Source organism: Dermochelys coriacea, chromosome 3, assembly GCF_009764565.3.
Source record: "Dermochelys coriacea isolate rDerCor1 chromosome 3, rDerCor1.pri.v4, whole genome shotgun sequence".
NCBI lineage: Eukaryota > Metazoa > Chordata > Testudines > Dermochelyidae > Dermochelys > Dermochelys coriacea.
In genome coordinates this window covers 45,935,491-46,049,349 of record NC_050070.1, presented here as the reverse complement: position 1 = coordinate 46,049,349, position 113,859 = coordinate 45,935,491, and the positions used below count along the sequence as shown (strand labels likewise).

Sequence of the window (113,859 nt, the reverse complement as noted above, 5' to 3'; positions counted from 1 at the left end):
CCTATTGCAATGATAGCCATATCAGAGTAATGTAAATGTTTCCATTTTTATGACAACTTGTGTGCGGGCACTTACAGGTATATATGCCTGAGGAAACAGGTGAGTTTTGAAGAATGTGACACACGTTCTTTCCTTGTGTTCTAAATATAGATTCCAAATAAGTTGAGATGCTCTTTGTGGGGAGGGCAAAAGGACTTGTGGGAAAGGTAGTGAGAGAAACTGTGAATGCATGTTGGGACAGCTCATGCTTTTACCTCCAGATTTTGGCCTCACATTATTCCTCTGGTTACCAGGATAAAACATTGAATGCTAATGATCTGTGTGTTAAAATGTGCTGAGAGATCCAGTGTAATCTGCAGCTTACACAATAGGGCATGCAAAATTTTAATTGAACATGATCAAACATACATGGGAGGGGGGAGAGCAGATTAAAATGGGAAGATGATTAGCTGGTGTGTGGTGAAAGTTGACAGCAAGCAACAGATTGGCATGTCAAACAAAACCATCCTGAGAAGTAGCACTCTTTCTGAGGCATGACGTTCCAGCTATATGGGTCCATGGGCCTTCTTAAGCAAATTAGGATAAAAATCACATACTGTCCATATGCAAGAGGCATATTTCAAATACCTGTAGCTTGGTTATTTCTAAACCAAATTTCATCACGTCAAAACTACGGCAAGAAAATGCATCTTTCTTAAAGTGGACAGACTCATGCTCAGATAATTTAAAAATGACATAACAGAATTTTACCAACTTCCTAAATCAAAATCAAACCAACCGCTACCACCTTTTGGCTGCATATGAAAGTGTCACCAATTCTTTTTTCAAGAAGCAAAATGCCTGTGAACAGGGGCACATAATGAAAATACCTTGTGAGCCATAACTACAGTACTTCTACTCAGCTATAAACAGAATGCGGCTTTTATTAACTTGATACTGAATTGAACAGCCGATTTTTCTCAATTTAGGTTAATGGCAGTTGGAAGCATAAATCCTCTGCTATTGAGGGGAGCATACATTGCTTTCTCTAGTAAAAATAACTTTTCCCCCAGTCCCAGTGTGGTTTTATGTTAATTTCAGCATTGTTCTCAGTTCAGTGGTTAAATTATACTTTTTGTTTTGTAGTAGTGCAGAGTTTGACCCTCATTATTTCCAGTAGAATATTACTTATGGTATGTGTATATGATCTTTTCTTCCCTTTAAGAAAAGGAGTACTTGTGGCACCTTAGAGACTAACAAATTTATTAGAGCATAAGCTTTCGTGAGCTACAGCTCACTTCATCGGATGCATTTGGTGGAAAAAACAGAGGAGAGATTTATATACACACACACAGAGAACATGAAACAATGGGTTTATCATACACACTGTAAGGAGAGTGATCACTTAAGATAAGCCATCACCAACAGCAGGGGGGGGAAAGGAGGAAAACCTTTCATGGTGACAAGCAGGTAGGCTAATTCCAGCAGTTAACAAGAATATCAGAGGAACAGTGGGGGGTGGGGTGGGAGGGAGAAATACCATGGGGAAATAGTTTTACTTTGTGTAATGACTCATCCATTCCCAGTCTCTATTCAAGCCTAAATTAATTGTATCCAGTTTGCAAATTAATTCCAATTCAGCAGTCTCTCGTTGGAGTCTGTTTTTGAAGCTTTTTTGTTGAAGTATAGCCACTCTTAGGTCTGTGATCGAGTGACCAGAGAGATTGAAGTGTTCTCCAACTGGTTTTTGAATGTTATAATTCTTGACGTCTGATTTGTGTCCATTCATTCTTTTACGTAGAGACTGTCCAGTTTGGCCAATGTACATGGCAGAGGGGCATTGCTGGCACATGATGGCATATATCACATTGGTAGATGCGCAGGTGAACGAGCCTCTGATAGTGTGGCTGATGTGATTAGGCCCTATGATGGTATCCCCTGAATAGATATGTGGACAGAGTTGGCAACGGGCTTTGTTGCAAGGATAGGTTCCTGGGTTAGTGGTTCTGTTGTGTGGTGTGTGCTTGCTGGTGAGTATTTGCTTCAGATTGGGGGGCTGTCTGTAAGCAAGGACTGGTCTGTCTCCCAAGATCTGAGAGAGCGATGGCTCGTCCTTCAGGATAGGTTGTAGATCCTTGATGATGCGTTGGAGAGGTTTTAGTTGGGGGCTGAAGGTGATGGCTAGTGGCGTTCTGTTGTTTTCTTTGTTTTCTCTCCAACGAGAGACTGCTGAATTGGAATTAATTTGCAAACTGGATACAATTAACTTAGGCTTGAATAGAGACTGGGAATGGATGAGTCATTACACAAAGTAAAACTATTTCCCCATGGTATTTCTCCCTCCCACCCCACCCCCCACTGTTCCTCTGATATTCTTGTTAACTGCTGGAATTAGCCTACCTGCTTGTCACCATGAAAGGTTTTCCTCCTTTCCCCCCCCTGCTGTTGGTGATGGCTTATCTTAAGTGATCACTCTCCTTACAGTGTGTATGATAAACCCATTGTTTCATGTTCTCTGTGTGTGTGTATATAAATCTCTCCTCTGTTTTTTCCACCAAATGCATCCGATGAAGTGAGCTGTAGCTCACGAAAGCTTATGCTCTAATAAATTTGTTAGTCTCTAAGGTGACACAAGTACTCCTTTTCTTTTTGCGAATACAGACTAACACGGCTGCTACTCTGAAACCTGTTTCTTCCCTTTGTTCTACTAAATCATTACCAATATTAAACACTAGAGGGCAGAGTGGAATTGATAGCCTAGTTTGGTGCAGGCTCTCTCAAGGGTATGTCTGCTGAGGGGGAAAAAATGTGATGTGTTCCTAGCTTGGGTTAGCTAACATAGGTTAAAAAAAATTTCAGTGAAGACAAGGCAACTCAGCTTTTAAGTTGGGCTAGCAGCTCAAGTTCAACCCTGGGCTGCTCTAGCGGCTTAAATTTGAGTGCTAACCTGAGTTAAAAGCCAAGTTGCTGTGTCTTCACTGCTATTTTATCCCAAGTTAGCCTATTCATGTTATCTAAATAAAGTTACAAACACTTTTGGGATTGCGGGCACAGTATAGCTGTACCCTAAGGAAAGGGCAATGTCAAAGACAGGTTTGGGCCATATTGCAGCTGTGATCTGACTGTATTGGACATGAGTCAAGAAATAAGTCTCACGATACTGCATGTGAACCAAGAGTCTATCTTTTGATCATGTACTGCTGAAACAGAGCAGAGTACAAGTTCCCACACAGTGCAGTGTATGGCTAGTGAATTGAAAGAACTGGGTTTGTATCAACTAGGATGACTAGACAGCAAGGGTGAAAAATTGGTATGGGGGTGGGGAGTAATAGACTCTTATATAAGACAAAGCCCCAAATCTCAGGACTGTCCCTATAAAATCAGGACATCTGGTCACCCTAGTCAAAAGACCTTTGATGACAGCACAATGAAGAGGGATACCCCAAAGCAAAGTGATAAAACATTCAGCAGTCATTTAGGTTTCTTTTGAGTAGTTTAGTGAATTTTTCTTTCTTCACGTGTAAGTCAGACTCCCAGAACAACTCGGAATGCAGGAGATCATGTAACTGCCATATGTCAGTAAGCGTACAGCATACCTGCATTCTGCCTGGCTGAGGCTGTGTTAGCCAATAAAATTACAAAAAGAAAAGGAGTACTTGTGGCACCTTAGAGACTAACAAATTTATTAGAGCATAAGCTTTCGTGAGCTACAGCTCACTTCATCGGATGCAAGTACTCCTTTTCTTTTTGCGAATACAGACTAACACGGCTGCTACTCTGAAACCTGTCATTATGCAAGGAATAAAATTACAGTTAACATGTAAGTGGGTTTTGTCAATGCATCCATCATCATGCTATGGTATCTTTGCACCTAGTACAATGTATTATTAATTTATCAATCTGCCTCTTCAACCACACCTGTCCAGGTTTTCCAAAGATCCATTGGGCTAAGAATGTTTAGAATATTACAGCTTTTTGAATGTAGCAGTAATATCCATTCAGCACATCTCTTACTGTTATCACGACACAGCTATAGGTATTCTTCCAGTTTAAGGGAGAATCATAGAAATGTCGGGCTTGAGAAGTCAAGTCCAGCCATCTGTGCTAAGGCAGGACAAAGTAAACTTTGTTCATGTAGAGTGTGGAGGTTGCTTTAGAATTCACCATCTTTCTTTAACATGGTGTCAAGAATGACTAAACTACCATGCAGTGTTGTATATGAAAGGCTAAAGACGTGTACTGAAGCATGTTGCTGAGGGTGGCACAGCTAACAGCGTGTCTGGGCCAGCTGCTATCCTGAAGCATTTACATTGGTCCATGCATACTGGGCATATGAGCGTTCAGTCAGTGAGTTATAGTTTGCTATAATAAGAATGTTCAGTTTTCCGTTAGGTCAGGAGCTGTAACAGGAGCTGATGCACTGAACCCACCAATGCAGCAATAGGTGACATTTCAGTTTTCTCTCTTTTGCTTTTTCGTTAGGGTCAGGCAGGTTCTAGCGAAAGGGCACTGCTCATGTCTGAACTTAACAGATCACTGTTTCTGAAGGAGTAGGACATTTCAAGCCAGATTGGTAGCAACTGCTTTAAGGTGTGTCTATGAGAGGAATTAATCCAGAATAGATATTCCTGGTTAACTCCATGTGTGCATGCACTTATTCTAGAATAATAGCATCCACACATGAAGTTAATCAGAGATAGTTCATACTTTTAAATTCCTACCTTATTCCAGATTAATTTTCATGTGTAGGTAAGCCTAATGGCTCCCAAAGGATCTCAACAAATGTCTAATAAATAAAAGGTGGAGATTATAAACCATGTGTAATATCCATTGTAAAGCACTATCATGGTACTGTGTAAATAATAAATAGCACCACCTCTAGCCATTAGCTACACCTTGTACAGATCCTTATCTAATCATCCAGTGCAGAAAAGATTCGCATATCTCATGTGCTGAAAAGAAGGAGGTGCTGGGGACAGGGGGAGATTAGTTCACAAAGCAAAATTAGGATGGGAAGATATTTATCCAGCTTCTTGTGGCACATCCCAAGGTTGGATAATATGATTCTCATGTGAGAAAAGGTTGTTCAGAGAGTACATTTGATCATCTTGTCTTGGCAACACAATTTAAAGGGCCAAACTATTCATGCGAGTTGGAACACTTAATTTGACTAATCACAACTGCTACCTTTTCAGGGGGCCTGAATGCCTTTATACCTATTAGCTCTTGTTTGATAAGATCAGGAATACCTAATTCCCTTGATTACAGCTATCGCTTTTTTTTTTTTTTTTACATTACATGTTACACAGTTGTCTCTGTGCTCAGTGTTTGTTGGAAGTTCACAGGCATTCATGCCACCAAGCACCTTTTGCCTGTAGAATCCAACCTGTCTTGTTTCTTTCCCATGGTAAAGCAGCTTGAAATATATATCAGTATTCAGTATATCAGTAGTTTAAATAATTAACCCTAGAAAGAACAGTACAGAATAAAAGTCTAGGTGAGAGTCTTTGTTGTGTCTCCAAAAGGACCACCTTTCCACTCCCACCCCTATCCCTTCCCAGGCTGTTCTGCACTCCTTGCATCATTGACACAGCCTTTGGGACCGGTACATTACGGCAGCCTCTACCTGGCTGCCTATGGGCTGCAGTGCTACATGCTGCCATCCTGTCACTGACTTGCTAGCGGGTCTTTATGGCTGCCTTCTCCTGTGTCTGCTCTGGGGAAATCCCCTCTGGACAGATCCAAAGCTTTTCCAGCCCTGTCACAGGCTGACTGGTCCCTTTAAGAAGGAACGGGTCTTGTTCATATGTGATTGGCTAGTTACCTCCCAACAGGCCTGAGAGAGGGTCCTGTCAACTATAAAGATCCAGGCAGCTTTGAGAAGGGGAGCAGGAGGGAGCAGCAGGCAGCGGGTCAGAGTTACCTGAGACCCAAGAGATCAGCACCTGAAAGCTGGTGGTGAAGAGAGCTGGCACAGAGAGAACTGATGAGAGCTCCTGGAGAGAACTGGCCAGAGCCGGGGAACCCTGCCAAGAAGGAGGTTCATACACAGGGCCTTAGGTACAGGAGGAAAAGCAGATCAGCAGCAGCAGGACTCGCAAGAGAAGCGGCCTTTGGGAGTGGAACACTGTGGGGAGCCCTCTCACAGAAGCTCTGAGTTGAGGGCTGTGGGAGACGAGCTGCAAGGAATATTGAGAAATCTCTAGAGGTGTAGAGGCTGTATAAGAGGGGCCCAGGAACTGAAGAAGAGGGACAGTTAATGCTCAGGTAGATCACCTGGGGAATGGGGTCCTGGAAGAGGGGCCCAGGAACTGGGGAACAGAGGGGTTGTTGACTGTGTCAGTCAGTGGCCTGGAGATGGTGACCCTGGAGTGGGAATGAAGAATTGCTGCATTTTAACCGGTCATACTTTGTGGGGGTTGAGAATGCTCTGACTCTGAGAGATCTGATGAAGGTTGCACCTATACTAATGAATTATGCCTGAAAGCAGGGCTTGACTTGGCCCCAGAGGAACAACATTCCTTTCCCAGGTGGGGTAGGGGAAGCGATCATCTCTCTGATCTGTGGTGGAGGAGATGGGCAACTCAGTTGGTCCTGGGAAATGTATTGTAAACTGCGCAGGATTTGCTGCCTTGCTGCGGTCAGCTACAGGAGAGTGCCTGGGCAAGGCCAAGCCCTGTTACAAGCCCTTTATGCCACTCTGGCCCTATTAGCAGCCAAAATGGGACTGAGGATCTAAAATTATTATAACTCTGGTTCTTGTTTTTCTTATCAGACACAGAAACATTGTTTGCACTGTTAAAGTAACCCTGCCAGAGCTATCCAACTAATACAATGACAAAGTCTCTACATATGCTAGAAAAGAATAGGATTACTATAATTCTGATTCTCTTCCTTGTCTTCTCTCATTGTATTGTTGAGAAGACAATTCACTTCCCCATTATTCCATTCCTTCTATATCACCTCGTTACCAGATTGTCATAACAAAACGCAGCTGATATTGAACCTGGGCCCCAAGATGACATCCTGCGCCTCTGTGCCATGGTGGCACACTGAACGATTGTCCCTGACCAACAGCCTTAGTGCTAAAGGCTGCCACAGCCACAGCATCCACACACCAGCTACCTGATTGCTGTCTGTCCAGCAATTCTCATTGGGTACCTGGACTATATAAAACACCTCAATGGCAAAAGGAAACTGTCTGAGCAATAGACCATTGCCCTCCGGGGCACAGCTCAGTACTGTGATTCTTATCTCAACAATGACAGTACAGCTTGAATTTCAAATAGCTATTGAACAATAGAGTAAAAAAAGCATTATATATTGAATAAAAAGTAAGGAAATCACAATGCGCTTGCAGATATTTCCATAGAAGCTAAATTCTTTTAATAAACTATTTGTTGTGAATTCACTTCTCTAGTTGCTATCTGCGCTGTTCAATGGATTTGTCTGTTTCAAGTCCATCAGGGACCACTGTGATTGACCACTAGTCTGACCTTCTGTTTGACACAGGTGAACTGGGTGAAATTCCTGCATCAAATCCAATAACTTATTGATGAACTAGAGGGATGTCAAATCTTGATTTAAAGACTTATTGTGATGATTTTCAGTGAAATAATCAAAAGTCAAAACTTCGACCAGCTTTACAGTGTATCAGTTGAACTAAAGTTTCTCACTAGAGCTGGTTTTCCAGACATCAAATCATTGTTGTGGCTCTTTCTGAACACTCCAATGTCTCCACATCCTTTTAAATGTGTGGCCACTAGAGCAGGACACAGCATTTCAGTAGTAGCGTCACCAGTACCTTACACAGAGGCAATATCACCTTCCTACTTTATTCAATACTCCTCATGTGGAAGGATCACATTGGCCCTTTTAGACACAGCATCACACAAAAAGCTCATGTTCAGTTGATTATCTACTGTATCCCCAAGTCTGACATGTATTTCTTACTAGAAGTATGACCTTACATTTGGCTGTTTGATGTTGGCTGGTTGCACCCAGTTTACCAAGTGGTCCAGATCACTCTGGAAAGTGACCTGTCCTCGTCGCTACTTAACAATTCATTGATATTTGTATCATCTGCCAGCTATACTAGTAATGACTCTATATGTCTTTACAGTTCATTGATAATGAAAGGAGATGTAGAGAGGGAGCCAAGTTAGGCACTTAGCCTAAACTAGTAGGCTAGATTTTCCCGCAGGAGTGCTCTCCTGCTTCTTGTCCTAAGATGGTGGAAGGCCCCTGATTGCTCCCAGGAGTGTCCTGTGCAACCATATGGCTTGCAAGTGCTCATCCGCTCATGTGATCTGGGTACAACAATGATTACTTTGTTAACTGAATGTCTGTTAGAGGCCCTGGAGTTGCAAAGCACTCCAGATTCCCCCACACCCAAAGCACAGGGAAGAGCAATGATCAGATTACTCAGAGACTGGCCACCATATCTGTGTATTTCATAAAACAAAAACAAAATGTCCTTCCTCACTTCTTGTAGGAGCAGTACTTCACACTACTCTCTCTCTTCACACTACTCCCAAGTCCCTGCAGGTTCCAAACCAGGGGTGGCCAACCTGAGCCTCAGAAGGAGCCAGAATGTACCATTGTACATTGCCAAAGAGCCACAGTAATACATCAGCAGCTCCTCACATCAGCTTCCCCCATCCCACTCCCAGAGCCTCCCACCCGCCGATCAGCACCTCCTCCTCCCTCCCCGCACTTCCCGATCAGCTGTTTCGGGGCATGGAGGAGGCTCTGGGAGGGAGGGGGAGCAGCAAGGGCACTGCAGGCTCAGAGGAGGGGGCCGGAAGGGGTGGAGTGGGGTCAAGGCCTGTGGCGGAGCCAGGGGTTGAATAGTGAGAACCACCTGGCACACTGGAAAGTTGGCACTTGTAGCTCCAGCCCTGGAGTTGGTGCCTGTACAAGGAGCTGCATATTAACTTCTGAAGAGCCGCATGTGGCTCCGGAGCCACAGGTTGGCCACACCTGTTCTAAACCTCTCTTCACACCCCTCATTTCCCCAGTTCCTGGTAGCTCTGCCCCTCTTTTCATCCTTCCCACCCCTTCACCCGGATGTTTCTTCTCATGTATGCAGGTAGTTGGCAAAAGACACACTATCACCATCTACTACGCCCCTGGGGAGTTAGTGGTTTTCTTCCTGAGGCTGAATTTCTTTGATGCTACCGCTTCATAGGCTGCCACAGGAGCTTGGGATGAAGGATAGCAGGAAGTCAATTGGGCAGTTAAGCAACTTCCAAGGAAACATCAGCCACCTTCCTGGCTCCCCAGCAGTAGTGGGAGCTTCCTGAAGTTCAAGTGGGGGACTAGTGGCTCTCTCTTCCTTTTCTGGTCCTGTTTTCCCCTTTTGTACACCCTGCAGCTTCTCTACAGGCCAGTCAGAGGCACAGGAGTGGAGCAGCCTTCAGAATTGGATTCTTCCCCATAGGGCAGCAGCAGCTCCTGCAGCATCCTGGATTAGCTCCAGTCCCTGCTGGGTTAGGATTTTCATTCATGACTGTAGTGAATCATACCAGCAAATTTACTCAGCAGCACTTTTGGGGGAGGGTGGCCAGGTGCCCAGTTTTTGACCAGAAAGTCTGGACCTGACAAGATCTGATCAGATCTATGGACTGGACATCCAAAGCCTGGTTACTGTGGGTGGGGAAGGTGCTGGGAATCACCAGAGCATGGGTTTGTATCCCTGACCATCTTGGTTAATAGCTATTGATGGACCTATTTTTTTTTCAACCCATTTAGACTTCTGGCCTGCACAACAGCGCCTGGCAAAGTCCACAAGTTGACTGTGCATTGTGTGAAGTGCTTCCTTATGTTTGTTTTAAACCTGCTGCCTATTAATTTATTTGGGTGACCTCTGGTTCTTGTGTTATATGAAGGAGTAAATAACACTTCCTTACTCACTTTCTCCACCACATTCACGATTTTATAGACCGCGGTCATCTCTTTTCTAAGATGAACAATCCCAGTCTTTTTAAGCTCTCCTCCGATGGAAGCTGTTCTATATTCATAATTTTGTTGCCCTTCTCTGTACTTTTTCCAATTCTAATATATCTTTTTAGAGATGGGACAACCAAAACTGCATGCAGTGTTCAAGATATGAGTGTACCATAGATTTAGTGGTATTACGATATTGTCGACCTGATTATCCTTTTCCTAATGGCTTCTAATAGTGTTAGCTTTTTTTGGACTGATGCTGCACATTGAACAGATGTTTTCAGAGAACTATCCATGATCTTTATGAGTGGTTGTGATGCTCTGTACCTCGGGAAACACCTTACACCCCATGTTCATCTTTATAAAATGATCGTGTGGTATCCAATGCAAAGTTTGTCATGTTGGGTGTCTTCGGAAGGCTCGTGATGCACTGAGCATGGTTGTTACAGTAATGTTATAATTTCATGTATTAGTTTGAGGCTGAAAAATGTATCCTCATGGCTTAAAGCAAGCCTATGCAAAAACTCTCCAAGAACAGAGGCAATTCACACCTCACCAGGGCATGTAGGGGGACAAACCCAGCCCAGCCTCACAGGAATAATGGACACTGGCTTAGGCAGCAACAAAAGAATCTGTTAGACCCTTGAGGGAGTCACCCCCTTCCTTTGGGCAGTTTGGGATCATGATGAGGTAATGTTCACCTGACTCTGAAGTGGGGGAGGGCCGCAAAACCAAGAGGAAAGAAAGGATACGATAGAAGAGAGAGAGCATGGCAAAATGTGTCTCTCTCTTCCACCTACATCTACAGACACCACCACCACCACCCGACTGAAGCGCAGATCAAAGGGGAAAGCCTGATGGAAAAGTAACCAGCCAGCCTGTGGGGAGAAGCATCTAGGTTTTAAGGACATTGAAAGTGTTAAGAGCATCTTAGAATGCGTTTTTCTTTTATTTCATTTGACCAAATCTGACTTGTTATGCTTTCACTTAAAATCTATCTTTACAGTTGTTTATTCTACCTGAAGCAGTGCATTTGGTTTGAAGTGGGTCAGAGGCTCCCCTTGGGATAACAAGCCTGGTACATATCAATTTATTTGTTAAACTGACAAATTTATATAAGCTTGCAGCATCCAGGGGGCATTACCGAACAATGCAAGACAGAAGTTCCTAGGGTTGTGTCTGGGACCGGAGATATTGGCTAGTGTCATTTGCTTGCAGATAGCTGGGAGCAGTTTACATGCCAGAGGCTGTGTGTGAACAACACAGGAGTGGAGGGTTCTCACAGCAGAGCAGGGTAAGGCTGGTTCCCAGAGTCAAGGATTGAAGAGGCCTAGCAGATCACCAGTCCAGCTAACACCAGAAGGGACTGTCAGAGCGGTATCTGCTAATTTAGACCAAGTATCAGAGGGGTAGCCCTGTTAGTCTGTATCCGCAAAAACAATGAGGAGTCCAGTAGAAACTTAAAGACTAAACACTTATTTGAGCATAAAGCTTTTGTGGGTAAAAAACCCAGTTCTTCAGATGCAGAGTGAAAGTTACAGATACAAGCATAAATATATATTGGCCCATTCTATTAGACTTTAACGTGGCACTAGACTCATCGTTGCTAATTTAGACCCATCATTGTATGTATAACAAGTTTGCTATTATGAGACATGACCAGTCAAGTATGATTGAGCATAAACTGTAAGGACCTTCTACATTACAGAAGCACACATGGCATGAAGGAACAGCTTCTAGCACTTCACATAGAGCCCAGTCTTTTTTTTTTTTCCCCCTCTCCTCTCCTTAATCCAGGACTGAATCGGTAGGGGCATGTGACGAGTCCTCCCTCCTCCCCCCACTTACCCCCCAGGGTGCCACATGGAACTGGGGTACCGCTGAGCCCTCTGACCAACCAGTCTGGGCTTCCTCTCACACTGTGCTGCTGTGACAAGCTGCAGACCACTCCTGGTCCTACACTCCCACCAGCATTCACACAGGCAGGGACACACCCAGCTGCAGTTACATGCAGGCTCTGGTCAGCCACTGCATGAACCAACAATGGAGAGGCTACGGCCAAGATAATCCCAGCTTTCCATCCTAGGGCCCCAGAGTGGCAACGTCTCACCCTGGTCAAAACCCCGACCAGTATGAATTCATTACCCAGTCCGCCCCTCCCTCAATGTGGAGAGGATGATGCACACCAGTCCTTGTTAACTGAGCTGAGATTTTCCAAAACACTTCACTCGATAAAACAAGTTTATTAACTACAGAAAGATGATTAAGTGATAGCAAATAAACAAAAATGTAAACTAAGCCCAATATACTAGACTGCTAATACAAATCCTCTCTTTCTCTCTCACCCTGACTGATGATACAAGCAGGCTTGCAGATTCTTGAGGCATAAGCTGCAATTGCTGTGCAGCCTAGGTTCCCCTCCCCAGTTCCAAGTCCTTTGTCCTCCCAGAGGTTCTTTCAGGTGTTGAGTTGTGGGGGAGTGAAGATCAATCATGATGTCACTGCCCATCTTATATAGTTTCTCCATATGGCAGGAACCCATTGTTCCAAGCTAAGTTTCCAGCCCAGTTTGTGGAAAAATACAAGTACCAAAATGGAGTTCAGTGTCATGTGGTCTGACACATGCCCTTGCATGCCTTGCTGAGTCATACCAGCCATTATTCATAGGCTGGCTGAAGCATTCCCGGGTGAGGCAAACCTTTTCTATTGTCTTTACTGATGGGCCATTAGCACCATCTAGCTTCTTCATTGTTGTACCTGAAAGGCTAGTTGAAATATGTTGTGAATTTGGAAACACCCCCAACAACACACATAGCACAAAATTTCGCATACAATGACAGCATATACAATCCAATGAGATATTAACATTTAGCAGATCAAGACTTTTAGAATGATCTGTCAAAAGTCATAATTTGTACAAAACATACAACTATATGACAAAGGTGAATACGGGGTGCAAGGGTGTTGCTTTGGGGCACAGTGTCACAGCATAAAAATCGTTCATTATTAACTATTGTACAATTCTCACATTCCTATTTGTGCATGGTCTCAGAGCAGTCAAACAAGAATAATGCAACTAGTCCTAGGATTCTCTTTTAAACAAATGCTGTGTCATAACAAGAATAAGTTCCGACTTCTGATTTCAAGGAACCTAAATAGAATTTAAATGATGTTAAACAGAGAATACAGTGAGTCAGGAAAGGAAAATATGGTGGCTGCATGCTCTGTACACTGGTAATGGGCTAGAGCCATGGGTGGTGGTTATCATAGATGGGGTAGGCTGTACCCTCCGAAACAGCCTAACATGGGCCCGCCCACAGTCTGCTCCCAGGCCAGGCAGCCTCCTGCGGTTCCCAACGCTCTGCCTTGGCTGGCCCAACCTGGCTGGCCTGCCTCCTACAGGGAAGTCAGTCAGGGTGGCTGGTGCTGGGGCTGCACTGGGGCCAGGAACACTGCCGCACGGCACACCAGGGCTGGTCGTGCCACCTGGAGCACTGGGACTAACTGCACAGCCTAGAGCAGCAGGGCTGGGAGCGCTGCTGCCCAGGTCACCGGGGCTGGCCTTGCCGCCTGGCTATCTGGACCACCGAGGCCAGGAGCGCTGCCCCGAGCGCCAGGGCTGAGACCTCGCCCCTGGCCACCCAGCGCTGAGGGTGCTCTGAGTTCCTGCAGATGGAGAGGGGCAGGGCCTTGGGCACAAGGGGAGGGACCGGGGGCTAGCCTCACACAACGGCCGGGTCACCATCCATCCATGGATAGAGTCTTTTACTTTTATGCAACGCCATTAATTTTAATCTGTTACAAGCTGGTAGTGACCAAGAGTTATTATTCTGATAGCTGTGGAATGAGTTAGTGGGCTCATCCATTAACACAAAGCAGCACTGCTAAAGAACACTTCCACAACTCCTGCATGTTGATGTTTGCAGGTGTGATGCCAAGCTCTGAATGGTTATGGAGGCTGAGCTAAAGCTCTCACCCAGCTCCTCACAGCCTGGAGCAGTGAGGGGTGCAGACAGGGGCAAGAGGGGGCACAGCTCAGAACCCCCACCTTAAAAATTGTTTCAGCGCCACTGCACTGCAAAATTTTAAAGTCCTGATTTGCTGCTTACATCACTTTCACATCACATGGAACAGCACACTGCGGCTGATGTTGAGATTAGAATGTACTTCCAAGAACTGGAATCAGAATTTTCTGACAGATTTCAAGCGATATGGCCCAATGCTTTTTCTAATTAGACCTGAAAAGTTCAACGAAAGTGACTTGCATTTGTCTGTATTTCAGTGGATGGGTGTTGAAGATTTCAAAATGCAGCTCATTTAATTAAAAAAACTCAGAATTGTGGGCATCAAAAGTTTGGAGATCTGCAGAGTGCATTTGAAGCTACCGAGAGAGAGAGATCATGGGGCCTCTATTCTGACCTGCTGGATGTCCCTGCCAGTGAAATTTAACTGGTTTGAAGAAAATTGCATTTGCAATGCTTTCAGCATTTGGATTCACATATTTCAGGTATTTTCACACATGGTATTTTCATACATGAAATCTGTCCTCTGTCCCTCTCGGAGTCGGTTACCGACTGATTGCTCATAAGCCTGTGTGCAGCTTAAAGTATCCAAATACATGCCAGACATTGGAAAACTCAGCAAGCAAAAGCAAAGGCAAAGATCACACTAAACTGATAAAATCTGCATTTTAATTTAATTTTAAATGAAGCTTCTTAAACATTTTAAAAACAATATTTACTTTACATACAACAATATCTTAGTTATATATTATAGACTTATAGAAAGAGACCTTCTAAAAACATTAAAATGTATTACTGGAACATGAAACTTTAAATTAGAGTGAATAAGCGAAGACTCGGCACACCACTTCTGAAAGGTTGCTGACCCCTATTCTAAACAGTCATACGGCTGTTTGTTGAGCAGTGCTAGCATCTCCATGCTTTGGAGCAAGGTTTTAAGTTTGGCAGGGGATGTCTTTTGTGTCCGGGCTATGCTTTTTGCTGTGCCCATAAAAAGCTGTAGAAGTTTGACCCATTTATAGACCTTTGAAAAGAAATCTCAGTTCACACATGCTCAGTAGAAACTTGTTAGTTTAGTACCTAAATTCTGTCTCTACTGAGCATGCTCCAGCCCCTCACAACTCTTAGTGCTGACCCAACTGTGCATGCACCATCCCCAGAGAGACTGGGCATGCCCCAGCCCAGGCTGCCAGGGCTTTACCTGCAATTGTTTTTCCTTAACTGCTGTGGTGCCAAGCATCAGGACTGAGAGAAGAAAGACTGTTTCTTCTGTGCTCTCAATGCTCCTACTGCTGGTGCTTAGGTAACATGAAGGAGGATGTAGCCTAATTCAAACGTAGGGGGATGTTGAGCTGAGCCTGGGGAATGGAGATAATAGATTGGGGCAAGCTAATCTGACCTCCTGAACAACACAGGCTTTAGGATATCCCTGAATTACAATATTGCCAACTGCAAAGGTTCCAAAATCATGAGTTGGACCCCAAAAGTCACTATTGGGCTGCCTCCTTGTGGCCACATCTAGGGATTATTCATTGCTTTCATTCATTGCTCACACCACATACCCCCCTCGCTTTCCAATACTCACGGTGCTCCCTGTCTGTGACTCAGCCCTCTGCCAAATTGCCCTCACCTTCCAGGGTATCAAAGCCCTCTGGATCAGCTGTCCTCACACCATTCCAGACAGTCTTCTGGTCCAAGATCAGGTCTTGTGCCACTTTGCCATAGGTTTTGTAGCACAACTAGTAGGGGAACTCAGATCTGCCAACTACTCTGGGTTCCAGCCCAGGGACCCCATATCCAGCAACTACAGTCTGTTTGCTCCCAGACCCAGTTGCTATTTCCCTGGATTTTTTTCTTTCTGTCTTCTAGCCTTCTATGATAGATTTACTACCCAAACTCCCAGTGAGTAGCTGTAGACTATTTTCCCTTCTAGTTTCAGCTTCCTCTCTTTATACAGGCCCAATCTGCTCCTTCCCAGCTGAACTTCATCTTCCATTAGGGTTTATTGATCCCTGGCTCTCCTCTAAGTGACTATAAGGTTAAATGACCTGATTTAAACTACTCTGCCTTGTGTAGGGGGTACATCCCATCACAGAGCCAAAAATAATAAGTGTTTTTAGAGAGAGATTATATCATGTTTTTTGTCGGTTTTGATTTTTGCAAACTGCTCCTGGTTGGTGTGTGTGACAATTGGTATTGCCAATGTTCCCAAATTAAGGTAATTTTGGCCCCCACTACACGAGCTCTCATCTGCCTGTCCCCCTGCCCAGCAACTAATTCTGCCCCTCAACCTCCACATCAACTCTGCCCCCACGTTTGCCCAGCCTCCCCTCTGCAGAAGAGAATGTTGTGGTGCATCTGGCAAATTCATGATCATAACCGGGTCTTCCCACATACCCATCAACAGCATCTTCTCAGCTGGAGCACTTGTCTTTCTGTTCATTCATGCCAGCTCCAGGGAAAATGGCCCACATAGAAACCTATGTGATGGTAGCAACATGATCTATTTTAAAGTTAGCTTAGGCCAAGTAATTGAGATACTTTAAGGAAAGGATTCTAAAGGGTTAATAATAAAGGCACAAGTGAGTCATTGAGTTGTTTACCATAAGATTGCTGTGTTAGACACAAGTGGTGACTAAAAGGCTATTCTGTCATTGTTTTAAATAGAAGGAAGTTTAGCTTTCCAAAAAAGCTTACAAGATCATAAGTAATGAATAAACCTAACAACTCAGGTGAAAAGTTGGCAGAGTGGTGGTTCCTCTTCATGTTGTCATTAGCACAAAATATTCCCACTAACTGAGGTGAGGAGCACAGAGAAAAATACAATTCAAAAGAATGTCCACACGTGAAAGAGTTGGCCCACTTTATAAATATTAGTATAATAATTAAAGAAGAGGAAGTTGCAACTTTAAGGCCCCCAGATTGCTCCAACCGCATTCAGAGGAAGTCTTATCTTTGACTTCAATGACAGCAGGAACTGGATAAACCTAAAACCTTCAAACAAAGGAGTGATTTACTATCTCCTGATAACCTTTAGCTTATCTTTCTCATGCTGAATCATGATTTTGGCTCACCTCTTTCGGAGAAAGAAGACTGCAGCCCCATATGTTTATTCGCTGTTTAATGGGACCATTATCCCAGAAATTATTAGGATAGCTTCTCCAAAGCTTTTGAGGCTGTAAGAGAGGAGAAAAAAGAAACTTTTTCTTAAGAAACTATGGCACAAAGGTTTTGGATTTAAAAGAAGTCTACCCTGGCCTCAGTGGGAGGAAGGTAAGATGGAGTTAGATCGATTATGACAACAAATTTTTAGTTTTATGCCATGGCTGTGCAGGAGTCAAAGCAGGTTTCTATTCCTCCTTCATAGCTTGTGTGAAGTCTCCTGGTGGTATATGTGCTGGTTAATCCAAGCTGTCTGCACTCAGTTAGAGAGCAGAGCCTCTCTTGCTGTGAGAAACGTTCATGCTACTCCCATTTTCCATAATCAGGGGGTCTTATTGGAGCCTTGGCTGCACCTGGATGCTAAAGTAACAGCTGTGGCCAATTGTGTTCTTCTATCTGCATGTAGTGGGAAGAGAGGGTGCACTTTTTAAAAATGTGGACCTTGCTATAATTATCTCTGCCTTTGGCAGCTTGACCGTAGACATCTGTAACATACTATACATGGAACTACACCCACACAGAAGCTGAAGGTAGAGTAGAATGCTGCAGCCTACTCTTAAAGGCCTGGTCCACACTACAAAGTTAGGTCAATGCAAGGCAGTTTACCTCGAGTTAGTTGTGCATGTGTCTACACTTAAACTGGTCTCCCACAGCTGTACTGCACCAATATGCCAACACAGTAACACCACCTCCCTGAGCAGTGTAGAACAACAGTCAGACTTAGGTTGATGCAGTGCGTATGTAGATTCTGCATTACTTATGTCGACCCTAACTGTCCTCCAGTAGCTGTCTCACAATGCTCGACACTGACCGCTCCAGTCACCATTGTGAATTCCCCTGCCCAGGGATCCCAGAGACTGGAAGCCTCCCCCTTAAAGTCCTGTGAATTTTTGAAATTCCTTTTCCTGATTGCCCAGTTTGGAGAGCATACCTAGCAGCTCTTCTGTGACCTGGGTCCTAGTGGGGAGCTAGTTGTGGTCACTCAATTAGGGTGCAAAGATTGGGGCAGACAATCCCCATAAAGCTGGTGGATATTCCAATACTTAGATTCACCAAATCAACATAAAACAGCTTCTTTATTACCTTACTGGTCACTCAGAAGTCCAAACAACACAGTTTGCTTAAAGTGATCCAGTCTCAGGCCTCCATCCAGGTACCCACATCAGATATGATGGAAATTTCTGAAAATCTTATTTCATTATATAAAAGTTCTACCAATCTCAAAGGATCGGACACATAACCTCCCAGATTATTGAATATTCCAGATTTTACCCAAGTACATGCTATAGCCAATTCTTATTAACTAAACTAAAATTTATTAAAAGAAAACAAAAGAGAGAGAGAGAGTATGGTTAAAAGATCAATATACATACAAACATGAATCCAATTCATTGAGGTTTGGTTTCACAGCAGACATGGTGAGCTTTGGAGTTGCAAAGAGTTTCTTTAGAATTCAGTTCATAGTCCAATGTCCAAATCTCATATTCAGGGCATACTAGCATAACTGGGACCTCAGTCTTGCAACTCAAACTTCCCCGATGACGTCTAAGCAGACCTGAGAATACAGAATCAGGACCCAAGGATCTTTTATACAGTTTCATGTCTTTTGACAATTGGAATTCCTCAGAGAACAAAAGATAATTAGGATGACTTTGAAGGCGGTCCATCACCTGTACTTAGCTATACAAATTAACATGAGACCATTTGCTTGTTCCTCCATCATTCACAGTACATTTCAAACAGAGATGAATACTGAGATATCCTGTGTTTACAATTAATTTACATGGTAGGTTGTTCTTTTGACTTCTGAATTATCAGAATACAGCATAGACAGGGACTGTTGATTACACTGTCCACCCTACTCATATATATGTAAATACACAAAAACACAAACACTATCTCCCCACATGTCTTCTGTCGGTTATTTATTTTGCAGGATGTTAAATCTTTCTAGCCATGCGTCACATAATCATTGTTGAGTGCAACTGGCCAGCTGACTAGGCCAACTACATGTTCCAGACATTCTCCTGCCTGCAATAGACAGGAGATATTGGATCTCTTGGGCCTGTGGGGAGAAGAGGTTGCGCAGGCACAGCTCCGAACCTCCCATAGAAATGTCACCATCTCTGAGCAAATTGCTCAAGGGATGCAGGAGAAGGCGTATGACAGGGACATGCTGCATGAAAGTCAAGGAGCTACAGAAGGCCAGGAAGGCCAACAATAAACCCACTGGAGAGCTGCAGACCTGCTGCTTTTACAAAGAATTGCATGCCATATGCTGTGGAGATATTCCTGCCCAGCCCTCTCCCCTCCCCCCAGCACCAGGGATACCTACAAGGAGGCAAAGTCACAGGCACCTGCCATGAACAGTAAGAATGAGGAGGTACTGGAGGAGGAGGAGGGGGAGTATGGGAGACAGGCGATTGGGGAATCCAGCTGCACAGTGAGCCAGGACCTGTTTTTGACTCCCCTGCAGTCCACCCAGTCCCACCAGTCGAGCCCAAGTGAGTCCAGTCCAGGAGAAGGAACCTCGGGTAAATGTGCAGACAAATGTTCGGTTTCAGGGATGGCACCCCCAAAATATCAGGACACATCTTTTGACTCTTCATTCATTTACTCATGCTACTAGAGAGTGATACAACCAAGAGAGGTAGAGTTGCTACCTGTTTTCAATCCCCTCTAGAGTTATGCAGTGCTGGAGCGGGGGCAGGGGCGCATGAAGAGCAGTTTGTTTATGTACACAGGGGAATCCCTTGAATCCTCCTAAGTGAGGTAGATGAAACTTTCATGGAACTACTCTAATCCTCTGCTGAAGGTTTTTAGAGAGGGCTGCCTTATTTCTTCCTCCGCGGTAGGACACTTTCCCACGCCACTCAGCAATAACTTATGCAGGTACCATTGCAGTGCACAGGCTAGCAGCGTATGGGCCCAGGCAGCTTCAGGATGCGAGCAGTGGCTGTGCTCTCTCTGCCTTTGTTACCCTCAGGAGTGAGATAGCAGCTAAAATCACCACTGCCTGTGCAAAACAGTGCTAGTATTCAGTGCCATTCCCGCCTTATTTCTCCAACCCTCTGCAGGTGATATTCACCATGACCGGTGCTCTGCACAAGAAATCCCAAGCAGAAGTGAGAATTTCATGCTTAAAACTTTTGGGGAGCAAGGGGAGTGAGTTCAGTATGTTAAGTCTCACTTTCTGCAGTGAATACGCTGATAATGGTACTTCTATGTGTTTTATCTTCAGCTACTGCCAATGTGGCCTTCAAGGCCTCCCCCTCCACATCCGCAGAATGCCTGAGCCACATGAGGAGGAGAAAGAAGAAAACTCGGGATGACATGTTCAATGAGCTACTTCAAGCCAGTGCTGCATCAGACCGTTCATCCTCCAGCACAGGGCCAGAGGGATGAACGTTGCGGACAACTTTGAGAAGGAAAGAGTGGAGAGGAGCTCCCGGAAGCAGTGGCATGTCCCCTCTCCAGCTTCTACACAAAGGTGCGGCCAGGCGGCTCTGTGCATTGCCCTATCTGTAGGCACTGCCCTTGCAGCTCCCATTGGCCGCGGTTCCCATGTAGGAGCCAGATGGGGTACATGCCGCTGCTTCTGGCAGCTGTGTGGAGCCACGGCATGCGCAGAGCAGGGGCAAGGCCAAGACCCTGCTCCCTGGCGAGAGCTTGAGGGTTGGATTAAAATGTCTGAAGGGCCGGATGTGGCCCCTGGGCCGTAGTTTGCTCACCCCTGCTGTAGTGGGAAACTCAGTATAATGTGTAAATTACAAAATGAAGGGAAATGAAGAATCTGAGTCATCAGATAAAAAGCAGGTCACAGGGCAGGAAATACAATGTGTGCAGATCAAGCAGAGTCTTTTTAACTTTAGCTTCAGGCACTTTGCAATAATTAAACCAATCAAGACAAATCAAATTTAAATCCTTGAAACATTTATTGGAATCCCCATACCTACCACAAAAATACTGGCCCTCCATAACAAACATCACTCCACAATAGGCCACTCTACATCCCTTAGCTTCCCATTACCCAAATACCTGGGAGAAATGTGTGTTGCAACTTGTCTGGAAGGATAACAAAAACTGATTGTAATAGATTAAGACTAAAGCCAACGATTCCTCACAAAAGACATTGTGATGGCAACATCTTCCCTTTTAGATCAGAGCCATGATAGCTTGAGTGCCTCCACCGATTGCAACTGCAAGTGAGTGAGGTTGTCACTAAGGAAACCAAAGCATTTAGGTCTTTATTTGTTAAAATGAACACCTGATAACTTATTGGTCGCTTGTGCAAACTGTGGAGCATCAGTGTAATATGCTCTCTGCATATGGCACTGCTTGCTAAATAGATAGCTCCATTTTGCACTAGCTTCAGTTTTAAAATGAGCTCAAGAAGAATTAACCCCATATAGTGCACAGTACACTGATCAAGCGGCAAAGGTATGGATAACAGCAACAATAGCCATAGCCATGGCTGCTTCATAATCATCCAGTGTAAAATACACATCCAGCCTTTGTTACAAATGGCAGAGGCACTCGCCTCAATGAGGGTGCCAATAAAATGGCCTCTGTTCTGGTTGCCAGAGAGTGCTGTGAGGAACTTCAGAGGTACCAAACATAGCTAGGTAAATGGGAACGCGATGGCAAATGTTCAGTGTTGATAAATGCACAAGTAATGCTCACGGGAAGGAAAAATGTAATTACTCATACACCTTACAGGGTTCTAAATCAACAGAGAAAAGGGTCCCATGAATCCCTGTAGACAGCTCAGTGTAGAAGTCTGCTCAATATGCAGTTCTGACTAATAAAAAGGCGAGCAAGATGCTAGGATGAATAAAGAATAGGATGGTGAATATTATAATGTCATTATATCAATCAATGGGTTGGCCTACGCTAGAGTACAGGTGACCCCTCCATAAAAAGGATATTGCAGAGGCAGGCACAGTGGGAAGCATGTTGCATTAAGCTACACCTCTCAGTAACTGTGTAACTGCTCCTGCTCTGTATGCTCCATTCATCTCCTTCCCTGTCCTTGCCTTTCCCCTGTGAGGCATAAAGAATGCTTCAGGGCAACCCTGCAGCTTTGCACATCTGGCAAGGGCACAATTAGACCCTATGATTCTATGAAAATCTGCACTGAACCAGGTTTTTTAAGGTGATGGCACAGCTAGTTAATAACTGCCAAGCCAGTGAACACTAGTGTCAGAACCTCTACACATGAAAGCAGTGGGATTTGGCAGGGGAAATTGTTTCTCTTTTACACAACAGTGCAAAGTACAGTTCAATGTGACAGAAGCTGCTGGCAGTTCATAACAGGCTGTTAGGGGCCAGGATCAGATTTCCTTTGATCTGATCTTCATGCCTGGCATACATTGGGAATACACTGGCAATAGTGGGAATTTGGACAAAGATTAAACGGGATGCAAATGTGAATAAGTGAAATAACCATGTGGATTGAACATAGTTATTCTCAGGGCTAAACAGAAATATTAGTAGGAGTTAGACGATGAAGCGTTTCATCATTTGGCGGCAATGAGGAGAAACAAGATTTTTTTTTTAAAACCCTAAACACTAGAACAATGACGCCATTAGGGATTTAGTAATGCAGTGCAGGGTTTGGTTTCAAACCTTTACCCGACATGCTAAACTAAGCCTGTTTCATTACACTGAAGAGAAAAAAAGCATTCATTAGCCATGACTTCTACTTGAAGGGCACATTTAAAATTTATGAGAGTCAGAGCTTACCTAGTGAATGTGAACCCTTGTAACATGCACAATAAGCACATTACCCCAAAGCCAACTGTGAAAAAGTGGACTTGCCCCTGGAGTGTCTCCTCATGGCTGGGTGTGGTGTAGCAGCTCTCCCCACATCTGGCTAATCTCATCCTTCTGTGGTCCACCTCTGCCCTCTGGCCCAGTCACAATTTTGATCCCCCCTTCTGGGGTATTAATGGCCAAAAATAAAAGAATACTATGAAGTCAAAACCAGGGTTGTCCAAGGAGTCTTCTGCAGGATCCTGCCATTCTACTCAGGTCATGTCTTCATGAAGCCAGTCCTTTTAGTCAGTCTTCCTGGGCCCAGTTGTCCCATCCATCTGGAAGCTCATCCAGGCAGCAAACTGACTCAGACTCTTGGCTGAAACCAGGCTTCCCTCACTGAGTGAGAAGCAGAGCTCTACTCTCCTTCCTGGTCAGCCCAAAACTGAACTGGGTTTCCTTCTTTTAACTCCATTGTCCACTCTTGACATATGCTACAGGTATAATAGAATGGGGCCAACTGGGTCCACAAGCTCCCATTAACCTGCTCTGTGCCAGTGCGGGGCCTATATGCCCCATCACACACTCTCCTGCTCAGGACCAGGCTTGGGGCACTGGGCTACCCACGAGCTCCCCTCCATCTTATAGTTGGGGGAATTGCTCTTGCGATGAGCAGTCCTTGCCCTATGCTGAACTCAGAATGAGAGAGGTTGCAAGTTCCTTTGCATGAGTCAGTGGTTGGTGCCCTTCATGTATTAAGCCACCCTGGAGGGGCATGGTCAATAACCAGAGTAAATACTGTCCCAAGATGATAGTACCAGAATGTCTCCATAGTTCATTTTACTGCCAAATGTTCCTTCTCAGTAACCAAGTAAGCCCCCTCTTAGGAAAGTTTCCTGCTCAGTCCCATCAGCCTCCTGGGTCAAAACTGCCCCCAATCCAACTTCCAAGGCATCCATTTGGAGGATAGCTAAGAACATAAGAACAGCCATACTTGGTCAGATCAAAGGTCCATCCAGCCCAGTATCCTGTCTACCGACAGTGGCCAATGCTGGATGCCTCAGAGGGAGTGAACCTAACAGGTAATGATCTAGTGATCTCTCTCCTGCCATCCATCTCCACCCTCTGACAAACAGAGGCTAGGGACACCATTCCTTACCCGTCCTGGCTAATAGCCATTAATGGATTTAACCTCGATGAATTTATTAAGTTCTCTTTTATACCCTGTTATAGTCCTAGCCTTCACAACCTCCTCAGGCAAGGAGTTCCACAGGTTGACTGTGCGCTGAGTGAAGAAGAACTTCCTTTTCTTTGTTTTAAACCTGCTACCCATTAATTTCATTTGGTGGCTCCTAGTTCTTATATTATAGGAACAAGTAAATAACTTTTCCTTATTCATTTTCTCCACACCACTCATGATTTTCTATACCTCTATCATATCCCCCCTTAGTCTCTTTTCCAAGCTGAAAAGTCCTAGTCTCTTTAATTTCTCTTCATATGGAACCCATTCCAAACCTCTAATAATTTTAGTTGCCCTTTTCTGAACCTTTTCCAATGCCAGTATATCTTATTTGAGATGATGGGACCACATCGGTACACAGTATTCAAGATGTGGGTGTACCATGGATTTATATAAGGGCAATAAGATATTCTCCATCTTATTCTCCATCCCTTTTTTAATGATTCCTAACATCCCGTTTGCTTTTTTGACTGCCGATGCACACTGCGTGAACGTCTTCAGAGAACTATCCATGATGACTTCAAGATCTTTTTCCTGATTAGTTGTAGTTAAATTAGGCCCAATCATATTGTATGTATAGTTGGGGTTATTTTTTTCCAATGTGCATTACTTTACATTTATCCACATGAAATTTCATTTGCCATTTGGTTGCCCAATCACTTAGTTTTGTGAGATCTTTGTGAAGTTCTTCACAGTCTGCTTTGGTCTTAACTATCTCGAGCAGTTTAGTATCATCTGCAAACTTTGCCACCTCACTGTTTACCTCTTTCTCCAGATCATGTATGAATAAGTTGAATAGGATTGGTCCTAGGACTGACCCTTGGGGAACACCTCTCCATTCTGAAAATTTACCATTTATTCCTACCCTTTGTTCCCAGTCTTTTAACCAGTTCTCAATCCATGAAAGGATCTTCCCTTTTATCCCATTGCAACTTAATTTACATAAGAGCCTTTGGTGAGGGACCTTGTCAAAGGCTTTCTGCAAATCTAAATACACTATGGCCACTGGATCCCTCTTGTCCACATGTTTGTTGACCCCCTCAAAGAACTCTAATAGATTAGTAAGACATGATCTCCATTTACAGAAATGATGTTGACTTTTGCGCAACAATTTATGTTCTTCTATGTGTCTGACAATTTTATTTTTTACTATTGTTTCAATGAATTTGCCCGGTACTGAAGTTAGACTTACCAGTCTGTAATTGCCAGGATCACCTCTCGAGCTCTTCTTAAATATTGGTGTTATATTAGCTATCTTCCAGTCACTGGTACAATAGCTGATTTAAATGACAGGTTACAAACCATAGTTAACAGTTCTGCAATTTCACATTTGAGTTCTTTCAGAACTCTTGGATAAATGCCATCTGGTCCAGGTGACTTGTTACTGTTAAGCTTCTCAATTAATTCCAAAACCTCCTCTAGTGACACTTCAATCCATGTCAATTCCTCAGATTTGTCACCTACAAAAGACGGCTCAGGTCTGGGAATCTCCCTACTATCCTCAGCCATGAAAACTGAAGCAAAGAATTCATTTATTTTCTCTGAAAATGACTATCTTCTTTAAGTGCTCCTTTTGTATCTCGATCGTCCAGGGGTTCCACTGGTTGTTTAGCAGGTTTCCTGCTTCTGATGTACTTAAAAAACATTTTGTTATTACCATTTGAGTTTTTGGCTAGCTGTTCTTCAAACTCCTTTTTGGCTTTTCTTATTACATTTTTACATTTAATTTGGCAGTGTTTATGCTCCTTTCTATTTACCCCTCACCAGGATTTGACTTTCATTTTTGAAAAGATGCCTTTTTATCTTTCACTGCTTCTTTTACCTGGTTGTTAAGCCACGGTGACTCTTTTTTCGTTCTTTTACTGTGTTTTTTAATTTGGGGTATACATTTAAGTTGAGCCTCTATTATGATGTCTTTGAAAAGTGTCCATGCAGCTTGCAGGGATTTCGCTCTAGTCACTGTACCTTTTAATTTCTGTTTAACTAACCTCCACATTTTTGCATAGTTCCCCTTTCTGAAATTAAATGTCACAGTGTTGGGCTGTTGAGGTGTTCTTCCCACCATACGAATGTTAAATGTTATTATATTATGGTCACTATTTCCAAGAGGTCCTGTTATAGTTACCTCTTGGATCAGATCTTGCGCTCCACTCAGGATTAGATCGAGAGTTGCCCCTCCCCTTGTGGGTTCCTGTACCAGCTGCTCCAAGAAGCAGCCATTTAAAGTATTGAGACATTTCGTCTCTGCATCCCGTCCTGAGGTGACATGTACCTAGTCAATATGGTGATAATTGAAATCCCCCACTATTGTTGAGTCCTTTATTTTGATAGCCTCTCTAATCTCCCTTAGCATTTCATCATCACTATCACTGTCCTGATAATTGATTGATAATAGATCCTTACTGTTACATTCTTATTAGAGCATGGAATTACTATCCATAGAGATTCTATGGAACATTTTCTTTCACATATAATGGCACTCCCCCCCGCCCACCCACAACCTGTTCTGTCCTTCTGATATATTTTGTACCCCAGAATGATTGTGTCCCATTGATGGTCCTCACTCCACCAGGTTTCTGTGATGCTTATTATATCAATACCCTCCTTAACATAAGGCACTCTAGTTCACCCATCTAGCATTTGTGTACAAGCACTTTAAAAACTTGACACTGTTTATTTGTCTGTCCTTTTCTGATGTGTCAGATTCTTTATGTGAATGTTTCTCATCTGATCTGGCCCATACTTTATTCTCTTCCATCCTCTCCTCCTGACTAAAACTTAGAGAATCTCTATCAATAGACTCTCCTCTAAGAGAAGTCTATTGATAGAGAAGCTCCTTGATAAAGTCTGGTCTGTATAAAACAGGTTCCCTTAAGAGGTGAGTCTTAAGGGTCTGGAAGGTCTTTTCACAGGACTCCATCCAGCAGACCTTTCTATTGATGCTGTCTTTAAGAAGATCTGGAAGAAGGTTGCAATGAATGAGAACTTAGGTACAAATCAGTGGTAATTTCCTGCCAGCCCCGCGAATTGTTGTACTGGTTTCTTTGAGTATGGAGTAAGACAGGCCGCAGGGGGTTGCAATGGGCCCTTCACTAACATATACTCCAAACATGTTGTTTCATCCTTGCCTATGTGGCATTGTGCAGGATTTGCCATTAATCCAGCCTTCTCTAGGGATTGGAGGACAGCCACTACTTGCTTTAGGAGGTCCTCCCAATATCAGCTATAAATAATGACATCATCAAGGTAGGCTGAAGCATAACCACCTTGGGATTGAAGAACCCTGTCCATCAGCTGTTGAAAAGTTGCCAGGACCCTAAGAAGGCCAAATGGAACTGATGTAGACCATGAGGGGATGCAAAGGCTGTTATTCCTCTGAGATTCTGGAGTGAGAGGGATTTGCCATTATCCCTTTGTAAGGTCAAAGGTAGTAATATACTGCCTCTTCTACCAATCCAGTAATTGGTCTGCTTAGGGTCTCAGGATATTTTGAGATAGTGTTGATTTTCCTGAAGTCTATACAGAACCAGGTGTGTCATCCTGTTTGGACACTAAAACAATTAAGCTTTGCCAGGGAATTTATGTGACTCTTCAGTTACTCTAAGCTCTAGCATAGTATGGAGCTCTTGCTTTACAATCTCCCTCATCTTCTTTGAAAGAGATCGAAATGTTCCTCTGATCCATTGTCCCATCTGTACATGGCGGGAAGGGAAGCCAAGCCTGGCAGGGCTGAAAAGACTGGAGAATGTAGCTACCAATTGTTGCACTTGGATCTTCTTATCTGGCATATGATTCTCCCCAAGACATACTATCCCAGTGGTCAAAGTGTTGGGTATCTGCGGACTCAGTTCCAGCTCTGGTAGATAAGGGGCTATGGACAATTCCTCTAGCCCCTTCCATGGCTTTCAAAGTTTAACGTGGTATATCGATTTGCTCTTTATCAGATTGTCCTAATTTCATAACCTACCTGCCATAGAACTTCATAGGGTCCCTGCCATTGGGTCAACAGTATGGACTCTGTGCTAGGAAGCAAAAGGAGCACCCAGTCCCTGGGTTTGAACACTTGGATGTAGGCTCTTTTATTGTGCGTACTCTCTTTGGTGTGCTGGACATTCCAAAAAGTTCTCCCTTGTAGAGGTACCTATGTCTTCTTGCAAAGGTTAAGCACATATTGGACAACACTTTCAGTTCAAGGACCCTGTTTCTCCCATATCTCCCTCCCTGAGTTCAATATCACCCCAAGGTTGCCTCCCATATAAGAATTCAAAAAAGGAGAAGCTCATAGATAACTAGGGCATCTCTTGTAGTGCAAACAGCAAAGGGGAAAAGCAACTGGTCCCAGTGATGAACATTGTGGTGACAAATTTCTTTAGCATGTTCTTCAATATCTGATTAAAACATTCCACTAAGTCATCTGGCTGGGGTGGTAGACAAATATTCTGAGAGACTTAATTTTTAGCAGTTTACATAATTCTCTCATAATCTGAGACATAAAGCTGGTTCCTTGGTTGGTCAAAATCTCCCGGGGCAGTCCTAACCTGGCAAAGACTTTCATTGGTTCAGATGCAATGATTTTAGCATTCATAGAATGCAAAGCCACTACTTTGGGGTATTTTGAGTGGCAGAAGCCACGATTACTAGAATGGTCAGGTAGCCAGCTGTACTCTCTTCAAGTAGTCTATGTCCATTCTCAAAAAGAAAAGGAGTACTTGTGGCACCTTAGAGACTAACAAATTTATTAGAGCATAAGCTTTCGTGAGCTACAGCTCACTTCATCGGATGCAGTCCATTCTGACTCTCTCAAACAGGATGCTGACTATGAGGGGAGAAACAAACGAGGACTTTAGCACTCCCTTGCATGCAACCAGCTAACATTCTGAGCAGGAGGTTCAGAAGTCTTATCTATGCTAGGCCAACACAAACAAGCCATGATTTGAGCCAAGGGTTATTCTTTGCCCAGATATCTGGCAAATGACATGGCACAGGCCAAAGGCATGACTTCCTAGCAGTATAGCTGGGACAGCAGGAGCTGGGACCAGACTTCCTCCATAAGATGGTCTCTCTCCAGACCAGCAGTAGGCAACCTCTGGCATGTGTGCCAAAGGCAGCACGTGGGCTGATTTTCAGTGGCACTCACGCTGCCCGGGTCCTTGCCACCAGTCCAGGGGGTTCTGCTTTTTAATTTCATTTTAAATGAAGCTTCTTAAACATTTTAAAAACCTTATTTACTTCACATACAACGATTAGTTATATATTATAGACTTATAGAGACCTTCTAAAAACGTTAAAATGTATTACTGGCAAGCAAAACCTTAAATTAGAGTGAATAAATGAAGATTCGCACACCACTTCTGAAAGGTTGGTGACCTCTGCTCCAGCTGATACAATCGTTCATCCTGGATTTTAAACTGTGGAAAGACCTTGGCTTGCTGGGGGTCTACTACCTCCCCAATCATGATTGGTGCCTGTGTTTCATCTATTGGTTGCTCCGCTGTGAAGTTGGAGAACCTTGTAAGGACACTAGTTTCTGATATTAGGTCAACCACTGGCTCTGGGTAGAGGAAGGGGTATAGGAAAGGGTCTGGTTGGCTGGAAGTCCCTTCATTTGGCCTGTCTGTCTCTCCTATCCTGACAAGGCCTGTTGGGCCATGATCCCCTGGTGTTGGGGAAACAGAGGTCAAGTCCCCAGCATCATCTGGGGTCTCAAAACTCTCTTCAGGAAGTCCCCAAAATGTTCCCAGTCTTGGCCCACTGTGCCTGGGTAGGCAAGTGATGTGGCCAGGTCAACCACTAGGGACTGGGTGTGTTCTCCTATGGTGAGCTGTATCTGTGTGTTGGGGTACAGCTTCACATTCCTATGCACACACTGCAAATAAATGATTTTCCTAAAAGGCCCTGGGGATGTCAACAAATAGTCCCTCACCAGGGTTTGGCCACATCCCGAGTCTATAGCCCCACCACCTTGGTTTCATTTACCCTAACAGGGACAGTCAACTTGGCCGGTCCTGGTCAGCATGCCCTGTCTTCTGCAGTCCACACCTGAGCATAAGTGCAGTCCATGAGGTGACAATCCCTATACCCATGCCCTGGGTGCCTGCACAAAAAGCAAAGGTATTGCCCCTTGAGACCTGTTCCTAACTCTTGGGCTGATCTTTCCACTTGGGATAACTGTGTGACTGTCTTGAAAGGTTTCCACTTGAGGACCTCAGGGTTGCTCGGGGACTCTTGGGCACTCTCCTTTCTGGGACCCCTTTGGGCAGCTTACATTACTGTTTTGGCTTCTGGTTTGAGTCACTGTCAGCCAGGGTCCTGCGGTTTCTGTGCCATACTCTAGGGCTGGGCTCCCAGGGAATTCTTCCATTCCCAGAAGTGTTGAGGGAAAGTTTCTTTGGGGTGGGGGTGGGGGTCTCCAAATGGTACAAAATGGCAGCCTTGCTTTGTGAGTAATCCCTTGCTGCAACAGGATCCAGGCTACAATAGGGCCACCCTTATCACTGTTCTGGTGGCCACTGCACTGCCACCCCCCATTCAAATATCTCAAGAAAGGCTTCTGAGTCATCTTTGACCCCCATCTTTGTGAGTCAGATCAGTCCAGCTGAAGCTGTATTTAGGGGACTCACAAAGAAGACCTAGTTGTTGTGGAGGTCTCAAGAGGGCCACCACTTGATATACAAGCTGCTGTTGCAGCATCTGTTGCTGCACAGACAATTTGTAGTTTGTCTGTCACACTGACGACATTATTAATAATTATTATTATTATTGTTTTCAGTAAACAGCTGTCACAGCACTATATTTAGCAGAAACATTCTGTCCCTAAGCAGGCTTCTTTTTGTGTATGTGCATTTACTTACAGGCATTTCTTGAGTGGTCATTGCTGTAATTTCTGAGAATGTTTTAAAATCTTCTCCTGCTGTCCTTGATTTCTTCTTGAGGAAAGCTAGCTTACTGTGGTACCAAAAGGTGGTGGCATCTGTAATGTGACCACAGCCACCCCTACATTCATACCCTACACCCTGCTGCAATATTTGTACAAAATATGCCTTGTGAGGTATCATTTGAAAACCAATAACACGCTGGTCAATAATTACATGGTGAAATGTACATGACAAGGCTGTGTGTGGAATTATGGATACTCACTGATATTATACTTTAAAGTCTGTGAGCAAAAGGTGTTTCTGGGCAGTTGATATACAGTTTTTCTCCACCAACTCCTCAAACCAGATGTGGCCAGATTCAGTGGGCTATTCACTTCCAGCGAAGGCCACAGGAAGAGAACATTTACATTGTAAAACTGCAGCAGGAAGCATCACACTGGAACCCACCAGGAGACATCTAATCAAGGTGGAGTCGACCCGCTGGAAGACAAGATGCTGAACCCCATGAGATCAAAGGCAGACTTTTGAGATATAAGGACACACTCAAAGATCTTTACCTGCAAGGAAAACCATTACTTTGGACTGTATGGGGATCCTGGCTAAGAATTAGCCAGCTGTTGCTGGGAAAAGTGAGGAAAATACCTTGAACAAAGACGGTATATTGTTAAGGTAGGTCTTAGCCATTAGAAAGCATATCTCTACCTCTTTTTGTAATCATTTTTATCTTTTTTTTTTCCTTCTGCTTGATATCACTTAACCTATGTCCTTTTGTTAATAAACAGCTGTTAATAAACACAGAGTGCCATATTTGAAGGAACAGGTGTGTTTACCCCAGTTAAGTTCATTAGCTGTAATGTAGTGACTCATTAAAAGAGCAGCAAACTTAATATATTCTGTGAATGTACCATGATAGGGGCTGTGCACTGCAGAGACACAACTCTGTGGAGCTTGGGAGCTGGAGTTCACTGACTGTTACCTGCTAGGCAAGGTTTGAGCTGGGATAGGCTTTAGGAGTTTTCTGGTAAGGAAAACAGAGTGGTGTGGCATAGGGTTGCCAATTTTGGTTCTCCGTATTCCTGGAGGTTTCAACACATGGCAATGAGTAATTAAAGATTACTCTTTAATTCCTGGAGGCTCCAGGACAATCTTGGAGCATTGGCAACCCTACGAGGCAGAGTGTTGCTGGCAGTCTAATCTCCAGCAAAGCTCACTCTTGCTGAGGCAGAGGGGTAACACAGTGGCTCACAGCTCTGGGTGTTCCCAGCATATACACACTGTCATTTCAGCCTTTTTCTTCTTTGGTTGGATGTTATGTGATCGACAATCTAAACACAAGGGAGCTTATAAGCATTAACAGTCCCCACTGCAAACTATTTTAAAATCTAAACCATGGTAAGACTGTAAAATGGCTAAAGGAGGCAGAACTGCAAAACACAAAAGGCTGTTACATAATAAATTAAACAAACACACAAAGGAAAACAACAGAACAAATCCCAGCTCTCAGGAAATCTCTATTTCAGACTGCACAGGAAATTCCCTACCATTTTAGTTACAACAGCATCTCGCTTTGAAGCTGACCCATATCCAAACACATCAGAACTTTGGGGGCAAGGAGAGGTTCAAAATTGACTTCCAAATTATACCTCTTTAACAACCACCAAACTATACAAAACTTGATCCCTCTTCTTATCTCATGCTGTCGCTTTCTGATATTATTCTCAAAGGCAAGGAAATTAGTAGTTGCCCCAATTGCTAAATGATCAATTAATCCCCTAAACCAGGCACCCGGAATTTGATAGCACACCCTGTATTTCTCATCCTAGTAGCAATGGAGATTAGGAGAAAAGAAATACAGTTTCTTCAGTGCAATATCCAAGACTCATGTGTTCTCTCCTAGTCTGGAAAATTACTAAACTGAGACTGAGAGTTGGTGTTGAGAGCAAGAGTACTAATTAGCACAGGAAATCTATCACAGTTAGTTATGCTCCTTTCTTCTGCATTTAACATCAGCACTCTTTTCATACTGTTTTGTTTAAATTCCTTTCTGAAATCTTGCACAAAATAAATTTGCAATATATGTCACAGTACAACTAACCTGTGTGTGTGTGTATGATAGAATATATGTAACATTTACTGCACAGAAAGATATGCATTCTGTACAAGGATGCAGTAGTATTGTCACGAAGCACCTAGATGGTTTTCAAAAGTCCTGTCTGGGATTCTAAAGACGCCATCTCATGCAGGAACTTTCTTCACTACAAGTTTTTATTAACACACAAATAAGGACAAACAAAGGGCCAGATCATGAAGTTGATGCCAGTTGAATGCATGCATCACATTGAAAGAGGTGGGTGAATCCATGCACGACTGGGCCTGAAGAGTCCAGTAAACAACAAAGGGCCCATTGACATTAATTGGAGTTTTGCATGAATAGGGATGGCAGAACCATGCCACAAGTCAATAAAGCCAAAACCCCATGATATCTCAGTGGGGCTGCTTCTTAGTATCCCTGAAAAGTTGTGAACCATGTGCCAATATGAATTCTCTCTATAACAGAGCACCAGAAACTTTACAAGTGTGAAGCAAAATGTCAGCATAACAATCCAATTTCTGTTAGAGTTTAATTTAATTCCTGTCATATTGAAACCCCTCCTTTTGCATGTTACAGGGACTCTTTTGAAAGTTAACATATTTATCCCAAACTCAGCCCAAATAAAAAAATCAAACCTAAAATAACATATTTACTGACACCAGATATTGAAATAACTAAAATGAATGATAGAACAATACGGCCAAAACTAAGCCAGTTTAATAGTTTCCTTGTAGATCTTCCACTGAGGATTTGGAGTGTGCATGGACTTCAGGGATCTATCAGAGTCAAGGGGCCTCTGCCCTGCCACTCAGCATTCTGGAAAGCACAGTTCCTGCAGAAGCCACACTTCCAGGGCTTTCCCTGACTACAGACACCCCCCTTGATGGGGATTACTGCCAACTCTAACTCTGATTTGAGATGGCTTACCCCATTGGCCTGGAGAAGAGAATCTGCCAGACTATCTGCCCCTCTCAACTTGCAAAACTGGAACTGCACAGCATCCCTGCAAAATACCTTCTGTGGGATGGCCCCAGGGGGAGATTATGTCACCTCAGCACTCCCAGTCTGTAACCCCTCCTGCTCCCAGGATCAGAGGGGAGCATGAGGACTAGTCATAAACATTTATTTTTCACCAATGTACCCTCATTATGAATCATGTTTGATTCTACTCTTTTCACGTGGCATTGACACCAGTGACTCTTATGTTCATTACATTATGAAACAAGCAGTAAAAGCACAAATCTGAGGCAGGAAAACCAGAAGAGGACAGAATTCTGAGTTGAGTTCCTCAAACGTTCTTGTCAACTGCTGGAAATGGCCCACCTTGATTATCACTACAAAAGGTTGTTTTGTTTTGTTTTTCTCTCCTGCTGGTAATAGCTCATCTTACCTGATCACTCGCGTTACAGTGTGAATTGTAACACCCATTGTTTCATGTTCTCTGTGTATATAAAATCTCCCTCCTGTATTTTCCACTGCATGCATCCGATGAAGTGAGCTGTAGCTCACGAAAGCTTATGCTCAAATAAATTTGTTAGTCTCTAAGGTCCCACAAGTACTCCTTTTCTTTTTGCGGATTCAGACTAACACGGCTGCTACTCTAAAAGGCTTACAGTGTTGAATCCAAAGATGACATTTACATCCTAAATCATTGCATCTAGATTGCCTTGATGCCCCACCACTGTCATCTTGTTACAATGCCAGCAAAATAAAGGGCTAGGCCTAGGGACGCAATGAGGCCACAAAGGCAGAAACCACAATAACAATGGGTGATTTCAACTATTCTCAAATTGACTGGGTATATGTTGCCTCAGGAAGAGATGCAGAGGTAAAACTTCTAGACACCATAAATTACTGCTTTTTGGAGCAGCTAGTCCAGGAACCCACAAGAGGAGAGGCAATTCTGGATTTAGTCCTATGTGGAGTATAGGATCTGATCCAAGAGATGAAAATAACAACTGCTCAGAAATAGTGACCACATTGTAATTAAATTTAACATTCTTGTAGGGACAAAAATTACAAAGAAACCCCTCACAGTAGCTTTAATTTTAAGAATGGGAACTGCACAAAAATGAGGAAGCTAGTTAAATGGAAATAAAAAGGAACCATTGCAATGTTGAAATGCCTGCAAACTGCATGAAAACTATTTAAAAACAATAATAGAGGTTCAAACTAAATGTATTGCCCCCTCCCCCGAAATAGAGTTTCAAAAATACCACCATAGCTAAACAACAGAAGGGTGGTTAGAGGCAAAAAGGCATCCTTGAGATATTTGAAATCAAATCCTAGGAGTAAGATAGAAAGGGGCATAAGCTCTGGCAAGCCAAGTGTAAAAGTATAATTAGACAGGCCAAAAAAGACTTTGAAACTAGCAAAAGACACAAAAACTAACAGCAATTTTTTTAAGTGCATCAGAAGCAGGAAGCCTGCCAAACAGTCAGTGGAGACACAGGATGATCGAGGTGCTAAAAGAGCAGTCAAGAAATACAAGTCCATTGTGGAGAAGCTAAATGAATTCTTTGCATCCATCTTCATTGCAGAGGATATGGGGTAGATCTACACACTCGAGCCATCTGTTTTAGGTGATAAATCTTAGGAACTGTCCCAGACTGAGGTGTCAGTAGAGGAGGTTTTGGAACAAGTTGATAAATTAAACAGTAATAAGTCATCAGGACCAGATGGTATTCACCAAAGAGTTCTGAATGAACTCAAATATGAAATTGCAGAAGTACTAACTGTGGTATATAACCTATCACTTAAACCTATCACCTATCAGCCTCTGTACCAGATGACTGGAGGGTAGCTAAGGTAATGCCTATTTAAAAAAAAAAAGGCTTTAGAGGTAATCCTGGCAATCGGAGACCAGTAAACCTAACGTTAGCACCAGGAAAACTGGCAAATTGAAACTATAGTAAAGAACAGAATTACCTGACACATGGCTAAACACGGTGTGTTGGGGAACAGTCAAACACAGCTTTTTTAAAGGAAAATCATGTCTTGCCAATCTATTAGGATTCTCTGAAGGTGTTAAACTTCTGGTCAAGGGTAATCCAGTCAATATAAAGTACATGGACTTCAGAAAGCTTTTTACTAGCTCCCTCAACAAAGGCAAAATACGGCAAATTAAGCAGTCACATGATAAGAGGGAAGGCCTCTCACAGATTAGTAACTGCTTAAAAGATAGGAAACAAAGAGTAGAAATAATTGTCAGTTTTCACAATGGAGATAGGTAAGAAAGGTCCCGCAAGGATCTGTACTGGCACTTCTGCTTTTCAACATATTCATAAATGATCTGTAAAAGGGGGTGAACAGTGAGGTGGCAAAATTTGCAGACAATACAAACTTACTCAAGATAGTTAAGTCCAAAGCTAACTGCAAAGAGTTACAAAGGGATCTCACTAAACTTGGGTGACCGGGCAACAAAATGGCAGATGAAATTCAATGTTAATAAATGCAAAGTAATGCACATAAGAAAAAGTAATCCCAAGTATAGGTACAAAATGATTGGGTCTGAATTAGTTGTTACCATTCAAGAAAGAGACCTTGGAGTCGTTGTGGATAGTTTTCTGAAAACATCTGCTTAATGTGCATCAGCAGTCAAAAAAGCTAACAGAATGTTAGGAACCATTAGGAAAAGAATAGATAATAAAATAGAAAATAACATAATACCACTATATAAATCCATGGTACTTCCACACTTTGAGTACCAGTGCAGTTCTGGTTGCCCCATCTCAAAAAAGATATATTCGAATGGGGAAAGGTGCAGAGAAAGGTAACAAAAATGATTAAGAGTTTGGAACAGCTTCCATACAAGAAGAGATTTAAAAGACTGGGACTGTTCAATTTAGAAAAGAGACAACTAAGTGGGGATATAAAACAGGTCTACATATTCATGAATGGCATAGAGAAAGTGAATAGTAAAGTGTTACTTACCCCCTCACATAACACAAGAACTAGGGGTCATCTGATGAAATTAATGGCAACAGGTTTAAAAAAACAAAAGGAAGTATTTTTTCTCACAACATATTGTCAATCCTGGGAATTCATTACCAGGGGATATTGTTAAGGCCAAAAGTCTAACTGGGTTCAAAAAGGAATTAGATAAGTTCATGGAGGATAGGTCCTGTGACACTGGACCCCATAATCGTCACAGTGATATTATTATGATATGATTATGACATATGCAAGATAAGTCATGTGAGATGTCATTGGAAAGGTTATGATTTGCTGAATATAATTATCCTATTTGTATGCATGTACCGTTTTTGTATCTGAAGTTATGAATATTGACTATGTATCTGTATTTCAAATGTAGTTACACCTGGGTAACGCCCACTAGATAAGATGCTTTCAGTTTAGATAGCTGGATGGGGAAGGACCTATTCAGGGCAATGAGCTATTAGGAAAAAACAATAGGCCTTAGGAGAAGCTTATCTCCCAACTGGGGAGCCTTCCTGAGAATGCTACAGACAGCCTCTCAGTAATGGCTGTTGTAACACTACAGGGACATGTGACCAGGTCAACTGGTACTGTACTCCATCTTGGGATGTCAGTGTTTTTCCAGAGACCGGTCTGGGAACCAAGCTGGGGAACAAAAGGGTTCTCGCCATATGCAAAAGCTATAAAAGGCAGGGAGTGACATCATCTGGTTTTCTTCCTTCCTCACCTCTTGGAAACACCTGAGGAACAAAGACTGAACTGGGAGAAGTGCTGGACTCAGGCTAAAGGGATTTTTAGCCTGTGAATGAAACACCTGGGGATTCCAAGCTGTAAAGCAAGTGCAGCTTGCCCCTTAAGAATCTGTAGCCTGCTTGTATCATCTTTTAAGGTGAGACTCTGCTATTCCTATCTAATCTATTGAGTATATTAAGTTTAGTTTGCATTTTTGTTTATTTGCTAGGTAAGCTGTTTGATCTGTTTGCTTTCACTTATAATCACTTAAAATCTATCTTTTGTAGTTAATAAACTTGTTTTTGCTTTATCTAACCAAACTATCTTTACCAAACCAAACCAAACCATCTTTACCAAACTTTTCACTAAATTCACCGTGTGTGGGAATCATAAGTCGGGGCAAAAGGCTGTTGCATATTCCTCTCCATATTGAGGAGGGAGAGAATTTTATGAGCTTATGCTGTACAGTTGCCTGTGCAGCACAAGATGGTATAATTTTAGGTTTATACTCCAGAGGGGGTGCATGCCTGTGGAGCTGGGAGTAGCTTTCCCATGCAGGGGCTGGTCAGAGAGCCTTCTTGTAACTGCAGCTGTGTGTGTCCCTACCTGTATGTATGCTGGTAAAAGTGCAGACGCGAGGGCTCTATAGCTTGTCACAGCAGTACAGTGTGAGAAGGAGCCCAGGCTGGTGGGTCAGGGGGCTCAGTGGTACCCCAGTTCCAGCTGGCACCTGAGGGGGAACCCATCACAGGTCCATCAATGGCTATTAGCCCAGATGGTCAGAGATGCAGCCCCACGCTCCATGTATCCCTAAACCTCCAATCGCCAGAATCTGGGATTGGACGACAGGAGATGGATCATGTGAAATTGCCCTCTTTGATTTATTCCCTCTCAAGCATTTGGCACTGGCCAATATAAGAAAGTACACTGGACTAGATAGACTATTATTCCTACCCTGTCTGGCAATTCTTATGTAACAAGGTGTTTCATAGATTTTAAGGACAGAAGGGACAATTGTGATCATTTAGTCTGACCATCTGCATAACCCAGGTCACAGGAATTTCCTGAATTAATTTGTGCTTCAAGTCCAATAGGTGTGCTTGAACTACAATTATATTTTAGGAAAAACATCCAATCTTGATTTAAAAATTTCCAATTATGCAAAATCCACCATAAACCTTAGTAAAGTATTCCAACGGTTAATTACCCTCAGTTGTTAAAAATGTGCGCCCTATTTCTTGTTGGAATATGACTACCTTCAGCTTCCAGCCAGTGGATCATCATGTATTTTTGTCTGCTAGCTTGAAGAGCCTTCTGTTATCAAATTTCTGTTCCAACATAGGTACTTATAGACTGTGTTCAATTCACCCCTTACATTCTTGTTACAATCTAAGTAGACTGAGCTCTTTGAATGTTCCACTTTCCAATTCTTTAATCTTTCTGATAGCTCTTTTCTGAACTTCTCCCGAGTTTTTCAACAGCCTTCTTGAAGTGCGAACATCAGAACTGCACACAGTATTCCAGCTTCAGCCGCATCAGTGACAAATACAGCAGTAATATAACCTCTCCTCCCTACTCTGTATTCCCTTCCTTATATATCCAACAATTGCATTAACTCTTTTGGCCACAGAATTACACTGAGAGGTCATGATCAGCTGATTATTCACAATGATTCTCCCCCTCCCGCCCAAGTCTTTTTCAAAGTCAGTGCTTCCTAGGATAGAGTTCCTCATCTGGGAAGTATGGCTTACATTTTTTGTTCTTAGATTCATAGAGTTTATAGCCAGAAGGGACCATTAGATCATCTAGTCTGACTTCCTATATAATACAGGTCATTAAATTTGACCCAGTTAACACAGTGCATTGAGCAAAAAAACTTGTTTGACTAAAGCATACCTTCCAGAAAGGCATGCAGTCTTGATATGAAGAAATGATATGAAGAAATAGAGGATTTACCACTTCCCTGGGTAGTTTGTTCCATGGGTTCATTATCCTCACTGTTAAAAGTCTTATCTCTAATTTGAATTTGCCTGACTTTGGCTTCCAGCCATTGGTTCTCATTATGCTTTTCTCCAATTAAAAGGTCTTTGGTACCTTCCCTTGAAGGTACTTATACATTGTATTCAAATCACCTTTCAGTTTTCTTTTTGATAAACTAAACAGATTGAGACACTTTAAGAGCACAATGTAAGGCATTTTCTCCAGCTTTCATATAATTTTTGTAGCTCTTTTATGCACCCTGTCCAAATTTTCAACACGTTTTTTAAAATGTTTACACCAGAACCGTATTATTCTAGTATCAGTCTCACCATTATCGCATACAGAAGTAAAATCACCTCCCTAGTCATCCTATTCTCTTATTCCCCGTTGATATACCAAGGATCACATTGGCCCTGTATAAGAAAAAATTAAGATAGTCCCTACCCCAAGAGTTTTCAGTATAAAAGACAGACAGAGAGAAGACAAGATAAACTGGGAAACTCTCAGAGGGAATAACCTGGAGGATTCATTTGTTTATTTTATTAGTGGTTCACATTTTATCACAGAAGAGGAGAATATTCAGGAGAGACCAGAATGAAGAGAGAGTATTGCCTGGCAAACTGGGATGGGAAGAGCATTCCATGCATAGATGGAGGCATGTAAAAAGCCATAGATAGGAATAGGAAGAGATGAATAGGGCACTGAGATGGTCATTATTGACAGTGCAGAGCAACAGAAAAATTCTGAGATGTAATAGTTTAGCAAATTAAATCCTATGCCTTCTTGTAGGAAATGCCAATGAAGATTATACTGTAAAAAACAAAGTAAGCTGGTTAGTGGCATTAGTGGCTGCTGTATTAAAAAAGAGCAGGTGCAGACCCAGTGTATCTGCTGTCCACACTGAGTGGGCCTGATGACATGTCTGTGCACCAGATCTTGCAAGGTATTCATTAAATTCTGTATTGTACTCAGTTACAAGGCAATGGGTGGGTCCCATAAGAAACTAGAAATACAAGTTCTTTGCTGAATGGACATGTTACTTCGAGACAATTATATAAAAAAACCTTCTTACCACCCATCTTGCCCATACATGTATATGAATTTTATAAACTAAAATGCCTGACTTAACTTTTGTTTGTACCTAGAATAAAAAACAAACAAAAAACCACCAAAAATCAACAATAGCAACAAAAAAAATGGACAGTATTTTCTTCTAATTCTTCATACCCTTTGAAAAAAACTGAGCCAGATGCTGATTTTACACTGGTGAAAATCAGAAATAACTCTACTGATTTATTAGAGTTACAGCAGGATAGAACTGGCATGAGATCAGAACTAGACCTTCTCTCCAAGGACCTAATCCAAAAGCCTTCTGAAGTCAATGACTTCAGTTCAGGCCCTAAGAGACTAAAGGACAAATCCTGCTCTCTGATAAGCACATGCAACTCCTATGAATTTCAATGAGACTTGCACACATCTATTGACAGAATGGAATAGTGCTTGTACTGACTGAAGAACTTACACACGAGAGTGTGATGATTCACAGTTGCAATAACTGTGACCAGAAAAGGTGATTCCAGGTCATCCCTTCTGTTGCTTTTTAAGATCAGCTGAATTCTTAAGATACAAGGATAAAAATTGTCCCTGCTAATTTAAAAATAAAGTTCTTTACCACAACCTTCTCGTTTTCCTTCCTCCAAAATTGAAGATTTGGTACAGGTCAATAATTTGCAAGATTTTCAACATAAAGAAGTGGTATTTTTGACCAAGTTGTAACAATTGCAATCTATATCCAAAGACTCGTCCAAAACAACGAATGAGCATCATTAATACATTCAATTTGTGGAACAGGAGGAACCCACACTGCAGAATTTCAAAGCTGCATTCCAAGGGTCATAACATGGTGTCACATTAGCAGACCACAGCACTTTCAGGAGTTTCCTAAGTTTGGACATTTCATATAATTAAATAAACAAAAATGTATGCATCTGATGTACTCTTCTCCAAGCACCATATTATGAAAGTAGTGATGAAAATATCCTAAGCTTCAGTAAAGGCACGGGCAAGTTTAACAAAAAAAGAATTACATTTTTACGTATTTTTGCATCAATATTGTGGGTCTGTTCTGTATAGAGGCATGGTACTTCCTAAAAGAAAACATCTTTAAGTAGTCTCATCCAGAATTCTAACAGGAACACAAACCTTTTATCTTGAAAGGTGTGCATATTCTGCAAATGTACAGTAATTTAATTTAGAAGTAATATGTATGCCAAATACTGACTTTTAATTGCTTTGTACATACACAAAGATCAAAGCAGGTTGTTCTCTCTGAATTCTCTAATAGCTTTTAAGGTAAGGCTCAGCTGAAATCTCTTATGATCGTGTAACTAACTTCGGTTACATGTTTCCTAAAATATTTTTATTTCCCGGAATAGACTTTGCTGTGTGTTTTGCTCTGTTTTCACTTTGTACAAACAATTGTATTGCACTAGAAAAAGGGTTTTGCCTGCAATGGGAAAATTAAAACTTTATGAAAACAGACCTTGTTCCTTTTCATTCAAAAGTGATGCTTCTTCTTTAGAATCAACATCATTCTCTTTGGAAAGTTTCGGCTTTTAATTTGCTCAACTTTTCAATAAATAATTCCTTTTTAAGTATCAGATTATTAGGCCTTTAATTTGATTTCATTTTAAAAATTGACTATTTTATGCTATGCTATATTTTAAAATGTTTTGTAGAACTATTTAATACTGTGTTAAAATTGGTCACTCATGAAGAAACTAAGTATAGACAAAGTGGGCACAATTTAGCAACAAATTTAACTAAGGAGTGGGTTGTTTCCCAGAGATCTGAATTAATTCTTGTATTTAATATTAAAAATTACCTAAGTAACCCATTTGGAGTACCAAAATTAGTTTTTCTTTTACATAACAAAGAACATGTTGTAGCGAAGTCTAAACAATAGAAGAATAAGTAAATGCAGGGTAACTGCACCTGTATCCCCGCCTCCATTGTTCACTCCATCAGTGACCAGTCAGGTCTCAAGTCTACAGATATCACATGTTGCTGGACAAGAATGCTTTGTACCGCTCCCTTCTGACCGTGTTTTTTTAAGGCTGAACAGGCTCTACTTACACAGTGATATCCCCAGCAAGCAAGCCAGTCTGCCTAATGGCCAGCGCCTGTGCTGTTTTCTCTCCAAGGGCTAAGAATAGTGTCTTGCCAGCAGTTACAAGTTATCACACAGCTCTTTTTAAGCAAGCACATTTATTCATAAGGTAAAACAATTACAGAGAAAATATAGGAAAAAAATTTCCTATACATGTGTTAAACGCTTACCAAAGGTCATCCCTCAGTCTTATGGGACCCTAATAGGGCAAAATCTTTTCAACCCTTCTGCAGGGGCTGCAGACCTCCTTGGACAGGTCCTGTCCATTTGCTGGATCAGAAAGAAGGTCATGAGTCAGTTCAAGCTCAACTTTTTACACTAAAATCCCTTCCTTTGTTCCCTAGTCTCTGAAAATCCAGGCTGAACCAATATGTGCAAACCAGGGGACAGAAATTCTCTGGAATTGTTTAAGCTGAGGGACGTGCCTTAATTTCCTTTTACTGGTTTTTAGTGCCTGTAGGAGCGGTGGTAACCCTCCCCCATGTAATATAATGGTCCCCAAAGATACTGCATGGGGTTGCAATATCTACTACAACTAAGTCTAAACAAACAGAGAAACAAGTAAATGCAATACATGATTAATAACACTACTTGGCTCTCCAGTATGAAGCAGAAAAAATAAAGATGGTGATATGTAAGTAATTTTTGGGTTAGACAGAAGCACAGAAGCCTCAGGTATGTGTTGCGTTTACACGGTTCTCTTCTATTACTTTTAGTGTTTCTAGGGCAGTGGTGCCCAAACTTTTCCTGTCCCCCCTCCCCCCCCTTAGCAGTAATGGAATCTCTCCATGCCCCCCCCCCATTACTGCACAGTTGGCTCAGCAGAGGAGATTGGACTGAAGGTGTAGCTGGGAGCTGAACTGGGATGGAAGAAGAGCTGGGGCTAGAGGCAGAGCTGGCCTGGGGATGGAGAGGGCATGAGGGCAGAGCTGGGTTGGGGGCAAAATGAAACTGTGGCTGGGAGCAGAGCTGGGCTAGAGGCAGAGCAGGGGGCGGAGTGGAGCTGCAGTTGGAGGCAGAGCTGGACTGGGGGCAGAGAGGGGCTGGGTGGTGCTCCCTCCCTGCCCCCAGTGGGAGCTGGCTTGGGCCCCGCTACACACCCACCCCAAACATTCCTCTGTGCCCCCTTAAGGGGGCGCAACCTACATATTGGTGATCACTATTCTAGGTACATGAACCACACACTCCCAGGACAGAAAAAAAGAAGTCCTAACTCCTCCCCTTTAGGAGATATAAATAAACCTCATGTTAGAGCCCTCCTCATACATTCAATACACCTTCTTCTTCTGCTTTTTATAATTTGCATGGACACTCTTTAGTTTAATGAGCTCCAGGTGCCACTTAGAACTTCTCTGTCCGGCTTTAAACTTCTGCAGAGTTGACAAGGAAAATGGAAGTCCCAGTTTACCAGAATGATCACTGAACCAAGAGGAGTAGCAAATCTATTGATACAACATAATCCTTAAACCTGCTTGAAAAATGTGTTACAATAACAAGAAGGGGAAAATAAAGATAAAAGACTTCTTTCAGACTTATACTTGATCGCATCAAAAGCCTTTGTGCTTTAATGCAATAACTTTTTCGAGGCATCTCAACAACACTACCCTCTTCCTCAGTAGATAGTGCATCTGTACAGGAAATATTTGAAATAAATAACAGAAAGACAGATCTGCTGAAAACTATTTGATCTCAGTGGAGAAAAAGGGTAGAGGAACTCAGCTAAGTTGAAAGTACTGGAGAACCTGGCATGCACCTTTGAAAGCTACACCAAAACAATAGCACGGGAGTTAAGAAACTGGAATAAAACACATTAGGGCTGTCAAGCAATTAAAAAAATTAATTGTGATTAATTGCACTGTTAAACAATACCATTTATTTAAATATGTTTGGATGTTTTCTACATTTTCAAATATATTGATTTCAATTATAACACAGAATATAAAGTGTATAGTGCTCACTTTATATTTATTTTTATTACAAATATTTGCACTGTAAAAAACAAAAGAAATAGCATTTTTCAATTCACCTAATACATCTGAATCAGATGCCACCAGCAGAAAGTTGATTTTCTTTTTTGGAGGTTCTGGTTCTATAGTTTCTGCATTGGAGTGTTGCTCTTTTAATACTTCTGAAAACATGCTCCACACCTCATCCTCTCAGATTTTGGAAGACACTTCAGATTCTTAAACCTTGGGTCGAGTGCTGTAGCTACCTTTAGAAATCTCTCATTGGTGCCTTCTTTGCGTTTTGTCAAATCTGCAGTGAAAGTGTTCTTAAAATGAACATGTGCTGAGTCATCATTCGAGACTACTATAAAATGAAATATATGGCAGAATGGGGGTAAAATAGAGCCAGACATATAAAATTCTCCCCCAAGGTGTTCTGTCACAAATTTAATTAACGTGTTTTTTTTAAACAAGTATCATCAGCATGGAAGCTTGGTCTCTAGAATGGCGGTCAAAGCATGAAAGGACATACGAATGTTTACCATATCTGGCACGTAAATACCTTGCAATGCCGGCTACAAAAGTCCCATGCAAACTCCTGTTCTCATTTTCAAATGACATTGTAAATAAGAAGTGGGCAGCATTATCCCCTGTAAATGTAAACAAACTTGTTTGTCTTAGCGATTGGCTCAACAATAAGTAGCAATGAGTGAATTTGTAGGCTCTAAAGTTTTGCATTGTTTTGTTTTGTTATGTTACAAGAAAAAATCTACATTTGTAAGTTGCACTTTCATGATAAAGAGATTGCGCTACAGTACTTGTACAAGGTGAATTGAAAAATACTGTTTCTTTTGTTTATCATTTTTACAGTGCAAATATTTGTAATAAAAATAGTATAAAGTGAGCAGTTTACACTTTGTATTATGTGTTGTAATTGAAATCAATATATTTGAAAATGTAGAAAAACATCCAAAAATATTTAAATTTCAATTAGTATTCTATTGTTTAACAATGCGATTAAAACTGCAATTAATTTTTTTAAATCATGATTAATTTTTTGAGTTAATCGCGTGAGTTAACTGCAATTAATTGACAGCCCTATTAAAAATCTTTGCTAAGTGAAAGAGCAGAAACAGGGAGCTGAACTTTGTGGAAAAAAACATTTCTTTCTTCTGAGAAGACTATCCTGTAGAGACATTACTGGAGAAAGTGAAGAGATATGAACAGGTTTACAAAGCAGATGACAAAAAATGAGTAAAGCAAAGTACTTTATGCCTCATTCCTAAGGAAATTTGCTTGTTTACAAGATTACACAGTATTTACCCAGCTATTTTTTCCACAGACCTTTAGGAAAAGTAGGGGTTTATAAGAGAAGGGCTTATATGCATTAGGACAGTATTGCTGGAGTCGTTGGGGTTAGTAGAGTATTTTAATTGTGGTGCAGCTTATTATTGGATAAATTGTGCTGCTGGATACTTGATTAATTGAACTATATTGACAAAATTGTATAATAGTGTTTTTTACATATGTAAGCAGGGTCTGAATGAATGCTTCCCTGACAGCTAGCTGGGAGAAGAAGAGACTATGGGTATGTTTATGTTTACATAATCATCATTTACAGCTATGTCAAGGGTCAGCTTTTGGCTGGTGTAGTGTACAAATGGCCTTTGTACTGAATGCAGGGGTAGTGAAATATGGTTACCAATGTTGTAATTATTGTAGGAATACAGGAAAGCTGGACTGTGTTTAACCTGTCCCAAATGAGGGGGTGCACTCTCAGGTGAAAGAACCTTAACCTATTCTTCCCCACTGTTCAAAGATTAGTGCTAAATAAGTTTTATTATGAGCCTATTTTGTTATTTTAAAATTGCTCTATCAGAGCTGACATAAGTTGTGGTAGTACTGTGTTTCTACCCTGCCTAAGAGCTAAAAATCACTGAGAACTGAAATTATTTGAGATGGGGCAGTGTTTCTGCCCAGCCTACAAAAGAACTGAAAATCATTGAGAGACTGATGTGCAGAGGTCACAGCAGAGAGGCAGAAGGTGACTGACAAGACAGCTGGTGAATGAGTAACCAGCAGGGTGGCAGTGAAGAGGCATGATGAGTGGCCAGCAGGGTAGTGGCAGAGAGGATGAGTGGCCAGCAGGGTAGTGGCAGAGAGGCGTGATGAGCAGCCATCAGGGCGGCTGATGGAGGGGCACAGTGAACGGCCAGAGGAGCAAGTAAGATACCACTTTACCCTCCACCCAGAGTGGGAGGTAAACTCTGCAGATACACCTCTGAACTCTGGGTCTGCACTGACCAAGGACAGCAACTGTGCGTGGGGTGCAGAGAAAGGTTGGGCATGTGAAAGGGACTTTTGGATTTAAGAATCTGAGGGTGAAAGGGCACTGCCCAATCTACTTGGGGGGGGGGGTCTTTTAATCATGGTTTATGTTTATAACCTGTTTGTGGTGTTTTCCCAAATTAACTCCAAGTTACTTCCCTCCTTTTATTAAAAGTTTCTTTTCTACACTCAGACTCTGTGCTTGCAAGTGGGAAAGTATTGCCTCTCAGAGGTACCCAGAGATGGTGTGTAATTTTCCCAAGTTACTGGGTGGGGGCTCGAGCCGGTTCTGTGTTGTATTGATGGAAAGGAACCCCTAGACACTGAACCCGGCCCTGGTTGCTGTTGGTGCCACCTGGCAGAAGGGTTACACATAATCTGAGGTACCTAGAGCCTTGAATAGGCTCTAGATAATCCAAATTAAATAATACATTTAAACATGCTATTTAACAGCCTGTTTGGCACAAGTTTATAATTTTTATTTTTTTTACTGATGTTAATTAAGTTGTCAGATAAAAGAACACTGTCAAGACAAAACACATTATAGCAAAACCAGCAATAATCACTATAATTAAAGTTATGTAATGATTTCTGTTAGCATGCCCTATTTTCAGTTGCTCATAACTTTCTCAAAAAATTATCTTTTAGGCTTAAATTTTCCCAGCTTGATCTCTACTTGAACGTGATTTCTTTGTTGTTCTGATTGGAAGTCTGAAGAAAAACAGTTCAGTTAGTTCTGAGTATGAGAGTGGAGGAAAAAACCCACCTTTTTCTTTAGTTTAGAAAAAAAAGTCCAGCGACCTTATTTTGCACACTCATACAGTCAGAAGAAAACTGAAATTTGGCATATTTTATATGATCTCTGCTCCTTTTACTGTGTTGCTATGTTTGATTGATTATAAGCATATATGTATTTCCAACATACACACATCACTAAGAACAGCATTCCTGAGCAGACAAGTTTTTTTTTTTAAATGCAAAGTGCTATTAATAACTGATCATTAATGTTATTTTTTTCTCCTGGGATTCAAGATTTCATTTTCAAAATCTGTCTTTCTCAGCTTTTATACCATAGTCATCTTTGTAGTGTCTGAATACATTTACCGCTCATCTGCACTTACAGTATGTATGCTTTACACTACTGGTAGTAGGTCAACTTGAGAACTGGTACATTATTTATAATGTAAAACCAAGAAGTTTCCCCTCATAACTGGGAAAAGTGATAGAGATATAAACTACCTTTATGCTTAGCGTAATAGTAGTTAAAAGTAGTTAAAAGTTTTGGCGGGTGTCTGTGGGCTACAAATGGAAGTGTTTTGACAGTATTTGGGTTGCCCCTTCTGTCTAGGGAACTGTGGGCATTGAAGTAAATAAGCCATCCCACATCTAACACCATTCCATGCAGAAGTGTTCAATTGTGCATCAGATAGAAATTGTATATTATTTTCAAATACAAGAATATTTTACTTTAAATAATTTCCTTTATTTCCAGCATATTTAATCTAAAATAAAAGGAAAAATCTCTGATACCCACCAAACACAAGAGGGGATTTTACTGTGTATTTGCCTTGTGCTTTTCAGCTTTTCAGCCTTTCAGGTACACTATGGTCACTTTTTCAAATTTTACTCTGCAATGATAAGGACTAGAAACTTAAAAAAAAAAAAAACAGATTGTGATATATTCACATGTTCCCAGGATTTGGAGCATTAAGAAAAACACCAAATATCATGAGAAATTGTGAGTTGGCAAAACTGCACTGAGGTACTACGATGATGGGTGTTGCTCTGAAACCCTGATAAAATAAGTAGATATAGTCTGTTTCATTTGCTGTCTCATGTAGTAGCACACATTTGTAGTTGTTTGGTTTCACAACTATTCAGGAAAATATTTGAGTTTTAAAATATTAAGTATTTGTGCGCTTGCTCTCTACTTTGTCCTAAAATGAGCAGCATCAGAGGAAAAGAGGGAAGTGTGGATTACAGAGGCTATATCTTCACTGGTAAAAAGTGTGCATTTTTATTGTGAGGTAGTTAGCTGTCTCACTGTAAAATTCTAGTGGAGGCAAGGCACAGGAGCTCAGATCCTGTAAGTGCTGTATCAACCAGGCAAGGTACTAACAAGCTTCAACAGGACTTTATTTTCCAAGTGGAAACCTCTTTACCAAGCTGCTGCTGCACCTCTGTAGCTTTCTCCCAGCCTCTCAACTCCTCCCCCCTCCTTCCTGTTTCCCGTCCTTTCAGACTCCCAACAGCCAGTGGTCCCAATTCTAATAATTACAAGCAACATTTAAACACCACAGTAAGGTATTCAAATGCCTAGCCCCAAGTTTTAGGCTCCACTGTGATCCACAAAACTCCTGCTTGGCTGCCACCTAACCCTGTAGAAACCTAAACTCACTTAGTGCCTAAATTTTTCAGGAAGAGTTCCCTAGACACCTAAGTTTCTGCCTCTGAACATGAGCACTGCTGTCCCAATCAAGGGACACATACCTCATGCCTAAGGCCCCTGGTGATCTATGAACTACAAGAAGATAGTAGTTCATCTACCTAACTTATGTGCTCAGAGACCTCCTACTAGTTTGTATTCCATTGACAATCTGGTTGGGGTAGAAGTGATGGGTTCGGTAACAGAGACCCCCTTGGGACTGTCACCTGATGTGCTGAGACAACCTCTGAGCCCGTTTTCTCTGCCAGTTTGGGCCTCCAGAACCCAGTCTTGTTGAGCCAGATATGCTAATCTGCTGCAACATAGACCCAGGGTCTGACCCATGCCCCCAAAATTGCAAACTTAACTGAAAACGGCTTAGAAAGTGCTCCTATCTCTAGCACCCAAATACCCAGCTCCCAATGGGATCCAAACCCCAAATAAATCTGTTTTACTCTGTATAAAGCTTATACAGGGTACACTCATAAATTGTCCACCCTCTAAAATACTGATAGCTATGCATATCTCTCTGTTTGCTCCCCCAGGTATTACTTACTTACTCTGGGTTAATTAAGAAGCAAAAGTGATTTTATTAAGTATAAAAAGTAGGATTTAAGTGGTTCAAAGTAATAACAGAAAGAACAAAGTAAGTTACCAAGCAAAATAAAACAAAACACACAAGTCTAAGCCTAATACATTAATAAACCGATTACAGATAACATCTCAACCCCAGAGATGTTCCACTAAGCTTCTTTTACTCCTGGACTCCTTCCTAGTCTGGGTCCAGCAAACACTCACATCCCCGTAGTTACTGTCCTTTGTTCCAGTTTCTTTCAGGCACCTCTTTGGGGTGGAAAGGCCATCTCTTAAGGCAGATAACGACAAAATGGAGGGGCTTCCAGGGCCTTTTATATTCTCTCTTGTGGGCGGAAACCCCTTTGTTTTTCTGTGCAAAGTCACAACAACAAGATGAAAAGGAGTACTTGTGGCACCTTAGAGACTAACAAATTTATTAGAGCATAAGCTTTCGTGAGCTACAGCTCACTTCATCGGATGCATTTGGTGGAAAATACAGAGGGGAGATTGATATACACACACAGAGAACATGAAACAATGGGTTTATCATACACACTGTAAGGAGAGTGATCACTTAAGATAAGCCATCACCAGCAGTAGCGGGGGGAAAGGAGGAAAACCTTTCATGGTGACAAGCAAGGTAGGCTATTTCCAGCAGTTAACAAGAATATCTGACGAACAGTGGGGGGTGGGGTGGGGGGGAGAAACAACATGGGGAAATAATTTTACTTTGTATAATGACTCATCCATTCCCAGTCTCTATTCAAGCCTAAGTTAATTGTATCCAGTTTGAAAATTAATTCCAATTCAGCAGTCTCTCGTTGGAGTCTGTTTTTGAAGCTTTTTTGTTGAAGGATAGCCACTCTTAGGTCTGTAATCGAGTGACCAGAGAGATTGAAGTGTTCTCCAACTGGTTTTTGAATGTTATAATTCTTGACGTCTGATTTGTGTCCATTCATTCTTTTACGTATAGACTGTCCAGTTTGGCCAATGTACATGGCAGAGGGGCATTGCTGGCACATGATGGCATATATCACATTGGTAGATGCACAGGTGAACGAGCCTCTGATAGTGTGGCTGATGTGATTAGGCCCTATGATGGTGTCCCCTGAATCATGTCCCCAATTAAAACCTCTCCAACGCATGATCAAGGATCTACAACCTATCCTGAAGGACGACCCATCACTCTCACAGATCTTGGGAGACAGGCCAGTCCTTACTTACAGACAGCCCCCCAGTCTGAAGCAAATACTCACCAGCAACCACACACCACACAACAGAACCACTAACCCAGGAACCTATCCTTGCAACAAAGCCCGTTGCCAACTCAGTCCACATATCTATTCAGGGGACACCATCATAGGGCCTAATCACATCAGCCACACTATCAGAGGCTCATTCACCTGCGCATCTACCAATGTGATATATGCCATCATGTGCCAGCAATGCCCCTCTGCCATGTACATTGGTCAAACTGGACAGTCTCTACGTAAAAGGATGAATGGACACAAATCAGACGTCAAGAATTATAACATTCAAAAACCAGTTGGAGAACACTTCAATCTCTCTGGTCACTCGATTACAGACCTAAGAGTGGCTATCCTTCAACAAAAAAGCTTCAAAAACAGACTCCAACGAGAGACTGCTGAATTGGAATTAATTTGCAAACTGGATACAATTAATTTAGGCTTGAATAGAGACTGGGAATGGATGAGTCATTACACAAAGTAAAACTATTTCCCCATGGTATTTCTCCCCCCCACCCCACCCCCCACTGTTCCTCAGATATTCTTGTTAACTGCTGGAATTAGCCTACCTTGCTTGTCACCATGAAAGGTTTTCCTCCTTCCCCCCCCCCCCCTGCTGCTGGTGATGGCTTATCTTAAGTGATCACTCTCCTTACAGTGTGTATGATAAACCCATTGTTTCATGTTCTCTGTGTGTGTATATCAATCTCCCCTCTGTTTTTTCCACCAAATGTATCCGATGAAGTGTGCTGTAGCTCACAAAAGCTTATGCTCTAATAAATTTGTTAGTCTCTAAGGTGCCACAAGTTCTCCTTTTCTTTTTGCGAATACAGACTAACACGGCTGCTACTCTGAAACCTAACAACACGATGGAGTTTGTAGCCACCTGGGCTAGTCACGTCCATGAATGATTCAGCTTTTTTGCAGGCTGACATCATTGTTTACATGTTAGTTTGAACGTTCCCAGGAAAGCTCAGATGTGGATTGACATCTCCCAAAATCCATTGTCAGTTAAGTGTTTCTTGACTGAAAATAGTCCTTTCTGAAGAAGCTGATCAAATGCTTCATTGAGGCTATTTAGAATCAAACACATTGAGATACAAGTACATAGCCACTACTCATAACTTCAAATGCAAAAAGAATACACACATACAGACAGGTTGTAATTTGCTGGTTATGATTATGCTTTCTATAGGCACCTTACTTGACCTCCTTTTTACAAGATTTGATGCAACTATAGGACCTTGGTTGCAACAATGATCTATATGGTCACAGTTCACGGCAATAATGTCACAGTAGGGTCTCCTTTATAAATTTTAGTCCTGTAGTTAGCACAATAACCTGCGATGTGAGAAACCCAAGCGTCAATTCCGCTCACCTCAGACAGCAGGGGAGAAAGGATTTGAAAAGGGTGCCCCCTCACTTCTGAGAAACAGGCTCTAACTACAGAACTATAGGATAGTCTGGGGTAGGGCTTCCTCAGTCTTTCCTGTTGAAGCTGTTCCTCACATCCCAGGTGAGTGCTTGAACCATTGGCCTAAAAGGTTAAGGTGGGCACCATCTTCTCTGGTGGCCATTTTGTGTGGAGGGAGGCAAGCACCACCTCCTCCTCCTCCAGCTGTTTGGTGTGGAGAGAGGCAAATGTCTAATTCATTCTTACAAGAAAGGACTTGGGTGCCTAAACTACCTGACTCCAGGAGAGGAGTTCCCAGTTGTGGATCACAAGCAGTTACAGGTGCCTGCATGCAGCCAATCTTTGAGCATCTCTGTGAGAGGGGTGGGACTTAGTATACACCCTCCTCAGCATCTTCACTGGCCAATTTATACAGCTTCTAGCCCAGTGGTTCTTAACCAGGGGTCCAGGGCCTCCTAGGGGGCCATGAGCAGGTTTCAGGGGGGTACCAAGCAGGGTAGAAAGCCAAAGCCCAAGCCCCACCACATGGGTCTGAAGCCCAGGACCCTGAGCCCTGCCACACGGGGCTGAAGCCAAAGCCTCAGCAATGTAGCTTAATGGGAGCCCCTGTGGCATGGGGGCCTGGGCAATTGCCCTGCTTACTACCCCCTAATGCTGGCCCTGGCTTTTATATGCAGAAAACTAGTTAGTGTGGCACAGGTTGGCTTTTATAGCATGGCAGGGGGCTCAGAAAGAAAAAGGTTGAGAACCTCTGTCCTACTCTGCTGGCTGTTATGGACTGTATTCTTAGGTGCCTCTCTCCCCATTCATTGTATAAGGCAATCACTGGAATGCCACTGAAATCCACAAAACCTGAATTAGGAAACTACATACCTAATTCAAGTTTTGTGGATTTTAGTAGCATTCCTGTGATTTTTCTATGTGCCTAAAAGTTAGGCACTGCAATACCTAAGTCCCTTTGGATATCCAGGCCAGGTAGTTTTTAGCTTGGTGATGCTAAGGTTATCATTATAACCTTTAGCTGGGGTTGATCTTGACTAGCTATGATGAGGTAACGTATTTCACTAGGACATGGTAGTATCTACTACTGTAAGCAGACACATAATATAAACAGTAATGAAGCCCTCTACATTAGCTGTACTACTGTGACAGGTTTCAGAGTAGCAGCCTTGTTAGTCTGTATTCGCAGAAAGAAAAGGAGTACTTGCATCCGATGAAGTGAGCTGTAGCTGTAGAAAAGGAGTACATGTGGCACCTTAGAGACTAACAAATTTATCTGAACATAAGCTTTCGTGAGCTACAGCTGTGGACTCCCTTGTAAACAATGTGAAGCAAAGAATGACTGTAAAACCAAATAATAGGCAAAGATGGGACACACATTCTGAAGTGTAAATTCTTATTTCTCCATAAATACTTTGATTTCCTTCTGAATTATGTGCTTCACTAGGATTACATTTTCCCAAAATAATTAAAAAATACTAAACAGAGGTGGATTGTAGCACTATACCTACACACCATCCAGCTGCTGGGCAAGGTTAGGTAGGGATTAAAAAGACAGTGCGGCTGTACCTGATGTTTAATGGCACATGTCCCTTTGTGCCACCCAGGCCACATGAAAGCTGCCTGGAAACATTTTTCACTAACCCTTTTACACATACACAGTGTCCTCCAATGATATTGGGACTGAGGCTCATGAGCTGCAAGTGGTGGCTTGTCAATGTATCTGCTGGAGGTCTTATGCAGCACATATTAAGACACTGATTTAATTAAGAAAAGGAGTACTTGTGGCACCTTAGAGACTCACAAATTTTGAGAGTGTGTGGCACAAGCTGTCAGCATACTCTGTGTGGTATGTAGATTGTAATGGATTTTTTACCTTCAGTCCTTTTATGCCACAAGTACTCCTTTTCTTTTTTGCGAATACAGACTAACACGGCTGCTACTCTGAAAACTGATTTAATTATTAACCAATCTAAGCTACTAACCAAACAGGAAGCTTTGACTGGTTATTCACCAATTAATTTATCAGTTTGTACCACCAAATGCATCCGATGAAGTGAGCTGTAGCTCACGAAAGCTTATGCTCAAATAAATTTGTTAGTCTCTAAGGTGCCACGTGTACTCCTTTTCTTTTTGCGAATACAGACTAACACGGCTGCTACTCTGAAACCAGTTTGTACAAAGTTATTAAAGTATTTGTGCTGAGAATGTTATGTATAAACAAACTAAATATTTCCCATCATACTGTTTAACTGGGAGTAGTATCACAGAGTAAATGAAACAATGAATCCAGGCTACTGTGGCTCTTTTGGGTAATGATCCCTAATTCGGCTCCTGAACCACTGATTTCAGAGTAGCAGCCGTGTTAGTCTGTATTCGCAAAAAGAAAAGGAGTACTTGTGGCAACTTAGAGGCTACCAAATTTATTAGAGCATAAGCCTTCGTGAGCTACAGCTCACTTCATCGGATGCAAAGCTTATGAACCACTGAGTATCACTGCTGTAATCCATTTCACTCGTGATCCTTTAGCACGTGCTAGCCCGGGGACTTTAATACTATTTTAAATGTCCCTGCCCCAGAGAGCTTCTGGGGGCCATGCACGAGCTGGGATCCCTGGCAAGTGACTAAGCTCAGTGGGGAGACGAGCGGAGCCGTGGTGTACGCACCCCAAGAAACGCTGGTACAATCGGTGAGGCTTAAGAAACCCATTTTCCCGAGGGAAAGGCGGGGGCGATACTTCGGAACCCCCCCCCCCGCCGCTCAAGCGACCTCAGGTGGATTTCAGAGCCGCCCTTTACCTGGCAAAGGCGCCCGGCCTCGGTCCCAGCTCCAGCCGTGGGCGCCGGAAGTTCCCGGCCGGCAGGGCTCCGCCTCCAGCCTGGAGCGGGAATCGGGGGGGAGGGGCGGGGCTCCCGCCCGTAGTAACCTCCCACCGCCTCCGCCCGCCCTCCCCGCGGGGTGACGCGCGGCCCAGGGGCGGGGCGCGGGGCGCGGGGCGGGGCCCGGCGGAAAGTGCTGAGTCACGGCCTGACGCGGGCCGCCGCCAACCCCGGTCACGTGCTGCGCCGGGAACACAAGCTCCTGCCGCCGCTTTCGCGCACTGCGTCCCAGCGCCCTCGCCGCCTCCGCCTCCCCGGGGGCACCTGCCGCGCCGAGAGCCCGGGGCCGGCGGCGGAGGAGGAGGCCGCGGCATGGGGCTGCTGTCGCAAGGCTCCCCGCTGAGCTGGGAGGAGACGCAGCGGCACGCGGAGCACGTGCGCCGGCACGGCATCCTCCAGTTCCTGCACATCTACCGCGCCGTGGCCGAGCGCCACAAGGACGTGCTCAAATGGGGGGACGAGGTGAGCGGGGCGGGCGGGCGGGCGGCCGCCCGCGGGCTCTGCCTGTCCCGCGTCCCTCCCGAGAGCCCTGCGGCGTGGGGGCGCCGGCCGGGGGCAGGGCGGGGTTGGGCCCGGCGGCCGGGGGGGAACCAGGCTGCTGCCCCTGGTGCCTCCAGCCCCGAGGGGCAGGCCGCGGTCGCCGCACGCCCGGCGCCTTGGATGCCGCTGTTCGCTTCGTGTGCGGGGCGCTTCGCTCCCCGGGCTCGGAGTTCGAGCCCCGGGGCTGCTGGCCGGCGAGCGGGAGGCGCGGGTGTGGAGCCGTGCGGGGGATCCGGGCGTGGGGGTGGTAACTCTCCATCGGTGTTGGAACAGCCTCCCCCCCGCACTGTGCGCTCCGGCCCCAGAGCGATGTTTAAACGCTTTCCTGTGGCATCTCTAGGCTTGGGATACCCGGGGCGCTGCTACCTCACAGCAACTGCAGAGGGTTGCTATTTTTATTTTATTTTAAGTTGTTGTTGGTTTGTTTTTTTTTGAGCCCAAGCCCTTTCTGCTTTTAAAAACCCGAGTCTCGAAAACCAAACTACAGAGCAGGGCGATTCATATTCAGCTTTTGACTTAATTGTCGGGAGTGGAAAATGGTAAGAGGGGGCTGGAGTCAGTGTCTAGGAGAAAAGGAGGACTTGTGGCACCTTAGAGACTAAGGAAATTATTTGAGCATAAGCTTTCCTGAGCTACAGCAGATTATTTTCAGTGTTAGGGTCCTGGAGACCATCTGTTCAGGAGTCTCCTTTTGGGTCTTAACTCCTTAAACCACATTCATGCTCGCAAAAAGAAAAGGAGGACTTGTGGCACCTTAGAGACTAACAAATTTATTTGTGCATCAGCTTGGGTGAGCTACAGCTCACTTCATCGGATGCATCCGGTGAAGTGAGCTGTAGCTCACGAAAGCTGATGCTCAAATAAATTTGTTAGTCTCTAAGGTGCCACAAGTCCTCCTTTTCTTTTTGCGAATACAGACTAACACGGCTGCTACTCTGAAACCATTCATACTCATAGTATCTGAGCATCTTCCAGTCATTCATTAAGCAAGGTGATGTTTCTTCTCTCATCCCCTCTCATGTGCCATGGTGTGTTTTGGTAGTTTTTTTGTTTAAATACACCTCTTGCTATGTATTTATAAATTCAAAGAAGTGCTCCTTGTACTTGGAGTGGAAGGTGGTGAGGTTTGTGATGGTTTTCAGTTCCTGGAATTGTTCGTTCCACAGCCTTGGCCAGCCTTTGAGAAATTTCTATCCCCTGCACAGACTAATTTAATTCAAGGCTTCCCTGCCCCACAATGTGATCTAGGACATCATCATTCTGTCAAAAATGATAAGGAAGAGCTAGCAGGTCACAGCTTGAACCCTAATACAAGGTCTCCATTATCTATAGCTATTGAGTAGTACATCTCCTTATGAGGTAACTACAGGAGGCCTGGAGATCCCAGTAGGAAGCAAGATAGACGAGGGGCTCTTGCGTTGCACCTCAAGCTCTGTTCCTGATCATTATCAAACCAGAGAGAGCCAATCTGCAATTAGGAATAGGTTTTCAAACACTTCTCTTCCAAAGCACAGTAACCACAGGTATATCCAACCTGGGAGGGGCTCCATTATGAAAGAACTTGGTCTTTAATGGATTATAAATGCTCTGAAGATTAGGGCAGCCCTGTACACACTGCCAGTTGTCAGAGACCTGATATCCGAAAAGGTGGTCATGGGGCAAGTGCACTCTTGGGCCACCATGTTTTATGTAAACAATCCAGGAAGGCTTTTGATTGTGCCTCCTGTTTGGGAAGCACTGCAAGTGTGGGAGTGAGCTCTTGAGCCCTTTGAAGGTAGCTGGGCAAAGAGACTTTCCTTTCTGCTGAGGGAATGTAGGGGCTTGTCTACACTGGCACTTTTCAGCACTGTAACTTTTTCGCTCGGGGTGTGAAAAACACCCCCCTGAGCGCTGCACGTTTCAGCGCTGTAAAGCGCCAGTGTAGACAGTGCACCAGCACTTTACCATTGCCAGTGTAGACAAGCCCTAGGTCTCTTCTTTTCTCCACTCTTGGCTGTAGCCCTTCTTAATGTTCTTTCTCTGACCAGACACAAGCTACCAAATCTCTTTCCAGGCCAGAGCACTATTGTGGACAATCTGTCCGTGAGCAATCTCAGGATTAAGGAGCGGCAGAGCAGAACTCCTGCCGCCTTAGTATGAAAGTTAATTTTTTTTTTTTTTTAGTTTTTCTATTATCTTTTTTGTTTACCTCTTCTCTTTTTTTAGTCTTAAATTAGCTTTTCTTTCTGGCAGTTTCCTCTCCCATGCAGAAGAACTGACTGGAGATATCAGAGGGAAACTTTTACATTTGGCGGAGGCAATGCATAATGTTCAGTAGCAGGAATGGCTTGCCCTCTTCTTGGCTGCTGCTGATCTCAAGGGTCAAAATCTTAAGATCTAGGGAGTTGTACCAATCTCATGCTAAAAAGCCAAAATGCAGGCTTGAGAAGCCTGTAGGCCTTCCGGGAAGCAGAATTACAGGCAACAAACTTTCCCTCTTTCTAGTTGTACTGACCTGTTTCCCCAGATGTAGCAATATAGATTTCGCAAAAAGAAAAGGAGTACTTGTGGCACCTTAGAGACTAACAAATTTAATTGAGCATAAGCTTTCGTGAGCTACAGCTCTGTAGCTCACGAAAGCTTATGCTCAAATAAATTTGTTAGTCTCTAAGCTTTTGTGAGCTACAGAGCTGTAGCTCACGAAAGCTTATGCTCAAATAAATTTTAGTCTCTAAGGTGCCACAAGTACTCCTTTTCTTTTGCGAATACAGACTAACACGGCTGCTACTCTGAAACCTGTCAGTATAGATTTGTGTACTGTATTATGTTATGCCTTTCAGAGAGCAGGTTAATACCTGTGACTCCTTTAAAAATTTTTATAGAGCAAGCAGGAGTTCTCAACTCAATCAGAAAACATTCATTATTTCATTGCTGTTATTTGTTTACTGTTGCTACATAATGCATTGCATTGACACCTACTGTTTTACTTGTCAGAGTAGTATCAATGTATGTTAAGACAGGTCTATCTTGACATATTGTAAGCTGTTATTTCAGTGGGTCTTAAGGGCTCAACAAGGTATTGGAATCTGTCAAACATTGGCTGGTGAACTTTGTGGTTTGAACTTTACGGTTTGTGCGCATGCAGAACAGGAACTTATTTTGCTTCCATATTTTTCTTCAGCTTGTAAAACAGTTAATTTGTATTAGAAACTGACTAGTTGAAAAATAAATTTGACTTTTAGATTTCTCTGATCAAATAGCCAGAAGGATTGTGGAAAGCATTATGGCATGTATGTTGAACTCAGAAGAATTAACCCTGTTTTAAACTTGACAAAAAAGTGCTGTGGACTTGGACCTTGTATATTAGATTATAGCTTGAAAATTTTTTTATTGACTTGGCTATAAACCCTTAAAGATGGGAATTAATAATGGAGATGACAGCTCTCACTTAATTAGTGATACAGTCAGGGCTGCTGTAATAAAACTGATGTTCTAAAATGCATTTCTGGGATACAGTTGGGTAATAAGTTTCTTTAAAAAAAAAAAAAAAATACTATCAAAGATATGCTTGCCTGCCCAGCTCTGTGTCTGGAACACTGAGGAAGATAAACTGTGAGCTCCTTACCTGCAGATCCTCCCTGTTCTTATCCACAGGCAGATAGAAATATTTAAAAGATGCCTTCCCCCTTCATCTCCAAAATTCCTTTTCACAAAGTGGATTCACCGTGTTTGCTTGTGAATGCAGAGAGAACCTGTAGCCTGGGGTTGTAGAGTTGTCCAATGTCTTGTCCATTCTAGAACATTGTCATTATAATCCTCTAACGTAGCATACCTGTAGCACACTATGCCTTTGGCTTACAAAGATGTTGAGCACCAGTGGCTCCCCTGACTTCAGTTGGGGCTGCAAGTGTTTTCAGGCGGAAGGTATCTGGACATAAAACAGCATTCGCACCACCGTTGTGATCCACTTGTTCTGAACAAAGCTAAGCATAGCTAACAGTAGTGCTATATCCCTCCCAGTAAAAAGAACGAGGAGTACTTGTGGCACCTTGGAGACTAACAAATTTATTTGAGCATAAGCTTTTGTGGGCTAAAACCCACTTCATTGGATGCATGCAGTGGAAAATACAGTAGGAAGATTATATACCCAGAGAACGAGAGTGATCCATTAAGGTGAGCTATTATCAGCAGGAGAAAAAAAACCTTTTGTAGTGATAATCCGGATGGCCCATTTCCAACAGTTGACAAAAAGGTGAGAGTAACGGGGGGGGCAGGGGGAGGAGATAAGCATGGGGAAATAGTTTTTCTTTGGCTCATTACACAATTTCCCCATGCTTATTTGCCCCCCCCCCCCCCCCCGTTACTCTCACCTTCTTGTCAACTGTTCGAAAAACAGTGGGGGGGGGAAATAAGCATGGGGAAATAGTTTTTCTTTGGCTCATTACACAATTTCCCCATGCTTATCTCCTCCCCCTGCCCCCCCCCCCGTTACTCTCACCTTTTTGTCAACTGTTGGAAATGGGCCATCCGGATTATCACTACAAAAGGTTTTTTTTCTCCTGCTGATAATAGCTCACCTTAATGGATCACTCTCGTTCTCTGGGTATATAATCTTCCTACTCTATTTTCCACTGCATGCATCCAATGAAGTGGGTTTTAGCCCACAAAAGCTTATGCTCAAATAAATTTTAGTCTCTAAGGTGTCACAAGTACTCTTCGTTGTTTTTGTTGATACAGACTAACACAGCTTCTGATCCCTCCCAGTGTAATTCCACAATGTTCCTGCCCACCTTTCGGTAGCAAGTTTGAAAGATCAAAGCATTGGCTCTGTGATCTCTTGAGCTACTAATCTACCATCTTTCTTACAGGCTTGGGAAAGGCTCAGGTGATAGCCTGGCAAAGACATGACAGAGTGCTTTCCTCTCTTCTAACCTGTCTCTCCCCAAAAAAACCCACCACTCCAATAACTGAAGCCCCACAGCAACAACGACAGACACACAAGAATAACAAGTACAACTTCTTGTTTAGAAAATCTTATTAAAAGTCTCTTTAAGATTACAAAATAAAGTTCTTATAAAAAGGAGAGGGCATCATTCACCTTTTAACTTCTTTCCTTATTTAGAGTCAAATTAATGATTCATTTTGTAGTGCGGGTTGGCAGATACTTGCGATATAAAGAACTACGCTGCAGAGAGGTAAGGTAGACCATATTCTGGCTTCTCCATGGTTACCCTCCTGAAAAGCTATCTATATTCTGGTGCTTTACCTGTTCCCCATTCTGTTCCAGTTCATCTTTCTGTCTGTAACTCAAAGCAGACATGAAGTTTAACTTTGCAGCCGATGTTGGATTCTGAAGAGTGAAATGGCTGGTCTCTTGGCCACTAGGCTCCGTTCCATTGCTTTGTGCTGTGCATGCATTTGGGTATACAAAGTAAAACCCAACTGCATATATTTTATTTGTTTGTCTCTGCAGTCCACTTTGCTGCAAGGCAGAACAAGATGATTGATTATTTTTCAGCTCTTGGGCCATGCCAGACCTGGAGTGAATGGTGTGAGCAAAAGTGACAAGAGAGATGTGGAAAGGGACTAAACAGCAGCACCAGAACAGGAAGGAGAGGGGTGGGTGGGTGTGGGGGTGTGCACGTGTGGGGGGGTGTGCACGTGTGTGTGTGGGTGTGTGTAAAAGTTGCAAAGAGGGTAACATTTTTGGTCAAAATGAAAGCTGCAGAGAAAAATGATGATGATTTTATGTGCAAGAATGTGAATGACTTGGCAATCCGGCTTGCGATTTCTATTCTGTTTCTATTCTATTTCTGTTCTTGCTTGTTTTCTGAAATTAGACCACTATGACCCTTCTATTGGATACAAGTCGTGCTACTGTCAGTTTTTAGGCATAGAATACAATGAGTGAATTCAATTTTCACAGGGTCATTTTCCTTTTAAAGAAAAGATGTATGAATTTGGACAGCTTGAAACTTGCCTGGCAGCTAAGTATATTAGCCACAGTGAAGAATCTGTGCCACCACACTCCTTAAAATTTAAATGAATAATAAAACAGTTGTCTATTCTTTGTGCATTTTATTTAATTGTAATGTCATCAGTCATCCCTTTTTAAGCTGTAAAAAAGAGTGCTGTCTCTTGGTTTTGTTGTACACCTTGTTTCTTCCTGACCCCTTGTATTTCATCATCTTAACTCTTCCTTTTTCTCTACATTGTTCTGTCAGCTTCATCTATATCTATCAGACACATAGATGAAAATGATTTATTGGGGAAGAGTCAACATGGTTTTTGTAAAGGGAAATCATGCCTCACCAATCTACTAGAATTCTTTGAGGGGCTGAACAAGCATGTGGAAAAAGGTGTGTGATGGATGCCCCTGGGGTGCCACCTGGAACTGGGATAATACTGAGCCCCCTGACCCACTAGCCTGGGCTCCCTCTCAGACAGTACTGCTGTGACAAGCTGCAAAGCCCTCCAGCCTGCACTTTCACCACCATTCATAAAGGTAAGGACATACCCAGCTGCAATCACATGCAGGCTCTCTGACCAGCCCCTGTATAGGAAGGCTACAGCTAAGGTGACTGCCAGCTCCCTTGGCATGCATTCCTTCTGGAGTATAAACCCAAAATTATGCTGTCTTGCCCTGCCCAGGGATCTGTACAGTGTAAGCTGATAGTTTGCCCCTTCCCTCATGGAGAGGAATATGCAACAGCCTTTGCCCATTGAGCTGTGATTCCCATACACTTCACTCTAACTCGCTGGTTTAGATAAAGCAAAAACAAGTTTATTAACTATAAAAGAGAGCATTTAAGTGATAGCAAACAGATGAAAGCAGATTACCTAGCAAATAAAAAATGCAAACTAAGCTTAATATACTAAATAGATTGATATGACTTAGCAGATTCTCATCCTAAGAGATGATACAAGCAGGCTGCAGCTTCTTAAGCGGCAAGCTGCACTTGCTTTACAGCTTGGGATCCCCAGATGTTTCATTCACAGGCTAGAAATCCCTTTAGCCTGGGCTCAGCACCTCCCCCAGCTCAGTCTCTCTTCCTCAGGTGTTTCCAGGAGTCTTCCTGTGTGGGGAGTGAAGAACCACAGCTGATGTCACTCCCTGCTTTATATAGCTCTTGTATAGGGCAGGAACCTTTGTTCTAAAGCTTGGTTCCCAGACCAGTCTGTGGGAAAATACTGACATCTCAAGATGGAGTCAAGAATCATGTAGCCTGATCACATGTCCGCGTAGAGTCATAGCAGCCATTATTTATAGGCTGTTTGGAGCGTTCGCAGGAAGGCTTGCTAGGTGGAAGATAAGATTCTCCAAAGGATTGTTTTTTCCTAATGGCCCATTGCCCTGAATAGGCTCTTCCCCACCAACTATATAGACTGATTATGTAGTAGGCATTACCCAGGTATAAGTACATTTGAAATACAGATACATAGTGAATATTCATAACTTCAGATACAAAAATGATACATGCATTCAAATATTTTCAACAAATCCTGACCTCTCACATGACCCATCTTGCATCATATTTTTTGCCATAATCCTCTGTTTTACTTACACACGCGCTGCCAGAAGCTGAAGAACCAGTTCCTTCAGTTGCTCCGAGCCTTCGTTGGCACTTTGGCATAGATAGATATATCACTGAAGAATGTGGTGCAGTGTCACAGGGTGATCTAGTAGGTATGGTACACTTAGATTTTCAGAAAGCCGTTGACAAGGTCCCTCACCTATGGCTCTGAAGCAGAGTAAGCTGTCATGGGATAAGAGAGAAGGTCCTCTAGTGGATTGGTAACTAATTAAAAGATAGGAAACAAATAGTAGGAATAAATGGTCAGCTCTCAGAATGGAGAGAGGAAAATAGTGGTAGGTCTCCACAGATCTGTACCAAAAGCAGTACTGTTCAGATCATTTATAAATATGCTGGAAAAAAGGGTGAACAGTGAGGTGGCAAAATTTTGCAGATGATACAAAACTACTCGAGAGTTAAGTCCAAAGCAGACTTCAAAGAGTTACAAAGGATTCTCACAAAACTGGGAGACTGGGCAACAAAATGGTAGAATAAATTCAATGCTGAGAAATGCAAAGTAATGCACGCTGGAGAACATACATATAAAATGGAGTCTAGATTAGCTGTTATCACACAATGGATCTTGGAGCCGTTGTGGTTGGTTCTCTGAAAACATCCACTCAAAGTGCAACTGCAGTCAAAACTAATAATGTTTGGAATCGTTAAGAAAGGGATAGATAATAGGAAAATATAATATTGCCTCTATATAAATTCATGCTACACCCACATCTTGAATTCTGTTGTCCAGATGTAGTTACCCCATCTCAAATATGTGCTTGGGAAAAGGGCAACAAAAATTATTAGGGGTATGGATCAGCTTCCATATGAGGAGAGAGAATGCTGGGACTTTTTAGCTTGGAAAAGAGATGACTAAAGGGGATATGATAGAGGTCTATGAAATCATGGCAGGTGGAGAAAGTAAATAGGGAAGTATTATTTACTCATAACACAAGAATTAAGGATAGCCAAACAAAATTAATAGGCAGCAGGTTTAAAACAAAAGGAAATATTTTTTCACACAACGCACAGTCGAACTGTGGAACTCTTTGCCAGAGGATGTTGTGAAGGCCAAGACTATAACAGGGTTCAAAGAAAAACTACATAAGTTCATGGAGGCTAGGTTCATCAATGGCTATTAGTCAGGATGGGCATGGATGCAAAACCATGCTCTGAAGTGTCCTCAGCATCTGTTTGCCAGAAGCTTGGAATGGGCGAGATGGAGTGGATCACTTGATGACTATCTGTTCTTGCCCATATGCTCAGGGTTTCTTGCCCATATGCTCAGGGTTTAGCTGATCGCCATATTAGGGGTTGGGAAGGAATTTTCCTCCAGGGCAGATTGGAGAGGCCCTGGAGGTTTTTCGCCTTCCTCTGTAGCATGGGGCATGGGTGACTTGAGGGAGGCTTCTCTGCTCTTGAAGTCTTTAAACCATGATATGAGGACTTCAATAGCTCAGACATAGGTTAGGTTTTTTGTAGGAGAGGGTGGGTGAGATTCTGTGGCCTGCGCTGTGCAGGAGTTCGGAGTAGATGATCAGAATGGTCCCTTCTGACCTTAGTATCTATGAATCTGAATCTGTTCTGCTTATTCCCTCTGAAGCACCTGGTTTAGGCCACTGTTGGAATACAGGATACTGGGCTTAGGTGGACCCTTGGTTTGACCCAGTATGGCTGTTCTTATGGTCTTATGCTAAACCAGAGAACTAAAATGAGTGGCACCATTGCCAAGAGCAACACCTGGGCAAGAAGCCAAGCACTCCTTCCCATGTGCTGTGAAAGGGAAGGGCAAGCTGGTTTCTTTACTAAAATATAGTCCTGGAATCTACACAGAGATGTTGTCTCTGGCTAGTAGTTGTCTGACAAATATGGAAGAGACATATTCATTGCATGGATGGTAATAAAACTCTAGTAATTTAACTTTCTCCCATCTTTTATGGTGCTTTCCAGAGCTAGATCCTGTGCCAGTCCTCAGATGCTGTTTAAAGCTGTTCCCAGCAGCAGCCGTCACAGAGTGAAACTGATGGGTCTTTGACAGTTGTATTATTGCCCATATGATTTTTGAATAGTTGTAAATTAACTGAAGCAGATGAGGAAAAAAGAATCTGGGTGTCATTGCGCACAACTCAAAAGAGATGTGTTCCATATGGAGTGGTGGTCCCCCAGAAAAGTGAACAGTTAGACTCCACAAGACATGGATGGAGAATATGGCCAAAAAATAATACTGTTATATAAATCTGGGCTACAGTCATTTGGAATCTGAGTTCTGTTTTTTGTCTCTTTCCAAAAAAAAAAAAAAAAAAAAAAAAGAGAGAGAAAAGAGTTTTGGAGACTTGACAGTAAAAATGAATAAAGGAAAATCTTCCATAAGAAGAGAAGTTGAAAAGAGTTTAGAGAGGAGACCAAACCCCCGCCTCCCCAATGACCTGATGTGCAGAAAATGTAAACTGAAGATTTAACCTTCTCAACTTGCAAGAATAAATCATTGAAATTGAAAAGCTGCAAACATATTTTTATTTGTACAACACAGTTATCCTGTGCAACCCATTGTTACATAATATCTTTGAGGCCCAGAACTTAACAGAATTGAAAAAAAAAGTCTAACGCTTTCATGAATGACAAGTATACCCAGAATTACAATAGTAAGGTTTTAAAAAGTAAGAAAGCCTCGTGCTTCGGGTCACTAGCCAACCTCTGAGGGGGATAGGAAAAAAACCTAACCATGTGAGTAGGTTATTCCATAATGGTCCCCTGCAGATTGTCTTTAACTTTCCTCTGACGCATTGGGTACTAGCCGTTGTCAAAAACCGAATAGTTGAATACATGGACAGCTGTCTGATCTGGTTATAGCATTGCCTGTGTTGCTAGTTATCTATATGTAAATCTTAAACTTCAGCTAGGTGAAGATACAAATTGACAGTCACCTAAAATACATTTTTTTTTTTTACCTATGTTACTAATGCTATTAGAAGTGAGCATTTTAAAAAGGCATATGTTCATCACTGTTTATGCTCTTTGTTTACTTTGTGTATTTCTCTCAACATGGAGAATGATGATGAATGAACTGACTTTCATTCTCAGGTTCTATTTATTGCTACTATGAATTGGTTTCATATGCTGCAGAAGAATGCTGTTTTAAATCAATTCCTTGGCATCTTAAGTTTGTAGAAACACTTGTATTGGTCTTTAAGTTTTGTAAAAGCTTGTTTTTACAAAACTAAAATGTTGGGTCATGTCAGTTCTTTTAAGCCTCTGCAAATTATCCTTCCAGACAGTAAAATTCTGAAAACGGGATATATTTTTTTTTAAACTCTTCTCCTTCATGAAAAACTACACAGTTTTGGCCCCTAGCCAAATACAGCATGACTGGCTGCATTTGAATGGTAGCTGTCTTAATCGCTACTTGCCTGTGTGCCACATGAGAAAAGCAGCACTCATAAATGATTAGATTAGTTGCCACATGACTGCTTGTTCATGCTTTTTCTCAGAGCACAATTTGACTAAATACAAAAAGTAGGACAATAGCATTATTCCGATACAAACAGAAGATTTAGCATGTCCCTAACATTTGTATGACTGCATCTGCTGTATTGATCATGTTGGCCTTTTCTAAGCCAGGATTTAAAGGTGTTAACACACGTTAGCTGACACTTTTGAAAAGCCTAGGGTCTACACTAGGTTTTAAAACTGTGTCAGATAGTGTTACACCTTTAAATCTTAATATAGACAAGGCTACTAATTTGCTTGCTTTGTGGTGTTTCGATGCCCATCTCTCTGCCTTCAGGCATATCACCTCCTTACTGTCTTTTAGTATCCTTATCAAAACCCACTTCAGAGGAGAGCTTAAGCTAAATATTTTACATATTTTTTTTTAAGAAGCCTCAACCCTCAAGATGTGTAAATAGTACATATTAACCTCTCCAATGTCCCTGTGATCACCTAGCCTTTGCCTCCATCCTCCCCTTCATTTCCTCTGTGGGTCTTGTCTTCGTCTACAATACACTTACAGCATCACAGCTCTACCAGTGCAGCTACGCCGTTGTAAAAGATCTTATGTAGCCGCTCTATGTCAACGCAAGAGCTCTGACTGCTACACTTATGCCGGTGAAACTTATGTTGTTTAGGGCTGGGGGGGGGTGTTTTCACCCTCCTGAGCGCCATAAGTTTTGCTGACATGTGGCAGTGTAGACATGCCTTAGACTGTGAGCTACTTGTGGGTGGTACTCTGTCTTTGTAGATATAGATAGATTTTTTGTAAGACACTATAGCACCATAGATGTACATTGAAGGAATACTTCAAATGGAAATATCAGATCTTGCCACTGTAAACGTGAAACTTTGGGGTTGCTGATCTCTGTTGTATTTCTGCATAGTCAGTACTACTGCAGTGTTTCAGGCTGGTACAGTTTACCTCCTGACCTCTACACTGGCAGAGAGGCCAGATTTGAAATATTTACTAGACACCTCATATACAGAAGACTTGACCTGTTAGGTTGAGGAAGATAGGAAAGACAAGAATTGAGCTCGGGACACTGGTGAAGTCCAGGGCAATGCCCTGGTGAGAAGCCCAGCCCTCCACTACCACGTGAGGAGAAGGTGCCACTCTTGAATCCTACTTGAGGGATGGAAGGGGATTCAGTCTCTCATATCCTCCTCTGGTTAGGAGGCATATGATAAAATTGGTACTCTGCTTCTCTCCCTTCCCTCCACCCTAGTATCCACCCAAGTACTGGAAGAGAGAAAGGGCTTCCTATTTCTTTTCCCGTCCAGAGCCTCTTAGCTGCGAGGAGAGGGGAGGGGTTCTATTACTCTACCCTTTTCTTGTTCTTCCTATTTTGGGTTCTTCCCTGTGCTTGCTTTTGCTCCTGATTTTATGTTGCTGCTTTAAAAAACTATTATTCCTGAGTTTTTTTCACTGCTGTCCATCTGGTTGTGAATGATATACATTAAATTGATAAGAGTTTTGTTAATTTCTTAGTGCTTGTCACAGATAAGAGCTTCAGCAGGGAATTGGTTTATAATGGTTCACTTCTGGAAGGTTATTTTTGCAACCCATAAAGGCTAGAACTTTTTTTCAATGAGAGCTAAAATTTGTCAGAAATTGTTGCAGGTTCTCTCACCAATTGGTCAATGGATTTTTCAAGCCCTCCTCAGAGACTTTAATAGTAGCTTTGATCATCGAATATTTGGGGCTACTGTGGTAGAGAACCTTTTGATTACTGCTCTGAACTTCCTTCTTTCTGTAAAATTCAAATTCAAACAAGAACTAGACTTTATTTAAAAAGGAAGCAGAGTTATGATTCTGGCTTTGACTAATGTTCCTTTATTGGTCTATGAACAAACTAAACCCATGTGGAGTAGAAAACAGTTGTACAAACAAATGTTTAAATACAATAAATAAGTAAGGCCTTTGATGTTAGATTTATATTGTAAATGTGACTATTTATGTTCTCTCTTTACAGTATTACACCCCTCTGTGTCATGTGGTACAGTGGTCAAAGAAAGGAGTTCTTTGTTGTTTAATGTTCCACATTTTTTTTTCTTTAGCTGTATACAAATGACTATAATCTCTGGGGTTAGATTTCAATAACCCTGCTTCCTGGTTCGTGGTATGCGCTTCACAGGACATCCTCTAGTCATCTAACACCACGTGCAAAAGATCAAAATATCCTGTCCTAATGTAACTAGAGGGAGAGGGACAAGCAAACGCTTACAGCTTAGTCTGTTTTTGTTATCTAAAACATGAGCTGCTCTCCCACCACCCGCATTGCTGCTTGAATTCTGTCTGCAGTGGCATAAACTCAAAGAACTAAAATACCAACATATTTTCTATCTCATCTTTTATTTCTGAACCTAAAGTGGGGTCTATATAAAACCTTTGTCGTGCATTTTTTCTGCGGGTTCAGTACTTGTCATATAGAAGTTCATATTAATTTAAATGAATAAAACCAGGGAGTTAATATAACTTTTACTGAACTACAAGTTTTTATTCCATTAGGCCAAACCTATGCATCTTTGGGTATGCATAGGAACACTGCTTTAAAAATTTGGGTCCCAGTATTGCTCTGACACAGTAGACATAAGCAATTCTATAGTAGGATGTTCAATTTCCATCCCACCGTCAACCTCTGCCTGGATCAGTCCACACAAGAGATCCATTTCCTGGACACTACAGTGCTAATAAGCGATGGTCACATAAACACCACCCTATACCGGAAACCTACTGACCACTATACTTACTACATGCCTCCAGCTTTCATCCAGACCACGCTACATGATCCATTGTCTACAGCCAAGCTCTAAGTTACAACCACATTTGCTCTAACCCCTCAGACAGAGACAAACAACGACAAGATCTCTATCAAGCGTTCTTACAACTACAGTACCCACCTGATGAAGTGAAGAAACAGATTGACAGAGCCAGAAGAGTACCCAGAAGTCACCTACTACAGGACAAAGAAAGTAACAGAAGGCCACTAGCCATCACCTTTAGCCCCCAACTAAAACCACTCCAGTGCATCATCAAAGATCTACAACCTATCCTGAAAGACGATCCCTCACTCTCACAGATCTTGGGAGACGGGCCATTCCTTGCTTACAGACAGCCGCCCAACCTGAAGCAAATACTCACCAGCAACCACACAACAGAACCCACTAACCCAGGAACCTATCCTTGCAACAAAGCCTGTTGCCAACTCTGTCCACATATCTATTCAAGGGACACCATCATAGGACCTAATCACATCAGCCATACTATCAGAGGCTCATTCACCTGCACATCTACCAATGTGATGTATGCTATCATGTGCCAGCAATGCCCCTCTGCCATGTGCATTGGCCAAACTGGACAGTCTCTATGCAAAAGAATAAATGGACACAAATCAGATGTCAAGAATTATGACATTCAAAAACCAGTCGGAGAACACTTCAACCTCCCTGCACGCTCAATTACAGACCTAAAAGTCGCAATTATTCAACAAAAAAAAGTCAAACAGACTCCAATGACAAACGGCAGAACTGGAATTAATCTGCAAACTGGACACCATTAAATTAGGCTTGAATAAAGGCTGGGAGTGGATGAGTCATTACACTAACTAAAAACTATTTCCTCATGCTAATTTTTCCCCTACTGTTACTCACACCTTCTTGTCAACTGTTGGAAATGGCCATCCTGATTATCACCACACACTTTTTTTTTTTTCTCCTGCTGATAATAGCACACCTTAATTGGTTGGTCTCGTTAAGAGTTGGTAGGGCAACCCCCATTTTTTCATGGTGAGTGTGTATCTATCTTCCTACTGTATTTTCCACTGCATGCATCTGATGAAGTGAGCTTTAGCCCACGAAAGCTTATGCTCAGATAAATTTGGTTAGTGTCTAAGGTGCCATAAGTACTCCTCGTTCTTTCTACAAAAATAGTCCTCCTCTGGACTCTTATAAGCAATGATACCATCTGTCTTGTGCCAATAAAATCTTCTGTTCTTACGCTATGGAGCTTGAATAACTAAAGGTGGAAAAGCTACTCATGCTCTGCTTCCAGTGTCATTTTGCTCCCTCTTCCCTTAATCTCGGAGGATATGTCTACATTGCAGTTAAATGCCCACAGCTGGCCTACATCAGCTGACTTGGACTTGGCATATGGGGCTATAAAATTGCAGTGTAGATGTTCGGGCTCCGGCTGGTGCCTGGGCTCTGAGATGCTGCGAGAGGGGAGGATTCCAGATTCAAATCTACCATTAGAGGCACATTATACTCCTGGGAGAATTCTGCGCCAAAAAATTAAAAATTCTGCACACAATATTTCAAAATTATGCATATTGTATTTGTCAAAATAATGCAATATAATCATGCCAGTTACAATTATTTTGGTAAGTTATTTCAAAATATCTCGGCAAGTACGTCTAACAATACAGACCAAAAAAAAGAATCTGGTCGGTCGGTCGGTCTGTCTATTTATTATTTTTGGACAAATAGATTTCCCTAGGAATTTCAGCACGATAGACCACATCTTCACGCTAAACCAACTACTAGAGCGTTCAAGGGAATACAAGTTCCCTTTGTGCATTGCCTTTATGGACTATGAGAAGGCGTTCGACAGCGTAGAGACTAACACCGTTCTTGAAGCTCTTTCAGAACAAGGCATCGGCGCAAAATATATCGCATTACTAAAGGAAGTGAACTCTGGCTGCAGCACAAACATATTGCTGTTCGATACTTCCCTCCAAATCCCCACTGAGAAAGTTTCACCAATATTATTCATAGCCTGTCTTGAATTGGTTTTTCGACGAGCAGACTTGAAAGGCGGGATTAATGTCAACGGTGAGCGGCTAAACCATTTCAAGTGAGCAGATGATATAGTGCTGATAGCCAAAAATACAGCTCAGCATGAGAGAATGCTTAAAGAACTGAACGCGAAAAGTAGTCAAAAGTGAGATCACGTATTCTGCCAAGAACCCAAATAACTCTTGGAGGTGAGCAGATCCAAGAGGTTGATAAATACTTTTATTTGGGCCAGGAAGTCAACATGCGCCACGATTTAGAAAGGCGAACTGTCGTGCAGGAAAAAAGCTGGATGGTGCGCATTCAGTGACATCAAGGAGATCCTTCAAGGAAAGATCAGCAAAACAAGTCGTGCGAATCTTTTTAACTCTATCGTGCTTCCAGCAATGTTTTATATGGAAGCAAAACATGGTTGCTGGCAAAGATTGAAGAACATCAACTGTCTGTCATGCAGAGGGCAATGGAACGAACATTTTTGGGCATTTCGTGCCGCGATCACGTCCCCAGCGAAATAATTAGGCAGCAGTCTGGAGTTTGAGACGTTGTTGAAAGCGGGCTCAGCAAAACATGGTGGGCGGGACATGTGGTCCAACTCAGCGACAACAGATGGACCGCAGCTATATCCGAGTGGTTTCCGTGAGAACAGAAACGGTCACGCAGTTGGCCTCCAAAGAGGTGGGATGATTTCCTAACAAAGAGGTATGGACAAGCATGGTGAAGGATGGCCAGAACGAGAGAAGATTGGAAGACGTGTTGTGATTGGCTCAGTCTCAACTGATTTGAAGGACCAACAGTCTCTGCATCTATGCAGATTCCGTACTAAGCATATTAGTACAGAACTTTTGTGTAATTCATTTAAATTACAATACAGAACTGTATTTCCTGCATCTGTCAAAAGCAGTGCAATGGCTTGGGGGATTCAGGGGTAACGGAGAAGCTGAGGGAGAAGGAAGGAGCTTAGGAGTGAACCTGGAGGGTTGAGTGTGGGTGGAAGCTTTTTCTTGTGGGGGTGGGATTGTTAGGGTGTTGGGAAGCCTCTCCTGTGCAGACCCTGGCTGACCCCAAGTCTCTCCCATTCAGTCAGGCACATCTGCCCCGTCACCACATCCCTATGGGTATCTGCAGTCCCACTTTGCCATCCCCAGGACTGTAGTGATTGTTTTTAGTTTTCTGAACACTTAGTGTGATACTGTAAATGGGCATGTTAGGGATTTGGTGTGGTGCACTGGAGTGTCATGATATGGTGGACTAATGTTGCACTCAGCACAAGCTACTGCCTCAATTTGATTTCCTTACATTTAGTGTTTGCATCGTGGGGATATATTGCTTGAGCAACTATACCTGTGTGTGTGTGTGTGTGTGTGTGTGAATAAATCTAAGGATTGCTTCCAAACGAGATTATATGTAATGTGCAGAAATGGAAATGTACAGAACGTGACTGTCCCTTAAAGTGTGCTAACACTTCCCATAGCAGAGATTACCTCTCTTCACTGCAGGACTAGCTGAACGCAACTGTTTTTGGCTTTCTTTGTAGCTAGTGATCTGCTTCTATCCCACAGAGGATGATTCAAGATTTGTCTAGGAGTTGGGGTTGTAGCCTTGGCTGTAGAGATCTGAAGAGTCAGAAAATTCTTATCCTGAGAAGTGCTCCTGACCATTAAAATAATACCATTTCATATATCCTTCTTGTAGCAGGCTATTGCTCTATGCCCTTTACCTATCAGATATAATGGTGAAGTAAGGATGATCCGGAACTGTTATACAATATACTCCTAGGGGAATTCTGCACTTTGCCCCTGTGCAGAATTCATGTCCTCCCCGCACATTTTCCCCCCTCCCCCCCCGAAAATACATTCTGCCAGGAGAGCTGCTGTAGTGACAACTTTTTCCCAACAGAGGTGGTTGTGGTGCCAAAAGAGAGGGCAGCTGGCTCTGGGCTGGAGCAGCCAGTCACAGAAAGGGCGGGGGTGGAGGTTGCTTCCCTCACAGTGCCCTGCCAGTGGAAACCAGGGATAAGGGTGGAACAGACAGAGTGTGGTCCATGGAGCTTCTGGGGGTTCACACAGACTGGGTTTAGATGAGCTATTTGGAGGGACAGACTAGGGTGAGGGCACAGGAGCTAGTGGGGTGACAGCATTGAGCCAGGGGCTGAATGGGAGTGATTGTGCAGGGACATGTGGGGATGGAGGAGAAGGCTGTGGGGCCACAGGGGGGAGGAGAAGTGGTTGAGCGTGGGTGCAGGGACACACTGGAGCAGGGGCAGATGTGTTTGATTGAATGGGAGAGACTAGGGGTTAACCAGAGTTTGCTAGGGGTTAGCAGAGTTTGAGATGTTCCCCCAACTCCCTAACAAACCCATACCCAACTCTTCCATAATTCTCCTATCTATACCCAGCAACCCTCCAGGTTCACTGGTAGACTTCTTCCCAGCAATTACTTCCCTCTCCCAGAGCTCCTATATTACCACAGACTTCCCCAAGCCTTTGCACTGCTTCTGGGGGGTTCAACAAATACATTTCTGTATTGTAGTTAAATGAATTACTACTCAGTTGTGTATTCATAGGCCTCATAAGGAATCTATTTGTCAAGAAACGTTTTCTAGGGGTTTTTTTTGTTTTGGTTTGGTTTTTTTGGTCTGCATTGTTAGGTATATTTTCTGACCGGTATTTTAAAATAAATTACCAAAATATTTGAAACTGGTATGATTATATTGTGTTGTTTTGACAGTAAGATACAGAATTTTGCATAAATTTTAATTTTTTGGCACAGAATTTCCCTAGAAGTAGCAGTAGCTATATATTATGGTGATGGCAGGAGAGCAGCACAAGGAAAGACCACTGTTTCTTCCCTCAACAGTTATTTTCGTATGTGATGCCACAAGGTTAGGTTCTGTTATATTGAGTTTCTTAGATTGCATGCAGGGTTGGTTTACCTTTTTAATATACTTAACTTCCATGATCGCTAGGTTTATTTTTCTGTGGATGTGCGTTTTCCATTTATCGTGATCCATGCAAGATCCTTCCTCCTCCCCCACCAAGGCAAGCTTGCTATGACTCCTTCAAGAGCTAGTGAACAGACCAGTCTGGCCACTCCAGCAAAATGTAGTGTCCTCCTCTTTAGGGAGGGAAGTAGTGAACTCAACTACCTCCTGTCAGAATTACTTCAGCCTGTACCAGTCAGAGAAACAAGGGACTAGCTGCTTTCATTGCAGATTTGGAATGTTTCTGGGGCATGCAGTCTCCAGTCTGTCACTGAACAATTTATTCCCTTAAAATGGCAAGGCATGTTGCCCCATTAGGGATTCCTAGCAATGCTTTTTGTCGGACATGTACACTGGTAACTTGTTCTAATACAGCAGGGACGGGCAAACTTTTTGGCCGAGGGCCACATCGGGTTTCTGAAATTGTATGGAAGGTCAGTTAGGGAAGTCTCTGCCTCCCCAGACAGCTAGGCGTGGCCTGGCCCCCCTGGGACTCCTGCCCCATCCATACCCCGCCTGTTCCCTGTCCCCGACAGCCCCCCTGGGACCCCTGCCCCATCCACCCCTCCCTGTCCCCTGACTGTGCCTGGACCTCCCACCCCTGACTGCCCCCCGCTGCCCCATCCAACTCCCCCTCTCCGTTGTGACTGCCCCCCCTCTGGACCCCTGCTCCCATTTAACCCCCCTGTTCCCTGCCCTCTGACCACCCTGACCCCTATCCACACCCCCGCCCCCTGACCTCCACCCCAAACTCCCTTGCCATCTATCCAACCCCCCCTGCTCCCTGCCCTCTTACCGTGCTGCCTGGAGCACCAATGCTGGCGGCACTACAGCCGTGCCACCCAGAGCACCAGGACAGGCAGCTGTGCCTCCCGGCTGGAGCCAGCTATGCCAGCGCGCAGCATAGAGCACCGGGTCAGGCTGCGACTCTGCAGCTGCGCTGCCCGGCAGGAGCTCGCAGCCCGACCGCCTGAGCTGAGGCTGCAGGGGAGGGGGAACAGCATGGGAGGAGCTCAGGGGCTGGGCAGGAGGGTCCTGTGGGCCGGATGTGGCCCGCAGCTGTAGTTTGCCCACCTCTGTAATACAGGCTAGTTAAAACTAGGGAGAAAAGTGAAGAACTACAGAAGGACCTAACAAAGCTACATAACTAACAATGCCGGGCAAAATTCCACATAAAGAGTGCAAGACTTTTACAGCTATATTGTAGGCAATGAATTCCCACTGAAACTTACCAGTGACTATTGTCCTCTGAACTTTACCATTGGTTCATCACATGCTTTCTGTCTATTTACAGTAAGCCCTGGCTCCATCATGCAAACATGTGAAGTCTGAATATACCACATTTTTTTTACCTAGATACAAGAGAAGACTTTTGACAGGTTTAAATTTAAATTGTTTAAAACTGTTCATTCAATGTAACCTACATTAGCAAGCAAATTCTGTGGATTGCCTGGGATTGTTGACAGCTACTTGATTTTTTTTTTTCCCCCCCCCTCAATAATTAACAGCAGATCCTTCTGTTAGGAAGGCTGTGGAGCTGTCAGTCAGATCCTTTGGATACAAGATCAGTTGTTACATCGACAGCTGCGTGAATAAGGGAGATGGTTTACTAATGTGTTCACATTATGAATCATTTTGATAGGATCAAGTTTGCTTCCTTAAGTTATCTCAGAGTTCTTTGTAGCTCTCATCTTATTGTCTATAGTTGACTTTACAGTGGAATTTGGTCTTCATTCTTCCAGGTTTGAGGTAATTCTAGCTATATTTGTGGGGCTTTATTTTTGTTTAAATTTTAAAAAAATAAAATAAAATAAAAAACCCTTCTTAGTATAATGGGAAAGCTATGTCAAAAAGGAGGTTGTTGCAGCATGTTTCAAAAGCTCTAAGACTCAGGACGAGTCTGAACACAATTGTGCAATTGAGAATAGTTGTTCATATTCTCAACATGGCTCTTGAGTGTGGGGTGCTGTTCAACGTGTGTTTGGGGTTGTTAGGAGTGTTTGTAAGGAGGTATGGGTGCGGTGTTTTCAGTATGCTAATGATGCCCAACTGTATGTCTGTCTTGTGCAGCTCAGTGCTTCAGCCACTGTGTAGTTTGAGATTGGGGCGTGGCTAAGATAGCTGTCTGAAGCTCAAACTAAACAAGAAGGAGGTGGTGATGGTGGACTGTGGGAAGTAGCCAGAGGAGATAGAAGAGGAAATACAGTCCCTTTTAAAGTAAAGGAGTACTTGTGGCACCTTAGAGACTAACAAATTTATTTGAGCATAAGCTTTCATGAGCTACAGCTCACTTCAGAATGCATCCGATGAAGTGAGCTGTAGCTCACGAAAGCTTATGCTCAGATAAATTTGTTAGTCTCTAAGGTGCCACAAGTACTCCTTTTCTTTTTGTGAATACGAACTAACACTGCTGCTACTCGGAAACCTTTTAAAGTAGTACATTCCCCATTAGCCTGCCAGAGATTGCAACTTGGATGTATGTTAAACTTCCTGCTTCTGCTGCTGTTCAATGATTATTGCCGCAATAACCAGGTCAGCTTTTGGATGCAGACCCTGCTACTGTTATCTATGCCTTTTTTACCCCAAGAGTCGACTTGCAATGCACTGCACATGGAACTACACCTTACAATTATTTGGAGAATTAAACTTGTGAGGAATACCCGCAGCTCATTTAATGAGCAGGGCATCTTGCTGGGAGTTGCTCCAGATTCTGCATGGCTGTCAGCTGTTCTCTGGGTAGAGGTTTAAGATGGTTTTCATTACCTAGAAAGTTGAAATGGCCTGGATCTTGCCTACCTGAGATCACCTATTGTGAGGTCGGTAGTGGCTCTTGAACTGGATCTCCAGTATTATAAAAGAGAGGGGGCTACTGACTGGGTATACTCTGCTAGAACTACAGGACCTTAGAACTTGCTCTCCTTCCTTGATCCAAAATGGTCTGAACTTGGTGACGCTCCAGGCACACACACAGCCCTCTGTTTGTTAGGGATTTGAGTAAAACATAGGGGTGAGGATTTTTTTAAGAGTCTCTTTTTATTGCACTGGCGCTGTCTGAGATAAGGCTTGATTATTTAAGGCTGATGGAATTAATATTTGTATATTGGTATTAATGCTGATTGGTTATTGTAAGTCCAATTCTAAGGCCCCTTAGAGCTTTTTCTATGGATGTTACTTTTCCCCCCCAATGTTAAACCTAAAGAAATCACTGACAATTTATTCAACGATTGGCCCTCTCTCTGCTAAGAATGCTTTCTCTGGCTCTCGTACTTTTCATCCTAATTCTTGTTAGCTGTATTGTCTTGGAATGCAGCTGTCCTAGAGATATATAAGTGGAGATGAGGGTCAGTGAGGTAGCTGATTTATGACCTTAAAACCATTTTTCAAGGTTTTAATCACATAAGACTAATAGCCAGTGGTGAGATTGGAGCACAGAGGTCATGATCTCACCGCTGTAGGTCGTGCTGAGATGAGCTACTGCATTCTATACAAGCTGGATTATTTGGACTGGTTCTACCTCTACCAACAGGTGCAGATAATTCCAGTAATCTAGAAGGAGATGGCTAATGTGTTGATTGTCAGCCTCTCCTCATCCAAGAGGAAGGGATAAAGTCTGACAGGCTGAAGATGAAAGAAGATATTTCTCCATATTATAATTTTCAGTTGGTGATCTACCAGGAGCTCAAGGCATCACCTCACTTTGAAGGGGGGGTAGGAACCTTAGAAGGGAAGCAGGAGAGCGACCCAGCTAGTTTTTTGAACTATTTTTTCCAACCAACCAACTTCACTTAAATCTTGTCTGGGTTTGGTTTGCGCTAGCTCTTCATCCAGATGCTGATTTCTTGTGAGCATTAGGACATCTTTGTAAAGGAACTGGCAGCAGACAGTTTAGTTAAATGAAACTGACAAGTTGCACTCTCCCTGCAACTAGGACCACAAATGCACATATAACTGTTAATTGTGACAGTGCTGTGTTGAATAGTGATTAGACTCTGTGAAGGGGAAAGAAGGTACCCCATGTGAGCTCTCGTCTCCAAATGGCTTGGCATCCAAACTCCAAATCAGATAGTTTTGCTGAGAATTGCTTTTTAGTTTGTGGAGGCTCTCACACCCAGATTCCTGAATTAGGCAATAAGGGGGAGAAGGAAAATAACTTTTCTGTATCTACCAGCATATTTTCATTACAGAACAAAGCAAGAGGACAAAATTAAAAGTGCTCTTGCATGGTTGTAAGTCAGTTGAAGTGGTAATGAATGATGAAAAATTATATATGTATTAAAAACTAGTTAAATCTTGGCTCTGTTTGATTCTAGACCCTGGCGCATGTCATGGGTTTAGAATTTCTGTTAGCTGTTCACGAGAACCTATGATATAGTGTCTTTTTGATGTTAGTTGGGATCTGTTGAAACGCATTTTTATCCTTCATGTTTTTAAATAACTGTTTTGTTTTGAGCAGTCTTCAATAGTTTGCATCTCCTGTTTTGAAATAAAAAAAATGTTAAAACATATTGAATTAACTCAGAGCTACTTGCTTATATCGTTAACATGCTCAGCACAATAAATCCATAGTGCAACTACTTTTTGCCAATAACTCATCAAATTTGATATCCAAAACTATATAACTGAACTGAGCTGGATATTAAATGGAAACTAGGTTAGTAGTATTTTACAGTTAGCAATTTAATTTTTCCCTTCACATAACAAACATATAATGCATTTAACATTCTCTTTTTTTATTTGAATATTTAAATAGACTTACAATTTCATGATACGTACTATACAAAGAAACTGTCTATTTCAGGGGTTCTTATCAGTTTGTGTATAACTTTCCCTACTGTTTTTTAACATTTTTAAAATTTTCCCTAAATGCTAACATTTTGTGTATTTTCATTTGTTATTTACAATAGGTGGAATATATGTTGGTAGCTTTTGATCATGAACATAAGAAAGTACGTTTGTCACTAACTGGAGAAGAAGTTCTTCATACACTGCAAGAGAAGGGGGAAAGAGTAAATCCCAAGTAAGTAGCAGTTTCTTTTATCTCCTTGTGCAAATGCACTATTGTACAATCTTTAATTATATAATCATGTATGATTTCCCCCCCCCCCCCCCCCAGAGGATCCCTGCCTTATTCAGTACACAGGATGGGTGGTGCTCTGGGCAGGAATCAGGTTTGTGTGATGAAGGAGGTTGTCGTCTGTAGGACTCCTGCCTGAGTATTTGTTGCAGAAGTTGGAAGCTGTGTAGTGAATTGAGCAGGGAATTGCTGGAAGGAGGGGGGTGGAGAGGAAAGGGATGTTCTCACAGTTGAATGTTACCCTGGAGAATTGGATTCTATTCCTCCCTCTGCCATGGAGTTTCTGTGTGATGCTGGGCAGCCCTTTCTGGCCAACTGAACATTTTGGCATACGTCTAAAATGGCGAAAAATAAGCCCACCACCCAACCCTCTGGCAGTGCAACTCAGAGCCTCGGTCTACAGACTTCATCTTATGCTACAACACTGAAAAGCCATTTAGACATTGAGACTTGGGCTCTGAAGCCTGTGGACAGGGTGGGTTTCAGAGCCAAAGCTCCAGCCTGAGTCCAAACATCTACACAGCATTTTTTTAGCTCTGTAGTGTGATCCTCATGAGCCCAAGTCTGAATCTGTAGACCTGGGCTCGGAGAGACTCTGCCACAGGGATGTGTGGTGGTGGTTGTTTTTTTGTTGGTTTTTTTGGGGTTTTTTTTTTTTTTTTGCGACATGTTGATTTGTCCTTAAGTGCCTGTTCCCTCTTTTCTCAGTGCCCAACATGAGATCCTATGGTTGACAACTCAGCTGCAGCTGTCTCAAATGGCACTTGTGTTTTCAACATAAAAAGCGCTATAAAAATGCTAAGTTCTCTGAAAAAATCAGGCCTTAGGTGTTTCAAGTTGGGCACCAAAACTTTAGTTGACACTTGACAATTTTGGCTTTTTTGGGCAATTTCTGTTCCCCGTCTGCAATATGAAGATAACACCTAATCTCATTGAGGTATTGTGAAGACAAATGTTTGAAGCATTCAGATACTGTAAGAGCGCAAGATAAATGCCAAGGAGGAAATTAATAATTTTGTATTATTAGCAGTATATGTATGGTATATATTAAATTAGGCCTGGGGTCTCATGTTGAATGAGAATAAAAAGAATATTAAATGACAGCTCACTGAAGGAGGCAGAGGTCCTGGCCCAGTCCCAGGACGAGAACTTTGTTATTAAAGACCGCATCATAATGCGTACATACATGGGCTCGAATTAGGGCTACACATTCAACCTTAATTCTGACTTTTCCTCACTTTTTTGAGTGCTTGACTTTGCAAGTTTATTGTTCTTTTAATATAGATTAATACACCTTTTTAATGCAATTTCCTGATTTTTAAAAAAAGCGTATAAACTACATTGATTCCCCAGTATGGGTCTTCAGAGGGGTTGGACCTTCAGAGTCAGAGCCGAGACCTTTACCACTTGAGCTAAGAGAGTAACTGGTAGCAAGAGTAAGCTTTGAGAGGGGAATATACTCTCTCTGGGTTCTGGAGGAAAATGTTTTCTAGTAGTTACAGACCTTGCACCACAACCTGGCCACACTTCTACCCCACAATTTGCTACCTCTCTGCATTCTAGTCAGGTGTCTTCCTCCCTGCCCGGGTGCCAGCAGAGGGATACTAGAAATCACAGGAGAGAGTCTCCCTTCTCGTAGTTCTGTGCCTAGCATCATATAAACCAGAAGAAGCAATTGCTGGGAAAGTTCTGTTCAGCTATTGCATTCCTGGGATGGAACATGCTTAGTGCAGATGGGGTCTTCGGAGAATTTAACTGCCAAACTCTTAACTAATCTTTGTGCATGTGCAAATGGATTTTTTCAAAGACTTAGAACTTGGCCACATTGGGGCAAAATTTCACAGGAAAGGTGTTGTGGGGTACATCCACCCCATCAGGGGGTGTAACAGTGTAAGGTGGCCTAGTCTCCCCAGTCACCACAGCAGCTCTGGCTCCTACAGCAGCATGGCCTAATGGTCAGTGTCAGTGCAGCAGCCCTCTGTGGCAGGGCAGTGCGGCCCAGCAGCCGGAGTCAATGGGACTGCCCAGTGTGGCCCAGTGGCTGGAGTGAATGGGATGGCCCACCAGGTCCTAGCCCTGTTTGCAGCAGGGGCATTCGCCACCGACTCAGCAGGGATTCTTCTGAAACACAATTAAGTCAAACCCTCGTTCTGCAATCAGATCAATGCTTAGTTCCGCTGGGCTACTTCCTATTAGTCCTTCCACAGCTAGTCTCGGGGATTCTGTGGTCTTTCATCCATCTTTGGTGTTGGGCAGCTGAGGGTCAGTTGATGCTGCAGCCCAGCTGGCTCTATATCTTGGAGTGCTGGCAGTCTCTTTGCAGGAGCCTGCAACGCACCTCCATGCCCTTCGAGGGTCAGCCCAGACTGAGCTGAGCTGCTCCAGCAGGGATGAGGGGGTTTGACTTCCTCTGCCCTCAGAGTGAGCTTAACCCTTGCTGAACCAGTGTGGGGTCGGTACACCCCGTCACAGAAAGCAAAAAGCACATCTGTGACACCATGGTAAGTCCCTGCTCCAAAGCATGGCGGCACAAGAGCTTCTTAACAAAACAGATGTAAGAATTTTTTAACATGTGCAAAACAGTGTATTTTTCCCTACACTGGATCGTGGAAAAAACAGAACAGTTTAGGTGATACTTAAACAGGAAAAAATATCAGCCTCCAGCGGACACCCAGCATGCAAAATTTCAGCCCAAATGGATGAAGTTTGGCAAAGTTGTAAGCAACTTGAAAACAGGGTCTTTGCCTAACACTTTCCCTAATTATCTTAAACTACAAGCGGCACTACTAGCTCTGCCCATAATAGAAATCAGTCACAATCGTACACCACTTGGACGGTAGAAACTACTACTTCTCTCACATACCGCAAGATAGGTGCTATCAAATTTCAAATTCCATAAAATTTTAGAGACTTGGTAGGTTTTTGAAATATGTGATCTTTCTCAAAGGTTCTAGTGTTCCCTATAATTCATACTTAATAATCTATCTCTTTTGCAGTTGTATAAAAATATTTAAACTATGCTATTCTTTCATTCCAGCCACCCAACACTTTGGCGTCCAGAATATGGAAGCTATATGATTGAAGGGACACCTGGGCAGCCATATGGAGGAACCATGTCTGAATTTAACACTGTACAAGACAACATGAGGAAACGACGGCGGGAGGCTGCTTCTGTGTTGAAAGAAGATGAGGCTCTTTGTACTGTGACATCATTTCCAAGGTTAGATGCTATCTTTTTTTTTTTCTTTTTTCAGAAGTACATATGTAAGGCTGTGGGCTGAATGGCCTCTGTGGGCCTGATGAACATTTGTCATGTAAGTGATTTTCAGATTGAAAAGAGAAAGAGATGAATTTAAACTCAGTTCTAGCTCTTGCTGTTCAGGTCTGTCAGTGCAGCTGAATGTATCACATAATTCATTTTTGATTATTTGGCTATGTAGATAAATCTTGTTTACTAAAAAGTTATTTCCTGTTGATGCTGATGTGCTTGTGCCTCATTTTTCATTCTTGTAGTCACTTAAGCATTTCCCAATAGCTTTGTTGCTTACTGAAGACAGTTACTGAAATTAATATAATATAAAATGAACATGCAGCATAGACCAGAATTCAGATAACAATCTGTGAGGCAGAATAAATGATCTAATAAAGGGGGTTCCCTCCCCCCCAGGTTTATGGAGGGATTGGCTAAATATAACTAATCTGAAGCAAATTTCCAAACTGCTTATCTGAACAAAGCATATGCATGCCTAAAGTGGAGCAGAAAACTACTGTTGATGCTTTTTGAGGGGTTGAACTGACTTCTAATAGAAAGGGATTGTTGGGAAGACTTTGAGATGAGTATAGTACAAATACAACATTGGTATGTGAATATATGTATCTAGACAGGGCATCTGCCTGGAGAGTCCTCTATTCTTTGTATGAATGTCTGCTTTAGCTTGTAAAAGAATCTCCAGAAGAAGTAAACTGAAATAGAATTTGGGCATAATTATCAAACAGAAAGAAACATGCTTCATAGTCTCCTCTTGAGAAAAATGATGTTTCCAAGTAGAAATCTGTTAACAGATTAACTTTAGTTACCACATCAAGTCAAACATGGGAGGAGAATTTTGTTAGATTCTTAATAATGGGAAAATAAATCCTGCTACATAGTAGAACAGGAGGCCTCTTGCAATTCCAGTTTACCTTGTCTATGTGGCTCCTGAGGTGGAACAGAAATTGATTGTCCTAAAATCTGGCTCATGAGTATTACAAAAATGCAGTTTGCAGGGAAGTTCCCAGTTCTGAGCCAAAAATATGGCGTTTTAAATTATGCCCCAGGAACTTTAATACGCATATACTATCAAAATCTACTTCCATTTCATGGAGTACTTAAACTGGTTATGTCTGCACTAACAGGAATGTGTATAAAATCATACACTTGAGCTGTCCAGTGTATTACAGAATTATTTTTGGCATTACAGCCTTGTAAAAAGATTACACAAATTTACCAGCCTAAGTACTAATCTGCAGCCCCACCCTTGTTATGAAGAAGAAAAATAGAAGAATTTTACTCTTCCCAAGGAAGCAGGCAAATATAATTTTGCAAGACTGCGATAGTAACATGCGGAACTGGTTGAATTTAGTGCTTGAATCTAGTAAATTATACACAATATAAGCTATTTATAAGATTGGTTTGGTCTATTTAAGCTGATGTTTCTCACTGAACCCTTTAGGTTATATTGTTCCTGCCTCTCTGCCATCTTGCCTTTAAAGTCCTGTTTGGCTGAGCAGAGTCCAGCTAACTTTCTTTGCTAAGATGTTATAGAGATGATGCAGCACTTAAAAATTGCAGGCATCTGGAAAGTTGATGAAAATCAATGAAAGCTGCTGTAGTTCTTCCAGGCAAGAGCAGTAAAAAAGGGGTATAGAAATGTACTTATTAAAATTAATTAGTAGTGCTTGTATTGCTTATTTGTAGAACTCAAAACACTGGGGAAAAGTGAGTATGCATAACTATGCCCATTTTACAGATACTGAAGCATAAACCTAGAAATAAAACCAGAGTTGCCTGATTCTGAATTTGGTCAGATCAGTAGGCTTCACTCTTAAGGATCAGAGTGATACAGTTTTTCAGGTCTGCAGACTTTGTGTGGTTTATGCCAGTTAGTTACATTTAACATTTTTATCTGATAAGGAAGCCTGTAATGTCTCAAACTAAACTGTAACAAATGCTACGCTACATGAAATATTATACTAAATCTTCAAAAATTCTTTAACTTTGAGTATCTTAAGGTATGCTGTTTTCCTAGAGCTGTGCAGTTTTCAAATTCAGAAAATGAATTATACATTACTGTGGATTGAATTCATGTAGTCAAATCAAAGGAAGCTATAAAGGGGAGCTGTTAAGGTACCAAAAAAGGGTAAAACGATGACACAGATAAGACAGCCTCTCAGGTACCTGCTTCAGAGGAGTTAAGACAACAATGGCTGGGCCATCAGTTGGGGGAAGAACCTGCCTGACTGGCACCATTGATTAGGATGTTTTCCTCTTCCTAAGGCTAGGATTGAGATTAGAAGACTCTGTGGGTTTAAAGAGGTGTTCCTGGCAGAAAGGAGTGGGCAGAGGGGAGTGAACAACTCATCTAGAAGCTGATGGGGACCTAGAGTTAGCGTGCAGTGAGACTGGCACACAGACAGACTTGAGAGCCAGGGTCTGCAGCCATCTTGCTATAATTTGGTGCCCAGAAAGGACAGGGGACGCCAAAGCTAAATCGCGTCTACCTAGGGATTTGAGGGAAATGCCAAAAGTATTTAAGACAATATGCATAGAGGTCTTTTTTTATTTTTTGAATCTACTTCTCTGAGGTCTCTGTACAGTTTGGGCAACTAAATCATACTTTGTTTCAGAGAAACTGCTTCTGAGTCACTGCATGATATTACTGACCATAGCTCATGAAGGAGAACTCTGGCAGTGTCCAAGTCTAGTTGGACCTGCTAGGAAACCTGGTTGGCAGCTGGGAAGGTATAACGCGGAGACCCAGTCGAGAGTGGTTGGGTTGTGGGATTGCATTCCAAAGAGAAGTGGAGGCATGGACCTGCCACTTGAAAGAGGTGCACTCAAGGTCTCAGAAAGGGGAGGTTGCCTAGGGATGTGACAATAGGTGACTCCTAAATCTACCATAACTGAAAGATGAGGGGGATTATTTTGGTATACTTTGTGCATTTCACAACACTTAGTTTAGTTTGTTTCACTGTTATCTGTGCATTCAGTTTTCCATGTTTGTGTGAATGTTTCATACAGCAGTGGGAGAAGAACATTTTTAATTTGTAAAATCACAAATTGGCAGGGTGTCCTGGAAAATATGTAGTATCAGAAACTACTACTTACTCTTCTGAAATTGACTGGTTTTCAGGTTGACTTTGTCCCTCTAGCAATAACAAGTAAACTATTGTAAACACTACTGAAACAGATTACTTTAGGGATTTGAATTAAACAGTACTGTAAAAAGGAGCAGTTGAGGACAGAGAATGTCATTGCATTTCACTTTTAATAATCACGAGTGCTAATGCATACTATGACATACATGAGGACTAATTTTCTAAAGCTTCTTTTAGTGTTTGCCATTAAAATGTGAGCATTTACCATCCATTAACGCATAGCGGTATGAAATTCCACTTATTGCAACCACAGTCTAAAACTGTGGTAATTGTTGGCAAATGTTGGCAACCACTATTAAAAGGTCATTAGTCCCCTTTCTTTGTTAATGACTACTGGTGATTAGGTAACACTGAAAAGTGCCTTAGAATTGCCTACGGTAAATATATTTTTTTCACCATTTTTATTCCTTTGTCTATTAAGATCAAAGTCTCACCTAACCATAGTGCATTTAATAACATAAAATATAATCTATTTAATTTATGACTTACTCAAATTGTCATCTATAGATTAGGATGTCCAGGATTTACGCTACCGGAATGTGAGCCAATGCCAGTAGAAGGAGGTGCTTCAAAGTCTCTCTTCTTTCCAGATGAAGCCATCAACAAACATCCTAGATTTAGGTAAGAGTGAGTTTGGAGGAGAAAGAAGAACAACTCTTTATGTATATATTTAATACACTATAATAAAATTGTGTAAGTGGAATGCAGAGCTATGTGAATAATTGCTGTACAAGTCCCAGGGACATAGACAAAGATGTAATGTTGCATATTTACTGTCAAGGTGACCTATAAAGGTAAATCACAATTTCAGCAACTTTAGCCTGATGCTGGCAGAATTCACCACATGTTTAACATCATTCAGTAAGTTACCTTAAAATGGACTGTTTCCCTTAAGTCCTGGCACAGCCATTACACTCCTGCTCAAAGTGAAATCCCAACATTCTTTATTTTGGAAACCTCACAACCATCTTGGAATCTAACTGGAGCATGAAGCCAACCTATTTGAGATGAACAATATTGTGTAGTTCTGCTGAAGCTTTTATTACAGCATAAGATTTAACCTTTGCAAAATTTCCCTAATCCCATTCTCCCATAGGTCATAGGCTTCTTTATTCTGCTTGTGATATTACTGTCACAAAAAGTAGAATTGACTTCTGTGAAGGACCAAATCTGCTACAGTACAAATGAAAATGAGTGAGAGGCTAAGTGGACAAATGTTTGGAAGTTTCTCCTGAAAAAAGCATTTAATATAAACTGCTTAAATTTTAGTACTCTGACAAGAAACATTCGACACCGAAGAGGAGAGAAAGTAGTGATAAACGTACCAAGTGAGTAAATGCCAGTGGTTTTCTTCAAGTAATTGATCTATGTCTGATGCTTTACTTACTGAATACTTGTATTTTCCTCACAGTATTTAAAGATAAGAATACTCCATCACCATTTATAGAAACATTTCCTCAGGACGATGGAGAAGCAGCAAAAGCAGCTAAACCAGACCATGTATATATGGATGCCATGGGTTTTGGAATGGGCAACTGCTGCCTTCAGGTAAAATACATCTGAGTCTCAAAACGTTGTAAAATAATGCAATGACATTCTCTTCCCTATAAATTTGCAAATTGTATCTTACACAGTATGATGCTTTCTCAAAATCCAGTTAAGGACTGTCCACAGTTCACCGTTGTCTAATTTTATATTGCAACTTGATGATTTGCCAATATTTAACTTCTTTATAAAAAGGTTATATTAAATTGTTGGTAGGGCCCATTTTTGGTCTTCATTGATGGAGAGAGCAAGGCTTGGAGAACAGGGTTTGCGTGTCTTGATAATTGTGCTGAATAGACCCCTTTATTTAGCCAAGCACCTTGTCTTGGAGCTCCACCATGCTAAGGTGTGGAAGACATGCAGATCAGGACTGAAGTATGTTTTTGGATTGGTGAAAAACCTTAAGCAGAATCTTACTTCCGTCCTTAGCAGGCCACACTTTGAGAAAATGGGTGTAGTTCACCCAGCTTGCAGGTGGACTTTTGAGAAAGAGGTCAAAGAACTAAGAACAGGATTCGGGAAAGCTCCCTGGAACATTTTAAATTGCAGAGCACCTTTAAATAAATATAAATTTCATTGCTATTTTGTTAAATTTTACACCTGTGTAAAATTTTTCTTCTTCTTAGATATTTTTAGGTGTATTCTTTTCTTTAACCATGCTGTGAACCTCTTAATTAATCCACACAGGTATTTTTCTGCCATTATTTACTAAGAGGCATGTAATTCTTGAACAAGCAAATCTTCCCCTTTGTACCTTTCCATCTCTCTTCCCTAGTTACTAATTTGATTTTACTTAAGATACAGAAACAGTTTGGCATTTCACAGTGCTCCAGTACCTTTTAAATTTGGTTTATTCTGAGTGTCACTCTACTGTAGCAATTTTGCACAAGGGGCTGATGGCTAAGATAGTTCTTGTGTGTTTGACTTTGTGATGATAGCTTCTGTCTTTGTTGTTGCTTCTTTTGTGGTAACCAGGAAGAGATCATTATGTTATGTCTCCATGGAATTAAATAGAATTTTCTAAATGCTTCTTGTTTCACAGCATTCTGTAGGCTGTACTTGTAGTAATCCTGTCAAAACACCTTTGTTCCAGATTAAAAGACTTAACAATGAATGAATGAACGAACAAAAAATAAAATCTCATTCACAGCAAGTTACACATCACTGAGGGGAGAAAGCTGATTACAAACGCAGCTAGGAAGGATCCATGAAATAATACATTCAGACTCCTTTTGTAGTGTTTAAACATTTATATGAAGCATTAATTCTTTAAATATGTCCATATTTTCTATCATCTTTTATGTATGTCACCTCGGAAGGACTACTGCGGAAAGGAATCTGCAGGTCATAGTGGATCACAAGCTAAATATGAGTCAATAGTGTAATGCTGTTGCAAAAAAAAGCAAACATCATTCTGGGATGTATTAGCAGGAGTATTGTAAGCAAGACATGAGAAGTAATTCTTCCGCTCTACTCCGCACTGATTAGGCCTCAGCTGGAGTATTGTGTCCAGTTCTGGGCACCATGTTTCAGGAAAGATGTGGAGAAAGTCCAGAGAAGAGCAGCAAAAATGATTAAAGGTCTAGAAAACATGACCTATGATGGAAGATTGAAAATATTGGGCTTGTTTAGTCTGGAAAAGAGAAGACTGAGAGGGGACATAACAAGTTTTCAAGTACATAAAAGGTTGTTACAAGGAGGAGGGAGAAAAATTGTTCTTAACCTCTGAGGATAGGACAAGAAGCAATGGGCTTAAATTGCAGCAAGGGAGGTTTAGGTTAGACATTAGGAAAAACTTCCTGTCAGAGTGGTTAAGCACTGGAATAAATTTCCTAGGGAGGTTGTGGAATCTCCATCATTGGTGATTTTTAAGAGCAGGTTGGACAAACACCTGTCAGGGATGGTCTAGATAATACTTAGTCCTGCCTTGAATGCAGATGACTAGATGACCTCTTGTGGTCCCTTCCTGTTTAGTGATTCTGTGTTTTGTAATTATTTGCAGTCATATGTGAGAACATCTAAAATTACATAAAATCCTAGTTATGGAGAGCTGTGTAGATATCCATGTCTTATTATGGTCTGGGAGCATAATATAGTAAAATATCATTCTGTGGGCAAGTTAGTGATCAAAAGGTAAAAGAGATGACGTGATGCACTTGAGCATCCCAGAGCCATTCCATTGCTTGATAATTTGCCCTCTTAGTAGCAGGTATAAAGCGTCAATGATGATTTCCTCCCCGTCCCTCGCCCCATTTTTCTGCTTCTTGAAAAAACATTCATCAGTGTAGCTCAGCAAGTGTCATAATAATATTGGTTTTCAAATGGTAAACTCGGTATATGAACACCTCCAGTGCATTTTTTACCTAATCATGACTGTCTCAGCCATTGCAAGTACCTTCAGAGTGGGGAGAAAGTCTTTGGAAGATGAATCAAATGCCTTCCAGTAAGATAATTTGATCTCTCAGCCAACCTTCCAGTAGTGTCACATCCACACATTGGAAACCTGCCAGTGTGGTGGCTTTTAATGCTCCAAGTGATAGGAAAACATCTCTGAATGTTATACAGCAATTCTGTTCCCCAGCAAGAGGCACAAAAACAGAATCTTGCGGAAGTTTTGCGTAGCATCTCACAGAGAGTACTGGAACGTGTATTGTGCAAATATCTGGAGTTTAGTAAGCACTTCTCTCTGTGGTGTTGATGGCATGCAAAATAATTTTAGAGTTATCCTCCAATTACAAAGAAATTCCACTGAACCATTCAAGGCATCAGTTTCGTTATGCCAGGAGACGATGAAATTCTTTGAGCAATTCTTTGTATGCTGGAGCATTTTTCCTGCAAGGTATGCATGTAAATATAGGACAGTAGCTTCTTCAATGTGACATTGGAGATGTTTGCAGAATCAGTGATTTGTATTGGATAGGAGCAATCTATGGAGTTTCTTCTTTCTGGTAATATTTTTAATTGATTCCTCTGAAAACGTGTCAGACATGAGACTGTGTTTTCTCTGTAGACTCATAATGAAGTCTTCAGTCAAATCTTGGCAAGTGTTAACAGTTTTTGGTTTGTCAAGAGCTTGTACCTTGGCCATATCATCTATGATTGCTGTGCTGAAAGCCCGCTGCTGGCGTAAGGTACCAATCATATCCGTATGTGCTGGCTCTCAATGACTGTGCAAGATGTGCATTAGTTTGCTTTTTGCCTAGCACATATGTTCTGTCACATTCAAACCTCAATCATGGTACGACAGAGAACTCGTGCTTTCCCAAAGTCACACATAAATCAACATCACACTGAGATCTGGACACTACCAGGAGGTGAGCAAACGACCCATTCTGTGGTTAGCTCTGTAACACTCCCTTCCACCTTCACTCTTCCTTACTTTCTTCTTTGTATTCGCACGCATCTTTAGTTTGTACTTCTTTATTGGAGTCCATGGATTGATGGAGCCCTGGATAAACCTTTGGGTTTTGAGGGCTTCGTTCAAGTCATGACGAAAAGTATCCTTTCAACTGACACCTTAAGCTATCTCCTCTCTGAAGACTGCTTTTGTCATGATATTAATGAGCTCTGGTCCATCATATGCAAATAAGTTGTCAGTGTGAATAATTCATCCTTCTTGGCATTTAACAGCAGCTAATAAGTCTAGATGGTATATAGTTACTTCTGGAGAAGTCCTATAAACTACATCCATATCCCACAGTTTATCTTCAGTAAGTGCTTTAAGAGCTTTTCTGCTAAGTGTGTGTTCCTCCTCAGTCCTGTTCAAAGCACATATTTCTCTATACTTAGCTTCTGCATCAGCCAACTCCACCGCTTTCCCATCCATTAGACCGTCTGAATCTATGGATTCCAGCTGACTCAGAGTTTACACTAGTAAAATCTGTATTTTTGTTTGTTGCTTTTAGCTTTTCATGCCACACATCTTTATTGTAGCACTCGATGTAATATGCAGTGTCATATATCTGACCCAAATGACAATGTGTCCAATTAACGTTATTTTTGCAAGTACCATTCTTGCTAACAGTGACTGCTTTGTTCAGTTTCACACCTGTCTCTCATGTTGAAACTGCTTAATGGATGCCTTCAGACTTCTGGATTACTGCAGAATAAGCCGATGTTTTTCTCAAAACACAAGTCATGGGACCCAGTATAAGTGCCATAGCTGGCACTTGTCCCAACACCTTCAGTGTTTTCCTGATGCGTGATGTACTTCCTCTCCAACCTTGCCAAAATCAGTTTATGGGTGCACTTATTATAGCATGTAAGGTGCCACTGAGTGTTGTGTTTAACCAGGTCCCCAGTGATAGTGTTCAAAGATTCAGCCATTAGTCAGTACTCTTCGTCTCCCCGTTTATGCCTAAAAATGATCACGGCCACAGTAAAAAACAAGGATTTTGTAATAGCTGACAATTACAACCTTCAAGTAATTTAATAGTAGTTATGTAACTAAGAGTATACTACTTGCGAGTGGATTCAAGTAATTTCTGGTTTAATGCTAACCTCTTAACCTCAATACATCTTTTGGCATAATAAACAAAAATGATAATCCGTATCACTGAACCATTTCTTTTTTGGTGCTGCTGCTGTCAAATCAACTTGAAGCACTTCTTCCATTTACAGTAATCTGTAACATTAAATTAATCAGGTATCCCGTTCTGAGCATTAGTTGATAACACAGTACTGTAAGTCGAGAAATGAGAGACTTAAACCAGCTTTTGACAGCAGTAGCCTCTTCTGCAGGTGAAAACAGAATTCCTTCATTTCAGTTTATTCAGGTATGTCTACCGAGCAGAGAAGAACCTGTGGCTGACCAGTGTCAGCCGACTTGAGCTCGCAGGGCTCAGACTGTGGTGATGTTTCATTGCTTTGTAAACTTAGCCTGGAAGTCTACACAGTAATGAAACGTCTCCGCAGCCCAAGCTAGCTGTGGGTTTTTCTTTGATGTGTAGATATACCCTGCAATTAGTTTAGTTCAATGACTAGTTCATTCAACGTTAACAAACCAATTGGGAGTTGAAAATGCAGGAAAATGGGTTGTTGGGGTTTCCCCCCCCCATCTCTTCCAATCTATAAATAAAAACTAGGTGTGAAAGGATGAGATCTACTAAGTCTAATATCGTGAAGGACATAGTGACCAGAAACAATCAGTTCTATTCACTTAACTGCAGATACTACTTTGCTTAAAAATGAGTTAGTTATAAATGAAAAACATGCTTTGATAAACTTTTTGATTTTTTTTGCATATTTAATTTAATTTGAATTTCCATCCAAATAGAGCTAGACACAAATCACAAGTAAAAAATTAATCTTCTAGTAAATAAATGTCATTCACCATTTTCTAAAATGATAAATGTAAACATTTGAATAAATGTACATTGTTTATATATTTGCTTAAATATATACTGTTACAATGTATCCTTCTGGTTAATAAAAAGAAGCACCAAATTTGGTGCAACCTATATACATTAGTTCCCAAGCAACATGTTTTAATGGCCATCAACCAGGAAGGGGGGAAAGGTGTGGGGGGGAAATGGGGAAGAGGGTAAAAGGTGTAGAGCAAAGCTGAGGTAAAGAGACTGTGAGGAAGGGGGTGTGGGAGGGTTGAAGCAAACAGCCAGTCAGCACAGAGCAGAAGCAGTCCAGTCAAAACTGTAGAAAGTTCTCCCTGTTGCCCAAAGGTCCCTGCTTTAGCTGCTTCTGCCCCTGCCAGCTGGAATTTCTGGTGGCCGCTCTGCAGTTTTCTCCTAAGCCCACATGGGTGAAGTACCACCTATGTGCTAATGTCCCCTGGGTGTTGAGGTGGTCTTGCCTACACAGTTCTGGGTCTAGTGGAGTGCTGGGGGAGGGGTCGCCCCAGCTGGATCCCATTTTATCCCTTCTCTCTCCCTTAGTGCAGCAATCTCTGCTACTTGAGTTCAAGTGGTGACAGAGTACAGTTTTTTCGGGTGTGGTCCCTGTTTTGTAATGTCACAAAGTTTAAAGTGGAGCAACAGGAGGAAAGAAACCTTTAAATTAACTCGGAGTTTGTATACATGGAGACTTAGATGCACAGCGAGCAGGGCTGTGAATCTATAGCACGCTAGCCTGCCGTGCACTAAATGGCCATGGGGACCCTGCTACCGTGCACTAAAAGTTATGTAGTACACTTTCGTCTTACAATTGTGATTTGGTCTTTCTCTAATACAGGCAAACGTACATTTTTACAGAAACTTTAAAGTACACCAAAGCACTTCTATTTCCCCCCCAGTTTTACAATAACCTATAATTAGGCTGGAGGTCACAAAAGGATCTTGGATTAAAGGATTCTTTTAAAAACAAATTTACCTGTAATGTCAAATAAATGCTATGACTTATAATCCTTTCTGACTGTGTTTCTTTGAGGGAGTTGGCTTCTGGAATGCTGCTTAAAGGGTGTATTATCAGCTCATGTTCATTAGAGATGTTAGTCCTCAGTTTCTCTTGGTCCTGGCTAACATTTAAACTACAGCCCCAGCATCTGAGTGCCCTTGTAAAATGCAACCTAAAATCTTTAATGAACATTAAAGTGTTGAAGTTTGTGACATGGTTGCTACTGGAAACACTGGCAGCAAGGATCAGTTTTCCTCAGTCCATGGACAAATTAAAATAGACAGTGGAAGTGACTTTCAGAATACCATTGGTTCCAGTAGATGGTCTAGAGCCTGCAGACTTGCTTTTGTGTAATAATCCTACTTCTGCTAACAGGTAACATTCCAGGCTTGCAGCATTTCCGAAGCAAGATGCCTTTATGATCAGCTAGCCACAATCTGTCCTATCGTGGTGAGTAATAGCACGTTTGGTGATAAAGTTCTATTTACTGTATAAACAAACAAACAAATAAGCAAAAAAAGCTTAAAATGTCTTATAAAAAAAAGACCTAACTAAATTAGTACATCAGATAATCTTTTCTAGCAGTATTTTGAAAATGTTGTTTTCAGCAAAAATGGAAGGTGCTGTACTAGGTGGTTGTACAGTAACAGTAGTATATCTGGGAAAAAAAAATCTAAACTCGTGCTGTTTGCCATAGTACATGTGTGCCTTATTCTACTAGTAGGCAGAAATTAACAAAACAGTTTGGCTGCAGTAGTCTTGTCAATGAAGTTATTTTTGGGGGTAACTTTTATCAAACCGTAAATGTCTTTGCTCTCATAATCTTGTAACATGTACAGGATATACTTTTTTTTAAAAAAAAAAAAAAAGGTAAACTAAAATAGGCTTTATTTTATAGCAAACAAATAAAAGGCAAGGCTCCTTTCCAAAGAGCTTACAGTCTCAATTTAGGCATGGCATGGCATGACATGACAAGAGGGTAACAGTAAAAGCAAATGGGGGAGTGAGGAAGGGCAAAGGTTATAAGTAACTTTTTCAAAATGTTTTTCAAAATGTTAAGAGCTTTAGTTCCATTTTCAAATGTGACTCTGGCAGCCTGTTTTCAAAGGTACAGTTAGGCAAACTGTTTTTTTTTTTTTCTGAAGTCTTAACTTGGACAAATTTTAACAATTTTTCACAGGGTTGGCAAAAAGTACATTCCTGACATTAGGGCAACGTGCCTGCCAAATTTCAAGTTCCACTCCAAAGCAAGGACGCACAAGACTTTCTCAATGAAAGGGTTGTAAGAATTTTTCAACATGTGTGAAATGTATTACTTTTTTCATGGAAATGGCTGAACCATTTTTGCTGAAACTTTCCAAAAGAATTTAGCTTGAGGCAGACATCCTGCATGAAAAATTTCAGCCCAGATGGTTTAATTCTGGTAAGATTTGTATAAATGATCGAACACAGGGTCTTGTAATGTGGAGGGTTAAGCAACCTTAATTATAGGCTCCAACTACCAGCTTGGATTTATTGGTAAAGCTAGAGTAGGCTAAGTGAACTAATCAATTCAGTAATAACTGGACATTGAGTTTAACAAGATAAAATGTTGGTCAAATTAAGTTTGCTGACAGGAGTGGAAGTATGGTAGCGCAATATTTGATTATACATCATGAAATTATCTCTGCAGATCCCATGTTGTAGCTCCTTAAATATGGATCTATAGAGGCAATATATTTTGAGAACATCAGCCACGAGGTAAATAAACCTCCTTTCTATGTGGGCGGTTAATGGCAATGGCTTCTGAGGAAGAAATGTGCTGTCCTGCATCAGCAGAGGGTTGGTGTAGCAGAAGCTTGGGGGTAAACAAAAAAAATCACTCCCACTCCTGCCCCCAATAATAGTTAAGGCTCTGAGTACATAATACATTTTTTATAGGCGTGTGTATACAGGAGTTCAAAAGTAAACTTTCTGTATAGTTCTTTTTTGAGTGCTTGTTCACGTCGATTCCAATCAGGTGTGCTCGTGCCGTGTGCATGGTTGTCAGAAAGTTTTTCCCTTAGCAGCTCCCGTCGGGTCGGCTGGGGAGCCTCCTGGAGTGGCACCTTCATGGCGCTCAATATATGATCCTGCTGACCCAACCCTGCTTCAGTTCCTTCTTAACATCCGGGGTGGCTGTTGGAATCTGTGAATCGCTTGCTTTGCAAGTGCTTCCTTAGCGCAGTTACCTGGTCTAGTTCTTCTTGTTTTCTAGTTTTCTAGTTGTTAGTATAGGTGTATGTGAACGGGATCTTGCTTATCCCCTCACCCCTTCTTGGGCTGCGGAGGATGCCGTGAGCCCAAGGCTTTGTCTTGCAGCACATGTCACCAGCCCATGCCAAATAGCGACCCCCATGACACTTGCCTGAGGTGTCTGGAGGAGGCGCATCAGGCTGAGCGCTGCAAAATCTGCAGAGCTTTTAAACCTAGGACAAAAAAGGAGCGGGGTTTCCATTTGAAGCAGCTGCTCATGGAATTTGCACTTCATCCATCGTCTTCAGACTGCCAAGTCTTGGGCCCAAGCACTTCAGTGCGGAGTGCTCCAGCATCAGTTAGCGACTCGGGGCCAAAGGACGACTCCAGTGTGAGAGTGCGTTGGCACCAGCAATCCCTGGCACTGCAACAGGGAGCAGCAGCCTGGCACTACTTTACTTGCTCAATGCCCCACAAGCGGCATAAAAAGACTGAGAGAAGGCACTCTCCTCAGATTGCTGCCGGACTGCCAGGGGATGCTTTGCTGGCTCCCAGACATCAAGAGTCGGTGCCATTGACGCTGGCGCCCCAGAAGGCACCATCGAGTCCGTCACATAGCGACTCTCCAGCAGGGCAGTGCCAGGTGGAGGTGTTGGAACCACTCTCCACCCCAGACACATTTGAAGCCACAAGAGATCTCCTAGAGATGACTGCGGCGTAGACTCCAGTTATTAGGGACAAGTCTCCGGTACAGTCAAGACCAGTACCATCCAGAGGCAAGCCCACCATGATGCTGTGCTCCCAGTCACCAGACCAGCACACGCCTGGCACCGATCCTGGTTGCCACGACATCACTGAGTCCAGCGGGAACACACCAGCACTGGGGACACGGCAATCCATTTCCCTGGCACCGAGGATGGATCAGCACTGGTCCAGGACCTTTACAGGACCGGCACCAGCAAGCAGCACTGGAGCCCAGCAGGTGATCACCAGCACCGGTCCCCATCATCATACCATCGGTCCCGATCCTGCCTCTTCCACACGGCATCGGTGGCCAGCACATGGGGCTTTGACGCTGCCATGGTCCTCGACCTCGGGCTTTTTAGAGTCTGACGCAGACTCGTATTATTCGAGGTGCAGTCGACACAGGTCGGACAGACGCTGAAGGGATGCGCATGCGGCCTGGTAGCTGCAGTGGCAACCCCCCGTGCAATGGCCTTTTTTGAATCACCTGGGCTAACCATCAGGCCCAGGATACCCTGTCCAGGGACTCCATGTCTGTGATCTCGGGATGCCGCCATTCCCAGTCACCTAGATATAGACCTGCCCAAGCCGCCTCCTCAGACTGCAGAGGTGGGATTGAAGTAGCCGGCAAGAAGGAACTGAAGGGGGATCAGGTCGGCGGGGTCCTATATCCAGCACCTGGAAGGCGCCACTCCAGGGGGCTCCCCAGCTCACCCAACGGGAGCTAAGGGAAAAACTTTTCGACAATCATGCATGCGGCACGCGCACGTCTGATTGGAATGGACGTGAACAACACATCTCGAAGAACAACAGTAGCAAGAACCATTTTTTACATTGTGTTGGTGGTGTTCCTTTGTTTTGTCCTGTGTTCTCATGTGTGACTGGGTTTTATTTTAGATGGCATTAAGTGCTGCAGCTCCCTTCTACAGAGGCTACGTGTCGGATATTGACTGTCGCTGGGGAGTAATATCTGCATCAGTAGATGACCGAACACGAGAGGAGAGAGGATTGGAGGCACGTGAATACTAGTTTAAAGAGTAAAAGTTAAACAATTTTCTGGTTATTTTAGTTATACAAGTTCAAATATTCTTTGAATATCACAGCCTGAGTACTTAGTGGAGAGGGATTGTAGTCTTTGTGGCACATGATTTTGAAGGTGTAACTTTCACCCTAATTATTGTTATAGCATCCTCAGTAGCAAATGTTATAGTTGAGTATAGAATTCCATTTAGATTCCACTTTTACTCGTACACAATTTCATGAGAAGTTCTTCATTTGGTGCTGCAGCTTCCCTTTCTTTGCCTCAACACAAAAGGTGATTTGTTTAAAAAACAGAGTATATATTGTAGCCCTGTATTACATGATGTGTACTTCTGTAGATGGTCTGATAAGACTGTAAACCATGACAGCAATGCTAAAGCACATGGTCACCAGAACTTAGAATCACAGAAATGTAGGGCTTGAGAGGTCAAGTCCAGCCCCCTGCACTGAGGCAGGACCAAGTTGAACTTAGAGAATGTCTTTTACAGAGAATGGACAGTAGAGACCATCTAGAGAATTACAACTTTTTTTAAAAAATGTAAACTTATAAAAATGTTCCAGTAGAAAATTCCGTTCTGTATTCTGACAAGTATATTTGTTTATATCAATACTAATATAATCATGATGTCACAGTAGACTTTTTTTTGGCAAGCCACCCATTTTGAAATGTGCCATGTTATCCAGATGAATTCCTTTTAAACTGTTAGGATAGGGTAGTCAATATAGTGAAGTGACTTTTATTCAAATTATTATAAATGAGGAAACAAAGTTGGGTTTTTACTGACAATTACTTTTCTTTAAGCTTGTTAATTATATACCCTTTAAACTGCTAAATATATTTAAACTCCATAAGATTCTTGTTTAATGGAACCTCTCAATGTACCTGCCCACTATGATTTTCCTTATTTTTAAAGACCTATGAATTTATTTTAATAACTTTAATTTCGATTGTTTAAAAGCAGCTTCTGTTTAACAGTTCTCTAAGAATAGTGTAATTAGTAAGGCAACATTGTTTACAAGCTCTTAAAATATTCTATTTTTAAATTATATAGCCACTGAAGAACAACCATTATAGAATCAGTAAATCCAGATATGATTCCATAGACAGTTATCTATCTGAATGTGGTGAAAAATACAATGACATTGATTTGACAATAGATAAAGAAATCTACGAGCATCTAGTAAAGGAAGGTAAGTGTTTCACTCATTGTGAGTCAGTTTAGTCTTATGCTTGTAGTTTTCTTTAGCTTTTCTTTAATCTACCATACTTTTGCATTGACTATGCACTCTTAGTGGAGATGCCCACTCATTAAGCATGCGGTAGTGTGGCCTAGAGGTAATGCCATTGGTCTGCAGTGGGAAATGTACCTCAACTTCCAAATTGAGGAGCTGACATCTTAAAAGGCATTAATACTTTGTCCTTCTGGATCGAGCAAAACTGTCAAAGTCAACAGGAGACTGAGGTGGAAGAGAGAAAGCGGAGGAAGAATGGCAGCTATACCGATCATCAGCTGGTGCTTCCAACCAAAAAATAGTACATCTTCCTATTCTTTTTAATCATGTTATGTATTTTTGTGGTGATCACTTTTACTTCTCCTTAGGATTGCTTGGTTGAGGTAGCCTCGAGCAGTATGGCGTTTCCTGTCTCTTGAGTCATCATGGCATTTAATAAGGCCTACTTTACTATCTCTGGTGTTTGTTAGTGAATATGATCTTTGAACTTTTGTTTATAGGCATTGATCATCTTTTGGCACAACATATTGCACACTTATTTATTCGAGACCCGTTGACTTTGTTCGAAGAGAAAATACATCTAGATGATGCAAATGAATCTGATCATTTTGAGGTTGTATCTTGTTTTATACCAGTTTAATGAATGTATGGTTATAATTGCATACTCACTATTTTACTGCTTAATCATGTAGCGCTGAGTACTTTGTAGCTAGGAATATTGGAAACATTTAGCGGCATAGGCAGGAACTAGGAACAAAAGTAGCTAGTTTCAAATGTTCCAAATAGTTCATTACAACATGCAATTTGTGATATTGCACTGACAAATGCACCTATTTCTATGAACTTATAAAATGTTTAATTCCTCATTCAAGAAAAATAATAGCTCTCACTTTAAACCTCGTGAAACACAGACCAACACTAGTAATTGCAGTGAAAATAAGCAAGGGAAAAATTGGAGAATATAAAGGCACAAACAGTAGTTAACTAGGTAAGGAAAACTGTCAATGCCATATGTCGTCTTTCATAAAATAGCTTTATATCAGGTGCTCTCTCATTTTATTATGCCATGTACAGCAACTACATGTTATGTAGTATATTTGATAAATTGTATTTTATATAAATAGTTGAGCAGAGTTGTAATCTATTCTAATAATGTAAGTGTGGATCTTTAATTTTGTTATGTTTTAACTGGTTATAAAAGGCGTACTAAATCTGTGTACATAATGTCTCATGTAAGGCTTAGTCACAGGTAATTTTAGTAAAAATAATGGACAGGTCACAGGCATGAAACAAAAATTCATGGCCCCATGACCTGTCCATGACTTTTTACTATAAATACCCCTGACTAAATCTTAGCGGCCCCAGGAGGCAACAGCTGGCTCCCGCTCCAGCAGCATAGGCTGATTCAGAGCCACCCTCTGCTCCGAGGCCTCCAAGGGTCACCGTTCCAATGGCCTCCGGGGCCGCCACTGGGATTGCTGCTGCTCTGGCGGCACCAGGGGCCGACCGTGCGGCTGGCCCGGGGCCGACCGTGCGGCTGGCCCCGGGGCCGACCGTGCGGCTGGCCCCGGGGCCGACCGTGCGGCTGGCCCGGGCCGACCGTGCGGCTGGCCCCGGGGCCGACCGTGCGGCTGGCCCCGGGGCCGACCGTGCGGCTGGCCCCGGGGCCGACCGTGCGGCTGGCCCCGGGGCCGACCGTGCGGCTGGCCCCGGGCCGACCGTGCGGCTGGCCCCGGGGCCGACCGTGCGGCTGGCCCCGGGGCCGACCGTGCGGCTGGCCCCGGGGCCGACCGTGCGGCTGGCCCCGGGGCCGACCGTGCGGCTGGCCCCGGGCCGACCGTGCGGCTGGCCCCGGGGCCGACCGTGCGGCTGGCCCCGGGGCCGACCGTGCGGCTGGCCCCGGGGCCGACCGTGCGGCTGGCCCCGGGGCCGACCCGTGCGGCTGGCCCCGGGGCCGACCGTGCGGCTGGCCCCGGGGCCGACCGTGCGGCTGGCCCCGGGGCCGACCGTGCGGCTGGCCCCGGGGCCGACCGTGCGGCTGGCCCCGGGGGCCGACCAGTGCGGAAGTCATGGCAGTCCCAGAAAGCCATAACCTCTGTGACAGACTCGCAGCCTTATTCAGATGTAGTCCAAAATTGAATTTCATGGGTAGTGTGGCATAATATCATTAGAGTGATGACTCTTCATTCCACCTTTAAATGTGTCAAGCTTCCTTGTGTTTCTTGGTCATTTGAATGGCTGTTGGTTGAAAGATGGAAGAGAATCCGGTTTTGTTTTTACATATATGCATTATGGAAATGTGCTCGGCTTTAACAGATTATCTTACTTGTGACTTGCAGAATATTCAGTCCACAAACTGGCAGACTATGAGATTTAAACCACCTCCTCCGAATTCAGATATTGGATGGAGAGTAGAATTTAGGCCCATGGAGGTAAGGAGTAAATATGCTTAATAGCATATCCCGTTACAAATGGAAAAGTACGAGACATTCTGCAATCCAGTATCAAAACCTTATTGTTTATGGTGTGATTTGTCCCCTCTGAATTGCTATTCTTCTGAAGAGAAATGGACAACAGCATTTAAGCAAATGTGCACAATAAATATTGGACTGAAACTAGCAGGGGAATTTGCATTAGCAAAGTAAAGAACACTAATGAGAGTAAGGGAGAGGGAAAAAGCCAGACCTATACATTAAAGCAACTCTAAACAAGGCTTTAATGTTATATTGAGTTTCTGGTGGCCTTCCTTCTCTTGTGCTTCTGTCAGTACTAAACAAATCTTGGTGCATTCCCTTCTCTCTCATGTGTGCTTGTATTTTATAGTTGTCTTGTCACTTAGTTCTCTAGATTAACACTTTAAAAACTTCAAGACATTTCATTTTAATAACCTGTGGGTTCAGACTCTTTGCATGATTAGCCATCCTTTTAAGTGCAGGACTGTGGTTTTGGTTTTGTATTAGAGGGTTCAATTAACAAACACATATGCGTATTTTGGCATACACCTGACTTGGACTCTCAATTAGGAATTTGAGCATCCAGACCCCAAATCTGGGCATGCAGAAGTGTGTACACCCTTTTGCAAACCCTGTTTGAAAAATTGACCCAAACTGTGTAAACTTGTTATGCAGCTATTTATTTTTGTTTATCAATCCTATTCCACTAACCTAACTTTAAATTTTTTAATGTCTAGGTTCAGTTAACAGACTTTGAAAACTCTGCGTATGTTGTTTTTGTGGTATTGCTAACCAGAGTGATTCTGTCATATAAACTGGATTTTCTCATTCCTTTGTCCAAGGTAAGAGTAGTGCTGTACATTTAATTTTAGCTTCTTTAAGCTAGTTAGAAGGTCTAGTGTTTCTCAGTGAAAGTGTAAGGACAGTATTTCTGCATCACTAAATCCCTCTTCATCTAGATCAAATCTGGTGGGGGGGCTGGTGATGAAATATAGATTAATACAGTTTAACGCCACATACTATATAGATGGATTAGGTGAAAAATCAAAATAAAAACATCTTCAAGTGAGTTGTTTGCATATATAAATACAATTATTTTTCCTATGAAAATGGGTGGTCTTTCCTCAGATCAGATGCACCATTAATACCCTGTACAATATTAACAGGGATATGTATCATTTTAATTAATATTGTATAAAATGGGGACTCTCCAAGGCTTTAGGCACCTCTGCTGTAAATTACAGAAACAAAATTAGATTTTCCACAGGGTGCCAAACTCCCTGCTCCTCTACCCAGCTGACTTTCCCACAGGCCAAACTCTGCAGCAGCCCAAATATATACATGTATCTTGCAAAGTGCTCCAAAAGTCAGTAGATTTGGGACTAATTAGGTCCAAGAGAAAAGCTCATCCCAGAGCTGAGGCCCCTCACTGAAAACTCCCTTTTCCTAGCCACTCTGGTTTGTTTGTATATACCTAGGGCTGCTTCTTTTAATCTTTAACCATTAAACACTGGTAAAACATCTACAATGGTAAAAGAAAAAAGAAATGTTTGTTTATCCTATAAATACCAGAAAAACACTGGTAATTGTTATTTGTATCTAAGTTTGTCTACACGGAGCAGTAATGCAGACTACGGCAGTGTGATTTCTAAAGCACTGTTTGGTCCATGTGACCCTGCTGTTGCACTCAAGAGTCCCTAGTGCTCTTTAATATCGTGCTACTTGAAACAGTACTATGTTTAAAGGTTTTAGGGAACATTACAGAGAAATTACTTATTATGATATAATATATAGAAAAAGAGAGCTCTAAAACCCCTCGCCCTATTAACTATGGTTTATAACCTGTCCTTTAAATCAGCTATTGTACCCAGTGGCTGGAATATAGCTAATGTAATACCAATATTTAAGAAGGGCTCTAGAGGTGATCCTGGCAATTACAGACCGGTAAGTCTAACGTCAGTACTGGGCAAATTCGTTGAAACAATAGTAAAGAATAAAATTGTCAGACACATAGAAGAACATAAATTGTTGTGCAAAAGTCAACATCATTTCTGTTAAGGGAGATCGTGTCTTACTAATCTATTAGACTTCTTTTGAGGGGGTCAACAAACATGTGGACAAGAGGGATCCAGTGGACATAATGTACTTAAATTTGCAGAAAGCCTTTGACAAGGTCCCTCACCAAAGGCTCTCATGTAAATTAAGTTGCAATGGGATAAAAGAGAAGATCCTTTCATGGATTGAGAACTAGTTAAAAGATAGGGAACAAAGGGTAGGAATAAATGGTAAATTTTCAGAATGGAGAGGGGTAACTAGTGGTGTTCCCCAAGGGTCAATCCTATTCAATTAATTCATAAATGATCTGGAGAAAGGTGTAAACAGTGAGATGGCAAAGTTTGCAGATGATACTAAACTGCTCGAGATAGTTAAGACCAAAGCAGACTGTGAAGACCTTCTTCAAAAAGATCTCACAAAACTAAGTGATTGGGCAACCAAATGGCAAATGAAATTTCATGTGGATAAATGTAAAGTAATGCACATTGGAAAAAAATAACCCCAGCTATACATACAATATGATTGGGGCTAATTTAGCTACAACTAATCAGGAGAAAGATCTTGGTGTCATCGTGGATAGTTCTCTGAAGATGTCCACGCAGTGTGCATCGGCAGTCAAAAAAGCAAACAGGATGTTAGGAATCATTAAAAAAGGGATGGAGAATATCTTATTGCCCTTATATAAATCCATGGTACACCCACAACTTGAATACTGCATACAGATGTGGTCCCCTCATCTCAAAAAAGATATACTGGCATTGGAAAAGGTTCAGAAAAGGGCAACTAAAATGATTAGGGGTTTGGAACAGGTCCCATATGAGGAGAGATTAAAGAGGCTAGGACTTTTCGTCTTGGAAAAGAGGAGACTAAGAGGGGATATGATAGAGGTATATAAAATCAAGAGTGGTGTGGAGAAAGTGAATAAGGAAAAGTTATTTACTTGTTCCCATAATATAAGAACTAGGGGCCACCAAATGAAATTAATGGGTAGCAGGTTTAAAACATAAAAAAGGAAGTTCTTCTTCACTCAGCGCACAGTCGACCTGTGGAACTTCTTGCCTGAGGAGGTTATGAAAGCTAGGACTATACATAGTTTAAAAGAGAACTGGATATATTCATGGAGGTTAAGTCCATTAATGGCTATTAGCCAGGATGGGTAAGGAATGGTGTCCCTAGCCATTTGTCTGGCTCTGTTTGTCAGAGGGTGGAGATGGATGGCAGGAGAGAGATCATTTGATCATTACCTGTTAGATTCACTCCCTCTGGAGAACCTGGCATTGGCCACTGTCGGTAGACAGGATACTGGGCTGGATGGGCCTTTGGTCTGACCCAGTATGGCTGTTCTTATGCCCTTGATTTTTTTTGACATCTACATAAAACTCAAAAAATGCTAAAAAATAAACCCTGAAAATGGTATTAATAAACCTCCCAAAATAGAAGCCCTGCATATACCATAATAAGGGTTCAAGAATAAGTGATCTATATCACACACATAAGCCCTTTAAAAAAAGGTTTCAGGGCCAAGGGGTCAAAAGTGCAGAATTCTCTCCCTCCCCCAACCCACCCCCCCAGGGGGGAGAAAAAAAAAAAGTATCCTGATGCAGACACAACCATGGAAAACTTCAGACCAAACAATTTGCTAAAATTATAAGCAACTGAAAAATAGTGGGTCTTATAATAGGAAGTGTTGGGCAACCTTAATAAGAGGCAGAGCTACCAGCCCTGCCTAATCTATATTAGCATTTTATTGTTTATATTAATATTTTACCACTTTAGGTTTGTTTGTTTGTTTTTTTAAAGTGAAATGTTCTGTTTTTAAAGTCTTCACTTCAGACTTGAAAGGAGAAGCTTTCTCTTTGTGAAGTTGGGGATACGGTTTTCACAAATAAGGAGCAGAAAGAAATCTTGCAGCAAACATTGGAATTTAAAATTACCCAATAACATGGGTATGCAATTTTATGCAGAGAGAAATGAACAAATACTATTCAAGCCAGCAATATATAAAGCACCACCAAACACATGAAGTGCCTAATAAATCATGGGCAAGAACATTAGTTAATGAAAGCCAGTTATGACTACAAAACAGATCATACACAGAGTGAACCTAGACCTAGATCTGAGCAGTTTGGCAGATATCACAACAGAGAATTAATGGACCTTCATAACTTGTTTTTTTTTACTTGTAAGAACAAGGATATTATGGGGCTAATCTTGAACTGATCTCTATGTTTGGGTCATGTGGGATTATACTTTAGACACCTAGAATGCTTTTAATCTTTCAAAACAGCCTTGAGACACCCTTCAGAACATACACAAACTGATTAGTAAAAGATATCATAAAATAAGTAAGAGGACAAAAGATTTTATCCTAGTGTCCAAAATAGTTTTTTTTTTTTAAATATCACTTTTAATTTTGCTGAAAGTTTTTTTTGCATCACATTGAGAAAGAAGACAAATGTAATGTAGCAAATCCTCTTCCTTTTTCCAGAGGCTAGAGTAATGTTAGCTGCTTGAAAGTGGACTACTACTAACTCCCCAATAAATGTATTGATTGAAGAATTTGGGCATAATCTTCCCAGAAGCTCTTCAGAGGCTAAGATTTTAAAATTTTCACCCAAAATGTTAGTTGGATTATACTAAATTAAAATTTTGTCATGGGTATTTTTAGTAAAAGTCATGGACAAGTTGCAGGCAATAAACAAAAATTCATAGAAGTCCATGATCGATCCCTGACTTTTACTAAAAATATCCAGGGGGAGTTGACCAACAGTCGGATCCACTGCTCCAGCCCTGGCAGCTGAAGAATATGAAACAGAAAATGCCAATTTAAAAAAAAATATTCATAACCTCTTATTCCAACTGTACTGATTTCATTACACCTAAATATCAAAAAAGCTTGCCTGACAAGACACATGTTCCTCTGAGTTTACAGCTGACACAGCTTGTATCTAAAATTACAAGTTGTTCATGCCAGTGCCATTCTACTGTTGCCATTTTTACTGACCAGTTAACTATACCTTCATGAGTGAGGAGCTCTGTGGTTCTGTGCAGAATGCTAATCTTTGAGAAATTAAATAAAACTTGCTGTCTGTAGGTAGGATTTAACTGGGTCTAGTGCAGTGAAATTAACAAGAAATATATCTAGAAATCCTAACTTCCAAGACCAAAACACTCTGATAAAGTGCCCATTTTCTAGCATCTGAGAAATAAACTTTGGGATTTTTCCTTTACTAGGTTGATGAAAATATGAAGGTAGCCCAGAAACGAGATGCTGTTCGGCAGGGAATGTTTTATTTCAGAAAAGATATTTGTAAAGGTACTGCACTTACTGCTTTCAGATTACTTGCTAAGGATCAGTTCAAGAGATGCACCAAGTTAATTGTTTTGTTTTTCCCCCTTCTTTGATAAGGTGGAAATGCTGTGGTAGATGGATATGGCCCAGCACAGATTGGGAAAGAGACAGATGCAGAAGAGTACACCTTGATGAGCATAGACACAATCATCAATGGGAAGGTCTGGTGGTAGTTTATATTTGGAACACTGAACTGTTTTCCTTATTCATAAATTAAATCAAGTGAGTTTATACTGATCATGCATTGTTTCTTGCAGGATGGTGTCTTTCCTGGCTTAATCCCAATTCTAAACTCTTACCTCGAAAACATGGAAGTGGATGTGGACACAAGATGCACCATTTTGAACTACCTGAAATTAATTAAAAAGAGAGCCTCTGGTATGACTAATGTTTTATATGTTGGGTGCAGAAACTAGACTGAATTTCCTGACTTTTTCCCCCCATTGTATGACCATTTAAACAAATCTTTTAGATAATTTCTAATGTAAAAGGGGACTTAACTACTGTAGCAACTCTGAATACTATTAATCTGTTCTCGTTCTCCACCTGTTGAATCACAAATCCTTACCAACACGTGGGTCTGTGGGGGTAGTGCTGCATAATTCTGGAGTCCATAGCAATTTTGCTAATCATGCTGGCAGCATAATTTAGAATTAATATGGAGCAGTAGATCATGGGGCCTTGTCTTTGGCTGTCTTATAAAACAAGCAGGAAGTCCTATGTCCTTTGGTCCCAAAAGTTACTGACTGAACTTTATTTAAAGAAAAAATGTCCTTTAAGCTCCTATTTTTACCTCATAATAGCTTTTAAAAAATATTTTTTCAGATATGCAGTGTTGGGGAATCCCCCAAGACCTCTTCTACTGGGTTCCCCCAAGAAATCAGTTTGACTCCAGTCTCAGGTTGCTTTATTTGGCATACAGCAAAGCTACACTGAGTTGATCCGACTCAAGTATAGGGGATGGGTATATGGTGTACCACGTGTCCAAAGTTGCACAGAAAACCTCTTCCTTCATACATTTACACATTGCATTGAATTTACTTTACATCACTTGTTTTGGGCTTGGCTTGGTTACTTTGTGTGAAACAATCACTGTAAAGCATGCTCTGTTCACGCAGTGTCCATGCACAATGTACTTTTTACTTCATCTTTACTTTCCCTACTTATCTCAGCCATTGTTCCCTTGACCACTGTTAATGGCTCCTTTGGTGTTCTCCTCCCCCCATCCCTGCCCCCACCCATATCTTAGCTGGGACAGACATTGTTTCCAACCTGATGATCCACTCACCTGCATATTCGTGTCTCCCAAGAAATGAGGCCTCACTCATTCCAATTACTTGTGTCAAACCAGACCTACATGTAGTAGGCTGGTTTTTCATGCCCATTGATTGATTGTTTTTTGTTGTTTTGTTTTTTTTTACAGTGCACCATGTACCTTGAGAAAAGGAGAGGTTTAAACGTTTTATTTAAATTGGACGTATTCAGATATACTTACCTACAAGAGTCTGTATGTGCAAATGCCATAGTGTGTGCACCTGCTCTCTATACCACCCTAAGTAGTAAAGTTAAGGGCTGGTTTTCAGTCTTATTGAAAGATGAATCTCTCCACTCATGACCTCATGAACAATTTCACATTTTTGAAAATGCTATAGCTAAATGTAACTAAATGGCATTTTAAAAAATAAGATGAAAATAAGGACTTAGTGGAGCTGGAAATACTACATTATAAATTTAATATTACATCTATATTAATTGTAGATGTTGCTATACTTGCTTTGGTAAACTCTAAGAATAACTTGCTCAGAAACTTTTGGCGGGGGGGGCGGGCTGTGGTGATGTTGCTCGTCCATCAGTCGTTCTCGCACTCAGCATCTGACGTCTACTGTGGTTGTTTCCTTATTAGAACTAACTCCATTCATCTCACTCTCCTGGTCTCTAAAGCTAAAGTGCTACTAACATCAGACTTGTGTAGTAAATTCTTCTGACAGTCTTCAAGTACATAAAAGGTTGTTATTAAGAGAAGGGTGATAAATTGTTCTCCTTATCCACAGAGGACAGGACAAGAAGCAATGGACTTGGAGCAATTTAAGTGAGATTTAGGTTAGACCGTAGGAAAAACTTTCCTGTCAATGTATTTTAAGCTCTGAAACAACTTATCTGGGCAGGTTGTGTAATCCCCGTCATTGGAGGTTTTTAAGAAATACATGTCAGGCATGGTCTAGACAGCACTTAGTCCTGCCTCAGTGCAGCGGACTGGGGTAGATGGCTGGTCCCTTCCAGTCCTATGTTTCAATGATTCTAGAATTCGGGTGTTTTTGATACTGAAATGACACTGAATGTTTGAAATTACACTTTTATGTCCAAAAATTGAAATTCATAACAGAAAAAACATGGTGTGTCTTAACGTATCTTAGCAGTTTTTTAGGCACAAGCTCTGGAATTTCCTAGTTGTTCCCAGTACCTCCTTAGGGTGTAATGGGTCAGAAGTTCCTGAACTGTGGTCCATGGGCAGCTGTCTGGTTGCTAATGTTGTTGTGTACACCAGACAGTCTTCCTCAAATTTCCTACTATTGCTGCCACTGGTGCAGTTCCATTAGAGGTAGCAACATCATGAGTACTAGCATAGATTAAAAATTAGCACCTTAGCCACGGTGTCATCTAGCCCTGCTCTGGTATAGTTAGACAACAGTGTTTATAGTGCCAGCAGTTTGTTGACCCTAGCACTCCCACTAGTGGAACTGTACAGGTGGGAAAGCTGAGGAAATATCTAATATAGACAGAGCTATACTGGAGGGTCTCCTTGTTTTTAATACGTATAATTGCTGTAGAGATGTGATTACGGATAGTTTGACACTTGGTCTCTGAGCCACAGTTCCTCTATTAAAATGTGCTGTTATGTGAAGAGTTTGAGAATTGCTGCCTTAAATTGTCTGCTTTTCCTATTGATGCATTCTGTTTTTTTAGGTTCTGGTATAGTTTCTGTTATGCAGGTTCATAAATGTAGCGGACATTTTACTTCTGAAATTTTGAAAGTAAAACTTCTAGGATATAGATTGTTCTAGATAAGTGTAACTTGTAGTGTCTGTGTCGGGAGTATGCTTGGTGTACGTCCTTCAAGATGCATCTATAGTGAGTTCATGATTTTTTTTATTTTTTTTTAAATGTGGCTAGGCTTTACTATGAAGCATATGTCGTGCTCATGAATATGAAGTGTGTATGTAATGAGAAATACTTGCAGGTATGGAATATACTAAATAAAGCAGATGCTAAATGCAGTGTATAAATGTCTATAATATGATTATTTGTTTTTCTCCTTTCAGGAGAATTAATGACAGTTGCTCGGTGGATGAGGGAGTTTATTGCAAACCATCCTGACTACAAGCAAGATAGTGTGATCACTGATGAAATGAATTACAGCCTTATTAGGAAATGCAACCAAATTGCACAAGAACAAGCGGAATGCCCCGAATTACTTGGAGTAGGATTTAACAAAATAAAACACAGTGGAAATAAAACTAGCTCTTCTTAATGAAATGCTTCAATACCTAGTAGAAAGTGTAAACATTCTAGTGGAGAACCAATTACAGTACTGTGTATCCAGTAGTTTCAGGTTGTGAAGACCAAAACAGGTAGTACTGCACCTAACATGGGCCAATCTGCCTAAATATTCATTTAAGGCTTCCTAAAATGGGCATATTCTTATTGTTAAGGTTTATACAATGTACATGTAAATAGTAAAATATTTTTATGACTAACATCAGTGTATTTTAATAACATTGTACCTAAAGTTATTGTGAACCAGCTTGTAACTTTTTTATGCTTGTTCTGGAAAAAAAAATGCTGTCCTGAACAACTTCATAAATGTAATATAATGGTACTTGTATATTATATGCATTCCAGATATTGAATGTTCACTGTAATTTTTTGTTACCTGGAATGTACTAATCTACCTAATTTTAAAGAAAATCTTAGGACCTGATTCACAGAATTTCCCTTTCCATCCTTTGTTGACTATAAAACAGAATAAATTGACATGTTCCCTTTTTGTTCATCTTTGCGCCAGTCCCTTGGCTACCACAACACCTGCATGCACTCATCAACCACAGACCAGTAGAATCTGCTCAACGTCTTCACTCAAATATGCAAAATCTGCTCATTTCCTGATGAGCAGAGCCTAAGGGATGGCCTGACAAGGCTCTTTTGGACAACCACACCACATGCACAAAAGCTTCAGAAATAAATGCATCCTTTACTGGACATAGTTTTTCAATTCTGGTAAATTCCTGTGCTTTCATGGGTGAAAGTCTTTCAATTTAAACATGGAGAGAGTGAGAACTGGAATGTTAAAGGACTGTTTATGTGAAAGATGAAATGGCTGAGAAGTCTGCTCTATTTTGTGCTGCTCATTAGCTTTTTTATTTTTTTTTTTTCCCCCCCAATTGCTGGTGTTCCTAAAGTCTACAGAGTGGTGCAACACAAAATCAAGATGAGAACCTATATTAATTCCTTTTCTAGCCTAAGGCTCTCCTCTATCCCTGATTTTACTAAATGTTTCCCTGGTCAACACCCTAACTTACTAATAACTATTACTGAGCATTGTGAGCACAAGTTAATCCCTGCATAAAATCAATCTAAAGAGAAATCATGGAATGCACTAATCCTTTTGTGAACTGGGAACCTGCAGTTTAGAGAGATTGTAAATAATTTAGAACTTGACATTACAGCTGTATATAACCTAAATTTATGGGGATTTCTTAATTTAGTTTATTAAATGGCTTCTACAATTGACTTGCTGTATGGTAGATTATGCAAAGTTTAATACAAGCATATATAAATATCTTAAGGTGTAATAATTTTAAAAAGAAACTAATGGAGAAATTGTAATGATGTTGCATCAGAAAAAGCTTTTATGTATCAATATTAGAACTTGTGCTGTGTTCATAGGTGTGCTTTAGAGAATGAAAGAATGCCTTTTTTGTTTCTGCTTTTGGTGAACCTTTTTTAATCAAGATGTAGATGGCAGGTGATCTGCTTGTTAGTTTGTGGAATAAGGAAATAAAAAATGAACTTTGCAGTATATGGTGGTTGTTTGGATGTATATAAAGAATATCCATATTTGAATAGAAATATTTTCTTGCCACCAGTGCAGCAACTAACTTCTTTTCAGAAAATTCCCCATCACTGCGATTGTCGTTTCTAGCAAATTAAGCAGCAGTGGAAGCAATGAGTACTTGGATGGCAGACTTCTATGGAAATCCAGAGTACAGTAGGAAGAGGGTGTGTGTGTGTGTGTGTGTGTGTGTGTGTGTGTGTGTTAATTTATGTGGCACTCCTTTCTTGAACTGACACTGAAGAAATACTCCAGCATGATACTAGGTCACAGTGCTGTTGGAAATAATCTTTCAAGACTTAAGACCAAATGTTTAGATTCCATGGTACATTCTAAATAAATATTGTGATGGACCTAGGTCAGTTGGGTACAGCAGAGTAGTTGAAGGCAGATACACTGGCCATTGGATAAGCAGTTTTCTGATCCCTGACTGAGTAGAGTAGGAGCTGCTCCAGGCTAGGGTTGACAGGACTCCAATTGGCCTGCAAAGAGTCAGGTGAGGCTGTTAAGCTAATGTGAACACCTGACTCTAATTCAGGTCCCCTTTATAAAAGGGCTCACTCTCATCAGGCCGAAGGGAGCCAGAGGAGAGGAAGTGCGGCTGAAGGGCTTGGTAACGAAGACACCCTCAAACCACTGGAAAGGGAGCCCTAACTTAAGGGTGAAGCAGGGGAGCTGTGGGGAAGAGGCCCAGGGAAATGTAGCAACTCTGGCAGTGAAAGGTTGGCTGCCAACAGCTGCTGCCATTAGGGTCCCTGGGCCAGAACCCAGAGTAGAGAGCGGGCCTGGGTTCACCCCAACCTGCCACTACAGGAAACACCTCCTGGGAGGGGAAGACAGGCCTCGGTCAGGACAGGAGGCTAAATTGTTCTTGAGTAAGCCCATAGGGACAATGGAGACTGGGAGTTCTCTCACCAACCTCCTTGCTGGCTTATGATGAAAAGGCCTTACTAGACTATACCCTGGCCCTAGAGAGAGAAGGGCTACTTGGAGGGTTGCAGTGACCCTCTGAGGCTAGCATAAATCGCCTGGAAGCATGGGACCCACAGGGATGAGGTTGGAGCTCTGCCACAATGTATATAAAATTTTTTAAGCAATCCCCCCCACCACCCCACCCCGACTGTCACTTATGTAAAATCTATACCTTACATGCAAGGTATGACAGAGCATTGTATGTACTGACCGTATCTAACCTGTACCAGAACAGTTATCA

General features: G+C 42.1%; 1 protein-coding gene and 1 long non-coding RNA gene across 6 annotated transcripts; one reads left to right on the top strand and one right to left on the bottom strand.

Annotated features, from left to right (window-relative positions):
* Positions 1-8,152: 8,152 nt before the first annotated feature.
* Positions 8,153-55,766, bottom strand: LOC119852497. Of its 2 annotated transcripts, XR_005291672.2 has the most exons (5): positions 55,630-55,766; positions 18,485-18,666; positions 17,024-17,125; positions 15,580-16,943; positions 8,153-8,288 (listed from the first exon to the last, which is right to left on the bottom strand). It is a non-coding gene; the product is annotated as an uncharacterized LOC119852497 (long non-coding RNA). The 2 variants fall into 2 exon arrangements; XR_005291673.2 differs by lacking the exon at positions 8,153-8,288 and having other exon boundaries at positions 14,698-16,429.
* Positions 55,767-55,789: 23 nt separating this feature from the next.
* On the top strand, positions 55,790-112,613 carry GCLC (glutamate-cysteine ligase catalytic subunit). Of its 4 annotated transcripts, none has more exons than XM_038393684.2 (16): positions 55,790-56,172; positions 79,965-80,077; positions 83,172-83,354; positions 87,059-87,172; positions 87,821-87,879; positions 87,963-88,099; positions 94,820-94,894; positions 98,300-98,416; positions 99,496-99,634; positions 100,177-100,289; positions 102,016-102,108; positions 102,867-102,971; positions 107,419-107,500; positions 107,594-107,697; positions 107,794-107,914; positions 110,857-112,613. In XM_038393684.2, exons 1-16 carry the CDS (start codon positions 56,023-56,025, stop codon positions 111,063-111,065), a joined length of 1,914 nt encoding a protein of 637 aa, XP_038249612.1. In that variant the 5' UTR covers positions 55,790-56,022; the 3' UTR covers positions 111,066-112,613. The 4 variants fall into 4 exon arrangements, with proteins under 4 accessions (XP_038249612.1, XP_043366308.1, XP_043366307.1 ...); XM_043510373.1 differs by lacking the exon at positions 55,790-56,172 and adding an exon at positions 68,190-68,385; XM_043510372.1 differs by lacking the exon at positions 55,790-56,172 and adding an exon at positions 78,618-78,768.
* The last annotated feature ends 1,246 nt before the right edge of the window (positions 112,614-113,859 follow it).

What these genes read in the sequence shown, in the direction of transcription:
- GCLC (XM_038393684.2), top strand. Translation starts at nt 56,023, where the DNA reads ATGGGGCTGCTGTCGCAAGGCTCCCCGCTGAGCTGGGAGGAGACGCAG. An exon ending in AACAAACATCCTAGATTTAG is followed by an intron (nt 87,173 to 87,820) that starts GTAAGAGTGAGT and finishes CTTAAATTTTAG; the next exon opens with TACTCTGACAAGAAACATTC. An exon ending in TGGGCAACTGCTGCCTTCAG is followed by an intron (nt 88,100 to 94,819) that starts GTAAAATACATC and finishes TTCTGCTAACAG; the next exon opens with GTAACATTCCAGGCTTGCAG.